This window comes from Gadus macrocephalus, chromosome 10 (assembly GCF_031168955.1).
Source record: "Gadus macrocephalus chromosome 10, ASM3116895v1".
Classification (NCBI taxonomy): Eukaryota; Metazoa; Chordata; class Actinopteri; order Gadiformes; family Gadidae; genus Gadus; species Gadus macrocephalus.
The window spans coordinates 20,954,491-21,057,507 of record NC_082391.1 but is presented as its reverse complement, the minus strand read 5'-3'; the positions used below and the strand labels follow the sequence as shown (position 1 = coordinate 21,057,507).

Genomic DNA, 103,017 nt, shown 5'->3' with positions numbered 1-103,017 from the left:
ACGAGTTCAAATGTGTGATAGTAAGTGAGGTTGACTAGGTGTGTGCCGTTCCCTCTCAGAGACGTTAACTGTGAGACTGGCAGAGCGAGAGAGAGAGAGAGAGAGAGAGAGAGAGAGAGAGAGAGAAAGAGGTTGGTCAGCATTTCAGAGAGAAGTGGGAGGGGAATAGAGGGAGCATGAAGGGCGATCTGTACAGCAGAGGTCACACAGGTCACCCCGTGCCCAGTGTGTGTGTGTGTGACGTGTGTATGTGTGTGTTTGCATGCGTGCATGTGCCTGTAAGTGCATGCGTGCATGCGCGTTTGTGTGTGTGTATTTCCCTGGAACTATATCACTAACTATGCATGGGAGGCAGTTAATGAGTAAGCCTCTATAATCTCTAGCCCATGTAAAATACACAACACAAAAACACACACACTGGCAGGAGGGCAGGGGAGCAAATAAGACTTAAGTTATCAAACGAGAGTAAAACAATGAACAATAAGACACACACACACTAACGTTCTTGATTGTCCTTGCATCATTGTCCTAACTGCCTTGGTGCGGCTGTTTGTTCACGGCCAGTGCAATAAAGATTATTCAATGGGAAACGAATTCAGAGGAAATAATTACAATCCATGAATCTGATTCTTTAATCTTAAATTATTCTCAACTCAAGCAAAAATGCTGTTGTTATTATCATTGATAGCAGTAGAATTATTATGGTTGTTGTTGTTTCTCAAAACTAGCGAGAGGGAGGATGAGAGAATGAGAAAGAGAAGAGAGAGACAGAGAGATGATGAGGCGAGATGAGTTCTGCATGTTACTATTAACAGATCTGTGCATTCATTATGCAACCACATCCTGTGTGTGTGTGTGTGTGTGTGTGTGTGTGTGTGTGTGTGTGTGTGTGTGTGTGTGTGTGTGTGTGTGTGTGTGTGTGTGTGTGTGTGTGTTTCAGCGTCGTCTGGCACAGAAAGCTTAGCAGCTGACCATGAGTATACAGTAGATTAAATAAAAACAGACCGACAGATAAACCCTAGACGGTTACCATAGCAGCTCACCAAAATCAATGATTTTATACTACAGACTGTGTACATAAAAAGATTCTTGTCGATTCCAGTGCTGTTTGAACCAAATCGCTCTCTTTTCCTATTGGACCAGAGCTGGAATGGTCTCTAGATGCTGTCTTATGATTGGTTGTCTGTACTATTGATCCCCCTCAGGAAGTAGAGCATGCTGTATTAGTAGAGAGACAGAGAGAGAAGGAGAGAGAGGGAAAGATTGGCCAATATTCGACCAGAGGTCAGTGATAGCGGCGAGAAAGGGGTGACGGATAGAGGGAGGGAAGGAAGAGATAATGTCTTTGCAGATTAACATTGAGGTGAGCATTATGACTTTGAAACTCACACACACACTTTGAATAATCTTCTGATGGGCATATGTGTGAATGCGTGTATATGTGTGTGTTGTGGTGTTTGTATGTATGCATGTATGTATGTATGTATGCATGCATGCATGCGTGAAAGAGAGAGAGAGAGAGAGAGCGAGAGCGGAACAGAGGCAGTTACGAGGTATAAAGGTTAATCCAGGTAACAGGTAACATGGTATTTGTCCTCTGCTGAGAATCACAGACGACGTGCCTCAAGTTGTACATTAATGTGAATCTGTCGAGCCGCAGCTCCCCCCACCGCCTAGTGGTGCCAGCAGCTACTACACCGACTGACACTGACCACCATACATACCTGTACATCACCGCGTTACTCTGTGTCTTCTGTATTAAATCACACACACACACACACACACACACACACACGCACAAATACACACACACACACACACACACACACACTCTGTCTCCTAACCAAGGAAGGAGATGTTTGTCCTGTTGGATTCCAACAGTGGAATGAAAGAATCACGGGTCCCAAACATTCCCGCGGAGATGTTGATGTTTCCACAACGATGGCCGAGACCACTGCTACGCCAACACAACACCCGGCTCCATCAACCAGCCCCCCCCCCCCCTCCCCGCCCTCACCACACAGCCTGTTGATTGGTCTGAGGCAGGTGGAAGATCCCCCATACATTATTATGACACATCAATGGTTTGCTGGTTGCCATGCCAACCGTTACCGGGGCTGCTCCGCAGCGTGGCTACGAGGAGAGGGAAACACTGGAGCTCACTGGCAGCCCTCTGGTAAACAACAGGACGCGATGGTCCACGGTGTTTACTCTGAGGATTCCAGGCGTTCCAGCCGCACTGATGAGGTCACGTGACCAACGAGAAGCCCTCCGATTGGTCCGGCAGTGACTCCGAATCCGACCCTGAACCGAGCCGATAGGCCGGTGAACATTCTCTGATCTTGTTTGTACCTTTATGCAGATAATGTTAGATCACTGTTTAGTTATTCAGACGCCCAAGCAGCTCTTTATTTGACACATCTCAATAAGGAGCAGTTTCATCTTGCTCACTCATGGATGTCTGTAATTGTATAGGATTTTAGTGTGGTCACTGGGGAGTCAACCAAGAACCTTTCACCCGGAAGTCAAACACACTCATTCCTAACGACTACGACATCCTAAGTGTGTGTGTGCGTGTGTGCGTGTGTGTGTGCGCGCATGCGCGTGTGCGTTTGTGCACGCACTCGTTTGTGGGCAATTTAAACTTTCCAATAAACTCTCATTGACATTTCACACTGATTTTCGAAGGAGTTCGCCCCGGGAGTCAAGCCACAGTAAGACTCGGGACGGTATAAATAGACATAACATATATGAATAAATATGAAATCTGTAAATGCTGTTTGATGTAGTGTTTGACTGCAGGGTTCCCAGGGCCATGGGGACTAGAGCTCCTCTGTTTGGGTTTGTATCACCTGTCCTGAGTGTTTACACTGTAAACCAACCACACCTGTGTACAGACAACATCAGAGCAGCACACATATTTATTTTGACATGGAGATCTCCCTCCTAACTGTCGAGAGATATATAACATACACATACTGTATACAATAAACAAACATAACACACACACACACACACACACACACACAAAATAGCTTAATGAAGATATCAATTTTATTTAACATAATCCATTTAAGTTCTTTATTCATTATATGGTTTTGACTACAATATTTTTGTGTGCATACAAACCCGAACCCAATGAACCCTGCAATCACGTCTACCTCTAACCCAATAAACTATGTCAAAATCTATAAGTATAGTTGTGTGGCTTGATAATAATAGGTCATTGATGACATGTTACTCAATCCCTGACGCGAGTTCAAACCCGCCAAACATAATAAGAGTTTATATCTGCCGGCATGAAAACCGTGCACATAGGGTGAGCATTCCTCCCATTGGTTCACAATCGACGGCCGTGTTCTTTCTCAAGACCTGTGTCACAGGACGCGTGCGCACGTGCGTGCGTGCGTGTGTGTGTGTCGGTGTGCGAGTGTGTGCGTTAAAGTTGTCCCCCTCTGGGTCAGGGGTCAGGGGTCGTCGGTCAAAGGGGTGGGTCGGGGTTAGTAAGGGGGCTCCTGTTTTAGCGGATCACCTCTGAACCTGCCTGAACCCCTCTCTCACTGTGCCCCCCAGGGAGGATGGGGGGGGGGGGGGGGGGGAAGGGAAGACCATATATGGAGCGTCTTGTTAAACATGGATGAAAGGTGCAACACAGCTTTCAGTGAGGGAAAGGCCAAATGACGGTGCCTGCCTCTGTATGTTACCATTGCCGCTTTATACAGATTCCCGGCGCCCGGCTGACCCGCCGGGTCTCTCCCCTTGGAGGACGGTATAGTATGTTTTAAATAGTACAGTGAGGTTTAGCTTGTACGTAGAGAATGTTTTCGCTACCACAGTGCAGTATGTTTCAGAGAGTACAGCCGTGTGTGTGTTATGACACCATTCACCTATCATCACATTGCTTGGTTCCAGAGATCTTCTGCTCTGCCAGCTCCTTTCATATTCTCTCTCCCCCTCCTTCTCCGATCTCTCTCTCTCTCTCACACACACACACACACGTACAACTGTTTTACTCAAATTGAGGCATCATTGTTCAATTATAAAAAAAGGATCATAACCTTTTTTCCACAAACAGACGTGATGACACATGATAAAAATACCATCAATAGGCTAGTTTAGTGTTTTTTTTAATTGGAGGAAGGTTACCCAGGTCGCTGGGTCCTAAAGCCTGGAGGTTGACATGAGCAGTCGGAGAGGGATGACGGCAGTGCAGGAGGCCACCCAACACAGAGCAAAAACAACTTCCTGTGATGTAAACAGAACCCCGAGACGCCCAAACACACAGAGTAATATTCATAATGATATGTGTTGTTGACACATTGTGTTTAGATTCCTGTGCTAGTATGAGCTAAATAAATGTTCATGCACTTCAACTATAATAAATATAATGATACAATTTTATTTTGGGAAACGCCTAGTGCAAACAAAGTCTTCTACTGTGGGCACCAGAGCTGCCCAGTTCCATTACAGTCTTCTACTGGTGAACACTGGGAGGTACCAAGAACAACCACTGTTTTCTAATGGTGGACAAACTGGAAGCTGCCCTGTACAACCGCAATATTAAACCTCAAAAGATCGACCCTCTTGCAAGAATAACAGTTAATATGCAGCTAATGTAATATGAGGATTAAATTCAAAAGCATTTTTAAGACTTTTAAGAATATATGTATATCTGAATGTTTGATGTGCCTTTTAATTAACGTTTGTTTTCGTTACCCCACAGGGCGCATAATTTATGTGAACATATAAAGCATTTAGTTGAGTTCATCTCATAACGATATATTTTGTTTCTCTGGAGATTTATGACAGAAGATAGATAGATAGGAGGAGATAGGAGAGCAAGAGAGGAAAGGAGAGGAGAGGAATGGAGATGATAGAGGAGAGGAAAGGTGAGACAGATAGAAGGAGAGAAGAGGAAGGAGTTGGAGAAAAAGGGAGAACAGAATGGAGGATAGGAGAGGCAAGGCATGGGAAGATAGAGCGGATGAGAGGAGAAGAGAGAGAGGAAGAGAGAGGAGAGAAGACGAGAGGAGAGGAGAGGAGAGAGGGGAAGAGAAGGGGAAGAGAGAGGAGAGGGGAAGGGAAGGAGAAGAAAGAGGAGATGAGAGGAGAGAGGGGAAGAGAAGGGGAAGAGAGAGGAGAGGGGGGAAGAGAGGAGATGAGAGGAGAGAGGGGAAGAGAGGAGATGAGAGGAGAGGGGAAGGGAAGGGAAGGAGAAGAAAGAGGAGATGAGAGGAGAGGAGAGAGGGGAAGAGAAGGGGGAGAGGAGAGGAGAGGAAAGGAGAGAGGGGAAGAGAAGGGGAAAAGAGAGGAGAGGAGAGAGGGGAAGAGAAGGGGAAAAGAGAGGAGATGAGGGGAGAGGAGAGGAGATGAGAGGAGAGAGGGGAAGGGAAGGAGAAGAAAGGAGACGAGAAGAGAGAGGGGAAGAGAAGGGGAAAAGAGAGGAGATGAGGGGAGAGGAGAGAGGGGAAGAGAGAGGAGAGGAGAGAGGGGAAGAGAGCGGAGCTGAGGGGAGAGGAGAGAGGGGATGAGAAGGGGAAGAGAGAGGAGCTGAGGGGAGAGGAGAGAGGGGATGAGAAGGGGAAGAGAGAGGAGCTGAGGGGAGAGGGGAGAGGGGATGAGAAGGGGAAGAGAGAGGAGCTGAGGGGAGAGGAGAGAGGGGATGAGAAGGGGAAGAGAGAGGAGCTGAGGGGAGAGGAGAGAGGGGATGAGAAGGGGAAGAGAGAGGAGCTGAGGGGAGAGGAGAGAGGGGATGAGAAGGGGGAGGGCGGATCAGATAGAACGAGAACCTGTGCAGAAGGAGTGAGAGAGAGAGAGAGAGAATATATTCTCCAGCCAACCAGAGACCTGAGGTGCGAGAACATTTAGGAGAGTGATGGGACCAAGTGACAAGGAGCCAACCAATGAAACGGAGCCTTGAATCACCACGCAGAAAACAGCTTTGATTGATGAGGTGTGCATGGAGCAGACCCTGCCACCCCAGCCCCACGACCAAACTCTGCAGAGAGACCTCTGTCCTCCAAAGCCTTAAATACTGTATATTTTTGTAGTCTTCTCTTCACTTTGGATGTTGTTCAATTGAATGTACCTCATCAATCCATTCTACCACTTCTGTGGCCTCCATCACCACCATCATCTTCATCACATCATCATCTTTCACCATCGTCTTCATCACATCACCGGTACCTAAGGTACCGGTGAAACATCATCTCAACTTCTTCTGTCTTCATCGGAAACAAAACCAACAAACAGCTTCATTTCTGTGACAACAAAAGCTTCTAGATGCCCTGAAATTCTTCTCAGTATTCAGGTCAAGTCAATTTTATCGGTATTGCTCTTAACCCCATTTACAGACTCAAAGGGCTTCACAGGCCCTTCATTCCACAATACCTCTTGACCTAAGCCCTCTCGAGGACAAGGATTCACTACCCCAACCCAGAGGGGAGAAGCCTTGTGAAGGAAATAGGAGGAGGAATCATTCTTTCAGGGACATTTTCAAATCTGAGGAAATTGGCACATAGGAACCTGTGTGTTTAGAGTTTTATTCTGGGCTAGATAGACCAGACCTGATAAACGCTTGAGATTCTGGTGGGTGGTACAAAGGGGTTGCCCATGGGTTCTGTTAGATACCACTGACAGAACGGAAGCCGGAAGCTGGCTTTTCTGCCGGTTGGTGAGGACATGTCCTTTGCCCCTGCCCCCTTTATCCACCTGGTAAGCTAGGACAACCATTTTTCCATCACCTACTGCTAAGGCTTCCCTTTTTGCCCAGTTTACTTTAGCAGCCAGTACCAGAGGTTCTGGTGCCTGGGGAAAGAGAAGAGAGGGAGGGGGGTCTAGAGCCCATACCAGAGGGCTGCGAAACACGACATCATGAATTAACTGGAGGAGGTGATATATGTCATCTGTCATCTGCAGCGAAGGAGAGATCGAGTGATGTGAACCAGGCCAGACAGAGAGAGGTGGGAGGGGAGAGAGAGAGAGGAACAGGGAAAGAGAAGGCTATAGGAGCTCTCAGGTGGTTGTCTACATATCAGCCTACTATATCAGTCTCTTTTTGATTCTCTCTGGAAGATCTCTTCCAATGTTTACCGCCCTGCACAATCTATTTATTCTGTCTCCTCTATCACACCCACACCCACCCACCCACCCACTTTCTGTTCCTTCTCCTCCGTTACCTAGAGCTATTCATCATCCTTCTCTCGCTCAATATCTTCTCCACCTCTTTTTATCTTCCTCCACTCTGTCGCTTCTAATCTTCCTTTTCCCATCTTCTCCCTCTCTCTATTTTTCTCTCTCTGTCCATCTATAATCGCTCTCCTTCCCATGAATATTGACAGAATCTTTGACCTCTCACCTCCTCTTTTCCTCTCCATCAAGCCATCTACTTCCCTGGCTGCTCCCGTTGCCCCCCTAGCCATGACCTCCCCGTTTATTACCCAGCATCCCTTGGGGCGTCCAGGACAGGTCAGGAGCAGCAGAGACACATGGGCCTGGGTATTCCATCTGGTGCATCGTCAGCCATCACGTTACATCATTATATTCCCCATACATCAAGTTCAGGCAAACCATGCCTCCTGACAATGTCTGTGTGCCGTGACTGGTCGGGTAATTGCTTCAAAGGTTGTTATTGAGATTCTGCAAAAAAACAAAGCATTGTCTAAAAACACAACCTAAAGTTTAGGCAGGAAATCCATCGGATCACAGAACAGATTTTTCTTCCCAGGTGAAACCTGAATGAATCGGGGTAGAATCTCCATATTCCTCACCCGCCCTCTTCCCCATAGAGGACTGATACACCGGTTGTTTGTTGAATTCCCTATATACCGATGTCTGAAAGGGAGGTGTGATAGAGGTCAACAGGGGTAGCCAGGGTGGGGAAGGTCATCCTCAAGATTGATCTCTTCCTTAGAAGAGGGGAGGAGGAGGAAGGGGGAAAGGGAGGGGAAGGAGAGGAGAAGGAAGTGAGGGGAAGAGCCAATAACTCCCTCACGTGCACCCTTGTTTGACGAGATGTGACATACCATCAACGTGTGTGTGTGTGTGTGTGTGTGTGTGTGTGTGTGTGTGTGTGTGTGTGTGTGTGTGTGTGTGTGTGTGTGTGTGTGTGTGTGTGTGTGTGTGTGTGTGTGTGTGTGTGTGTGTGTGTGTGTGTGTCCGCTTTATGAAAACGTTAACATGTCAGGTTTTACAGCTCTGAAAATAGCACACAGACACACAGAAACCCCCACACACACACACACACACACACACACACAGATTTAGATAATAAACATGCCTCCATTAATGCTTCTGTGTTTGGGCTTTCTATACAATATCTCCCTAATTCACACACACACACAAACACAGGCATATACGTAGATTCACACAGTAAGATTAAGCGGCAATAGCATATATAACCCAAAGCCGTTTCATTATAGCAGCTTGTATGATGTTCCAAGGGATCTCCAATGAGCACATTAGCATATCAGCTACATTACCACAAAAAGTCTACTTCCATATGTCTACTAGTGTATTACATCTGTCATTCAATTCAGCCATCTCAACATGTCATTACAGTTAACCAGCTGTTTAACCCGATCCGGACGTGTGTGCACCAACATTGAAATTAAACTGAATGTGTGTGAGTGAGTGAGTGAGGGAGTAAGTGCATTTGTTCTTGAGTGTGAACGTGTTGAGTGCAGTCCTGTGTGTGTGTATGTGTGTGCGTGTGTACTTGATAGCTAAATAAAGACACAATTGAAACCTGATATGAGTGAGACCACGAGGCTCTCTGGCTAAGTATAGTGCACTGACGTAGCGGCTTCTTGACCCCACTGGGCCGTTTGTGTGCGTGTGTGTGCGTGTGCATGTATGTGCGTGTGTGTCTGAGTGTTTTTGCCCAAAACAATTATGTACCAGACTGTGAAATCAACATTGATGCAACAGAATTAGTAGAAGGTATTCTATTGGTGTATACTATTCCAAATGCCACTCTATAGGTTTGTACATTTTTCTATAATTTTAATTCCCTGGCTGTACTTTGGGTTTCATATTTGAAAAATATATATTTTCTTTTTTTATATTTACACAGTCCTTTGTCTGGAGAAGGGCAAGGATTTCCCACTGGAGCATAAAGTATTCATCATCTGTAGCTCAACAAAAGTGTTTGGTTGTCGTAAACTGAAGCAGATGGTGGCGTTATCTGTCATGTCTGTCAGGTCCACCATGTGATGAAGACGAGGAGTGGCCTTCATCACAGGGCTGACGTTACCAATATTGCAAGGTACATAATGCATGTCAAAAAGGTGTCCTCACAAGAATTGTGCTCAGTGTGCGTGCGTGCATGTGAGAGAGACAGAGAGATGGAGCGGGACAGAGAGAAGCTACTATCATACTTAGATAGAAGGTGTTAGCAGGTGTAAGTAAAGGATGTTAATGTTAGTTAACTTCCATAGTGTGCGCGCGCGTGTGTGTGTGTGTGTGTGACAGAGCGAAGCTTCTTTCATACTTAGGTGTTAGTTTAGGGTGTTAGTGTTAATTATCTCTTCATGCGTATGTGTGTAAATGTACTAAAGTGTTTATTCGTCATGATAGTGATGGCGGTAATTTTAATGCCATCAGCACCCATTAGCTTCTACTCATATACATCTAGCTATTGGGACGTTTTTTCCAGGTAAGATCTGCATCACTGGTGCAACTGGTGAAAAAATTGTTTGTTAGAGTTTGTGTGCGTGTGTGGAGTAATTTATCAAGACAGTGCAAGTATGTATATGGGTGCCAACCCATCAGATTTTATATGTCTGCATGTGTGATTACATGCATGTGAAATCATATGTTCACAATTGTGGAAGAACTCTTGTGTGTGACACATTATATCTGGAATCATATCGTCACCGACGCAACAGAAACTACACAATAATTACTCAAAATACAAACTGACCCTCCCATTATTGAATTACTATATTATGAGGAACACAATTAAATCATAAGCACAGGGAAGTTAAATTGGCCAATGAGAAAAATTTAGATGAATGAAGGGATAGTAAATGCATTGTTCCATGAATTTCATTAATACTACATTATTATTGTGTTATTCTGTGTGATCTAATTTAACATATCTAGCAAGTATTGGTTTGGGCTTTGTACTGAATTGGATGCTAACAGGTGCACTGCGAACATTGGCATTTGAATTTAGAACCATTTGGCTGGCAGTCAAAACACCCATAACTACCTTCCCCCTTTTCTGCGTTTGCAAGGGAAAAGACCAAGCAACACTCAATATGCTTAGGACACAATTTTCCCACTTTTTCAAAACAAGAGAAAGAGGGTTAATAGGCTATTTCTAATCGATGAATGAACCAGCGGTACTGACCTAGTTCTAGCTGCATTCCCAGAGCCCACCACCAGGTGTCGGTCTTGTCCGGTTTTCCCGAGGCCTGGAGGGTGTGGTCTATTTTTAGCCCTGATGTCTGCTAGAGGACAAGATATTAATAGTCTGATCTGCAACTGTGTTGTTTTACGCACATTCATACGGTCATACTCTTGCACAAATTCATGAGGGCACGTTCTCACAGGCTGCAATGTTAATGCTCCCACACACAAGCAAATGCTTTTCTCCCAAATACAGAGAAAATGACAACTGTTCTAATGTACGAGATTTGAACTCACTCACGTACGAACAACCTTTCTCCTGAGGAAAATGTAAGAGCAGTCAGTTGGCTTGCAGGCCTTCTACTGCTTCACATCTCTGCTGGGAGACATGCAGCAGCCTAGAGCAAACACATACACAGTACTTAGTAGTCAACTCTGCACTGGTATTTAATGACCTAGCATGTGTGCGTGCTAACAAATGAAATAATTTGCACGCAACACTTGAATAATGCTAGTTAACACAATATATATACACACGCACACACATCTCTCACGTGACTGCTTGTGGCTCTTGCAGATGAGAATGCAGTGGAGCTGATGTTTTCGTTTGAAAACATTTCAGCTCCCATCTGCGCCTCTTCTGCCAGGTGCCCTCCTCACCACTGAGACACGATACACTGAGTAGACAGCTAGTTTAGCCCAGACACAAATGGATTCGCTTGCTTAACCCGGGATAACCCGCCCACCCACCCACACACACACACACACACACACACAGCTTAACCAGAAACTGCTTGCACATATAAAATGAGTCCCCGCCATAGGCTTATCCCTTAGTTCAGAACAGATAGGACATATTACACAACTTACATAGCCCACATAGCACAAGCCAGCACACATCCTTCGTTATACAACCATTTAAATTATTGCTTGCAGTTGACAGAGCCACGCATTTGTCAAGTGGTAGCACCTAAATAGACACATTTGTCCATCGGGTCGAATTACCTGTATTTTGGCAAACATGATTGAAAAGTGGTACCAATTTGATTTTAAATAAAAGTTTATTCAATCAAATGGCAGCCAGGGAGAAAACCAACTTCTTCTAATTTCCAGACCAGGGTATAATTCCTTTATAGGTCTGTAACTCAGGAGTCTGTTTGGACGACATGTGGGGAACTGGTGAGACACATGGTAAGACAGACTGCAGTTGACACGTCTACAGTTCCCTCTACTTTGACCCTATAATGTACGCTGGCTTCATCATACCACACATTGACTCACATGTCAGGTGCAAGCGTCCTCCTCTCGAGGAAAAGAACAGGGGCTCATCTTTATTGCTGACAGATGTTTGTTGGCTCAAGACCGGCAGGTGTTCTCTATGGCCAATCAATACACAGCGGTACTATACAACATTGACTATGGATGACTTGACTTTGTTGGCCCTGGTGCTGTCCAGAGTTCTGAATCTTTGTTCCTGCTCTTGATGTATTTGCATGTCATTTTCCAGGAGGGTTTGGCATGAATAGCCAACCTTTTGGTGCATGCTCAGACTTGATGATTCAAGCTTCTGCTAAATGATCTATAAACCTTGGAGTATCTCTCTCAGAAAAGGCCAGTATGGATGTTTAAATACAGAAATCAACATTTTGAAATTTCTTTATTGAGATGAAGGTGTTAGTCTGATGGAGAACTGAAACTGTTTTATCGTCTCTTTGTATTTATGTGTGTTGGTATCTGATCTGTTTTTATGAGTATCTACGCAACAGTGTGTGTGTGCTTGTGTGTGTATGCTGGTACAACCTGTCTTTGGCAAACACTTCAAAAAGCTCATGATTCAAGCTGTTAACAGGAGACTTTCAATAAATACAGAAAAAAAATATCTCTGTTAAATACCAATAAATACACCATTAGAAACGCTGTAATCAGTAAAAGTACATGGACAGCAGGTCAAGACATGCCAAATACATACATAAATGTTGAGCTGACACTAGAGAATTATAACAATATATACAGGTGTTTTATTAAGGTTGCGCGTAAAGTAGTAGCACCAAATACTGAAATACGGTAATGTGTTCTTCTGTTCAAAATCACAAGCAATCAACGCTCTCTCTCGTGCTCCCTCGCTCGCTTTCGTAGACCTCCTACCCCCTCTAGTGGTTAGACATATAAACGCCTATTACTTTCAAACAGACAAGTAACAGAAACGGTTGACAGTAGGCCTACAGCAGCACAATGCAACTGTAGAAACTAAGGTTTCCCTTTCATCCTAATCTCATTTTAAAGCACCCCTAGGGGTTTGGCATTCACATTCAAACATGTCTTGGTTTACTCCAGAACTAATGTGATTTGAACCGTTTGATTATCCAATCAGGATGGTTTCATCCAAGAAGTTTCCAGTTGCTGAGCTTCATAGTTGGTGGGGGCGCACACACACACACACACACACACACACACACACACACACACACACACACACACACACACACACACACACACACACACACACACACACACACACACACACACACACACACACACACACACACACACACCTCATCTTTCCTCTACCGTTCATAGTTGACAAATCCTTCATCTTCATCGTTTGTTCACATGACTGTAAGCAGGGTTTCTAGGGAACAGCGCCACCTAGAGGGTAAAGCTAGTGTAGCTACCAGTGTTAACACAATAGCATAACATAGACCGGTATGGTTAATGCATCCCGTTTGTTGAGATGGGCACAAAGAAAGGTGCTTAATACAAACACCAAACTCTTTCTCGTTCTCTTCGTTTCAGCGTGCGAGCTCGACAAACACAAAAACAGTGTCTCTTATCGACCAATCAGAATACTCTGAATAAATTGCCCGTGTTATCAAAAAAGGGGGACGGTTTCACCCTCTCTTACTCTCGGTCGTCAAACAGGAGCAATTCCTGGGACTCCATGGCAACCGTTGCATCCTGGCAAACAAACTGTCTCGTATCCATCCGTCGCCTCCTCCTTCCTTCCCTTCCCACCTCGGCTCCTAGTGGAAGGAGGCACGACTCGACAGCGCTCCCGGCGCGGCGGGCTGTCCGGTGGGCGTGGTCGGCATGACGACCAGGTAGTTGGAGGGCACGTAGCCGCGGCGACCCTGCGCCGCCTCCACCAGGCTCCAGTCGGGGTTGCCGCCCTTGTCGTGAGACTCCAGGACGCGCACGGCTTCGCCCGCGCGCACGGAGAACTCGCGCGCGCCGCTGGCCGTGAAGTCGTAGCTCACAAACACCTGCCGCGGGGAGGGGAGGTCAGAGGTCAGAGCAGGGCTCATCGGGTGCCAGGAGGTTATGGAGAAAATGTTATTAAAAATATATTTTATACAATGTGATACACTCACATACTAACACGTCGACAAATCTCTCAGACACACACACTTGTAAAGGTCAAGGGGCCTAGATTTGTCTGAACAAACCACAATCGCACACTTCTGCACAGAACACGCTGAACGCATTGCTGTAGGCTATAACTACAATAGCGGACTTATAAAGTGGCATCTCCTTAGAATCTGGCTACTGGCTGATTAGCAGCAAATGTGAACTGTGCGATGGAGGGAGTGTGGAGAAACATCACCCCTAGTGGTATAGCGCAGTAACTACAGGATGATCACAGTAAAAAAAAAAAAATAACATGGCCACGGAGAGAGCGAGATAAAGAGCTGATGTACTGTGTGTGTGTGTGTGTGTGTGTGTGTGTGTGTGTGTGTGTGTGTGTGTGTGTGTGTGTGTGTGTGTGTGTGTGTGTGTGTGTGTGTGTGTGTGTGTGTGTGTGTGTGTGTGTGTGTGTGTGTGTGTGTGTGTGTGTGTCACACACACCATATCGTAGGCCCTATGCTCACAAACACACACACAATGTCCTGGAGGCCATTGTGAAGACAAGGTTAAGCAATTAATTATACATTCGGCCCATAACAAAACACACACACCCCGGGCATGTTCTCATAAGGTCGGTGAAGTGGCAGTGTAATTTCTTTCTTTATCTCCACCAAACAGACAACAGACATGTACACACCGGCTGTTATCTACACTTGACTTTCACGAACAACTATTAGAGAAAATTAGCTGTGAGGGTCACCTGGGAGCAGCATAACGGTGCAACTTCGGAGACCTGATGTAAACACACTCGCTTTCAACACGCTAAGCTAACCGCTAACCAGGATGTTAACGAGGACGCTAACCTGGAAGCAGGGCCGGCTCATGGCTGGCAGGGTCAAGCTCCTGGTCTCTGGGGAGTAGGAGTGTCTTCTCTGCCCGGCCGGGACCGCAGGCAGGGTCAGGTGGGGGGAAGGGGGCGGGTCCTCCACTGCCTGGCGATAGCGAATCAGCTTGGCGGAAGGCGCGTAGCCTCTGGGCCCTAGAGACACACGTGATAGGGATGATACTGAAGAGTCAGGAAAACACTGGGTGCATGAAGATGAACCAGAGTACACATAGATGCTGTGTTTGACCACCGATACATAATCTATAAACGTTGATGAATTATTAAAGACATTTGCATTTTAAAGTAAGTAAGTGAAAACATATCTATAAACATTATTGGCATCTTATTTCTCCATTTTGTTCCTGTGCTTGCACAGTCAGTCATTCATTTATATTTGACATATTTTACCAGAAAACAGGGTCAATATAATAATGGATGGTAAATTGATTTATTAAAAAGCTACTTAGTTTCTCCATCTTCCCACTCAAACTGTATTTCCAGTGTTCTACCAGCAGGTGGCTCTACTGTACCAGCAGAATAAACCACCGTACAGAAATCACCTCAGCAACAGTCCTCTGAGATGAAACATTGTCATGGGCTACTCATCTATAAATAGTTCCTACGTTTCTCTCTCTAATTATACTTCAATCGCGAATCCGGCTTAGGTTTGTGCGGTCTGGCCAAAGGTCCTTTTAATGTGATGATGACGTGTCAAACCAATGAGCAGATAAGTGTACCTCCTCAACTAGTTTTTTTTATTAATTAACCTGATAAGGTAGCAGGAAATTCAAAGCAGGCAGTCAAACGATTCCATCTCTAAAAACAACTCTACGAGAGTAGGAGATCAAAACTTTTGTGGATAGTTGAAGTGGCTGCCGCGATGTTTCACCACAGGCGTATGATGCTGTAAAATGGCCGAGCCCGACACTTCCCCTCCAAAGGGTAAACGAAACCCTACTGTGACATTGCAAAAGAACATTTGGCTGACAGTTTATCATCCCGCTGTCAACGCAAAAAGAACGCAACCCGATTCAAAGCGTGGTAAAACATTCCAACACTAGAGAAAGGTCAGATTGACCAAACAGCATAGAGGACCATATCCAAAGTCCCAGACGACATTTTAACCCTGGCCCCTTTAAATACAATTTGGTGATGATCAATGGTTTTTGTGTTAATGTAAGGGCAGTTAAAACAGGCCGGTCAAATTTGACCGGGAGCCCCAAAGTAAGGGGGGGGTGAAACGAACACGACACAAAGGTTAAAGAGCAGGGCGCTGGTCCTCACCGCCAGCGTCCACCAGCCACCTCCTCTTGTCCCCGCGGCTGTCCTTCTGGCTGACGACGGCCACCAGCTCCCCGCGGCCCAGGCTCAGGTCCAGGTCCCGGCCGCCCACCACCGCACCGCGCACCTGGAAGATCTTCTCCGAGCCGTGCTTCTGGGTGAGGAGGGCCAGCCGCCGCTGGGAGGACGGGCTCAGGGGCTGGGGGGCCGACCGGTGGAGAGGGGATCACCCGTTAACAGCAGGAGATAAAAGGTATAGCGACAGAAGGGCTGTTGTTTGGGCATACTGGGGTGGCACGACTGGAGGACGGTTTGCAAAATGGAGGGCAGGGAGACAGACGGACAGACAGTCAGCTGGGAGGCAGGTTAAAGGACAATGGTGCACCACAATGAAACGCACAGACAGCACAGTGGCCAGACTAAACAAGGTCCAGAAACCAGAGGAGTGCTCTACCAGCTGGGGTCTGGGGAGGGGGATGGGGGGTCTGGGGAGGGGGATGGGGAGGGGGAGGGGGAGGGGGAGGGGGAGGGGGAGGGGGAGGGGGAGGGGGAGGGGTGACGGGGGGAGGGGGAGGGGGGGGGACGGGGAGGGGGAGGGGGGGGACGGGGAGGGGGAGGGGGGGGACGGGGAGGGGGAGGGGGGGGGACGGGGATGGGGACGGGGAGGGGGGGGGACGGGGGTGCTCACCTGGCTGATTGGGGCGCTGAGTGTTTCCTCCACGTTGCAACACACACTCTCCAGGTTCCTCGCGCCCTCTAGTACCGCATGCTCCGCCCACTCCCAGAATGCACCTGGCTCCAGAGAGCTGTGGGGAAGCTGAACACGGAGACAGAGAGAGAGACAGACAGAGAGAGAGACAGAGACAGAGAGAGAGAGAGAGAGACGGACAGGCAGAGAGAGAGACAGAGGGAGGAAAGGAGAAGTGTTGATGTAGTCTTCTTCCATTTGTACCCCTAACCTTCCTACTCTTAAGGAACGGGTAGGGGGGTTAGGGGTCATGTTGCCTGCAGAAGATTCTGGGTTTGATTCCCAATGTCCACAGTCAAGTCAAACACCCTATCGACTACAACGATAACCTCACTCTCATGAAGTTGAATGTTGTATTGCTCACCTGTTGAGCGAAGCCCTGGAAGAGCTGCTCCATATCAGAGGTGAGGTCCAGGTGCAGGGAGCTGAAGGTCCCCAAGACGGACCACATCATGCCCAGAGCCAGGCCGTTGAACTGGGGGAGCTCAGTCAGGAGCAGGGTGTTGATGGTCCTACAGGAGGAGGAGGAGGAGGAGGAGGAGGAGGAGGAAGAGGAGGAGGAGGGAGTACACGAAGAGGAGAGGAGCAGAGGTGAGACGATCACAGTGTTGGACAACAGCCTCAGCCTCTCTTTATGCAACCGAACACACATCCTCCTCCCAGCGTACCTGTAGGTGCTGGCGATGGCCTGCTCCTCGTAGTTGAGGCTGGGCCGGGCCTCCAGGACCTCATAGTCCAGCAGCTTGTCCAGTCTCTTCCGGATCAGGTTCCTGGGTCCCGCCAGAAGGTCCCTCAGGGAACACAGAGGTTTGTAGATCAAGGACCTCATCCTCTTCTCCTGCACACAGACAGACCCCGGGTTAGAGTCCATTAGTACACATAAAACATTGATTGATCTGACACAGATATATATATATATATATATATATATATATATATATATATATATATATATATATATATACACATGGGAGACAGAGAGAGAAGAAGGGAGTATACTAGATTACATTTTTTCGGAAATTACATTTCCGAGCAGAGAATGCGACCCAGTCAACGTCAATGGAATGTGGGAGTGTGTGTGCATGTGTAAGACTGTTTGTAATACGTGGCATGCAACCTCTCCCTCTGTGTGTGCGTGTGTCACGGTCACTCACAAACATTCTCTCTCTCTGTGTGTGTGTGTGTGTGTGTGTGTGTGTGTGTGTGTGTGTGTGTGTGTGTGTGTGTGTGTGTGTGTGTGTGTGTGTGTGTGTGTGTGTGTGTGTGTGTGTGTGTGTGTGTGTGTGTGTGTGTGTGTGTGTGTGTGTGTGTGTGTGTGTGTGTGTGTGTGTGTGTGTGTGTGTGTGTCTCACAAACGTGGGCAGGATCCACTGTCTGAGAGCGGTCTGGATCTCCTTGTAGCAGATGGCGGGTTTGTCTCCGTCCAGGTCTAGATCACACTCCTCTGGCCGGCACGCCAGGAACTCCTGGAGTAGATAAGATGATTATTAGATTAAATATAAGATACAATAATATGAAACTTCATTGAACCCAAATCAGAAATGTAGGTGCCAAAGGATATAACATCACCCAACATATGAGATGTTATTAGGCAAAATTTAAGTAGAAACATGATTGTTACATTATCCTTATAACGTTTAATAATGATAATAACCTTTGCCTTAACTTAATAGCATACTCTGATGCAGATAGTGCTTCTTTAATAGATCCATGAGATAGTGAAGTGGCAAGGGCATCGGTTTATTTATAGATACTGATAATCTTACAGAGAGATACAGACAGAAAAACAGGTAGTACATAAAATAAGTTTCCAGTTTGATAACAGAACAACGGCAGTCTTGTCTACCAGCTTCTTGTTTCCACAGAGCTCCTTCAGAGACATTCAGTCTTAAAAAGCAGGTTCAACCAACGAATAAGCTATATGGAAAATCTGAAGCTGGATAGAGGGGACGCTTGTTCCAGCTCCAATCCTTCCACTAATTTCCCTTTCCCAAACTTTTCCAGCCTGCAGTTTTATCCTAGCATTACTGCAGTGGTAATGTCCCCTTTTGTGTTGATACTTTCCAAGACTTTATGAAGGCTAAATGCGGTCCAACTGGAAAAACGAAATTGTATACTCCCGTCTATACTTAAAATAAAGTAAAAACATAAGTTCACTGTGCACGATTACATGCAGGAGCGGCACAGTGAAAACACATGTACATGTATTACGTTCAGCGAAGCTAGCAACACTTTAGAGAACTTGCTACAATGCAGAGAAGCTCTCCAGAAAATATGTTTAGTCTGCTGAACCAAAAACCAAGATACTTTCAGGTCTAGGTCAACGATTCCTTTCATGAAAATACATCATAACATAAACAACAAATACAAATAAGAGAAACAAAGTAAAAAGTGTTGATGATAAAAACGTTGACAAATTCACGTTGGTTTGTGGACATTGAACAGCTTGGCCACTGGACAAGCTCGTAAACCTCATTAGATAAGTTAAGGCATGTTTATCACACCTGTAGGTGGCGCAGGTAGGACCCAACGTTGTCATGGAGCTCCAGGATTCCCTTCTCCAGGACGTAGAAGAACATCTCCAGGGCGTCAAACTCCTCGTCCACCAGCTGGAACACAGCAACAGAGAGTGAGAGGTACATAGAGAGTAGTGTGAGATGCAAAGCACTCTGGGTAATCTGATCCTCGTCCACTAGCATGCACCAATACATTCTGATACCGAAAGATTGACAACATCTTTCGATCTAAGAAGTCCAAGTCTGATCTTAGAACGAGGGGACGTTCTCCAATACCGCACTGATGACGTCTGATCACAGTACGATATGATGCAACATCTCGGTGCGAGAAAAAACATCTTTCTTTTTTCCCCCACTCTTTGTCGACAAACAAGACTTTTGTTAAGACAGTTTGGTTAAGTTCAGCAAGAATGAGACTGAAATTGGAAGGCCAACAGCAGTACGTTGTTGACCAGGCTGGTTATGTCATACTGTATGTTTTTGTGTGCACACACCTCCGGTTAAATATTAACTAAACGAAATACGTTTATTGGCACATTTTCCTATTACAGAGCGGCTGAGAAAGCAATGCTGAGTGCGATGGTGATTGGATAAGAGGCTAGGGGGATACACTAAAATCAATTTAATTTTTAGGTTTCAATTCTGCATTAACCTGTGTATGGTAACATGACCAAAATGTTAAAATATGTTTTATTTATGTCGGATACGCAATGCAATTCGCCGCCGATCGAATACGGAAACGGATTACGGATACGGAGTAGTATAAATTGGCCTTAAGGGTTAGCCAGTACCTTGGAAGCCATCCCGGTCTCGTGTTTGATGTACTGGCTGAGGCGAGCGGTCTTCTTGGCGATGCTGTGACTGTTCAGGCGGTTGATCTTATCTTTGATGCTCAGCGTCTCCGTCTTCTTGTACTTATCGGCTGGGATCAGAGAGGAGAGACAAGATCAGAGCTTAGTCCCCACCCCAAAAATGTAGTATCGTTCGGGCTCTAAACAAGATCCGATACCGCTTGCCGTCTTGTACTCTTCAGCGGAGATACAAAAGTTACCAGATGAGATACAGTCTGGTCCATAAATATTAGGACATCGACACAATTCTAATCTTTTTGGCTCTATACATTTGAAATGGATTTGAAATGAAACAAGATGGACTTTAACTGCAGACTTTCAACTTTAATTTCAGGGTATTTACATCCAAATCAGGTGAACGGTGTAGGAATTACAATAGTTTGTATATGTGCCTCCCACTTTTAAGGGACCAGAAGTAATGGGACAATTGGCTGCTCAGCTGTTCCATGGCTTGGTGTGTGTTATTCCTGGTGAAGAAAACACCCTTCACAACAGTTGGCCGGATCAAGAACACTCTCCAGGAGGTAGGTGTATGTGTGTCAAAGTCAACAATCAAGATAAGACTTCACCAGAGTGAATTCAGAGGGTTCACCACAAGATGTGAACCATTGGTGAGCCTCAAAATTACGAAGGCCAGATTAGAGTTTGCCAAACAACATCTAAAAAAGCCTTCACAGTTCAACTTGTACCAGAGTGATGGGAAGAGAAGAGTATGGAGAAGGAAAGGAACTGCTCATGATCCAAAGTATACCACCTCATCAGTGAAGCCTGGTGGTGGTGGTGTCATGGCGTGGGCATGTATGGCTGCCAATGGAACTGGTTCCCTTGTATTTTTTGATGATTTGACTGCTGACAAAAGCAGCAGGATGAATTCTGAAGTGTTTCGGGCAATATTATCTGCTCATATTCAGCCAAATGTTTCAGAACTCATTGGACGGCACTTCGCAGTGCAGATGGACAATGACCCGAAGCATTCTGCGAAAGCAACCAAAGAGTTTCTTAAGGCAAAGAAGTGGAATGTTACGCAATGGCCAAGTCAATCACCTGACCTGATTCCGATTGAGCATGCATTTCACTTGCTGAAGACAAAACTGAAGGGAGAATGCCCCAAGAACCAGCAGGAACTGAAGACAGTTGCAGTAGAGGCCTGGCAGGGCATCACCAGGGATGAACCCCAGCGTCTGGTGATGTCTATGCGTTCCAGACTTCAGGCTGTAATTGACTGCAAAAGATTTGCACCCAAGTATTGAAAAGTGAAAGTTTGATTTATGATTGTTAATTTGTCCCAATACTTTTGGTCCCTTAAAAAGTGGGAGGCACGTATACAAACTGTTGTAATTCCTACACCGTTCACCTGATTTGGATGTAAATACCCTCAAAATAAAAAGGTGAACGTCTGCAGTTAAAGCACATCTTGTTCGTTTCATCCAATGTGTTGGTGTATAGAGCCAAAAAGATTAGAATTGTGTCAATGACCCCATATTTATGGATCTGACTGTATATGAAATGAGCTACAAGGACTGGAACCAACAACCCTGAACAAATCATCTCTCACCTGAGTTCTGTTCCCTGTGTTTTTCCAGCACACAGGGAACAGAACTCCCAAACTTTGAGGATGCATCATCACACCTCTAAACACCAAGGAACATTTCGACCCAATCAAATCGCTGTGACCACCAAAACCTTAGAGCGGGAGAACGCTTTTTCTTACCCACTTCCCGGAAGCGCTTGTACTCGTTGATGCGGCAGTTGAGGGCGATGGCGGTGTGCGCGGCCTCCTCCAGGCGTTTGTACGCGGGGTGCGCCGTCTCCGTGTGCTTCTTGATGGTCTGCAGGAGCAGCGGGTAGCGGGCAATGCGCTGCACGGGCATCACCAGGAAGAAGCTCAGAGACGTGGCGTTGACCTCCGGCCTGGCGGCGGGGAGAACCACAGGGCTCCGTGTCAAGGTTTTGTCTTCTTATCGCTCGAGCTCCACACAGCAGAAGTGGCATGATAAGGCCCAATCCCATTTCTACCCCTTAGCCCTTCCCCTTACCCCTCCCCCTTGTTTTGAAGGGGTAAGGGGAAGGGGTAAGGGGAAGGGCTAAGGGGTAGAAATGGGATTGGGTCTCAGTGTCATTAAAGGCAACGTTGACTGTCGATCACATTTGTTATATGTGGCCTTGCGGCGGCCGGGGCATGTAAATGTATGATTGAACCTTCCTGCTGGCCCGCAAGCCGATTCAGAGCCAATTCAGCTTCTTGTAGGGGCAGCTTCAGCATATTTGCAATGTGAACGTGTATACACTTGGGACAGGAGGAAAACACATGGATATGTAGAGCAAGATGAAATGCGACGAATGGACATTTGGAAAACAGCACAGTCAGGTGACCCTGACTCCATCGACAGAGCTGCGGGATCTTTTTCTTTGGCCTTATAGGAGGGCCTACAGAGGACTCTGAAGCCCTTTGAGACGGCAACTGTGATTAAGGGATAGCTATACTTATACAACTGATTGGACACTTCCCTACTGGTGTGTTTAGGAGCAAGCCGATAGAGAGTGGGTGATGTTATCAACGAGAAATAACAAACAAACTGAAGGGGCGTTAGGTTGCGATTACTCACGCTGAGGTCTTGATGACCTTGACGATCTCGGTCCACAACGCCTCCTTTTGTTTGTACGTGTTCTCCAAGGTCGTCACCAGGGTGTAGTTGGCCAGGAACTCTTTGTAGGACTCCTCAATGTCAGGGGACATACTGAGGAAGGAGTCACCTGACAGGGAGAAAACACGAGAGATTCACACCCTTCTGATACTCAAGTCAATATACTCAGGATGAATATCATATTCATCTTTATTTGATAATGTATACATTATAATATGATTGGTGTCCCCCGTTTGTAGTGACCTGCCCCTTTATTAAAGTACCTTTAAAAGCGTATGTTAGTTTGGTGAACATGTTGATAAAGCCCAAGGGTTAGGTTACATTTCTGAGGGAAGGGAGGGAATGTGATGATGACTTTTAGATGGAACTATATGTTGTCTTTTTAGACAAATCAATTTAGTTGTATGCAAGTATGGCAAGAGAATAAGAGATATAATATACAAGCAAAGATGCTTGAACAAAGTACAATTTAGGGAACTAACACGAACTGCGTAGAGGAGCATACGAGTTACGTTTCCTGTTCAAATTGTTTAACGACTGACAGATACCTTCAGACAATGGCTGTTATTTCGCTAAATATAGAAAGTGTGAGACCAAATTTGCCAGTTTAACTTGGTTTGGCCGTCTATACAACTTTTGGAAAGGGTTTCCTGTAGTTAGCCTTGTGTGTGTGTGTGCGCGCGCGCGCGCGCGCGCGCGCGCGCGTGCGTGCGCGCGTGCGTGCGTGCGTGTGTGTGTGTGTGTGTGTGTGTGTGTGTGTGTGTGTGTGTGTGTGTGTGTGTGTGTGTGTGTGTCAATTGTGTGTGTGAGTGTGCGTAGCCATTGTCCTAGTGCAATGTGGTATGTCCTAGTCCACATGTATAACAACAAAAACTAACAACAAGAAGGAGGGATGCAAGTTAAAACGTTCTAGCTCACATTCAACAGCTTCTCGTGAGAACAGAGAACATGAATGTGTTGCCTGGCAACACAAACTGTCCTATGAGTTGGAGCAGAGATCAGGGACAAGAAACTGTGAGCAACAATACTCAAATCCATATGCTGTTGCTCTGGGATTTTAGTTTGATAAATAGGTCTCAGTTTGAAGAATCGGGATGGATCCGTTCAACGTTTGTCAAATTTAAAGCACTGGGATTCTGTCATGCTAGTATGGCAACAACCGAAATAGCACAGACATTAACATGGTGCCGTCACGCTGTGATCTGTGAACTCCCTGGAACATCTTCACTAGCTTGCCAGCATTGTATTTATAAAGGGATGTGTTGTTTTGAACAAAATCCCCGGGTTATCTTGTGGAATGCAGTTTAAATGATAACAAAGCTGAAACAATGGATGACAACACAGGAGTGTGCGTGTGTCAAGTACAGAGGTGAAATTGTGTGCCGCTTTCACATCTTCTATGCATTCAAAAGATTATCATTATCTGCTTCCTGAACATGACCTCATGATTTGTTCATGCTGACATGTCACATTCCACTGGGTGACGGTATGCATTGTGCCAGAGCTATGTAATCTAACAAAAGGTAATTGAGCTCCATCTGTGTGTGTAAGGGTGAGTGAGCGTCTTACAGAGGATCTGGAGGTACTGGGGGTCTCCAGGCTTGACCAGCTTCTGGTCCAGGAGGCTGAGGAGCCGACCAGACACCTCCATCACCTCCTCCACATGGAGGAACATACTGCTCAGCCCCACTAGAGGAGGCTGGGACAAGAAACACCGTCAGTCGGTTGCCGTGGGGACTGGATGAGAACATTCAATGATACACACACACACAGAGATCCACTGTTTCCTAAACGTCTGCTGCCCACCAGACCGCTTCGCGGTTGCTGCAATGCCATGCCGTAATGGTTGGAGAATCCACCGATTACCATTCAAAACAACACAGAGTCTGTTCTCTCGCTCGCTCGCTCGCTCTCTCTCTCTCACACATATCATCTCCACACTCATAATCATTTAAAGCACTACTCTGCAGCCTGAGGTTTCTGCTAACCTACATTGACAGTGTAATAGGTCGGGGCAACATGGAAATATGACAGCAATAAAAGTTGACGACAGGGTTAACTCTCTCACGTCTTTTACCCGATGCTTTGCTAGTGCCTCGCTCTAGCTTTTCAGCAACACAAGCAAGTGAAACTAGTAAGTGTTGTGGCTGATAGTGTCTGGTTCTATTCCCCCCTGAGGTTAGATCAGCTGACCCTCAAAGTGCCGAGACGCTGAGGTAGACAAAACACATCAGGACGGTGTAGCCCTGCTGAAACTAATCTATTCATTATATACTGTAATGCTGCCATATTTCTCCTGCAGGACAGTGCAGCGGTTAAGGTGTCCGACTCCCAACCGTGAGGTTCTGGGTTCGATCCCCGATGTCCGCATTGTGTCCTGTTGTAAAGATGAACGAACTCGCCCCTCCACCGTGCCCCCCCCTCCCAGCTACCTCCATCTTGCTCAGGTTGTTCCTGATGGTGACTGAAGCCAGCTGCAGTAGCCGCAGATAGTTCCTCTCCGTGTGGACCAGCTCCTCGATGGCCAGCAGCTGTCTCTGGGCTGCCTTCTCCCTGGCGGCCGCCTCCTCCTCGCTGAGACGCGTTCGGTCGGCCTCCAGCTCCTCCTCGTCGTGCCCCCGCACCTCCGACGCCCCCGCGCCCCCTTCTGTAGTCCGTGGGGAGTCTGCGGTCTCCTCGGCGGAGATCCTCGAATCAGAGAGTTTGGCTCCCAACGCCTCTAAAGACCCAGAGAGATCCATGTCCAGACCCAGGTACGCCCCAATATCCTCGCCGACCTCTTCATCCGTGAAGAAGTCCATCTCCTCGCTGACTGTCTCCTCCTCTCCTCTTCCTCCTCCTCCTCCTCCTCCTCCTCCTCCATCTCCTCCAGGGGGAGAGAAGTCAGAGGAGTCCCGCGATGCGAGTGCTAGTTGTGGGGTGGCGGGCTGAGCCCTCCTTGATACCTGCATGCTGGCCTGAAGGGTGGGGCAGGTGATGGTGGTGATGGAGTCACTGGCAAAAGATAAGATGATTAGGATTTGGATCCACACACTGATGCACGGCAGATGTTCCAGGTAGTCCGACACATTAATAGTTTCATTCACATTTCATATCCTCACTCTTATCCATCCGTCATTTACATTCCTTTCTCTGCACACACACACACACACACACACACACACACACACACACAAACACCTGCTTTTTTTTTATCACCCAATCTCCTTGTTGAACTTCATTGTACAACATATCAATTTCTGAGAAAGACCAACAACAAATGTTCCCATAAATTCTGAAAACTGCTGGTAAACTTTTTCTACACCACACATTACAGTCAACGTACAGCATGTGGTCCAGTATTCTCACACAGTCCATCAGCTGACTCGGTTAAAAACACACGGAGAGCCTGGGATGCCTGAACGCTATGACTAAGCAAAAACCACAAAAGTATTTACTATCCTAAAAACGCTTCTCTTAAGGAGTGCTTTAAAAACATGAAGGAACAACACTGCACAAATAAAGCAAAAGGTATGGCTCCCCATCCCAACCACATCCAAGCAGGCAGTTAACCAATTAAACCCACACATCAGTTACCCTCACAACAACAACTAATAGTGACAAAGCATCAGTACCCAAACCTCAGAGTGAATCACATTATTACTGTTATTACCGTGTGCATAATCCACAGTTGAGCTTCAGCAAACCTCTGCTCTCTGGCTCGGTGTCCCTCTCTTTCTCTCTCGCTCTGTGGTTGTGCTCTGAGCTTTAACTACGATGGAGCAGATTTTGCTGCAGTGGAGGGAGAGGCAGCATGATGACTGGAAAACACAAACAGACACAAGGGTGTAACTTCCTCCACGGACTCACTAACAACCTTCTGCTCCATGTGGCAGGAGGGTTAGGAAAGCGTGTGTTGGGGGGGAGGGGAGTGCAAAGTGGTCAACAAGCTGTTCAGTGGGACGCAAAGAGACCACACACACACACACACACACACACACACACACACACACACACACACACACACACACACACACACACACACACACACACACACACACACACACACACACACACACACACACACACACACACACACACACACACACACACACACACACACACACACAACTGAATGGACTGATTGACTGCAGCAGCTGGTGGGAAAGGCATGTTATAGCTGCTTTGGCATTCCAACATGTCTGATTGGTTCAACTTATAGTGTGCCAACTTGTGAGCCAATCGAAACCAACATTGGGCTGGGCGTTCTACGACAGTACAGCTGACCAATTGGGGGATAGGAACATAAGCACCGGGGTAGTAAAGTTAAACAAAGCCCCCACAGGGAATCTAATCCGCTACCAAAGTAATTGTTGAGAAATTCCAGTTTTAGGAATGGTCTTTGCGGATGTTTTGCTCTCTTTTTTTTGCAACTAAAGCGTAATCCCTCAAAGTGAAAAAAGTAATAAAGAAAATAATAATAAAGCGGACAGAAACAAGAGGAACGTGGTTGGACCGGCCGGTTTGAAGAAAAATGTAGCCAGGTCAGATTCCGGACGAACAACACGTTATCATTCCATGAGGAAACCTGACTGAAGGGGTTTGGATTAATGATGATTCATTGGCGTTACTTTCTTTTTTGAAACTGGCAAAAAGCTACAGGGGCATTTATCTCGAGAGGTATTTCAAAAGACTTGAGATTAATAGCTGATTTAATCTACGGTGAGATGTTTCTATGGCAATGTGCCTCCAAGTTAAGGTGTTCACACAAATAAAAAATTTGCAGCAAAGAACAATAAGACGTATTACATTCCAAAATCTAGCTTGATCTTCACAAAATCTTGATTTGTCGTTTGGATGACATTTTTAACTCCATCATTCATCATCCCTTACCCTCAACATCATCGTAAACATCCCCATCATCATGATCACGAGACCCTACATGACTTACCTAGGCTTTAGGTCGGCTCCATTCCATTCATGACTGCAGATCCAGTTAGTACCTGGAGAGAACCGCATGTTTGCGGCCAACGCAATGAACACAGGAGGATAAAACCGCACATTACCAGAGACAGTCGTTTGTCAGTCGGCCTGTTATATCGCGTTCATTCGGTTTCTTGCAAAATCTTCCCATGTGTACATCAAAAAAACCACACCGACCCAACGCGGAAGGCAATTAAAAACAAAATAAGCGATCGGTTCGTTTCCTCAATACGGTTCAGAAATGATGGAAGAAAGAGGAGGGGGGCGTAGAACTCCACGATCGAACGGGCAGGTCGTTGCCTACCCACGGAACAGAAGAAAACATCGGCTGACGATCACTGAAAAAAATTCACTGGTCACGAATTGCACACACTGCGGGTGTGTCTGTGTTTGTTTGTGTCGCGCAATGACATTGAACTCCGCGTTCACCTGTTGTCTTGTGTGGCAAGCGCCCAGCTCCAGGTAGACGCCGCCTCCGGCTAAGCCTAGTGACGTGTCTATACGTCATGATGCATCGCCTCCCATATAACTTGCTGACTGATGAGGAATGGCATCTAACTATATTTTTTGTAAAAAATAAAAGTACTGCAGTTTTTCTTTATTAATGTTGAAACATTTGTTATTCTCATTCTGTGCATCCACCTTGCTATTTTTCTAGCCAGCAAGAAATATGCACCAGATAGAGATACGTGCAACATTTACAATTGGGTCCGCTATCAATATTAATTGGGCAGTGTGGGGTAAGAAGAGCTATTTTTTACTCATGTTCTCCTCTAGGCAAGGAAAATTAAGACCATCTCCTTTCTCTCTCTTTTTTGGCATGACAGCTTTTCTACAATGTTTAAAATCTGAAAAACCAAATCAGTTGTGTATGACTACATTGAAATAGCATTTTATTCTTTAGAGACTTAACTTAACTTCAGTGCATCATGGTGGGGTAAGTTGAACGACTGGCTCAACTTACCCCACAGCATGTGGTGGCTCACTTGTCCCCACATCCACGATTTTAGAAAAAAACTGAAGCAAAAGAGAGCGGTATGCCATAGGGCCGCCATGTGGGCAGTTTGTGTAATTGTTGAGAATTATTACATTTTAAGAACTTAAATTGTTTTGCTTGTTATGGTACCAAATAATATATCTGTCCATTATGGCATTCTCAACACATAAAGTGGACTTGACTGGACTTGCCTCTAATAAGAAGCATAGCAGACCTTCTTCACTTAAACTGAACACTGAGGCCACACTATCAGAGCAGCCTACCATCTATCCCTGATCATTTTACCACCTAGAGTACAATATTTTATTATCCTCTTTATTCCTAAATAATATTTTTGTTTTAATCTTTATTAACATTATAACAATAATTCTTCATTGTTTTGAACCTGATAGTGCCTAAAGATGATCAGATCTATGAGCGTTCATGTTGTTGATAGCTGTATAGTAAAGTGAGCTATTTAACACAAAGATAAACGTGGCCATTAGGCAATTGCCCAAACCCGTGTCTGGGCAGGTGCACTGCCCACGATGGACTGAATCACATTAATTTAATCCAGCTTGTGGGTGTATATGTATCCTTTTTGTTGTTGTCCTTAAATTAGATAGGCCAGAGAAGTGCTCAAATGTATACATCCAATTTTTTTTTTATCCATAAACATTTATTTTCAAATAGTTTAAGAAAAAATAGATTTTTTTACATTTTTTTTCTCCTTATTTAACCTTTTATACAGTTCTTCTTAAGAAAAGTGCAATTTTCAGTGGAATTCTCCATCCACACACTCAAGACGAGATGACCGGCAACAGAGGAAGATGAATGCCAACAAATTCAGAAATATGAATGAGCCATCATACCCAAACAACTATTTAAACATGGATCACATGGTCAAACAGTCAATCTCTTGTGCAAGAACAACAAAATGAGGACCGGCGGTTTTCGCTGTAACGAGATAATGCAAAGCAACGAGTAAATTAAAACAGCACAGCACACAAAAACTCAAGATAAAATAACATAAAAATATATATAGAATAAAATAAAAGGAAAATAAAAGTGCAAAAAACCTAACTCCATCAATTCAGAGCATAGTTAGGAATCAAAGTAGGATAAACAGAGACGATGTATGTAAAAAGACGATTTGTTCTGTGCGGTATTCTGGACCTGCAGCCTGAACTAAATGCGAACACAACACGTTGAGGAACAAGCAAAAAACAAACAAGCCTCCTGCCCTGATAATACATTCAAAAGAGTTACAACAGGTAAATGTCTTCTTTACACGTACATATGTAACATTATTCAAACCAAGACATGCAAGGCTACCAGGGAACTTTGGCAACACATCAGGCCTAAGTCAAGTGCAACAGAGTGACAACTGAAAACAACACACATCTCTCACTGCTTCACAGTGTGGATGACTAACTGGCTTGGCTAGCAGGGAGGGGGAGGGGGGGGGCAGGGGTCAGATCACATGCTTCTGGATCCCCGGCGTGAACTCCTTTGCGTTGGGGTTCAGGTTGCTGTTGACCTAGAGGACACAGGAGAAACAAACATCCAAGTGAGCTTGTGTTTTATGGTCATGTTGCAGACTCATCATCTACAGCGATTTAGGCTAAATTGACTTCTGTGTGCAATATCCAACGTAGCAGAAATAACGTGTCCGCTGTGTGGTACCTATTTGATGCAGAAGCGTTATTCAACCTTAAGAGTTAATTCAGATATATGTCAGGAAAAACAAGGTGTATGTTTGGTATCTAGCTCAAGTTGAGACAAAACTTCAACTTTATTTATACATACTGCACTCTCCTCTCCTCAGGGCCCCCATATTAATTAATTAATTAATTTCTAAATAGTGTTTTTGCAGTGCAGACCTTGAATTACAAGCATGCAACAAGCAAAACATGGAAAAACAAGAGTAATTGCTATGTTGAGGAAGTCAGTGGCTTTCGGTTGCACTCATTGGAAACATGACCCACTTAAGTTCCAAGACACACAGGTTTGAAAGTATGAGGTACTTCAAATCATCATCAAACAAAAAAGGTGTTTTGTACATTGGCAAATCTTCTATTGAATTGCAACGCGCTAATATACTAGGAATATTCATGAGCATCCAAATAAAAAACACAACCACACTCGAATTATCATTGGCTTCAGTGACTGCTGCTTATTGTTCCGCTACGAATAGTAATGTGAAACATTCCCCTTCTCACCACGGCGTCTTCGTACATGACCACCTCCACCGAGAGCCCCAGCAGGCTGAACTGGCCCTGCAGCTGGGTGTTGGGCTGTGAATGGAGGTCCCGGGATGGGATAAACCACTCCCACTCCTCCTCCTCCTCCAACATCTCCTGGAAGCAGCGTTCAATGAACTCCTCCTCCTTCAGCTCCTCCTCGACCTTTAGGATGGCAGGAGATAAGTTAAATACCTGCGCAGTGGGCATGGTGTAGCTCAACTAGTCAAGTGTGGAGTGAACCCAGCTGGGAATAAGGGGTCTGAATCATTGGACCACACATGCTAAGAATCGAAATACTCTTAAATGCATGCCCCAAATTGAGTGTTCATTTTTATACTTAGTATAGTCTGTATACGTGTACAGTAATCTCCATTTAATCTCAAAGTACAAGCATTAAGGTATTTTTAAATTCTGTAGATTCAGATCTTGGGACCAGCGAGCAATGGACATGCATGGCTTTATTGTCAAGCTTTAGTCTAAATATGGAGGAGAAACATTATAAAGAAGGGAATAGTATTCGTGGGATACCTGTCTGTTGAACTCCTCTTCGTTCTCCATCCACATGTACTCGGCGAAGGGGTTGTCGTCATAGTTGAACTGGTTGCGCATGATTGCATCGTTGGTCAGGATGACGTCATTGGTCAGGATGACATCGTTGCTGATGGTCATGATTGGGACGCTGCTGCTAATGTTGTTATTGCTGTCGATGCGACTCGGGTCTTTCATTTTATTTAAGAACGCCCTGAAATATCATCAAAATAGAAGAATAGAAAAAAATTAGCGCCTCTCAAATGAAAGACAAACTTGACCAGAAATGGAGTTAGATACGGTGGCCGCTAGCTTGAGGACAATAGCCAGATACCATTACACATTAATGTTAGACATATTTGGTTAAAAACACAAAGACGGTCGATAAAATCTACCATATAACACACGGGTTCGGGTAATTTCTGAAAAAAAATACCTGGCAAACACCACATTCGGTGGTAACCTTGAAACTTTGAATCCTTGTAACTCTTCGACGAACTCTCCTCTCTGTCCTTTAATGGCCGCGTTGGCTCTGTTTGTTTACAAGTAGACTGTCTGGTTGTACTTGTTCACTATTGGATGAACCTACTGTACTCGTCCACAACCTAACTGTACTCGTTCACTATTGGATGAATCTGACTGTACTCGTCCACTATTGGATGAATCTGACTGTACTCGTCCACTATTGGATGAATCTGACTGTACTCGTCCACTATTGGGTGAATCACACGAGCCGTCGGCAATTGGTTATAGCCGACTGCCCCCTCCGTTTGTGGGCACTCGATTGTAAACAACAGTAGGGGCCGGTCGTTTTTAGTATTTCTTAATAATAAAACAAAGCAGAAAACAAGACAACAAAGAGTAAAATACTGTACGATAATATTGTAACTTAAACATGTTCTATGTTTGGAACAAAAAAGAAAAAAAACAGCAACCTGCAACTACTTAAACAAAAGACAACCCGCACCCTCGGCTGACAGGGTACACTAAATGAAGGATATCCCCCATAATTCAGAGCGTATTATCTAGCAGGCACTCGCAGACCGAACTAGACTAGCTCGACGTGCTACCGAGCTATCGGTGCTTAAAATAAAAGGTAAGGACAACCTACATTGTATGATTCACTAACAATAGTTGATAATTTTGCATTTTATTAACCAGCACTTGTGTGAATGGTGTTATTTGGGAGGCAGCTTAAGATACTAAGTGGAGCTACCAAGAGAATGACACAGATTAGCTAGCAAATGTAGATTCTGCTAGTTTTCGTCACATCACGCGGTATCACACGCGTATAAAACAACAAAATGTACAGACAACATAGTAAATAAAGTTAATGTGAAAATATTCAGATGCATGTGTGAGATGTATAAATACACATTGATTCATGTATGTAGGTAAATCAAATATCCATGTGCAAATATGAACGTTTCTGGGCAATGTCCAGCCAGATCGGCGCACGCAGCCAGGGGCTGCCAAACGTCAGGGAGGCAAATATGTGTTATTCCGTTAACTGCGCAAATCGAAAAAAAACAGGGATAGAAAAATGTTAAGCATACCATGGAGTTCAGTCCCCGCAGGGCTTGTGCATTGCAATGATATCCATTCCGTTTTGGAAGCAAAGGAGCATTGTTGTTAGAATGTATGTTATCGAGATGCTAGTAATGTTGATTTGGTCATAATGTTCAGTAACAAATGGTACAATTCTTTGTCATTTAGGGACGATTCTGTTCTGTTTGGGAACGGCAATTTCGCATTTTAAAATCGTCAAAATTCTGTTGATTTATGATTTCACAGTGCTGCAATTTACTCTTGAGTCCTCAATATGGTGTCGTATTGCCAACAAAAAATCGGATGCATTCTGATGTACAAGCCCTAAACCCAAACACAATCCCCCTCATCTAAATTATCATACTGCGAGCTGAGTTTAAGCATAACCATTAAGGGGCTTTTGATATTATACATATTGAAAATCTTTCGGCCAGACTAATTTATGTTAATCAACATAATCTGCTGTCGTGAAATTATCTTCTTTTCCATTTTGATTGGATACTTTTTAACTTCCTAAATGTCTTCCTTATTGCGTCTTTCTGACGTTTGCTTGGATACGAATCCTTTCATAGTCTGATGTTTCATTTGAAGCAATTTTTCTACTTTTTTGAATATTGAAATATCCCGTTTATGAGCGAAGAAGTTTCGATTTTTCTGTAGCTTGTAATCCTACGCTTTTCTTGAGTTCAATCCAGAGCTTTTAGTGCCGGTTTTTCTGTGTTACTGTCCCTTTTTCTTCCCAGCCTTTCAGTGCATTTTGACTGCCCTTCATTTCCTCCTCCGTCTAAGTCTAGGGCTAACTTTTCCGTTAAATGTAAATGAAGCTTTGGACCACAGAGCTGTTGCCTCTTCATTTTGATGTCTTTTTCATGAAAGAGGCAACCTTTTCATATTTACCTACCTGGTTCTCTTTCAGCTGAAAACATTCTGCCTCCCTGAAGAAAGACTGTCCCTTTTGAGTTAGACTGTCATCATTCTTTTCACCTTCGCCTGAAAAACGCCATCCGACCACGGCAGAGAATACAGTTTTTAAATAGACCACCAGCTTGGTTCTGTATCTTGAGTTGTCTGAACTCGGCACCACAGACCACGGCGTCTTTTTGAGCACCATGTCACAGAAAAACCCATCTGACGGTGGTCAGAAGGGCTTTGCCGTGGGCCGGGGGCTCCTGGCAGCAGCAGAAACCTTGAACTATAGCATGAACGAGCAACGATCAGGGCCGCAGGGCCGGCCAATGGGGAACATGGTTTCTGGCATGGGGCTTGGTAGTGGTGTGGACAGCCAGGACCGCAACTCCCAGATGGCTCGTCGTGGCGGTGGAAGCCATCTTGGCAGCACCATGAAGCTGTTCGCCAGCTTAGGGCTGTCGCCGGCGGACCTCGATGCCCTCGCACAGATCCCTGAAGAGAACATCAGTGTGGAGACCCTGCCCCACATACTCATGCAGCTTAAGAGTCGGAAGGGCGACGCCGGAGACAGGCACATGGCCGGCAGAGCTCTACCTCCGATGTCCCCTGAGACCTCCTACCGTGGAGGCAGGGAAGACTGGGACGACATGCATGGGGGGAGGATGGGTGGGCCTTCCATGGGGCAGACTTCAGCCCGTGGCCAATCCCAAGCCAATTACGGTTACGGTTCCATGCAGTCCGCCAACTCTTCCCGGGGCTATGATTTTGGCTACGGTGGCAATAATGGCGGAGGCGGTGGTGGTGGTGGTGGTGGCGGCGGCAGAGACGGACAGTATTCAGATCTTTCCCGACGTGACTCCTATGGGGGGAATGCCATGGGGTCCTCTCAGAGCGACTTTATGCAAAGGAGGATGGGCTCTCCGTCCCAAGGCAAAGTTCAAGACTTTTTGGGGGCCACCCCCAACATGTTCCCTCACGTATGTGCTCTTTGTGACTTTGACGTGCATTCCAACATGGTGAGTACCAGTCCTGGCTCTTCCCCCCCCCCCCCCCCCCTGCCCTTTTTTCTCTTGGGGTTTCCTTGTTTATAATGTAATACCCAGATTAGGTGAGCGACGTTCCTTGATTTGTGGTCAGGCCACAAGTTTGCGCCTTTACTCCAGTCTTCCATTTTATATCATTCATTGACTGGAAATTTGCTAATGTAATATCGCTCTGTCCTGAAAATATATTGACTTTACTTGGATCCAGGTCATCTCATTAGACCTGGATCCAGAATCTGGGAAATTCACTGCTTTCAGGAATTCATTGCTTACAACCATTCCTAAACATGTCTACAAATACCACTTGGGGATTTCAATATTGCTAGCCGTTTTTCCCCGATTTTGTAACATGCTTCAAACAGCGTTTTAAACTATGTCTAGATTTTTCATTCAGGGCAATTCTTCTCATACCTTTTTTTATTTAATTCCGGTATGCATATCGTTTTTTATTCACACACAAAGACCAGATTATCCAGGATATTTGAAAGTGAGTTGGAGGTGTCTTATCAATGCCTGTGTGAAAGTCGGTAGGACGGGCTAGGGGAGTGTTTGGTAATGGAGGCTAAAGGTATTGCATGTGTTTTAGGAGTGGAATCAGCACACTAATGGACTTCGTCATGCAGAGAACCGGAAACATCTTCTTCAAATGTAAGTTTGTTTTACAGACAATTTTTTAATTTTAGATTGTTGTTTTTTTAGCCTCTTTCAAGTGGAACGGAGACGTCAACATACAAATGCGTTTCTAAAGGTCACTAAACGTTTGAGCACTTGGTAGAAGGGTACCATTCTTATGACATGACGAGATTACCTTCACGTTTCTGGTGTACATTTTTCTTATGTGCAACAATGTTAGTCAAACTGACTATGCATGAATTGTGGAAACAAATTATCCTAATACTGAAATTGGATACTCACTTGGTTTATTGCCAATAAACCAATTGCCCATGTAACTTTACTTCCACTTTCAATCTGTATTATTACTATAGTACTATTACTCTCATCTTTGCCTACTGAATGCACTATGTACAGCACTTTGGTCAGTGCAAACTGTTATAAATGTGCTTTTATAAATAATTTTTACTTACTTACTTGCTATTATTATCTTCATAATTTGAATCCAGATTAAAATCCTAACTATCATATATTTGTGTATATAATGACATGTTTCTGTAGGTACCCAGAGTGGGACCCAGGGATGGCCAAAAACACATCTGGGTAAGACGCACATCTGGTATCAGTTCAAAGTGGACCGTTGATGTAATGTTAATTTAAATGGTACAAAATCATTATGTCACAAATTTGGAGTTGCATCTAGTGGCTTTTGTATATGATTTTGCTGTCCACCAATAATAATCTGTCTACAACAAATGCTATTACGGGTTTATTTAGCTGTACGCCCATGGTTGAATAGCCAAGCCGAACTTCCCTACATATCCTTAAGATAAGCTGAACTTGTGTACTTGATGACAGCATTACAAACAGCTAATGTACTTTGGGATGAAACAAAGCAACAGTTTGACCCAGCTGTACACACCCAAATACAAACCTTGAAATCAGTCTAGTATTTCCTAGCCTGTTGGAATACGATAACGCTGGGAACACGACAAAGTCCAAGTGTCCTGTAGTTATGACATGCAGAGTATAACACGGGGTGATTCTGGGCAATTCATTTATTGGAACAAGTAAAGGGTCAACTCCGCAAAGAATATCAAACTATAAAATACATTTCTTCTTCTAGGGGTGGCGGCCATCACATGGACACGCCCAATCTCTCTGCTGGACTGCTGGGACCGATTCCCATGTCTCAGGGCCATTCATCGGGTGGCATGCCCTCCAGCTGGGGTAAGCATTGGGCACTGGAACTAGTCAATTATCCACACAATACACATTTCTAAATATGTAGGCAAGTGTTCTGTGATTTGTCCATCCCTCTTTGCCATTGCATTGGTTCATGTGGAATACCTAATGTTTCTGGGGGATCAAACACCTGCTCGCTCTGTCCAAATGTTGTTCTCTGCTGACTAGCCATCCCTCAACACTGTAATTAATAAAGTCCCACTAATATGAAGTATTTTATATTCTTTTCCGCATCTGTTTCTTCATAGGAGGTGGGCCTAACTCTGGCTTCTCGAACAAGGGCATGCAACATTCCGGACATTCAAAGGTAATGCACCATGTTAATTTATGTATGTTTATAGCTATATATAATGTTGACGTCTCACTATAAATATTGAGTACATGCTTCTTCGTGATATCTTCCACTGTACACACAAATGCTTTTGTGGGTTTGACAAAGTAGGGTCGTTTGGCTCGTGACACAATTTTTTAAAACGGCATGCTTCACTTCATGACTAGTCTGAATGCTTATCAACTGTACCCTTGTTGTGGTCAAATGGGGGATACTGTACGGTGTTAGGTGTCCTACTTGGCTGGCTGTTGATGTACAACTTTATCCTGTGTCACTTCTAGATAATGAGCCGAGTGGTGGTGGCCAAGTATGACCGAAAGCCCCTCAGCAAGAGTTTGATTGCCTTAACCGAACCGTTCGGCACCCTGAGAGAGCACCTGGTGCTCAAGAACAAGGTACGGCTGTGATGGTTCACTGGCATTTGCTGGAGAGACGGGTGATAGTTCTTATTTAGGGCGGCAGTAGCTCAGGAGGTAGAGCGGGTCGGCTGGTAACCTGAAGGTTGTTGGTTCGATCCCCGGCTCCTCCTAGCTGAGTGTCGAGGTGTCCTTGAGCAAGGCACCTCACCCTAACTGCTCCCGACGAGCTGGCTGTCGCCTTGCATGGTTGACTCCGCCGTCGATGTGTGCGTGAATGTGAGGCAATATTGTAAAGCGCTTTGAGTGGTCAATGGTTGGTAAAGCGCTATATAAATGCAGTCCATTTACATTTATTTATCCCCGAGAGGGATATGCAAGTGTTGCAGCAGCAATTCAAATAAATGACTCAGAACAAACTCACACAATGAGTTTGGTAAGAAGACGGAACAGATTTACAAAATATGTTGCTACAAAATTACTATACAAGGATTAAAAAAAAAAAAAACGACAAAGACTTTGATGGTTAAGACTGAGGCATATGATGTTATTGCAACGAGGTGCAGCTACAACCCCCGGTTGGGAAACCCTCCTCTTCCACGGTGAGGCCTTCAGTGCAGGGCGATCTTTAACATAGTCTGGTCCCACCAGGCCTTCCTGGAGATGGATAACCACCAGGAGGCGATGGACATGGTGAACTACTACAAGAAGCACACAGCCAACATGAACGGGAGGCCCCTCACCTTCTACCTGTCCAAGGACCTCATGGTCATCGAGGTAACCGGCCCTCTGCCAGTTTTCCCTTCTCATTTTGCGCCGTGAAGGATGTATTCCTGCTTTAACGGTGGTTGGAAGGCCAGAGGCCACACACTATTTGTGTTTGGTAATGTTTCCTTCGGTTGCTTCTATGTTTTTTTTTTTGCCGCTGTATGAAGTCGCATTTAGGATTTATGAAAACTTCCTGACATCCAATATCGGCCTCCTTTACCTACTCATACTTTAATTTCCATTTATTTTAAATAAGAAACTAGATGTCGAGGGTTTGTGGCCTACCACTAACCCTAATGATCTTTTATAAAATGTTTCTAAAATGTGTATAATGCAAAGCACTCTGAATAGTGATCTTTGAAGTGGTCCCAGAACAGCCCAGAGCCCAGGGCTGTGGTTCTGCTAAAGGACAACGGTTCTACGTGTGCTTTTGTTCCTCGGGGTTTGAATCGAGCTTATGTCTCCTCCAGAAGAAGAACCGTGGCGCAGTACCACCGGCGGCGCGCAGCCCCAGAGAGGTGAAGGGCCAGGGCAGCCAGGTGGTGTTCTTCTCCAACCTTCCCAGGGAGGAGGACAAGAAGATGGAGCTGCTCACCATCGCGGGCCGCTTCGGCACCGTGGAGAAGCACCTCTTCCTGAACGAGGAGGTACCCTAGCCGCCAAGACCCGCACACGGGCAGCACGATGTCAACATGTTGCTTTAGTTCTTCTTTCAAATCTGCACCCAAAACATACCTTTTCACACTAGCCTTCCCCACCTAACTCCCTCCTTATTCTTCATGTTTAACCTCCGTTTTTCTTTTATTCCTAGTCTGTCTTACATAGTTTTGATAGGGCAATATGTAAAGCGTCTTAGAGTACCATATTAAGCGCTATATACATTTAATTTATTATTATTTAGCGGGCAATCAACACTAGTGTCTCTTGAGGAGATTGAGTTTAGAGTAGACTAGGATCAGGAATATAGTGGCGGTTGATTTGCAGTATAGATGGTTTACTACTACTACTACTTTTTATTTATTCTAGATATTTTATTTCACTTTTCACGGCATGCTGAGGTCCGTGTTTTCGCTAAATTGCTAGGTTGCTAAAAATTTGTAGTCAGTTATTTTGAATATGGTCCTGCTTCAATCGGGTGTCAGTGTGTTGTTTGCCCTTTTGAGACCGTTGTGTATCTCCACTGCTCCGACCCGTCCCAGGCGTTTGTGCAGCTGGGCTCCCAGGAGGATGCAGAGATGATGGTGAAGTACTACAGCGTCAACCCCCTCAACATCCGGGGCCGGCCCATCCGACTCAACGTCTGCACCAAGTACAAGACCCTGAGGTGAGCCCCCCGGGGCGCGCCCCCCCCCCCCCCAGCCAACGGGTCCCCATCGGGGGCCGGGCGTTGGGGGTGGAGAGGAGGGCTTTGACTTTTGCCCAAAAATCACATTCGAAGTTTGTCTCATTGTGGCTTGGGGAAAGGGATGTACCTCATTCTGCAGCCTTTCGGTACACCGGCCGTCTGTGTTGCATGTATCCCGAGCACATCGTTTTACCGTGTTTTTCTTTTTTTACACAAAAAAACCTAAATCCACCATTAGATTTTTATATTACGCCTCCTGCCCGTTGTTTCAATTGTGTTGTCCAAGCTGATATCCGAGTATAGTTAAGGCTGTCATTGGCTCTTCTGCGTTCTATGGGCGGAGCTTAGCGACGGGTCAATTGGAATATACTCTTTGCAATTGTAAATGTTGTGTTATTTGAAACTAATGTAAAAAAAATACATATAAAACTTCCCCTGGTAGCAGCAATAATATTGTGAAAATAATGACGCATGTATTGGTGAGGCGCTTTTATGAGCGCATTAAACTCGTATTTCACTTTCTACCAATATGGAGTAACAATAACCCAAACAATCCCAGTTCCATTCGTTACGGACTGCTGCTCATGGTTCTGTTAATTCTCCTGAGACATAAACCAGGAACCTGACCGACGAGTGGTTTTGTGTTCCCAGTGTGAACCAGAGAGGAGGGCACCCGTACCGAGGAGACCGAGGGGACGGCGGTGGCCGGCGGAGCAGAGAGGACCACAGCCCTCCCCCGTCCAAGAGCCCGTCCAAGAGCAGCTCCTCCAAAGCCTCGGCCTCCAAGGGCAGGGAGGAGAAGAAGAAGTCTGAGTCGAAGCAGCAGCCTGTGGAGAGGAAGACCAAAGTGGAGGAAGTTGAGGAGGGTGCGGGCGCGTTGGAGGGAGAGGAAGGAGGAGAGGAGGAGGAGGAAGAGGAAGACAAGTCCAAAGGAAAAGAGAAGAAGGACTTGAAGAAAAAGAAGGTGGAGGAGTCTGAGGCACAGTCCACGGCTCCAGAAGAGGAGGAGGAGGAGGGGAAAGAGGAGGAGGAGGATGAAGAGGAGTCGAAGCAGCCTCCGACAGGAGTCCAGAAGGCGTCGGGAGAGGATCTCCCCGACGGCGCTCCGGATGGGAACGACGGTTCCGAGGAGGAGGAGAAGGAGGCAGACGACGAGGGAGGCGAGGACGGGGAGATGGAAAGCCAGAGTGGACCGGGGGAGGACCTGGAGGGCAGAGAGGATGCTCCTGCAGAGACCTCCGACCTGACCGAAGACGACCTGCATGAAGACACGGTAGGACAAAGCTTTACACCCTGAAGTACTGACGGACCACTGCTCCATATGACGTAATACCATGGATGGATGAAAGGATACTGCTACACACAACGTGCCATTAGGGCCAAGTAGTTGAACTAATACGTGATGGATTAGTTGACTAACAAGTTGGTCAACTAATTGAATCACTTCATAAAACATAGTTCAGTATAATAATAGATGTGTTGGTTAAAGTAAGGAATTTGTACCTCCATTCAAACATGAGGGATAACCAGACATAAAGATATAACGCTGGGGATTGAACCCAGAACCATTTGGTTGGAAGTCCGAACCACTAGTCCAGGGGTTCTCAAAGTTTTGACAGCTGAGGGCCAATTTAGGAACCCAGAATTTGACTGAGGGCCGCCAAAGGAAAATAAATTAGGCGGGAAACGCCGTCAGCATCCCAGTGGTGGAAAAAAACATTGCACCGTGGACCTCTGGGAGTGAGGTCAAGTGAGGTCTAAATCACGAAACTGAGGTTCATCCTTTCAAAGTAATGTACAGTCGGATTAAAACTAACAAATGTAACGGGATTTAATTGAAAACTAGAGTCGACTAGAGTTTGTTCCTCGGGGTTTGAATGAAGCTTATGTCTTCTCCTAGAGTTTATTTTTTTTTACTTCTGTACGTCATTGCGGGCCGGCAGGAATGTTTCCGCGGGCGGCCATTGGCCCGCGGGCCGCTCTTTGAGAACCAATGCACCAGACTGTCCGGCCCCCGTGGTGACCGTGGTTGTTCTCCTCCCCCTCCCAGGAGGGCAGCATGAACGAGGACTTCCCGGAGAACATGGAGGACTTTGTGACCCTGGACGAGTTGGCGGAGGACGAGGACGCCCGCTCGGAGCACTCGGACTCCATTGGTACGGAACGCGTCTCGTGGACCTTGTCCCCCAACCGGGTTGTTCCTGATCCAGTGTGCTATGCATGTTGCTGTCCAACTAGTTCAGGGTCCCGAAACGGCGGGCTCCCCGCAAGTTTATGGAACGAAGAGGAAGTGTAGAGGGCAGGCATCGTTCTCATAATCGGATCATGAGCACATTTCTTAAAATCACTGACATTTTGTTTGTTTTTGTTTCTCTCTTCTGCAGATAATTCAAGAAAAGGGGTACGTTTATCTCCGTTTTGGTTGTCCTGATCCGTCTGTGTTTGTAGAGCGTTCTTAAACCGATTTCTAACAAAACAATCCTCTATTTATCTTGTCTTTTAACATGGAGGCTCTCCAATTAACCTGTATATTTGCATTAATGTAGCTGTTATTGTGCTCCATGCCATTGTACTACCCGGGTGAAAGATGCACTAGATATGAGGCTAAACCCGGGTGAAAGATGCACTAGATATGAGACTAAACCCGGGTGAAAGATGCACTAGATATGAGGCTAAACCCGGGTGAAAGATGCACTAGATATGAGGCTAAACCCGGGTGAAAGATGCACTAGATATGAGACTAAACCCGGGTGAAAGATGCACTAGATATGAGGCTAAACCCGGGTGAAAGATGCACTAGATATGAGGCTAAACCCGGGTGAAAGATGCACTAGATATGAGGCTAAACCCGGGTGAAAGATGCACTAGATATGAGGCCCCGAGGTGGTGCTGAGCTCTCTCCTCCTGTCCGTCCGTCTCCCCCCCCCCCCTCAGGGCATGAGGGTAGTGAACCTGGTGGGGTTCCGGCGGGGCTACGGCTTCCTGGGAGAGCTGCTGGCGCTGGCCAAGCCCTTCGGAGACGTGGTCAAACACCTGGTGCTGGACCTGAGGCCCGAGGTGAAGCCGCGCTCCACACCGGTCGTTGAACACGCACCTGTTGCTCACTGTTCGCCTTCTGCTGTTGCTTAAAGGGGTGGCTCTTTAATTATCACAAGGCGTGAGGGGGGGGTGTGGGGGGGGGGGGGGGGATTGCTTACTACAACCCATTTGAAAAATCGACCCACTTGTGACATCACAAGTGGCAGGGGACTGTCCACAAAGATGTGTGAGGGGTTGATCCGGAACTACACAGTTGGTACAGTCCATCCCGTGAAGGTCACTAGAGCAATTGCGCTTTGTTTGGTACGTCTACTTGTGATGTCCGGAGGGGATTTTGGATGCACAATCTGTGTAGTGACCCCCAATGGTGCTCCGTTAGGGGGTATTTTTATAAAATGAACGGCACTGGGTCATCCATTTCAAACGGGGTGGAATAGAATTGCCTGTGTTCATTGTATTCAACACCCACAGGCGTATCTGCAGTTTGCGTCGGAAGAGGAGGCCAAAGCCATGGCACGGTTCTACAACGCCAACGTCATGGCGACGGTGTGTGGAAAGCCCGTTCGGATCAGCCATTCCCAAACCTATCCCACCATCCAGGTGAGTCGAGCGACGGTGGCCTCACCATCAAGCAGGACTTCTGGCACTACGGCCTCCGGTATGCCAGGTCAGGCTTAAGGTTGAACGATTCGGGGGAACGATGTAATTGCGATTATTTCAACCATTATTGCGATTTTTCTTTTTAAAGTTCCTTATGTTCTGTATTATTCACTAAACAAGCCATAAATCATCTATAGTATGACCAACACAACATTGGAAGCATTCGACATATAAACAGTTATTTCCTTTGTGTTTTTTCCCTATGTGTTAAGATGAATTGATATTATAACTAATCTTTATTTAACTATTGAATTGTAAAAGAAAAATAAGTCTTATTTATCTCCAGTCAGAAACAAATCGTTTATCCCAGCCTTTGCGATTTGCATATCACGATGCCGGTTTGAATTTGATTAATTGTTCGGCCCTAGTCGAGGCTGCGTTTTACTTTTCTTCATTCTTTGAATTGACAAAGACATCCCCCCCCCCCTCAGTGTGGTGCCAGTAAAGTGGTGTATGTTGGACAGCTCCCCAGCACCAAGTTCAAGGAGGAGGACGTCCTGAAACTAGCCGAGTCCTTCGGTAAAGTCAGGAAATACTTCCTCAACAGGATCCGCCGAGAGGTAATCCCCACCGTCATGTCAGAGGGAAAGGGGTGCGGGCTGCTTGGTTGTGTTTGGCATGGTGTTGAGGGTACTCTAATTCACTGCCCCCCTGCCCCGTCTTCCTGTGTGGTGTTGATAAAGCACAGCTTATCTCTCTGAGGGATCGGTAATGTGCGTGTGATAAACCGACGGCGTCTGTGCTCCTCAGTGTTTCATCGAGATGGAAGACGCAGAGGACGCAGAGAAAATGTCTGATTTCTACAAAAAGAACCCACCTAAAATGCAGAACAAGCGCCTCAGTGTCTACGTCAGTAGGAAGTACAAGCAGCTCAAGTACGGGTGAGTCTGTCCATTTTCCAACAACACCCCTTATTCTCAACTCTGATGCACGGACGACGGTAAAAGGACCTGAACAAGAAGTCAATGCAAAGTTGCAAAGGGACTGAGAGACCATGGCTCTCCTGCTGAGAAGGTCCTCTACCAAGTACAAATATATGAAAAAAACATCCATAGTTGCTCCCTTTTATTAATGTTGCACATCATAATTTGTTTTTTTTCTTGTAAGGCCATCATATAATCATAAAAGAATATTGCAGTTTTAGAATCTGGACCCAACCCTCTGTTCCCCATCTCTGGTTCAGCCACAGAAGGCCCATGCAGGACGGGGTGAAGAGGCCTGCCAAGAGGGAGAGCTCCAGCAGCAGCAGCACCGCCTCCAAGACCTCCAAGAACACGGAGGAACCGCCCTCCAAGAAACCCAGAGAGGAGAAGGTCCCGGAGGAGGAGGAGGAGGAGGAGGAGAAGGAGGACGCAGAGGAGAAGGAAGAGGAGGAGAAGACTGAGGAGAGCTCGACCGAGGAGTCGGGGGAAGCGACGCAGCCACAAGCCGGCGCAGAGCCCCCCACCCCGGGGACGGAGGAGGCGAAGGAGAGCCCTGACAACCAGAAGACTGCTGTAAGTGTCCCCTCCTGCTGCCAGAGGCCAACCTTTACACCGTCCTCCCTGGCCCCGCCAGCAGAGGGCAGTGGTGGTGGTGTTTGACTCCTGGCCTAAAGGGTCGATGCCCAATTCCTTTTTATCTGGTGAAACCCGCCATGAACTACTTATTGACTTGTTTGCACTGTTGCTTTATGGGCCATGGATAATATACTGTGGACCCAGATTTGAGTCATGCATCTCTCAGTCTATAGAGATGTAATTCTGTTTCATTGTAATATTATGCAGGCTTCTGCATATTCTTATTTAAAAAAAAAAAAAAGTTGAATCCCTCCCTTATTCCTTATCGTGTCCTGAGATCTCCCATCTGGGATGAAATGAAGGGCGTGTTCCCTCACCAGTCCTGCCTCAGGAGTGCACTTCCCTGTGGGTCTCCCAGCTTCAACCCTCCCCCCCCCCCCCCCCCCCCCCCCGGTTCTGCCCCTGTGTAGGAGGTCAAGTGTGAGGAGGTGGAAGGGGAGCTGGAGGTCCCTGCCGGCGCCGCTGGGAAAGCCAGCCAGGCCGCGAGCCCCACGCCGGAACCCCACCCCCCCGCGGAGGCCAAGCCCCCCAGCGCCTCGCTGCCGCTGGCCCCGTACGAACCAGAGACCCCCCTCGGTGAGTGGGGTGGGTCTATGGGAGGGGGCTCCCTGCAGGGGGATCTACCTGAGGGTCGGAACTAGGGTTGCCGCGCTGTGGACATTTTCACACCGAGTACTACGCTCGTGTCAACACCGCTATAAACGGTATTAACTTTGAAACTAGGTCAACCGCCATCTTCTCCGTCAACTCTCCTCTCACACTCCTGTAGGGATTGGGCTTCGCGGGGTTTGTTTACCGGCGTTGCTATGCTTACTGGTCTTGTAAGGAATTCTCGGCGCGGCGCGCCAATTCTCTTCCGCACAGAGCAGAACTGTGGCCTATTCTACACATTTAAATTTTCTTAATTATAAATATGTTATTCATTTTTACTGAATTCGTTTTTTATTACTGAAAAAAAAACTTGGTGTTGCTGGTTTGCAACACCGAGTAATACCGTATGCCGCTGCAACCCTAGTCGGAACACAAGGGGGTCCCAAGGGTGCCACCTGCAAGGGGGTTCTAACTTGGGGTCCGAGAACACGGGGGTCGCAGCTTGGGTCCAAGTGGGTTCACAATAAACATTAAAAACTTTGAAAATGTATTATTTTTAAAAATATATGTGTTTGCCCTAGTCTGCGGGCATTAGACTCCACAATGTGGCCCTTGTCCCTAGTCTTGTGTTTCGTTTGTATTTTGTCAGTTTGTTTGAAGGCTGGAAGGGGGAATACTGTTTGAATGAGGAAGCTACATTTAGGAATGATCAAACCTTTTTGACGTGGTAATGAAAACGTGTGGCTGAACACTATATTTGGTTGGTTCAGGTTGGTCTCAAGCGGCAGGAGGTGGGTCATGGCACAGAATAGTTTGGGAACCCCTGTTCCAGTAGCTAGGGTGTGATCTCCTGCCTGCAGCAGGGTCGCAAGGTCTTAAGTACAAGCACCACAAAACGTGCAGTGTGTAGTAGGTTTCACTAATCAATGTACAAATGAAGGAAACAAACAAAGATTTAGTTTTGTCCAGGAACTATCATCAAAGTTATTATAAATAGGCAGGCTTGGCATCCTTGAGTAATATACCCTAACCCCTACCCGCTCCTTAGCGAAATGTATCTAAAACTAAATTAATCTTTTAAAAGTACTTGTGTATGGATTGTATTTTAACGTATACTAAAAATGGAGGCGTGCATGTTTAACGGTAGCAAAGAGCTGTGTTGTAGGTGTGCGGTGACCGAGCTGGGCTGTGTGCTGATCCACTGTGGCCCCCCTCAGGTGTGGAGTACGTGAAGATGGGCTATTACTGCAGGGTCTGCTTCCTGTTCTACTCCAACGAAGACACGGCCAAGAAGGTCCACTGCAGCAGCAAGGCGCACTATGACAAGCTACAGGTACAGCGCTGCTGGCCGAGGCCTGGTCTACGTCTCAGCCAAGTTATCCACTCGCACCACTTGGGGCTGAACGATTTCAGGAAATGATGTTATTGCGATTTCAACCAATATTAATTTTTTATTTTATTTTAGCTTTTTAAAGTTCATGTTCCGCATTATCACTAAACAAGCAATAAATCATTCTATAGTCGAGATTAATACAACATTGGAAGCAGTAAATATACAAGCTGCTCTTTCGTTTAGGCCAGGCCTATTTGAGATGAAATGATGCTATGATCAAATTGATATACCATTTTTATGCAACTATTGAATTGTAAAAGAAAAAAATATGAATCTTGCTGATCTCCAGTTAACAAACCAACCCAACCGTAACAAATCAGAAATATCCCAAAAGCAAGAAAACCAAATATTTTAGCGCAGCCTTTGCGATTTCCAAATGGCTTTCTATTCCATCGCAATGTCTGTTGGATTTAGATGAATCGTCAGCCCTAGGACCAACCAATGAGAGGCAAAGTAGGGCGCCGGTGTCACACCAAAATTCCGCGTTCGAAAATTCCAAACCTGCCTGACAACTGTTGATCGCGTCGAATGTTGCCTGGCAACGGACGATCGCGTCGAACGATGACTTAAACACTCAGTTTACTTGCTAAATTCGATTAAACAATTAAATATAATACAAATATAAACTACGATACACTTTAAACTCTCAGTTTACTAGCTAAATTCAATACAAATATAAAGTAAAAACAAGTGTTATCTGTATTATGTTATTTCGTCTTCGCGTCGATCGATGATGTAATGTTTCGACGCTGATTACGTAGGCGGTACAATTTCCGCCCCCGGTACAATTTTGGTGTGACAGCGCCTCACCACAACTGTTTGCTTTGTCGGCTTAACTCTGATGCTGCTGATAGACCGTCGCTTGCTGCTAGTTTGCCCGTTCATACTACTGGCTCCACTTCCAGGCAGCGTGGAGAACACACTCACCTTAGGCAACCTGTTTTTATAGAAGTTATAATGCAGATAATAAGGTTAGATTGGAACTTAAAGAGCCACCAAACCCACTGATTAATCTGGAATTCGAGTTCGCCGTTAACACAGACCGTGTCGATTCGATGCAATTGAGTTTTTCTTGTTGGCACTGCTTAATATAGGTCTGAGTATCACTGACGGGACTTTATTCGACCAAAGATTCCTAGTTCTGTGGCCAATTCCTGCAGTAGCAACGCAGCTTTATCACAAAATAGCCACGTGTGATGGCTCCTTTAATGGGAATTCACTAAAGCAGTTATTGGTCAATAAGGTTTTAATGGCTAACCATCTCTACCCATCTTCTCTTTCAGAAACATCTTGAAAAAGAGCAGGCGAAGGCCCAAGCCCCCAAGAAAGGGAGGAAAGCTGAATAACTTTTTTGTTTTGTTTAAGACTGCATGGTATTTACCCAACTGTTCATTTTTGGGATTTGAATGTGATGCACACTACAAGAAACTTAGTTGAATGTTGCAACTGTTGATCTTTTTTAATAAATGTAGAAAAAGAGAACTTTTATGGTGATTGTATGCTTTCATAATTACCGTCAGTATTTGAACACTGAAATCTTGTACTTAAACCAAAAGATCACGATTAGAAAGATTGTAGGTAAAACATTGTCGTAACAGAAATTACCGTCTTACCCTCTCTGTGCCCTTGAACCAGACATTTCATTTCATATAATTTCATATTTTTATAAAAAAACCTATGGCGCATTTACAAGGTAAATTGCAAAGCGGTGGATTTTCTTTCACTGCAGTTATTTTTTTACAAGCAAGTACAACATAAGGAAGCCCGAATGGGAACGGAGAACCCTCGCTGCTTTCAGAAAGATTGGTTGGTTGCAGAAATAATTACCGTATTTAATTTATTACAGATAAAATAAATATTTTATCCGTCTTTTTTTGAGGGTGTGAAAGCGACAAATAAAAGAACCCTGAAGTGAATTGACTTAGAAAGACAGTCATGAGAGAGACAAATAATTTAGTTTGTGGGGAAGGTCGGTTCTGTTTTCCTCAATTCACAATGGCGCTAATATTCTCATCAAATGACATATGGTCATCAGAAAAAGTACACAAATATTTGTATGATGTGTCAATTTCCATAGGTTTCAATTGTGTATGATTCACTCCTTAGCTGCCTCTCTATTGCATCCAAAAATCAATAATCCGTTCAGATTTGAAAAGTTGTTACCACAACATTTAATAAAATCAGCATTTCCTTGATCGGATTCTGAACCTCGGGGTAGGGGCAGTAATGTTACCAGAAAATGTGTCCCAATAGCGTCCTACCCGAGTGCTCCTGCGTCAGTCCGTGAACATAATGAAGGGACAAAAGCACCGTCCCTGGGGGCGAGCCAGAAGACATAGAGAGACTGAGAAACCGAAGGCTACAGAGACTGAGAAACCGCCATTTGGAGACCCCTGCTCTCTGTCAAGACATTGAAGGTTCATAAGACTGGTGAGCCAAATTGCAACCTTTGTATGAATGGATGTAGCATGTGACACTTTTATATGCCGTTAAAGTGCAGTTTATTTTTTTCATTTTTGATGCTCCAATATTGAGATAGACAGGAGGGTATGTTAGAGGGGAGGACACGCAGCAAAGAAACGAGGGCAGGAATCAAACCCGGGTCGATGTGATCGGAACTAAGCCATAACGGCACGAGGCGTAACTCTTTATTGGAAAAAGAAATGGCACGGTTTTAAAATATAAAAGCCTTTTCTTCAAGTTACAATGCTGTGTAGATGTCCAAAAGTTACATGCAACAAAAAAATCCTGTCACAAATGACCGTGCAGTGATGTGCTTGTTTAAGACATAATGCCCGACTACATGGGCTTAACGCTATGCACATTGAACATCTCAATAGAAGATTACAAAATGCTTTACAAACAAAGCAAGTTCCACAAAAAGTGGGTTAACCATTTTAAAATCGAGAAACAAAACAAAAAATGCCATTGCCTTTTCATGGCAGACATGGTTAGCTAGTTGCATGAAGGGGCATCTGACCAATGAGGGTATGAGTTACATGGTATGACGAGCCAATCAGGGGAAGGCGTTCGTTTCCATCTGAATCAAAATTGTCTCAGGTGCTCCAAGGGTCCTGGCCTGTGTGCTCCTGAAAGACGATGCAAAAAGAATAATTAGTTTCCATGGAACAGTAGAATTTGGGGTAACCTGATAAGCATATGAGGTCACGGGAGACGATGTACTTACAAGCTACTGATATTTGAGATGATGTACTTACAAGCGACGGATAATTGAAAAGATCATATGTGTAAGCACTCTGCTCGCTGATTCGTAAGCCGCATGTGAAGTAGAACTAATAATTGTGTGTCTGCGGTGTAATTATAAATGTACCTCTGGGAGTGTGTGAGGGGTGTCACCTTGTATCTCTGGGAGTGTGTGAGGGGTGTCACCTTGTATCTCTGGGAGTGTGTGAGGGGTGTCACCTTGTATCTCTGGGAGTGTGTGAGGGGTGTCACCTTGTATCTCTGGGAGTGTGTGAGGGGTGTCACCTTGTACTTCTGGGAGTGTGTGAGGGGTGTCACCTTGTATCTCTGGGAGTGTGTGAGGGGTGTCACCTTGTACTCCTGGGAGTGTGTGAGGGGTGTCACCTTGTACTTCTGGGAGTGTGTGAGGGGTGTCACCTTGTACTCCTGGGAGTGTGTGAGGGGTGTCACCTTGTACTTCTGGGAGTGTGTGAGGGGTGTCACCTTGTATCTCTGGGAGTGTGTGAGGGGTGTCACCTTGTACTCCTGGGAGTGTGTGAGGGGTGTCACCTTGTACTCCTGGGAGTGTGTGAGGGGTGTCACCTTGTATCTCTGGGAGTGTGTGAGGGGTGTCACCTTGTATCTCTGGGAGTGTGTGAGGGGTGTCACCTTGTACTTCTGGGAGTGTGTGAGGGGTGTCACCTTGTACTTCTGGGAGTGTGTGAGGGGTGTCACCTTGTATCTCTGGTAGTGTATTAGGCTGCTGCAGTGCTCGACCTTGGCCTCCTCTTCGTCCACGTAGATGACCTCACAGAGGTTACAGAAGTAGCCGACGACGGGACGGACGAACTCGGCACCTGTGACCCCCACGACGAGGAGAAGAAGGGCAAGTGGTTTTAGATCGAGGATTGTGAATAAGGGAGAGTTGGGACAACGGTGTCGGACCACAAAGGTTTAATTTGTGGCAAATTATCTTTACAATGATAATCACAATTTGAGTGAGGGTTTATTTCAAGCACAGTTGTTGTTAAAGACCCAGATCATGTGTTTTTTAGGGGAAATAATTGCATTTTGGGGGGCGCTACTAGAATCGAGTGACATGCCTGTATGTTAGAAATACCCCTTATTATTCTCACACTGTTCCTTTCTGCAAAACCAATTTCAGTGTCTTTCAAAAATGTTCTGTTTTGAATCAAGCGCCCCTCCCGAGAAGCCCAGTCTGTTGCGATTTGTCGTAAAAAAAATTGTATTGCCCTCTATGAGTTCAACCCGTGCTATTGCATGAGATACCCCGTTCAGTCAGACATTCTGGTTACATCGCTCCCCCCCAGATCTGATGGGTCACTGGTGAGAGTAGCTCGTGCAGAAGCCAAAGCCTGAACACCAACATGGCCCTTCCCTTAAAGCTCGAAAAAAATGTCTACCAAAGGACAGCGAGTTCGCATATCCATTTCTTTTTATGTCGGGCGGAGACTAGCGCCAAGCTTCTCCTTCAGATAAACGTCAACATGCCAAAAGAGTTGAGCCTGTTTACAAATAAGGAAATGTAAAGCAGCAGAGAATTGGCCTTTCCGCTGTGTATCATTCGTACCGATGGGTTTGGTGGGTTTCACAGGCTCCACGTCGCCCCCTGCAGGCCCTGGCTGGGGTTGACCCAACCTCTCTGTACAAGCTGCAGTCTGCTCGGTCTCCACGTCTTGCACGCAAACGCCCTCCGAGTTCTGCATTAAAACATGACCATAGCATGCATGTTAATATCATGAGAAGAATTGCGTAGCCAGTATAAAAAAAAATATATATATATACATCTTCAAGGAACCAAATGTGACGTGAAGTATAATCAATTTAATATTTTTCATGACTGATACTTTTCTCATATTTACGCAGGTCTTCTTGGTTTGTCGACTCCCCTAACCCACATTCGGTGTGTTGTTCGTCATCACATCCTCTGTACCTCATCTGTCTGTGGCGTTTGTCCATCTGGAGTGGGTGTGGTCTTGTCCCCGCCGGCCGCGTCCGGTTGCTCCTGGTCTTCACTTCCTGGTTCGGACGCCGCATCCTCCGAGCCATCCACTTCCTGTGTTGGGGTGTCTTCCCGGCGAGGCACTTCCACTTCCTGTTGCTCTGAAGAGGACTTCCTGGATGAAGGCGGCGACTCCTCCTCCTCCGCAGCAGCGCTGAGGTGAGAGGGCTCCTCCGTCACCGCGGTGGGTGGTGGTGGCGACGCTGAGTGGAAGCTGCTCCTGCTGCTCCTTCTTGTTCCCTCCACCCTCTCCTCTAACACCGTCCACCTGGGTGCCGGGAGAGAACACACAAGCCCATTCTATACCAGCGGTTTGCACTCGTCATGTTATCTTCTATTTGTTATCTTACGTTACGTATTGCACAGTGCAGGATGCCTGAAATTCAAGCCTTTGATTCCCATTAATGTCTTCGGCTTGTTCTTTAATGTGCATATGCCGACGAAACAAAGCCACAAGGAAAAGTTGGGCCCCTTTAAATGCAGGTGTGTTGTGTTTGGGAGACAATGGATTCGATTTAAACGCTTCCAAACAGAACTTGCATGGATAGGACAGCACGGATAGGACAGCACGGGGGTGTCTTACCCTGCGGACACACTGGGGAACGTGTCGGTCAGTGTTAAGTCCATCACGGAGCCTTTAAAGCTAGGGTTGTTCCCCAGCAGCTCCCTGGAGGCCAGTACGGCTTCAGACCCGCTGGACATCTGGATGAACCCCTGCGAGAGACAACCACCATTGGTTAACAGACGCATGTAGAAAGGTATGAATTCAGAGGGAAATTTCCTTCTCCTTCATTAAACAATGGAACTCTTCGCAAGCGGAGAATGGGGGAAAGATTGATCGTCGACATAATGACATCGAAATCAATTTGATCAGTCAAGCTAACAAGAAGAGGGGCAAAGCACAGAGACACAAGCAGCAGGAGGAGGAGGAGAGGGACACAACGTCAGCCGCAGACATCCTCACCTCTCGGCGGTCAGGGACGAGGAAATACCGGACCGCCTTTCCTTGGTCTTTCACAAGATCCACAAACTCTCCGTCGGTGAAGCACGATGATGGGAGGTTCCTGAAGTAGATCACCTTGGAAACAAGACCATTGTTTTCAATATTGCACGAACTGGAAGTAGCAGAATGAGCAGCAAAGACCCGTTCCCCGATCCTCACCTTGGATTCCCCTTCCTCCTGCTTATCTGAAAAGCAAAAAACAACAAAGGTCAACAGCAGCACCATTCCTACAGAGAGAACACGTGATTAGAAAGGTTATTTGGCCTGAGGGCATCTGCAGTGATCCAGGTTGTAGACATGAAACGACTGCCTGCCTGTCACTTCTGGTAGCAGTACCTTCATAAATACACTCCTCTTCCTCCATCTCCGTCTCTTTCTCATTTTTCTCCTCTTCCTCCTTCTCCATCTCTTTCTCATCGTTCTCTTCCTTGTCTTCTTCGCAGAGCTCATCGAGAGTGATGCAGTTCTCAAGGATATCCAGGAAGTTGGGCTCCTCCTCCTCTTCCTGGAAAGATAAAAGACTTATAGGAGACATATTACACCCCCAGGTGTGAGTGGGATTAGCCTTACAAGCCGTTTCGGAAATCTGCCCCATATGACATCACTAGTGGGCGTGTCCACCTAGATCTGTGCTGGATAGATGAGCAACGTTTGCTACAGTGCACTGGGTAGGCTGGTAGACTGATCTATCCAGCACACATCTAGGTGGACACACCCACCTGTGATGTCATAAGGGACAGATTTCCAAAACGGCTTGTACAGGCTAATCACACTACACCTGGTGGCATGTCATGGGACCTTTAAACTTCTACTAGCTATTGACTTGATCAATGGATCAAATTTGATCAAATGATTCCAACAGTAAGGAAAACACTTTTACATATCAGAATTTTCAAGACCAGAACGAGAATACCCTATGATGTTTGATCTATCTTTGTGTGGCGACACTGTCTACTGTCGCCAGAGTTAAATTCGACCAAATCGGACGCTGTCTTAATACAGGAATAATTCTGAAACCCCAACCAAGACTAAATGAATACCTGCTGGCAGAGAGCTGAAAAAGGATAATAAAGTTGTTTGTACGACATTGATACTAAGCATAAATTACTACATCTAAAACAACAATTATTATTCACGGAAAATATAATATAACAAATACAATAACTTCATCCACCTCCTTCGGGTTGTTAAGCTCAGGTACAGAGGCCGTCTCTTTCTCCTCGCAGATCTGCGTCTCTTCTTCTGGTTCCTCCTTCACTCTGACTGAGGAAAAGCATGACGTCACGTATTAGATTGGACTCGAGTAACAAGTCAATTAACCCGTGTTTTCTTGACGTCTTATTTGTTTACTTTGTTCTGGGGGTCCGGATGTATCTGACGTGCCATCTCCATCTCCATCGTCATCGTCATCGTCGAGGCTCTCCCCGTCTTCTCCTATCACCGCCATCCCCTCGATGTCGCTCTCCTCTTCAGACGTCCTGCAGCCCCCACAGAGTACAACCGCCCTCAGGTCGAGCTCCTAATGTCTCCCAGCAGACGGGCTCCCGTCTGGGTCAACTGGAAGGTTTATATTCTTTCGCCTCATTAGATTGGGGGCGAGGGCTGAACGATTCATTTAATTCAAACCGACATCGCCATGTAATAGGAAGCGATTTGCAAATCGTAAAGGTTGCGATATCTATATATTTTTTTGTGATATGTTGCTGTTGTTACTGACTGGAGATCATTAAGATTAGTATTTATTTTTCTTTTACAATTCAAAAGTTAAATAAAGAAAATAAGATGATATCAATTCCAGCATCAATTCATCTCAATACATAGGCCTGGCCTGAAGGAAAGAGCAGTTTATATGTTTACTGCTTCCAATGTTGTGTTGTTCATACTATAGAATGATTTACTGCTTTTGTTTAGTGAATAATTTACATAAGGAACTTTATAAAGAAAAAAAGAACACTAAATCGCAATCCCAACATCGGTCGAAATTATCGAAATTTGGTTATTTCCCCAAATCGTTCAACCTTAGCGGGGGCAGATGTATATCAGCATTCCGATTCAAAGTGTGCGAGGTTCAGCTCAGCTTAAAGCCCGACGGTAGGGACGACTTACTCTGCCGTGTCGTGAGCAGTCCCGGCCTCGTTGGGATCCGGATCAGATCCAGCTGGGATCCCGGCCTCGGCCTCCGATCCTGGTTGTGCTAAAGCCAGAGGGGGCACTTCTGGGTTCGTTAAAAAGTCTCTGACTTGCAGATACAAAAAAAACGGCATGAACACTGACAAGTACGGTCCGTCCATCCTCTTTAAATTACAACGGCAACAAATGATATGCTGACAAAAAAAATAAATAATCTGGTATCTGTGGTTGGTGCAGGCCTGGAATAAACCTGTCCAATCATTTAATTCGGCCGGAATTAAATGATTGACGTCACAACACTGCTACCTTCCCGCACCCTGCCTTTGCAGCCACAGGGCTTGATAATAATAATAATACATTTAATTTAGAGGCGCCTTTCAAGACACCCAAGGTCACCTTACAGAGCATATAGTCATCATAAATCGTTTAAAAAAACAAGACATTGTGGAAAAAAATAAAAAAATAAATAAACATAAAAAATAAATAAAACAAAAACAAGACAAAACAAAACAAACAAACAATCAAAACAGTGATCTGTTAGACGTTGTGTGCGAGTTTGAACAGGTGAGTGATAGACCCATTGTTGACAAATTGCCTACCCTGGCTTCAACTGTAATTGATCATTAATTGTGAAATATGATTATTATCTCAAGCAGTAAACCCTGACACACACGTGAGGCTTGTCCTGCGAGGGCTTCCTTACCTGGGGGTGTGTCTGCGTCTACCGCCGCCTCCTCAGTAAGGGACACGGCGTCCGAGGCGCGGGGCAGCTGATGGCTCCCCTGCCTCCTCTCTCGGGACGGCGAGCTGCTCCTCCTCTTCCTCTCCCCTTCCTCTCCGCCCCATGGGCTCCTCCTCTTGGGATGGCTCCCGTCCACTCCAGGGCTGCTCCCCTTCCTCGGGCTCCGGCTCCTGGAGCGCTTGGTAACGCAGGAGCCTCCTCCTCCAGCTCCTCCAGCTCCCTCCTCCTGCTCCTCGTACTTTCTGGCTGTGGACACTCGCCTGGGGGGGGGGGGGCAGTAGAGACACTGAGCTGTCTGCCTCTCTCTAGGGCTGTGTCTGAAGTCACTCCCTTGTTCTATCCTTCCCAAATCCTGTATACTAATGGTGATACCCATTTGTATGGCACGCCGGTATATCTGACCTGCTCAAGCGAGGACATGACGTCATTTCGTGGCTCGTAGCACCTTAAAGCGTTCTAGTTTCACATTGACGCGTTATTGTTAGCTAATATTAGCCTCTTTAGCAAACACAACTTTACATTGAATTGCAGGCACAGCAAGATCGTGCATTCATTGCATACATTGGTGACCGGAATAGTGTAGCAATGTGTGTAAGAGCATTTAAATCTACATTAAAATGACCAACGTGGTACAAATACAAAGAAAATAATTCTCTTTACGGGCGCAGCCATTTTTGCTGTCGAGTCGTACGGTCAGCTTCAGTGAACTCGGTCTACTCTCAGAACTATGAGTGGGAAGGTTTATACTACGATCAAAAGGGGCGTGCCTCCGTGAAATGCCGCAAGAAAGCTGGGAGATTTACACCTTACGACTCGTATGGGCGGGTGTATCATATGTAGTGAACAGGATTAAGACACTACTTATTATGCACCTGAAATCTATTGGCATGATGTGTATTGTTCGTAACATTCATAACAAGCAGGAACACGTTGGAGGCAGGAAGGAACTTACATGAGTGTGTTGTACTCTCCGGAGAAGCTGACCTTGATCTCTGCCCCGTTCACCTTCAGGCTGTTGGTGGCATAATAGTTGACGAGCTTCTGGGCTTCTGCCTCGATCTTCATCTCTACAAATGCCTGGTGAGACCAAAACCAAAGCTCGCGTTACGTTGAGCTGTGTGACATTTTTAAACGGTATCCAACGAAGGGGAACTCCCACGCTAAGCCATTTTCTGGAATATAAGGGTACTGCTTCATACATTGAGTTGTGAAAATAATTCACATTATGTGTGCTTCATAAACGCCGTCGGAAATAGCTGGGCCGCACGTGCTCCTCCCCTTTGAGGCAACACATGGTGTCCTTTTGAGCCAGCTCAGAGCGGCAATCTCAAAGGTTTTCATGTAAATAAACGTCTGCCACTATCAATCGCCATGCGAGGTAAGAAAATGATTATTGATCCCGTGGCCCACTATAGGCTTGCATCTGTTGTATCACGAATGCTACAAGCTGGCGGTCGGTGGCCACTCTACAGGTGTTCAAACCACATGCGAGTTGCCAGTTAAAGGTAGCAGAGTTGTAGCATTTTAGACGGCTTTAATACTGATGGTATCCCTGAATGCCTCCTGTTCCCCGTGGTTGCTGGACTAAAGAGAAGGCAGCTGAAGGGGTTCCTCACCAGTGAGGGCAGGGCCAGTGTGTACAGCGGAGCCCCAAAGCGCTTCACTACACTGATGAGGTCCGAGAAGCCGTCCTCTCCTGGAGGAGCCGGCGTGAAGCTCAGCACCCGGGAGCTCTGGGAGAGAACGGAGAGTAGAGTTGATTAATGTTAAATATAGAATGTCTCATATACAACGTTCAATACAGAACATAAGGGCGACGCTGGATATAGACTTTGTAGCTCGTTTTGATGTTATTGTTTTAGGAGCTGGAGTCCTGTGTGTTTTCATGTAGGCAAACTTAAACCTGGACCGTGATGAGAGAAAATGAATTCCAATTTAAATATAAATGAACACGTCTCGCTCCACTGTAACATCAACGTCCAATCGATTAATTATTCCATTCCATAATACAGACAAACGTACCTGCAGGAAGCTGAAGGTGGAGGACAGCTCGAAGGTGACCTCTTTGCCCTGCACCGCGGCCGGGTTACTGCCGTAGTACTTCTCCAGGTCCCTGGCCTGCTCGTTGGAGCCCATCTCCACAAACGCCTGGCGGTTGGAGGAGAGGGGCGGATTAGCACCATGGTTAGCCTGGCTGACAGGGAGGCTACAGAACGGGCTACAGGCTACTGGGTAAGGCTGTGCAATTAATCACATTTTGATAGTGATTTTTTTTTTTTTTTATGCAAGTATATTTATTTTAAACTGTCAATCAGAACAGCTGGATACATACTTGTACATTATTTTCTATTTGAATATTTTCAAGGGGAAATTTGTGTGTTTTTTTTGGAGAGAAATGCTGAATAAATGCATCATTTTGAGTTTCAAACTCAAAAAAAATAAAATAATCATAATCGAGCAGCCCTACTGCTGGCCTCATCAAGGTCTGTAGGGATTGGGTTTGAGAGCTAGAGAGAGCTCTAATGGCTAGCTGTAATGGAGGAAACAAAACATCAATGATTTTGGATGGAAATCAGTGTTTTTCTTTAAAAGACGGTTCCTCATTATTCCCAGACAGGAAAATCAGGCCGTTATTATTCACTGTATTTATATTTCACTTAAAAAAAATACACTGAATCTATAATCAGGTTTTCCTGTATAAATACTCACATAAAGCGATATAAACACCATGCAATTATATTAGAATAAAGTTCATAAAATTCAAGTTTTTAACTAGATAGCTAGCATAACTAGCATTTTTCATTTCGTGCAGCTACTCCAATATTGACAGTAGGCTCTGATCTCAGCCTCACCCGTTTCACCGTCTCTTTGGATAAAGGCACACTGCTTAAAGCCTACATGTAGTGCATTGATGCACACATGGCAGGAGATTCATCAGACTTACCAAACAAGGGAACATCAGAACTTTGACTATCTTCCCGAAGGGTTCGATTAATGTCCTGAGGCACACTTCGTCAACGCACTTGGCCTCAAATTTGGCACACACCACTTTGCTGTTCCCCCCCCGGGTCTAGAGAAACAAACAAGCAGTTTTGTTTAGACTTTAGTGTACAACAAACGGCACACAAACCACTATAACCAATCATACTTTAAAGTTGAAAGCCTAACTAAGTGGTGTTAAATATTAGCCTGGTTACCTTTTTTGCCATCCTTTTATTCCTTTGGGGCTCTGAGAGGATGCAGAGTTAGATAATTAGAGCAGCCAAATTATGACATGGAATCTAACACTGGATTTAGCCTTACCAGGTTTGCGATTGGTTGTCTGAGGGCGAAGGGCGGGTCTTTCTTTATCTTTTGGCTTTTCTGGTTCATCATTAAACCTTAAAGAGATTAAAAGTGTTTTGCTACATGCTTTCATACAAATGCTATTTTTATAAAATGTTAAATAGGTGATCGATCATGTGTTTAGTCACAACTTTTCTCGGTTTTGGGACCTCAGTGGTGGAACTCTGCTCTCAGGACCGCAGAGTCGCTCACTATCTTCCGAAAAAGACTCAAGACTCACCTGTTCAGAGTCCCCCTCGACTCTGCATAGCCACCCTCCCCCTTCTGGCCACCATTGTACATTATATTGTATTGTATTATAGTTCTTAACTGTGTAGCAACTGCAGTAGCTGCTATCATTGCTGTAACACGGGGAATTGGTTAGCCTAGCGATTGTTGTACTTGCACTTGGTTCTATGAACATCCTTTCTGTACCGACAGCGATATATCGATGCACTTCTTTTGACAAATGTACTTATTGTAAGTCGCTTTGGATAAAAGTGTCTGCTAAATGCCCTAAATGTAAATGTTTAACCAAAAAAAACAAGTGTCATGTTCCCTTCAATATAAAAGTCTTGTTGAAACCCATCCCACACAATGTTTTGGTCTTTCTCAGACAATGAATGCGAGTGATATAAAAAAGGTGACACAGACAACTAACCTTGATTTTCTTCCCATGCGACAGTCCCAGTCCGGGTACCTTGAAGAGAAGACAAAGCAGCGGACAACCACTTAAAAAATTACGCCAATAAGTGTTGGTTCAATATACACAATACATAGAAGTAGGGTAAGTAAAATCAAAATAAATACTAGGTTTCCAGATCACAAGAAAATTAAAACAATTCTTCTACAACATAAATCACAAAATATAGTTATATTTTATAATCTCGCAGACCCTTGCATCCTATGTAACATTTTAGCTGTATTTCATTAATCAGTAGGTGCGGTCTATAGACAGACTGCGGACATGGGGGTTTGAACCCAGAACCTTTTCTGCTGTGATATCTTTTATTTCTCAAGTTATACCCACACAATTATCAGGTGTATATTTGAGTAAGATTACCCCTGAGTGCAGACTACCTGGCTCCCATTTAGTATGTGTGTCGTCTATATGTATTTCTCTGGAGTGAGAGAGAGAGCGGGCTACAGACCTCTGTAGGAGGGCCAGCTGTTTGTCGGCATGGTGGGATCCGTTGATGTGTTGAGTCCAAACCTGGAGAACCAAGCAAGCAGTTGGTTTGAATCAAGTTCCTAATAATAATAATAATAATAATAATAAGTGACCTTAAAAAGATCAAACATGGAATGTTTGCCAGTTCACGTTAGATCCATTTTACACCTTGTCGAAAAAAACCTGGAAAAAAACTAGGAAGGAGGCATGACAGGATATCCCCATGGCAACGACACGGTATAATGGAAGATGTATGAAATGCGACACACGTTATACTTCACGTGTCCGAGAAGCTCAACCCCCACTCGGACGCAGACATCAAGATAAACGCCTGCTCTGAAGGAGCTTCACCATCCCCACACAGACCGTAGTGTTATGCTTAGGCGTCTGGGAAGGCCTAGGTTGGACTCGAACATCAAAATCAGCCGCTGCCCAGAACGAGCTCCACACATCCACAAGTCCATCCAGCACACAGGGCTATACGTGTCTGAGAAGCCAACCGCCCACCGCTGCCCAGAGAGCTCTACGTGCCCTTCACGAAAAAAATATCGCACCTGCGCTCGGAGCAGAGCGGAACATTCACAAACTGTTTGAAGCAGACCAAGTTGTACAGAGCTACGTAAGAGAGAAAATATTGACCTCATGCATTCTGATTGACTGAAGTAAATAAATAAAATTCTTGAAAGTATCGGACAATTTTGTAAGATAAGTGTTCATTAAAATATAACACATCAGATAACTTGGTACAGAACATCATCAGCTCAGGTCCAACTCTCACAATCATGTGGTTCATGCATAAATCCCTCCGAGTCAAGATATATTATTCCTGCCTTCTCTATTGGAGTCCATGGGACACGTAGACCACTATCAGTCGTCTAGTGTTGAGGCTTTACAATCCATTGATAATAAGTCCAGTAACTCCTTCAGCCAGTTATGTTTGTTATAGCTTTCCAATTTACAGTATTTAAGTATTGCCCACTTCACAAAGGGAAAGGCTAGTGTGACAATACGTTGTGTAGTTCTTCTTGCGTATCTATTTTCCAATCTTTTTCCTATTAAACATTGGGGAATATGAACATTCAAACCTGTAAAACCTAAATTATCTGAGTCCGGAAATCATTGCATAGGACACAGCAAGAGTATCAATGCCACCATAGCCACACCACAGCCCAATTCAGAAGCATTTGGGTCCATTTGTTGAACTTATATGGTGTACTATAAGCCCTTTGTATGACTTGTATGACTATAGTTTGGATAGTTTTATGTTTTACACAGTTGGACATATATTTTGAGTGTTTAATGTTGCTTCCCAAGGAAATTGTGTGTTAGGGAGCAATAGGCTTACTCACTAAGTATAAAGTAGAGACCGTTCTTTGCTAGTAGCACCATCCCCCTGTTCCCTTCGTAATTTCATTTTTTAGAGAGATATTTCAGATTCTAATGTTGCAGCAATGCAGAAAAGTTTGGGCCCAACAGCTTTATAGACTCATGGAATGATAGAATATCCGTTTATAACCTGTCCGATCTGAGTGAATTTTGGTGTTGCCAAGTGCTGTTCCCCAGTGTTGTACCGCTTGCTGTTCAGTGGATTATTCCATGTTGGACAAGAAGGTAGGGACAAGCCATTCATAAACAATTGTTTGTGTGTAGAACTACTTCTTAAAGACACCTCCTACGTTCTAGATCTCGAGGAAAACCCCTCTCCTACAAACTGAGGTGACACACAGCGCTCACACCAGGTCTTCTTATTTAACAAGGGTGCTGTGGAAAAAATGGGATTCAACACAGGAAACTAAAAAAGAAAACCCTGCCGTGAGTCCATTCACATCTCCTTACCTACCTGCCTTCCTTCCTTCCTGCTCTGTAGACGAGGGAACGAGGAAAATAACTAAAAGCTGTGGAATGAGGAAAAGGTGCCCTGACCTCCCACCCCCACAGAGACCACTCGCAGTCAGGGTGAGCCCCTTGGCAGCACGCGGGTCATGCAGGACGGACGTTACTTACCTTAGCGGAGAGGGCGAGGACATCGCACAGCGAGCAAGAGTACGGGAAGGCTCCTGGTGACGAGCCGTGGAAGTCCAGGGCTTCCTTCCTGGTGGGGGCCGTGGGGGCCACGACGGCCGGCCCGGCGCCAGCCCAGCTGTGGGGAAGAAGATCCTGCGGGGGCTCCGCCCGGGGCTGGGCCCTGTGGGGGTCCCTGGCGGGCCCCGAGCCGTAGCTACGTGCGGGGTCGGACTGAGAGTAGCGAGGAAGGGCCGTTCTCCCTGAGGCGGGCTGGCCGTGAGCGGGCATATCGTACCTGTCGGCTCTCCCTTGCTTACCGTGATCCGCAGTTCTCCCCTGGTGGCCGTAGTCCAGCATGTAACAAGAAGAGGTCGAGGGAGGCGGCGGGGGTTTCTCTGCGCCGGAGGGATGCTTGTTGGACCCGGGAGCAGGCGCCGGTCTGGGATCGGCCCGGTGGTCCTGCCGATCGCAAGAAAGCGCCGCAAAAGAACGGCTCTTGGCCGCCGAGAGGATGTGCCCGAGCGGGTACTGGACCGGCTGGTTCCGGATCTGCGCCCATTGGTCGTTGGCGGCGGGGGCGGAAGGAGCGGCGGGACGGGACGCACCAGGACGACGAGAGGAGAGCGGAGCGATGGCGGTCGCTGGCAAGGGAGGAGGAGGACCGCTGGGCGTCTCTCGCCCCTCCTTGAGCTGTCGCAGGAGGTGAGGGAGGCTGTCGAGGTTGAGCATCTCCTCGGGCAGCTCCGCCAGACGGGCCAGGTCGGTGGGATCCAGACCGTAGCTCCGCAGGAGGCCCACGGCCACGTCCGAACCCTGGGCGGGGTGGGGGGTTTCAGTAGAGGAAGGAGACGACTGCTGGTGGGCCAAGGACCTGGTGGGCTGGGGCTGTCCATAAAAGTCAGACTCCCCCCCTACTGGCCGGCGGGAATCATAGTCCGGTGGAGGCGTCTCCGTCTGAGCAGGAAATCTCCGGTAGGGGAAGTTGTGAGACATGCTGAAGGTAAGCTAGAATGAAAGATGGGGGATGGTTCTCTGCAAGAAGAAGTTGCTGGAGAGGGGAAAAAAGGCTTCTTGGGTGACTTTTGCATGAATTAGGTGAATTGAAGATGTTCACTTCTATAAACATGTCACCGAAATGAACATGGTACCATCAAATATTGGTAATAATTGCCACTGACATGGTTACAATATGACCAACAGGTAACCAGTTGAATCTGATTGACTCAAAAAGACCAAGGACTAAAACGTAGGACTATACTCGATGGCAGAAAATTAGCAATTTTATCATGTTTGTTTAATCTAGTTGTTAATAACGCATGTATATTGTTGAAGAAGAGGTAAACCCTGATAACATCGATCTATATACAGTGATTACAAAAAACATTTGACCAAGGCCGACGTTAACGTCATGGAAGTTGGCTCTCTTTTATAGTGTTATAGAAGATGAAAATGCATATGAGCGAAATTCAATACCCAGATCACCAAAGATGCTAGACTGGTTCCCAAATCCCTTTTTGTTATCCCGTTCCCGACCATACCTGATATCTGGTCCATAACAAATGTTCAACACTCTTTCAATACACTATGGATTTATCTTGGTCTTACCTTTGATCGTAGACGTTAAATACAGGGATATTCCCTAAAGGAAAGTAATTAGCAAGCATGGAGGTGCCTACAGGTATGGGTGTTTATTATTTTCTGCATGTTTTTGACGGACGCGAACCATGAAGCACTTCCGGGTGAAGATTGTTGTGTTTGTTGCGAAAACCAACCGTCAGCCACAGCATGAATTAAAATTTGATTAAAAGTAAAACAACGTTGATGTAATCTAAGTATTTAGAATACGGTACTCAGATCGAGTGTTGCAACATAATACGTTACCAATTACATTTTAGGGGATTTATTCTGTAGCTGAAACTAGTTGTAGCCTACTGTATAGTTGTAAGTTTACTCTATGAAAGTCTGTATGTAGACTTCATGAAAACAGTAAGAGTTGTAAGAAGTAAAATATGGAAAGCAGTGAAACTAAAATTACTTTCTTTATTAAACAAGGGTGCACAAAAAGTATGAAAATGGGATGTGAACTTGGGATGGGCAAAACGATTCTTTTCCGGGAATCAGTTCTTTCAGTTCCGTTCACTATCACGATTCGTTCGTTTGATGCGTTCGCTTGATTCGTTCGTTAAATCAGATGGTCTGTTACATCATTTGCCAGGGAATCGGTGTGTATTTGTATTACTTTATTATTAAAATAGCTTAATTTGATTTTCATATTTAATATGTTTAATGGCATATTATGCTCTAATTTTCCTTCAGGCAAGTGCTGGATCCACGCTATGATGGTGCTGACCTAAGAGTCACTCCCCCTGTATTGCTGAAGTCATCGGGGGCATGGTTGCTGATCAGCAATCAATCCTCATCCTCCTCTAGTGCGAGGGCAGGGTCAAAGGTTGCCATGACTTCCTCTATGTGGTGGTTGGGGTCCTGGAATGACGATTAACGAAAAACTGTTGATCACAGAAAGAAACTCTAATGCATAACGTGTGAGCCTTCTTCATGTCCAGTCGACATTTTAGTTTACTTTTATTTTTTTCAAGTTCTGTTGCTGTTACTTGTTTTCAGGATCCATTTTTATCTCTATTTTTATTGCACTTAAAAAGGGAACTTTGTTGAACTGTGTTTGTTCCAATTTATTTTACTACTGATATTAAAATATATTTATTTACTATATTTGTGTTATTTCTAAAAGCTAATATGACGTAGGCTATGTGTGTGTGTATGTGTATATATATATATATATATATGCATTTTTCCATGCAGTACAGTTTCTGTAGTTCTACAATGTAGTCCAATTGAAATCAATTGTTAAAAACACCTGCTAAATTACCAAATATATTAATTGAGCATACATTTTAATAACTGCAACAGAGGAACCAACAGCAATCTCCCCTTCAGGAAGCTATGCCCCAAGGTGCCATGCTGTATTCAACCTATGGGGGCAGCACAACTTCTGCGCGTCCCGTAGTGGAAGCCTTGCGTCGTCACATCCTTCCAAGTCGTTTCTATGGTAATCAGAGATGGCGTCCGGTAAGTATCTAAAATAAAAGTATTGAATGGTCTGATTTGAACCTAACCTTTTCGTAAACAAAACATTCTCAAATCTGAAACACGTACTTTCCGCTACATGGTAGTCAAGCTAACATAATAAACTTTGCTTTTTAATCCTTTTAGGGAGACCAATTGTATCCTTCAATGCAAATCACAACAGTATGTCCTTTAGTTAGCTGGTCAGACTTTATTAATGTATTAGTATTATTCAGATGGGGCTCCATTAAATACGATGCTTTCGGCAATAAATACGCCACAGTCTGATCATGTTAATATTAACTACTTGTGTTTTTTTTTATCATTAGCATGTTAAGAGACGTTCAGGATTTCAAGTTTGTATAATCAGGTGGTTAATTGATCAGGAGTTGTCATAAAATCGTATTTGCCGTTCTGTTTTAATTTTTTTGCTGCTGCTAGGTAAAATAAAGATAACTTGCATATGTATAGACAAACATGAACCCAGCGTTATCGATTTTTATATTATTTACTTTTTTTTATCAGACACTCCTACTGTTTTGACAGACGTCAGTGAGGAGCATCTTTCTCAGGGCTGCGTACAGGAAGACAATGCGGTTTGAAGCTCATGACCTTTCGGCTGTGATTCAAACACCCCAACAACTAGAAGAGCTGCTGCCCATCACGGCTGTAGGCCTACATTATTCTGTGTACAATGTGATTGTTATTCCTTAACTATCTCCAGTTATCGTCCACATCACTGCAAGTCCTCCTCTACCTCAACTGTTGGTACTTTGCAGCATACTTCCTGGCAGAGTCTCTCATGTTTGTCTACAAAGGTCAGACGTTTAACGTTCATGTAGGAATGGATGGATGGGTATTGTTTAATGGTTGTCAAATGCCATTAGGGTACACATACATCTTATTGGAAATGTTCAATTTGACCTAAGAGTTGGTGGCATAATCAACCCCAGTGCTTAAGATCTCAGCTTTAGTATGGTCTACTTATTAGTAACAACATGTGCCTATAATAAGCTTTTAGAAGTAATTATGAAATCAATAAATCTAGGGGCCTAGGTGACCGGTGCAGAAGCTTAAGTTGCAGTGTGTATGATTGAGCACCTTCCCAGTTGGTTCAGTTCAGCAAACAGTTCCCTGTTTGCTTTGCAAATGCTTGACGCAAACTAACATAGCTCGAGTTTTTATATTAATATTCCTGTCAACAAAGTGAGAGGTACTAGCAAAGTTTAGTACCTCTAGGCCAAGGCCAAGTACAAGGCCAACTTTTTTTATTTGGAGAATATATCAGTTCTAGGTTGGGTTTTAATTGATAGTTCAACCATGTACATTAAAACCTGGGGATCTAAACTGAACCTTGTGCATTTCTTAGGGCTCTTACTGCCGTATCCATCAGATAATTTGATTCTGGACGTCGTTCTGCATCTCCTGTTTCTCTGCCTAGAGAGCCTCAGGATCTTCTATGGTAGGTGTTTGGGGAGAAGAGAGGGGAGTGTAAACATACACATGTCAATGTTACGGTGCTTTCTCTTTGGCCATGATTTCTCTCTCTCTCTCTCTCTCTCTCTCTCTCTCTCTCTCTCTCTCTCTCTCTCTCTCTCTCTCTCTCTCTCTCTCTCTCTCTTCTTTCTCTGTCATAATGATTGTGTCTACTGTATGGTTGATTATCTAAATGTCTGGCTCTCAACACACTGAATTATCATAGTGACATACTGTAATGGATTATAATAAAAAAAAAAAGTATGTTTTGTATTAGTGGCATACAAAAAAATGGCATTGCTGCCACCTTGTGGGCCTAAACCGATTTTCAGTCTGCTTGAAGGATACATTAGCACATTTTCTCTGCTTACACTTAGGTTTTGTTAGGTAAGGCTTTATGACCGAATTAGCAGTCACAATTGCTGCATTTATTGTTTATAATGCGTGACTATTAGGTCATTGCTGCACCAAGAATAAACCAAAGTTAATTTCTTAGTATGAATCTACATTCTTTATAACACCGTTTTATTCTGTCCCTGTCTCTAAATCAGTTGTTAAAAACGTGCCTCCTTTCTTAGGTTGTGGGTATGAATCATTAGCCAAGATGTTATATATGGGATCTTTACAGGGCCTATTTTTTTTTATCAAAAACACCATCTAACATCCATAGCTTATAAAGCAGTAACATACCTCATTTGCGTAACAGGTGACCCCAGTGGTATCCTAACGGTAACCCACGGGTTGGGTACCTCTGTTATAAATGGTTATTGTATGGTTGTCGTCTAGGTTGGAAGGGGAATCTGTGCGAGCGATCCTTGGCCACCAGTGTGTCTCTGCTGCTCCTCCTACCCTGTCTGGCCCTCGCAGTCTACTTCCTCCTCCTCCAGACCTTCGTCCTGCGCTTGGAGTTCATTCTCACCGCCGTTCTCCTCTGCTTCTACGGCCTAGAGTTCCTTCTCGGCCTGGTCACCGTGTCTCTCTTCTCCAGGTATACAACAGAGGTGGTGAATGAGAGTTGTATTGCCGAGTAAGGGTTCAGACACAAGGAGTTTGCTGTGGTGTTTTTCTTACTGTTAGTAGTATGTGTTGGTGCTATTACTTCGAAACATCACCACTGTCAGGGTAACAACAATTAATGTGTGTGTGTGTGTGTGTGTGTGTGTGTCTGTGTGTTTCTGTTTGTGCATGTGTGTTTGTCCACCTACAGGTCTAAAATGTACTGAAACCACATCGAACACAAAGAAGGGATTCTCCTGGATTCCTAGAATGAGCCCTTCTTTTCAACGCAGATGTACAGAAATCGACCTTGATTTTGTGTAATAAAAGATTATTTTTGTATTGGTATGTAAATATCTGATCAATAGGCCTATGTATGAATAATGTATATGTTTTTACTTTTTCAAGGTTGGAAATAAACGTAAAATCTAAATACGTTTTTGTGTGGTTTTTCATTGTCATCAAAATATGGGAATTGTCAATTATTTTTTAATGTATATTTATCCGTACTTTTCAACTGTAGACTACTTTTGGAAGAATGTGGCCTACATTAGAACTACATATTCCAGAATCAACCCGTGTGTTTGTTTGAGGAAGTGCAAATGATCATTGGTCACGCAGATACAATAAGGAAAACAAGGAAATTAATGCATGATCACAATGAAACCGCGCTGCCACTACTAAAATGCAGTTGTGTGTACTGTATCTCGTTTTACTTTTAAATGCCTGTTGCAGTTTGGTCTCCTGCTTGTACTTGTACATGGGACATACAGAGACAAAATGTTTTCTTAAAGACGTTGCTATGGAGACTAAAATAGTCGGTGAGCATATTGCACATTTATTTACTGTATCATCTGGGTAGATTGACGATGGATAATATTATTTTAAAAGTAACGTCAATGGTGTCGTGTTTATATTTTGTGTAGGCCGTTTTGTACAGTTAAGTAGACCTACTTTTGTTTACGTGTGTCGATTGACAGCTTGTTAGCCTGCCCTAAATGGAGTGAAAACCATATAGGCTACTACAGGTAATTCGACTTAAATTACGATCCTCCTCACCCATCGTGGGTGAAGGTTTCTCAAGATCTCTGGGAGTCACTTTTCATCCCTATCTGATAAGAAAAAGAAGGGAATAGTTTGTTATTGATGTTGTTGGCCCATGTTGAAGGCCTATGTGACATTTGACGTTGCGCTGAAAAACGATAGGCTATAGTTCCCAGTCGTTCACACGAAAAAGGAAGTTACAGCAATACTAAACAGTTTCTCATTCATATTTTGTTACATATTTACTTTTCTTTTTGTTATTAACTATGTTTCAGGGAACTATAGGGCCCAGTTGAAAGAAGGCCACCTACCTGCCCCACAGATCTTGGGAATGTTGGTTGATGTCAAAGACCCCGATAAAAGGGTAAACCAATACGCACACACACACACACACACACACACACACACACACACAAACACCCCCCCCCCCACACACACACACACACACACACACACACACACACACACACACACACACACACACACACACACACACACACACACACACACACACACACACACACACACACATGAAGTTTAGTTTTGCTTCAGATTATTTTGATTAAATTACAGGGAAATCATGTGAAAAATCATTGCTCAGAATTACAGGACAGTAAATAATGTTTTACTAACAATATGCAGCCAATTCAACACATAAAACAAAGGTAAATACAAAGCTTTGTGTGTGTGTGTGTGTGTGTGTGTGTGTGTGTGTGTGTGTGTGTGTGTGTGTGTGTGTGTGTGTGTGTGTGTGTGTGTGTGTGTGTGTGTGTGTGTGTGTGTGTGTGTGTGTGTGGGGGGGGGGCTGTTTTTGTGTGTTTCCCCCAGGTGATTCTGTCTCGTCAGTACGGCTCTGAGGGAAGATTCACCTTCATGTCCCAAACTCCTGGAAAACACCAGATCTGTCTCCACTCCAACTCCTCCTCGTTTGCCGTGTCCCCTGAAGACATGCTGGTAGATAAACCCATGTATAGGGAACATCTAGTCTAATCCAAAGCTTACGGTCGTTGACATTACACACCACCATGAATAGCATTGTATTAACCTTTATCAATGTGGTTTAGATTTTTTCACATTGTTTAATTTTTTAATTGAAATGTTTATAAAACATCAGTTACATCATATATTCTAATATTCATTTTTCAACATACATTTTCACAGAACCTAAGTCAAGTCGGTTCATGTATTAAGGTTTCTCTACTTCAAAGCCCCCAGTCCCCTTGTTGGTTTCTGATTGGCTCTGTGTTCCGTGGCAGTGGGTGCATCTAGACATCCATGTGGAGAAGAAGAGCCTCAAGGATAGGCTGAATGAACTGCAGCACAAGATCGAAATGCTAACGGAGCAGGTTAACCAGATAAATCTGGAAATTAACTACCAAAAGGTCAGTGACTAAAATGAGACATAACCACATCAATAGAGACAACAGTTAGAGCTAGAGTGAAGGGCAAATATCCCATTGAGAGTGATTTGTCATTTATTCATTCTTCTCACAAAATGATAAGCTGTGGCCTTTAATAGAGATTTAGTGTAGAGGTTTTCTGGCTCCTCTGTCCAACGGCTTAAAGCTCTCTACATTGAGATTCTACTTGCCTTTGACTCTCTGTGGTTGGTTTATTATTAAGTATTTTAGTATATTATCACGATCAAGTTCGTTTTTTGGTCCGTGTGTGCACATTAAATTGTACAAATGAGCCAAAATTATTAAAAAATTGATTTGCTGCAAACTTTCCACACATTAGGATAAACCGTGGATGCCAACTGTATGTTGCTCTTTAATTGTATCAGTTTATAAAATGTGAAATCTTGGCTTTATTCTCACTAGTCCTTGTGCGCTGCTGTGTTTCCAGTACCGTGAGGAGCGCTTCACACAGACCAGTGAGAGCACCCTTAACAGAGTGTGGTCCTCCATCCTTTGCACCCTCATGGGCATAGTGGCCATTGCTGTCCTGAATTCGAGAACATTCAAAAGCAAGTACCTAATCACGTGCTTTCCAACCTTGTTTTTTTTACAGCGTGTATAGCCTATTGGATGTTTTTAGGGACTAATTTGCCATCCAGCCAACACAATGGTATAATCTGTCAGTATTTTAGATGTGTCGGCAAACATTAAAAACACACAGATTCAAATGAATTATTCTGAATGTATCGTACAAAACTGATTGTTAACTTATGTCTAACCCTGACCAATAATACTGTGATACATATTTGGTGGATGGTATAACAGTTTTGATGATGTGTGTGTGTGTGTGTGTGTGTGTGTGTGTGTGTGTGTGTGTGTGTGTGTGTGTGTGTGTGTGTGTGTGTGTGTGTGTGTGTGTGTGTGTGTGTGTGTGTGTGTGTGTGTGTGTGTGTGTGTGTGTGTGTGTGCCTGCGGTTATAGGTCTAAACGTCATTGAAGCCCAGGATTCTCAGACGTTTTTGAAACCAGACATTTTCATCAATCTCAAACCCAAAGAATTAATTATTCCAAAGTCTGCTTCTTCTCATGTTTCTTATATCCGATTGTAATAAATTAAATTGAGCTTTGTTATTCAATAAAGGAAATAAATGTATGTATATTTTATTTAGCCTTCATCTGTTCATCATAATTACAGTAATCTCAAACAATTGTTAAATATAGGTTGGAACACATTAATTTAGCCTGGCGAGAATTAAAATGTGCCATTGAAATATTGTGCTAAATACGGTAGGCTATAAGAATTCTTAAGCGAACTCTGATTGGACGAGGTTAAAGCGATGGGGTTACGTGGCATTGATCACTTCGCGCAGACTCAGACGACAACTCTCCCGGCAGAGCAAGATGGTGGCCATTAAGATGCAGTCGTGTGTGTTTTCAGTATTACTTTTAAGTGTATATTACAGCGCCGTTTCCGCACTGTACTTTCACATAGGGGAGACCGAGAAGAAATGCTTTATAGAGGAAATTCCAGACGAAACAATGATTATTGGTGAGTGATTACAAGTTAGATTGCGGCTTGCCCTGAGCTGGGTAGACAACTATTCGCAGATCGCATGGAAAGTAGCGTTGAATACATAACAACATGAAAGATGTTTAATCATCGCTTTGGTAAGCTTTTTGCTAGGGTACATATAGTACAACGCATCCATCAACGTAGTTATGGGGAAGTCGTGGTTGGAGAGGTGATTTAGCAGTGCCATATGTAGAGCACAAGTGTCACACAAGTATGTCCGGGTTGAGATGCAGTCCAGTTGTAGTGAGTGGAGGAGTTGAAGGTATTGAGTAAACGAATGTCACATGCATATTATTACTCGAATACGTAATTAACATGGATATTTCACACACAGCAGACTGTCAGTGTGATATGGATATATTTACTATATCATTATTGTCACGGATGAATTCAAATGGAGCAAGAACAGCATTGAGTAATCAATAATGAATGAAATCATGAATATTTATATTTATATTGCAAACATGAACTACTTTCAAGATACCCATCACTCTTTCAATGCCTGGCGTCGGTGTACACCGTCACCGTCCTTGATGTGAACCACTGCTCAGGTCATTCTCAATTGCATCTGCACCCTGCCTTTATTCACCCACTGAGGGAAGTAAAGTGAGGTGTAGACATTCATTAAGCTGACACTTTTTTCCAAAGCGACTTGCATACAATATGTCTATTAAATTATGAAGGCACAACCCAGAAAATGCAAGAATCATGCGAGTACATCCAAAGAATAAAATAAGCAAACTGCTTTGCTTAAGTGTGTTTTTGGTTTGCCTAGCAGCATCCCCAAGTCTCTTCTGACCGTGTGTGTGTGTGTGTGTGTGTGTGTGTGTGTGTGTGTGTGTGTGTGTGTGTGTGTGTGTGTGTGTGCAGGAAACTACAGAACCCAGCTGTATGACAAGCAGAAGGAGGAGTACCTGCCTGCCACTCAGGGCCTGGGGATGTTCGTGGAGGTCAAAGACCCCGATGAGAAGGTACTCCACCACAGTCCACACACAGCTGAAGCAGTCTATATCGCAAACAGACATCAGGGACATGCAGAAAACACAATGAAATGCAGCAGATCCCAGAGTCGATAAATAGTGATTTTTTTAGCAATCGAAGGAGCCGTTAAAAGTATCCAATTGCTTCTACCCTAAAGTGATATCACCCTGGGGAGGAAAGCTGGGGGAAGAAATCATGGCATTGTGATGTTTTGTGTGGAAATATTGTATAGGTACATGGGACCCGAAGTATCAGTTTTCCTGATGACTTTAAATTGAGCTACTTTTGATGTATGGAACACTTCACTGTTATGTGTGTCTTTTATTGCAAACACAAGTTAAGCTTTCTGGTACTAGATCAATCAAATCAATTGCCCGTTAGTCCACCATATGCTGTTTTCTTCTGGTTAGGTTAGAGGTCCTGATTGGTAGGAATTTGGTCAAGACGAAGCTGTAGAAACTGAATGTGCTTACTGAAATCAGAAAACTGCCTACATTGGAGTGTCTGTCTACCAAGATGTATGATGGAAAGATCAGCCTACCAGCAAGCAGATTCCACTAGGTAGGCTGGTAGGCCATTCTATTCATCATACATCTGGGTGGACCGACACTCGCTAGTAGGGTCGGTTTTTGAAATGGCTTGTATTGACTGATCCCTATCACACACCTGTGGTTCAAACGTGAGCCCTGTTATCGCTGGTAGCCAGGGTAGTACATGTGTGTTTGTGTGTGTGTGTGTCCCAGGTGATCCTGTCGCGTCAGTACGGCTCCGAGGGACGCTTCACCTTCACGTCGCACACTCCTGGAGAGCACCAGATCTGCCTGCACTCCAACTCCTCCAAGTTCGCCCTGTTTGCAGGAGGCATGCTGGTAGGTACCGGGTTGTATTCTAGTGGTAAGGACGTTTGACTGGTCTGCACTGGAAGTCTATGGGTTCCAACCCCAATGACCGGGGTCTGAAGCCTGTAGTTAACCTTGAGAAAGCTGCATCCCTTTCATTATTTTAAATGTTCTTTCAGCTTGGAGAAAAGTTTATTTCTCCTACAAATTTTCAATCTACTCAAAATGATCCGATAATATTTTTCGAACTTTATCCAGGTTACAGTTTTTTTTAACAAGCAATCTGGGTACTCTGCTTTAAAGTCCCACCCTCTAGCTTTCCTTTGATTGGCTCTCGCTCTGTGTTCTGTGTACAGCGGGTGCATCTCGACATCCAGGTGGGCGAACACACCAACAACTACGCTGAGATCGCTGCCAAGGACAAGCTGACGGAACTGCAGCTCCGCGTCCGACAGCTGGTAGAGCAGGTGGATCAGATCCAGAAGGAGCAGAACTACCAAAGGGTCAGTATATGGGGGTGTGGGTGGGGGGGGGGGGGTTGTCTTAAATTCGAAATGTTTGAGGGACTCTATATATATAATATCTTGAGCTTTTATCTGTGTGCATGCTATCGTCGATTTGAGCGACGATATGACCTGATTTTGTTGGCGGTTCGATTAATTCTTTATTCTGTGTGCTACGTCGAGTGAGGCAAATTATGAGACCACGAGCACAAATACAGAATAGTTCTTCCATGACCCAATCGGAGTGGTAGGAGTGGAGATGCAATAACAGGCGCGCACCGAGGGGATTGACGTCATGTTGCGTCTGTGTTCCAGTACCGGGAGGAGCGCTTCAGGCAGACGAGTGAGAGTACCAACCAGCGGGTGCTGTGGTGGTCCATCGTCCAGACCCTCATCCTGGTGGCCATCGGCTTCTGGCAGATGAGGCATCTCAAGAGCTTCTTCGAGGCCAAGAAGCTGGTGTAAATGCTCTGGTCCTGGGGACAGCGGTGGCTGTGAAGTTGTTTATGATCCTGAACATGTGTGTGGGGGTGTGTGTGTGTGTGTGTGTGTGTGTGCGCGCTTTTTTGTTAAGTGGGTGAAGTGAACGATTTCAGTACTGATGGCCTCCCACCCCCCCCCCCCTCTGAACCACACACACACACACACACACACACACACACACACACACACACACACACACACACACACTCGGATGCTGGAGATGAAGGGTGAATAGTTGGCAACTACACGGACAAATCCATCTCTGCGGTTTGGTTGGCTTTAGGGGGTCTTGTCATAGACTACGTTGTCTTTGTTTTTGTTTTCCTTACCGTCCTGACTGTTAAGATGTCCCTCATGTTTTTGACCAACCGGGTAGAGGCTTTTCTTTATTTATTTAACTATTTTTATCAACCCGCAGCCCTTAAAATAATGCTCTGCTGTCTTGGATTTGGACAATCTAAATTCCACATATAAAATTTTTTTCTGGATGGGCACAAACCCCAGCTTGTGCATTACATATTTCTTTTTTCTTCTTTTTGACACAAACTATAATTTTTCAACACTGGGTTTTAAAGCCAACCGACCTACCAGGGTACTCTACCCATTTAAAACACATTAAGCATTCATTTGTTTTTCTTTTCCACTACTCTTTTCGTAGTTGATTACATGTCCTGTTACTGGCCAATAGAGATCCCCCATGCTCTGGAGGGAAGACATGGAGCCGGGTTGGTCCCCGTCAGGTGGGAGTCTTTGGCAAATGCAATTGGTTTCCCCAATAATAGCTACAGAAACATGGGTGCAATTTGTATCTACTGCAACTGTTTCTGGTGTTCACTGATCGTAGTTCAGAATTATATTACTGATATTGCTATCGCACAGAACATTCTGTATTGAAGAGGTGGGGGGAAATGCAGATCATAATACCTACGGGTATTTGATCTAACCTGAAATGGGTTTTATTTGTTTTATCCTTCATTTATTAATTTGGTAAATTAGGAAACTCCAGTGTGAGTGTTTTCAGCACTGCGGTCAGGAACCTATTAAAACATCTTCCAACTGTCACTTGAAGCTGAATTTCCACTGACTTTGTGTTGGACTGCATATGCCGGTTGCATTTATTGAATAAACCCATCTCGCTGAAAGACCACCTGATGATGAGGATAAATATTTTTAAGTTGTATGTTATGTCAGCCTTGCGTTATCTGGCCATAATTGAATGTGTGTTTCTAACTGTCTAGGCGTGGGCTTTCCTGGGTTCTTGGAATCATCTAAACTATCCTAGATTAATTTACTGATCAGAATGTTGTTTTTTTTATTCATGAGTCTACTAATAAAAAACAAAGTTAATTAAATGTGTCCGCAGTGTGGTCTAGGCACACATGGTTGCGTGTTTGTTCAGCCTGTGGCTTGATGAAATCTAAACGGTGGTCTTTTTAACTTGAATCCTGCTACTAAATAGACAAAAGCAATAGGGTTTGTTATGAAAAATTACAATTATTCCACAGAATAGTTAATAGTATCATCAGAACGAACAGATCGAATTCACATTCTGCAGCGCTCTTTGGGGTGCTCGATACATTGCCCAGTGGTTGGATGCCTTGCTCCACAGCCCTCACCCCCTAACAGAAACCTGTGGGTCTGAGGAGAATGCCGTCATCGTTCAAGACTATACACTTTAGGATGTCTGAAGCCATTTTGAAGGCTTATTGGCTCATCATTTCGATTTGGTATTTCTAGTATAAAACAAGAAGTTATATGAAACCTTTACATTTTATACGACCAGACATACAATCTTTTTATACTATTAATATTGAACTTGTGTTATACCAGAGACCATGTTTTATTTGTTTAACAGATATTTGTATTTAGAAGATACCATCATAAACCATAGTGGTCCAAAACTTAAGCTGTGGCTAAAGCATATTAGAATGTACAAATGGATAATTATTTTGTTTATGTGATTGCCCTCCAGCCTCGGGGCAGAAGTGTTTTTGTCACAGAGCTTTCAACTTCGATTGAAAATAAAGAGATGATATATTAAGGTGAGACTCATGTGATCATGCAGTACTTATTACTTATATTGTATTTTATAATTCATTCTGAATGTACCGGTATTTCCGCCTATAATGGCTGTTGAACTGAGAGTAGGAACCTTTATTTAGTCGACCTGTTCGATCGGGAATGATTAAACGAGCGTACCTTAATACTTATATGGCTTTAACACGACTGCGAATATCCTCAAAATATATATATTTTTTCAGGACTGTCGATTTTTCTAAATGAAAAACTTAAAATAAACCATCTCAAAGCGTTGTCTTGGAGGGAAGCGACGCTATGTGGTCCGTCTAGCGTCCATCTAGCAGCGCTATGCTACGTGTACAGTATCGGCTGAGTGACGCCAGAGAGCAAACACACAAGCTGTAGAAGATGGAAAGGACTACAAGGGTGTCCACATTTGTTTTGAGTTCCTCTAAATCGCACACGGATACATTTTTTCGTCTGCAACGACATGATTGTCACGAACGATGCTTGTTTTGCAAACCGCTTTTTTAATTGTCCGAAAGAGAGTCTCTACTTAACCGAAATTATCAAGATGAGAGACTGACATTATGTGTATTGGGTCGGGCTGACCGAACCTCCAGTACTAGAACCAATTTCTGAGGAATACCCTGAACTAAGCTAAGTTTGAGTTTGAAAATGATGTATTCATCGAGGAGGAAGCCTGTTCTCTACTTCAAAGAGGAAAGAAGGTAAGAACTTCGTTTTTTGTCTAGGTTTCCTGAAAAATATATGTAGATCTGCTTAATGTATTGCTTAACCGAACCTATCGTTATTCGTATGTATTGAATGTACTATGGTTTTCATGAGACTACATTACTTAAAACCATCCACATAACGCCTTCCTCGACCACACAAGAAATGAGATCCCCAGACAGCCTCTTCCAGAGAAGAATTGGCTCTCTGAGTGAGTAAACCGCGTGTTTCTGTGGCTGTGAATGGACCTCTCAGTTCATTGTACAAGGAACTGCTGAGTTTGCAGTGACTTACTGACTGGCATGGAAGTGCTATACGAAATCCAGTTGAGTGACTCTTGCAGCTAGTTACACAGTAGTAGACAGAAATATGACCTCTTTATGCCAGGATTGGCTATGTGCTTGCTGATAAATTCCTCAGCCCAGAGGCATATGAGAGACTAATATTTAGTTACGTAGTCTGCAACTTGTACTCACTAGCCTAAGCCCAAATTACTTGTTTTGTGTCAAGGCAATTATTTACTTTTGCTGCATGCAAATGTGACATTATTTTAACAAACACGCATTTGAATCTAACATAATCGTTTATGGCCTAGTTTCTTGGGGAAACTTTTTGCATATCTATTTTATTAAATAATATTATTTTCTTGAATGCTTTTAACTGAACCATTGTACCTGTATTGGTGAATACTCATAACTCAACGTCCTTAAATCTCCTTACATAAAATCTGTTGATCTGATATTGTTGGTACAATATATAAAATTTGCATTTTGGAAGAACTTGGATCAAACACTGCTAACTGCATTATTGACACAACAACCGTTAAAGATATCGGACTCAACAACCGTTAAAGATATCTGACTCTCCCCAAACAGTTTTTATGAAATAAGTAGTATTTAAAGGTCCCCCTGTTTGTTTTTTCCCCAAGGTTCCTCTCTGGGAAGTTTACGGTCTACAAACTGTTTGGGCTCTGCATGGTCTTAGGGCTCGTCTCCCTCATCCTGCTCCAGCTCAGCTGCTCAGGGGACATGTCCTACATCAGCAGTGGCGCGATGGCCGTCGCTCGCTCCTCCCATCAGCAGCAGCCCTGTCCGCCGGAGACCCAGGGGGCCGCCGCTGCCTCTGTGGATGACCCCAGCTGGGGACCTCACAAGCTGGCCCTGATCATCCCCTTCAGAGAGCGCTTTGAGGAGCTGCTGGTCTTCGTTCCCTTCATGCACGCCTTTCTCAACAAGAAGAAGATCCGTCATCGCATCTTCGTGATCAACCAGGTGGACCACTACAGGTGAGCTCGTGTGTATTGGTGATTCACCTCCATCGAAGCCTGCCCAGCTGAGCTTGTGTGTTCTCCTGTGCTCGCAACCATACTCAACCTCGACTGTAAAAAAACAAAAACAGTCATATAGTCATACATGCTGTCTTCACCCTTTGGCAATGCATTTTTACAATCGTCTTACCCGACTCGTTTTACAGTCACTGATATAAATATGAAGTCCCTTTTGTCTGGTTCTATTTTGGCATCAAATATACTTTTCCATCTACACACCGTTACAAAGTCCTCATATTTGGAAAAAGGTGAAGTAACGCATCACAGCCTCCTGTGAAGGCAGCCAAGTATAAATCCGACTCAGTGGATTGACGGTGAGTTCTGTCAACGCATCTAAAGCTTGTCCGACTTTTCTCAGGTTCAACCGTGCATCCCTGATCAACGTGGGCTACACGGAGAGCGGTAACGACACAGACTACCTGGCCATGCACGACGTGGACCTGCTGCCGCTCAACCCGGCCCTGGACTACGGCTTCCCCGAGGAGGGCCCCTTCCACGTGGCCTCCCCGGAGCTCCACCCGCTCTATCACTACAAAACCTACGTGGGGGGCATTCTGCTGCTCACCAAGAAGCACTACAACATGGTGAGAATTAGGAATGCACAGAAATGTAAATTCTTGGCCGAAACCGAATATACTGAAACAGTTGGCCGAAAGCCGAAACCCAATACCGAATGTGGCTTTTGCTGTTTTTCATTTGTTTTGCTTTAATTTTTCACCATTGCATAAATCAAACAATTAAATGTCCTTTATAAACTTTTTTGACTTGCTTTTAAAAATAAATTACAAATTTGATACAAAATATTTATTTAATACTGAACGTTTTCTAACATTCCAGCAGACCTTATTGCAAGATTTTAAGAACAATGTACCTTTTAAATAAATGAGTAAAACAATTATTATTATTATTTTTTAATCAAAAATAAATATGTTCGGTGTATTATTTTCGGCCTCTTTACTCCATCGGCCGTAACCGAAAATTATGATTTGGGCCATTTTCGGCCGAACATTTTCGGTGGCCGAATATTCGGTGCATCCCCAGTAAGAATGTTAAGCAAGTTACTGTGATAACATGCTACTGCTAGAACGTGGTCACACGAGCGCCATCAAAGCGTAACGCGTATTCTGTTCCCCTAGTGTAACGGCATGTCGAACCGCTTCTGGGGATGGGGGAGAGAGGATGACGAGTTCTACCGAAGACTGAGGAAGGCTGGGTTGCAGGTAAAACCCCTTTTTGATTTTATTGGTTTGAATGAAGCCACGCATTGATGGTTATTTAACTATATGCTCATCCAATCATTCGTATTCAAATGAAGATATTTTATCTCATCAGTCATAAATCCCACCTGCCGTCTTATGATGCATGTTCTTCCCTCTCTTCTGTACCTGACTTTCCTTTCTCTCTTCAAATGCATTTAAAATCCTGATCAAATAAATGTGAAGTAGTAAAAAAAACAAAATAAAATTAAGAATTGGTTTTCAAATGGTTTTGTCTGTCCCTGGTCAGTTGTTCAGGCCCAGCGGAATCACAACAGCCTACAAGACCTTCAGACACATCCATGATCCGGCCTGGAGGAAGAGAGACCAGAAGCGGATCGCCTCGCAGAAACAGGTGCCCCTCTTCATAGCAGCGGCCTGCTGCCCCATCTTTACACCTGGAAATCCTGCTTCAACCCACTTCATGTCTCAATCTGCCCATAACATCAAGTCTGCACATTGCACCACACTCCCGAGGGATTAGTGGGGATTTATGAGGCCGAGCCAGGGGCGAGTATTCTCAAGCTTTCACTATTACTTCTGTAATAGTGTGACGTGCAGTGGGCGTTGCTGAAATGCAGAAGTCGCGGGGGGGGGGGTCAAGTTGACCCCCCCCCCCCCGCCCCCGCGACTTCTGCATTTCAGCAACGTTGATATTGACACTGTCAAATAAATACTGTCAAATATTGACACTGTCAAATATTGACACTGTCAATATCACCGTTCATATTATTATTACATTATAAATTTGCCATTTTATTTTCTCATTTTTTCGTAAAAACGTATCAAGGGGGTCGTCAATATCACCGTTTCGTGTAATGACGGATGCAGCCAGTCCCTTCTACTACTTTCAGTTGTTTTTCACACACGTAACCAATACATTTTTCAACCGAGAGACATACGGACATACGCTTACCACTTTGCCATCCATACAGTACATTCGGATTGCATGATAGGAATAGATCAATTCTGTTTAGAACTCTAATCGGATCAGAAGTGTCCATGTAAGCGCAGCTAGACACACACACACACACACACACACACACACACACACACACACACACACACACACACACACACACACACACACACACACACACACACACACACACACACACACACACACACACACACACACACACACACACACACACACAACTTTCTATGAACAATGCAGCTTGCATTACAAAAAAAATAGGGTTCAGTTTTCTTTTCTTTCTTTTCTTTTCTTTTAGAAGGACTTCTTGTGTCTGGCTGTGAGTTTACGTGCATTCTATGCGTAGGCTGAATCGCAATCGTGTCAAGACAAATCCGATTGGCCAATACGCACGGAAGATAAATTAAATAATTAAAAAATTGCTAAAATCCTCCCTCTGGTGAACTAGATGCAGATTATTAATTATCTGCATCGAGACGGAATCGTTCTAGAGAGAATTGTGATTAATCGAAGAATAGATTATTTTGCCCACCCCTATTACTCGTTAATTTCATTAATTAAGGCCGCCACCAGGGGGCGCCCCCAACGCTTTTGCCGCCCTCAACACACACACACACACACACACACACACACACACACACACACACACACACACACACACACACACACACACACACACACACACACACACACACACACACACACACACACACACACACACACACACACACACACACACACACACACACACCTCTCCTCTCCTAGCAGTGACTGAATACGGCAAGGCAAAAAAAATTGAAATTTATGTTACTAATCGGCTAAATTAATACAGCTCTTTCAATACAGATTCATGTCTCCACCGGTTAAGTATTTCTTTAATCATTATACAAAACAGAACGTTTTAGAAAGCTGCTGAACTTGGTTTTGCAGAAATGAAAAGTATGAGAATAATAAGGGGTATTTTAACATACAGGCATGTAACCCTATTCCTGTAGCACCTCCAAATGCAATTATTAACCCTAAAAAAAGCATGATATTGGATCTTTAAAATGTCACTAAAGGATGTGACTTGTCCCAATGTTGGGAAACACCTGTCGGTGCGTCTCTTGTGTCGTTCTCTCTCACTGTCTCTCCCCCTCCTCCCTCTGCTCCCTCTACCCCCCCCCAGGAGCAGTTTAAGGTGGACCCCGAGGGGGGGCTGACCAACCTGCTGTACCAGGTGGACTCCAGACAGGAGGTGACCATCAGTGGAGCCCCCTGCACCATCGTCAACACCAAGCTGGATTGCGACCAGAACCTCACACCCTGGTGCCTCATGGCCTAGAAAGAACCTAGTCAGAACCACCTAGAACAACCCCCCCCACCCACACACACACACCCAGCAGAACATGGAGGACAGAGTAGACCCACAACAAGCTTGTTGCGGCCTGCTAAAAAGTCAATGTTTTTCATTTATCGGTCCTTCAAATGCGGTCCTTCAGCAGTGGGTCTGGACTACAGCAGCACTGGCTTCCAGCAACAGTTCCTCTTGTATGTGGGTCTGCACTGTTGGAAGGAGTGTTTCTCAGGGCAGGGGGGGGGTTTGTAGCCTCTGCCTACAAACTTCCAGGACCATCTCGCACAGCCCATGGGAGCAGTGCCGGAACACTCCCCTGTGCTTTAAACAAACTCCCTCGTCTGCAGAACAGGGCTCGATCATTTGCGGGGAAAAGTCCTGCATTCACCCAACGCTAGACGACTAGACTGGAGTATTCTTGAAACGCAAACAGAACTGTTGGGTTTGGTTGGATGTGCACCAAAGATGGACCTCTCGGTACCCTGGTTACGGTCGTTCCAAGGCGTTTCTCTGAAAACCCAGAGTCTTCCCAGGACCTGAACTATGCTGACCCAACCATGCAGCATCTCGAATCGGCCCGGACGCCAGAACCATGATAGACTGGCTGTTGGCATGGTACCTTTTACGAGCAGAACCAAACCGAACGGGGAGGATGTGATCAGCACTGCTGCGTGCCTCAGGTGTGCTCGCACATGACATGCTTTATACGGTTTTGCTGTTTCATTTTTTATTTTGTTAGTTAGTGCAAATGCATGCCAGATCTCGGGCAAGTCATCTGACATTTGACCTGCCATGAAGCCAGCATGTTGACGGATATCTAAACGGACACAAACAGGAGAACACGCTGCGGTTTGTACTTTTACTTGTAAATATGCCGAGCCTAAATGTAACCCATTTGTCGGTTGATTTTGTTCATCACCATACAGTATTCCAGACATCAGGCCAGACAACTCTGTGTTTTTGCATAGTGTATTTCATAAAGTTTGTCGCTGACGACTTCTGATGGATAACTCTGAGCCTTGAGGCCTCATTATCAATGAAAAAATACTTAATACAGGGAGACTTAAAAGAACATGCAAGCTGACAACTGTCTTCTCCAGCTTTCTTCTGTGCGTCAGTTTGTCCCACAGCGTTTTTTTTACGGTTCCCTGCTGGAACAACCTGTCTTGAGCTGCCTGGTGTGACGTGGTTCAAACCACCACCATCTGCCTTGTATTCGGCGCATGTACGACAGAACATTAGGGTTTAGGTTAAAGCAAAACATTTGGTATTTAATGTGTTGTTGAATAACTGGTGATTTGAATGGTTATGTTAATACTAAGGGTACTACAGGATAGAAACGGGAAGCTGATGGTGCTAAAGTGCAAGTGATGGGTACGCTATTGGGAAGGTAAGATGGAATACTGGAATGTATTTATAAAATACTTCAGAGTCCACTCATGTTGTTTTATCTATTTGTGTGTGTGTGTGTGTGTGTGTGTGTGTGTGTGTGTGTGTGTGTGTGTGTGTGTGTGTGTGTGTGTGTGTGTGTGTGTGTGTGTGTGTGAACAATCGGGCTCCAGTTTTTAAATACCATAATTTACAGAAGGCTCCACCAACTTCTTACACTTGGCAACAGTAAAATGCTAAGTGATGTCGGCGTTGGCGGTCTTAACCAATGAATTGTTTTACTTTGAATTGAGTTATAAAACAGCCGTAAACGAGTGACTGCTGGGTCCACAACATAGCTTATTATATATTTTGTAGTAAAATACCCCATCGGTAATGTCGTAGGCCTAATGTGTTGAGGCAATTAAGTTTTGGGATCAAGCCTTCAACGATGTGATCATTTTTATCTCCCACGAGGACGCATGCGCATGTCACTAATCGCGTGTTCGTGCAGGCTACATTTGACTAAACGTGCTTTAATGATTCATACAAACGATGTTTAATAAGACATTTGGGTTTCTCCCTAGGGAATATTGCGCATTATTCTCCCGGCAAAGGTTGTGTTGTAGCCTTCGCGGTGTTTCTCTGCCAGCCCCGCAACCCTTTGGAGTGACCTGGAATGTGTGGCCCGCTGAGATCCCGCGGACTCGGCGCGGGAGATAGGGGTGTTTTTGCCGCGCGGTGTGATTGATGAGCGGGATTTAGTTGGGCACATTAGGGGATAAACCATGGGCGTTTAAAGCCAGTTAGCCTGTAATCCCAGGTGTCTGTCGTCTAATGACCCTGTGAAGTGAAGACCGGCTAATGAAGGTTTTCTACACACAGGACTCGGGTTCCCAGGCGCACCGAGATCACGTTTCCAGGGGTGTGTTGCAACACTAGGCTAGCTTTTAGATTCCCCTATAGTTGCCCCGGGTCTCAAATCGAGCGAGGTCCTGTCCAAGAGCAATTTAGCCTCGAATAATTTGCATAACATTTACTTAAGTAAAAAAACAAATATTTAAATGGTTTTGAAGTTCACAGATGGGTGGGAATTTTGACTAAAGAGAACTTAAGAGTTATTGGCCGGCAGCAGCCTTGCCCGTTGGGTCATGTTGTTAGCCTTAATTCCCCCTAGGGATCATATTATATGAGACCACGTCAGGTCCCGGTGGAGCCATTAGCTGAAGATGGACCACGGTCTCCCTACCACCGATCCACTACCGAGAACCTCGGCTGGGTTGACGCTGATCTTGCTCTTGATGAGTCTTATCTTATTGTTCCCGCCGGGATCCCGGCGCTGCAGTCAATTGTTTTTTGTTTTTTTGTTTCCCTGGCCTGATTTATTCAGGAAGCACACGCCATGTTGCGTCTCAAAGCAACGCTCCCACAGGAATGAAGACAACGCCGCCTTCTGCGCCGGTTTTCCTCGTTGTAATCGCGGGCTTTTAGGAAACGGATCAATGGATGTTGGCACCAAACAACACTTTTTTTTTTCAGTTGGCCTAATAGCGCTGTTTAGAAAACCATAATGCAGAACAAATGCGTTTCCTCACCATTGACTCTTTGCCACCGTGCGTCGTGACTTCATTTCAGCATCAACTTGACCACCAAGTTTTTGGTGGTCAACTTTAATATTCAATTGGCTATTGATTATACTAAGTTTCAAAATGTGGTTTCAGTGTAAGCATACTCTTGATATAAAAACGGTATAGGCCTAAAGGCCTACGCTCAAATCAAATAATAACCGATGTGGTCTAGGCTACTTACTATTTTAAGATATAGGCTACATTGAAGCATCCAAAACAGTAGCTTCAAGCCTTCAAATTATAATAACATGTAAAATGTTAATTATTTATGTCAATTATATTGAATTTATATTATTTCTAGTCGGCAAAACGCAGAAACCATCGCATATTGTCATAAAAGCCAGTTGGAATAAATAGGCCTACATGCAGCTGCCATAATAATGGAAAATAGAAAACCAAAGCTCACTAATTAACTAATAGGCTAACATAACATTCCTTCCTGAAGCTGAACATAACGCCACATGACGCCCGTCTTCAACACACGCCTAAGTCCTGTCCCTGGGTGCCTTATTAACCACGCCGACTTCTTTCCCTTCCACTTTATACGTTTTTGTTAATTATTTCTTAATAGAACAATCATCCCTATATCCATTAACAACCGCCGAAAATAATGTGTTACATCTGCTCCGGTGTATCCGTCTCTTCAATAGGCGTGAGCTGCTAATGTCGACTTCCTTATTTTTTAGTACACTTAACATTATTTTATTATGGAAAGGATAACCCGTTTTAATCACCGTATTGGGATTTAGAGTTGAACTCAAACCGCTCGCAGGAGTGCAGGTTACTGCTATTCGTGGCAGGGAGGTGTTTTTTTCTGTCGCGCGTGGTTTGAACAAAAAGGTGAAAATTGCACCCTGGGGGAAACAGCTTTGAGGGCGAAAGGTGCAGTGACAGTCTCTCTCCCTCGTTCTTGTGTGTGTGTGTGTGTGTGTGTGTGTGTGTGTGGGGGTGTGTGTGTGTGTGTGTGTGTGTGTGTGTGTGGGGGTGTGTGTGTGGGGGTGTATTTATTTGTTATTCTTCCTCTGTGTGGGTGTTGTAGGCCTATAGCCTACCCGATAAACAAACCGCCTGCGAAAGTGGAAGATAATGGACTCGTGGCTGGAATTCTTCAGGCTTCACCCGTTTGAAGCCTATATATATATATTTTTTTTTTTTTTTAAGATATTTTAACGGGACAAACTAGGCGAAGGTTTCCGAACTCCCCTATTAAGCCTACGCGTTACGTATTTTTGCAAGCCATCACAGCATCGACCTGCGTTATTCTTATTGGTTGAGAGTAGCCTAATATTTGGCTTCCGCAGTTGATGCATCGTAGTCCGTCCTTCAGGCAGGGGATGTTGAGATCGCCAAACCCCAAAGGCCCGTGGTGTTGTTCAGGGTATACAGATGGCCTGCTGGCTCCCTCGTCCTGTCACACCCCATATGTGCCCCAGCTTTGCAGCTGTTGTTGATGTGTGTTCAATTCAACATGTTAAACCGTTCGATTATTTTTGAGGCAAATATACGTATATGTTTCGCATTTATTTTTCTTTGTTATTCCTGTTGGATTCAAATCATCGGGTGTTCTAAATGTAGACGACGGTATGGCATTGGTCTCTTCCCCATTCTCCTTCGTTTAGTTGAATCACATCCAAAAATCGGATCCAGTTACGCCTGTATTGTGTCGCTAGAGGTCACTGTGTTCCTTCTAAAGCCAACTTCGGCAGACTGTAAAGTTCTGATTCGTTTCTTATTCAAATGACGCCATTGGAGCGTCCCAGGGCAGTAGCGTGTTGCCCTTTGCTGTCCCGAGCCCCTCTCTAGGCTCTTGACCCACGGAATTCTCCCTCTGCTCATCTCTGGTTGTCCTAGATGTGTAGTTGTTGTTAAAGGGGCAAGACGAAAAATACAGTCTACAGGGAGGGATAACCTATAAAGTAGAACAAAATAATGTGAAATAATATGAAATTAAAAATTAATTTATAGACATTATGAGATGTAACAAGAAGGAGTAGGCCTATTGCACAAAATTCTTCAAAACGAACCAAAAAAATCGAAATGTGACAGAATAACATATAGGCCTAGGCCTACATGGAGATGCTGATGCATCTAATGATATCTAAAAGTTTGACGTTAGTGAATGAGATGCTGAGCCGAGTAACATGGAAGGTGTAGAGGACGACAGCCAAAAACGTTTCCTCTCTGGTCCACAGTATGAAAATCAATTTATTGATAACAAGTTCAGGATCAAAAAGTCTATGACTACTATTCCATTGATATGTCACTATATATTAAGTGGATCGTGGATACAAATTCCATCTTCCTTATCGGGCAATATCCACACAATGAAAACAGCTTTCCTGTCGACAAGAATGGAGATGGCCTTTACCTTTTATTTTCAAATTGCAGACAGCTAGGTTTCCCCAATGTTCCAAAATATTGGATTTTTCTGCCTATGACACAAATTAATTATGGTCAGTGAAAAGCTTGAAGCAACTTTAGAATGTTAGAAGAATTATGTAAGATTTGTGAATAAGGCCGACTATCAAGACCAAACCAACCCATTATTTGTGAACTCAAATGTAAGGACATGGTTGATTTTAAAATTAAAGTAGCATACCAATTTAGACTTTAAGAGTTAGAAAAAAAGAGTTTATAGATAAATGAGAAAAATGTGAAAGATTTGAAAGTCAAATGTTAAACCATGGGAATAAATACATTTGGAAGATATATAAGATGTGAGTTACAGAGAAATGCCTGACAATTATGTTCCGTCTCTGTGTCGGTGTTATGCTCTTGTGTTTCTTTATTTTATATTTATTTTTTGTCTGCTTTGTTTATTTGGGGTTGAGTATTGCTTGGTTTAGTACAGGTGCAATAAGCTTCAGTGTCACAAGAGCATAACCGCCCGCCCCGCGCATACGCGTGGCCTCGCGATAGACGATGTGTGGCATCGCCACAACCATGGGCCACAACACACGCTCTAGTGGCTGCATGCGGGAGTTTACCAATTTGTTGATGAAGTGCTTAAAACCAGGAAATTAAATTCAAACAAGAGTCAGTATGGTCCGCCATTAGGCTACTCATGAATGTCGACTGTCCAATTGTTCAAGTTGCATAAAGTTAACTGAAGTTCAACTTTTGTCCCCACCCGTCAACGTGCTGCATCCTCCAACCGTTTCCCACAAGCACTTGGCCCACTCGATAACTCGTCCAATACAAATTGAATATAGTGTCATACGTGAGACCACACGTTTGTGGGGACGGCCCTTAATCAATGAACTGCTACAGCGACGAGGAGCAAAATGTTAAGGTTAACAAATTCAGGTCTATTTTTATGCGCAGCATCGACCCGTCCCTTAAAGGTCCCATGGCATGCTACTTTATGGATGCTTTAATATAGGTATTAGTGGGCCCCTAACACAGTATTTGAAGACGTTCCCGAAATTCAGCTTTCCCCAAACGCACCGTTTCGGTGTCTGTAGCTTTAAAGGGGAACTATGCAACTGTTTTGGCTTAATTTACATCAACATAACAGGTTAAGAGTCATTGTGATGGTTCTGTAACACTTTATGGGTCGATTGGTCGCTGTTTCGACTCCCCCTAGCGCATCTTGGCGGAAAAAGGGGAATATGCAAGTTTCTGCCGGCGACCCGCCGTCCACTCTCGCGGGAGTCTCGGGTCTCGCGAAGCACCGAATTGCTTTACGGCACTACAGACCCACAAACACGGAACCGGCTAGATATGTACACAAGTAGCGAAAGGATTGTTACATTCATCATGGATCAGACGACTAAAAAGAGACAGAGAAACTCAACGTCGGAGAGAGAAAAGGGAGACTGACCGACAGAGGCCAGACACGAGTAAACGTTCGGCGAGCTTCTCAGGAATAGCGTGAACTGAAAGAAAAAGAAGACTGCAAATCGGATGCTGACTTGCCATGGCCGTGTTGCTCTTGAAATTGTAAGTACCCATGGGTTTCATGCCATGGGATCTTTTAAGGTCCCATGGCATGAAGATCTCCACTCGTGAGGTTTTCTCCTTTTGTAAAGCGCATTGTATTGCCTTTGGGCCGATATGAAGTTAACTGCGCCTATTCCTTGATTCGTTCTGCCCTATAGCAGCACTCTAAAGAATTAATTTCGTTCCAATGTTAGTCCAATCCACTCCAATATTGGTCCTGCATTGAGTTTAAATCCAACTCTAACGAATAAATGGTCCAGTTTTAAGTTTCATAGAATATCTATACATTCCCAGGGCATGTTAAATAAGTGCACGCCCCGCGCTCGTAACACACTTGTAAAATGCAGTCGTCATTGATGGAATGGGTACCGTTATTCCATACATCATCCCAACGAAAAATTGGAATCAATCAAATAAATTACAGATAAATAATACTGAAATGGCTACTTTTTGGTTGAACACATTTGAACGAAATGTTTATGATCTCCCAATGTTGACCTGAAGTCGGTGGCACTGATTATTAGACTGTCGGAATGGCGGCATGTCGGACTGGCCGCGTGTCGGAATGGCAACATGTAACCCTTCCCTTTCTCTGCCTTGCCCGCCCGGAGAATTTAGCCCGACAATGAGCTACGACCGTTTGTGTGTGTGTGTGTGTGTGTGTGTGTGTGTGTGTGTGTGTGTGTGTGTGTGTGTGTGTGTGTGTGTGTGTGTGTGTGTGTGTGTGTGTGTGTGTGTGTGTGTGTGTGTGTGTGTGTGTGTGTGTGTGTGTGTGTGTGTTACAGTGTGTGTGTGTGTGTTACAGTGTGTGTGATAACACACACTGTAACACTAGGGTTGTACACTTCTTTGTTATTTGGATAACCGTTCTGCTGTTGGTGTTATGGCGCATAACACGTCGGGTTCTCTGACGTCTCTTGTATTTCCACAACAAGACTCCTAGTGGGGGTTATCTCAGCCATGGTCGAGAAGGAATTGGGGGATAGGAACTTTGGCTTTGCCTCCCTGAAGTAGATGAACCGCTAAATGAAGGAGAAAGGGATTGTTGCCATTGCCACCGATTGTCTCCCACCGGAGGAATCCCAATCGCGGGGAACAATCCCTTTCTCCTCCATGTCGCGGTTCAGTCTACTTCAAGTTCAGATTGTTGTGGACGACGTGGAAGAACCAGAGACGTTGGAGAACCCGACGCAATCGTTTGAGATTCATAATATTGTCTGGAGGCGCACACAGCGTTTGGCTGTAATAATATTGATATCTATTTATAATATAGATATTATTGAGATACAGAGCTCCAGGACTCTCGCCGGAGCACCCGGAGTGTTCGAGAATATTTGCAGAACACAGCCATAGACTGTGTGCGCCTCGCCATTGCGATACATCCACTGTAGACAGAGCGCATGGTACCCTGTCAGCAAGCTGCTCAGGGCCACACCCCAACCCTCCTCCTTGACCCGCCTCTCTCCTCCTCATTTGCATTAAAGCTACAGACAACGAAACGGCGCGTTTGGGGAAAGCTCAATTAGGGTCTCACTAATATCTTTATTAAAGCATCCATAAAGTAGCATGCCATGGGACCTTTAATGTATAAACATGTAAATTAATAAAATAATAAATGGATTAGTAATAGTAATTGTATATTGAAGGGGGACAAATGCCCTTTTGGGAACATTTGTTAATAAATATATTTTTTAGTAGTTGCTTTCCTTCATACAATTGCATTGCAGTCAGGCCAAACCATCGGGGTGGGGGGGGGGGGAGTAGGGCATCAGATCGCACCATAGGGAGCATGTGGGCGGAGGACAACATTTACGTCGCCCTCGTAGACAAGCGGGCGCAGAAAGTATGAAAAACTGCCAGTTATTTGGCATTAATTGGCATCGCCCAATGTGTGACCTCGCATTAGGCGGTGCCTCCCACTCACTTCGTATGCATCGTGCGGGGCATGAGATTGTGGGGAGGCCAGACCCCGCGGGACCACGCGGTTGGTGGGCCCCGAGCCGTGAGCCTTCATGGAGCGTGCGGAAAAACGAAACCCCCGGTGGCAAACCCACATGAACACAGGGACACCAGACAAACTCCCGCCCCAAAGGGTTTGTGTGAACATAATACATGTCAATAATAAAGAGTGTTTGGGGATAACTTTTAGAGCTCTTCAATACAAATATTACTCTGGAGTAGGGCCCGACCGATATTGATTTTTGAGTGCCGATGCCGATTATTTTCAGAGAAAAATTACGATTACGATTTAATCAGCCGATTAAAAACAAAACAAAAAAAAGCATATAAAACGTAGTTTTTGATACCTTAAATATACTTTAAACACTTTTGACGAATATGTGAATTGAATGCAGAACCTTTGAGTGCTTTAGAATACATTTACAGTAAAAAATGAGTGTAATGTAAAATGTAAAATAAATAACTAACTCCCAATGTGCTGCGCTCTTGAGCAGTGACTAACACGTGCGTGCTGAGCAGTATGGTCTCACCGTTAGAGTCTACAGTATAACAAATTAACATGGCCTGGGACCTAAAGAAAAACAGACACAACATGCTCAAACAACGCGTCTTGTGTACATTGGTGAGGTGAGCGTGCTTTCATGTTGTACGGTAAAATTCAATCTCCTCTTTTTTTACTCCAGCTAAAGTTGTTAGTTAGCAAGGCGAGTAGACCCGCAATCTGCAGGATACTAAGCGCAATAACATTTCTAAAAAAACAATAATAAAAAAAAATTAAAATAATAATCGGTTGTAATCGGCGTCTTTTTGGCTGATTATTTTTTGGTTGATTATTTTCAAAAAGGCTATAATCGGCCGATTAAATCGGCAGGCCGATGAATCGGTCGGGCCCTACTCTGGAGGGAATCGAGCATTAAAAAAAACCGATAAAATCATGGTGACGCGTTAGGCCCTAGGTGCAATCGGTCTGAGCGGCGCTCTGAGCAGCAAGGCGTTTCCCGCCAAACCAGTGACCTGGTGGTTGACCACGCGTGACCCCACAGCCTTTCCAGTCACTGCCTGTGAGAGTTTACCACTCGGTTGACGGAAGAGCTTCGAACCAGAAAATGAAATACAACAAGAGTCTTCATGGTCCGCCAGTCCTTCCTGAAATGACTACGCTCCCATTTTGCAAATTCAACTTTTTGTACCGCCCCCTTCAACGCAGTCCCTTGTCCCATGCGATAACACGTCCAATACAAACTTAATGGAAGGCATTGCCAAACGCCAGGCCAGAGGTTTGGTGGGTCCGGCTCATTGTCTGCTCCTCTACTGGTCTACCCCTCTACGGTTAGTAATGATGCATTAAAGCATTGTTCCTCCACTGGCCATCCCAGCCTCAGGGCCCACATGGGTCATTTTAAGACATGAAAAAGCAAATAACTAATATTGGTGTTATCTACAATTCCTAGATGTGGCTACTCTTAAAAACAGGAAACATAAATCTGCAGCCATTACGGCTAAATAGTGAGGCATTGAAACATGAGTAAACATTTGACCATTTGTTAATTCTAGGGCTTCTTAAGGTTTGGTATATGCTCTGCTGCCCACTCAGCAAACACTGTGAATCTCTGCGCTATGGTACCCAGATTTCTTGGCCATTCCCTGCCAAAGTTTTAACCTTTTTTCAAGGACTCTTAACATGTAATCTTTGATTTGATTGTATGAGTTAAGATAAATTGTCAAATGAGATGAATACGATGTAACGATTCACATCTAGGACATTTAAGATTCTGAAGTGATGGCATAATGGAAATGTTTACTGTAGATAGTACAGTATATATTTAGGCCTACACACATGCATTAGGCTTATATTGTATGACTGAACTTGTACTGTAGTACATTGATCTGTATATTCTGGTAACTTGAACTGGAAAAGAATCCCTCCTGCGTACCAGAAAATACAGAACAATGTTCTACAGTATAATTAATTGATGTATAGTTTTACTATATATTGTAATACACTGGAGCAATACAGTAGAATATAGTCAGTTATTTAGCAATACAATATTCTAATATATGTTTATTCATGAATGTATAGAACAGTAAATTGTCCTGTTTATTATTTTATTAATTATCTTTTGTGTAATTAATTGTATCTGCAAAAGCACATTAGTACAACCATCAGAGAGAGTGTGAGTATGTATGCGTGTGCGTGCATGTTTGTTTGTACACTTCATTAAGCTGTCTGTGTGTCTCTTTCTTTTTTTCTATGTTCAAAATACCTTTATTGACATCAAACAAAGCAGAGTGCCAAAGCAGTTTAAATATTAAACAAAGGATTAATGATGTAATATGAATAGGTATAAAACAAGTTCAGTGAAACGAATTTGATAATTGGTTAATGTACTCAAACTTTCCTTCTATTTCTGTAAAGTCTCTCTATCTCTCGAAAAGAGGGTGTCTGTCTCGCTTGCTATGTAATAAGACAGTGTCTCTCGTACACTCTCTACATATATATTTATACTTGTTTATATATTTACACGTTTCTATAAATGTATATAGACATTCAAATATAAAGATATATGTATCTCTCCTCTTTCCCTCTCTTTGTATAGGTCTATATAAAGACTCTCTATATCTGTATATATCAACAAAGACAGTCTCTCTCTCTGTCTCTGTCTCTGTCTCTGTCTCTGCTCTCTGTCTCTGTCTCTGTCTCTGTCTCTGTCTCTGTCTCTGTCTCTGTCTCTGTCTCTGCCTCTGCTCTCTGTCTCTGTCTCTGTCTCTGTGTCTCTGTGTCTGTCTCTGTCTCTGTGTCTGTGTGTGGGGGTGTCTTGTAGCCCAGGGGGCATTGCAGTGCTCATACCTGTCATAGCTGCCATGCAGGCAGGAACATGTCGGTCGGACGCTGCGTTTAGCTAATGACTTGCCTCCTGCAGCAATTTGTCCTCGACTACAGCACATAAATAAGCGCTTGGGGGGAAGGCTCGGGGCCCAACCACACTCACTCACCTATTGGGTCGACCGTGGAAGGCATCGATATGCTCTCACACTCGCCTCTACTCACACAGACACACGGACACACGGCATTTCTCAAACCTCCGTGTGAGAAAGATATGTTTAAGCCCTGATTGCACTATGTTGCCTTGTTTTTCATCTCGGCCGGATTCATTTTTATCAGAAAGACGTGTCATTGCAATACATTCCAATACTAAATGATAAATACGGTTGATAAGTAATAGTAATGAATATGTAATTATTCAATGTTTTTGAAGCAATCTCTGAGCACACATAGACACAGTGTTACAAAGAAGATACTAGTGCTCTTTCCAAACCAGTGTTTAAGGCCTCTGATAAGATAAGGCATGATAGTTCCTGCAGTCAATCCAAGATGTCCATAACCTAACCCTGGAGACATCCTTGAGCAAGATTCCCTTACTCCCTTAACCTCCTGGATCCCTAACAACGTACAGTTTAAATAACAAAGGTGTTTTGGAGAAAAGCATCTGCCAAGTAAATGTTCAACCTTGGTTCGTCTTGAACCTTGTTCATGGGGAACCATTGGGGCAGATAGAAACTACAGCAAAGTCCTTGTTGAACCCAGATCCATCGTTCCGAGAACTCGGGTCAGGAGATGAGAGAACACGGAGAAGGAACGAAGAGAAGAGAGGAGGGGCGTGGAAAGACGACAGTGGACATTGCAATGGAAAGCATAGCATCAGTGGTTCTGCTAATCACACCAGCCCTCACGCCAAATTTGACGAGGTCCGTCCTGACGGAAAGAGACGACCGCGGGCTTGTCCCCTACGCTAACAACTACATATTGAAATATCCAATTTTACATGGTGAGTGCCAGGTCAAGTCAAGGCAGGATGACAATCAGTTATGCTATAAAACACCTTGCGATGCATCACATGCATATAGATACACCGACTTGTATTTCATCTATCTGTTCTTTCGATGATGCACTTGCATCTAAAGAAACACATCCGTTATTCCGTCTCCTGTTGTTCCACTCACTTCAGTTCGCCGACCAGAGATCATGGATCCACGCAAGTATACATGCATACACACGCACATGCGCACACACACACAAATGCATGCATACACAAATGCGTTCAAAGAAAAGTCAAAGTCAATGGTTCCCTTCTGCATTTAAGCATGCACACACACCGCCACAAACACATTGTTGTTAATCACAAAAATTGACAGTCGCACACGCAATGTACAAAAAAAAATTATGCAAATGTTTGTGTTCTTATCTCCTATGCTTGTGTCTAACACACACGCACACGCACACTAGTTTACTGTAACCATGTCAGACTGATTGAGCATCAACTTGGCAGGTGCTTTCATCTGACAAGTCCTCACATTCCTGTCAGAGAGGAGGATATGGCAGCAACACCTTGTTTGAACACTGCTCTCATCCGGGGGCGATAGTGCTGCTGGTATTCCACTTCTGGTTTTGGGGGTTTGCAGTGTTGTCACTGTCTGTGGACTAACTGACTTTATAGTTATGGTAGTGGTTATAATTTGGTTGTGATAGTTGCATTGATTTTTACTTATTTGGTCATGGTTATGATTGATCATAGTATGTCGTTGTGATCCTCAATATGGTTACGATAACTGGTAATTGGTTTTGATCCTTCTGATAGTTGTGGTTATTTGCTTTAGTTGTGGTTTTTGGTTATGATAATTTAATGGATTGTGATTGTGGTTATTGCTTTTCGTCACATTGGTTATTATTAGGGTATTGCAACGATACACACAATGCGATAAAAATTCATGATTTTAAGTTCACGATACGATTTTCAACAAAATAAATAAAAAAATTGATGAACTGGGCAAAACAATCTATGCATCCTTGTCAACAGTGAAACTGAAATTTCAATTGATCTTGTCTCTTATTTAAAAAAATAATGCCACATCAAAATAACGAAATAGATCAAATAATCTCTTAAAATAAATAAACTAAGTCCTACTTGTGCTGCCTGAAATGTACATGTTTTTCTTAAGGAAACAAAGTCCACTGCAGCTGAAAAATACCTTTCACTAGGGACAGAAGTGGCTGTTGTGGTGAGGTATGCCTTTTCTGGAGGCGAATTTTGTAGGTACATCTTACCATTCTCCTTCCACCACTTGAGTGGACATCTTGAAATAGGTGTTTCACTTCTATATCTAACTGTGGGAGTGTGTGTGGACGATGGCTGGTTTGAGCAGCCTTACCTGGCCGAGTCTGACTGGACTCTGGGGCTCTGTGAGGCTGCACACCTGTTGCACATTGAGTTATCAGTGTGCACAGGCTAAAGTAGTCATCTCGACATGCACTGGGGATATCTCCTGGATGGCAGCGGAGCAACCTCGCCATGTTCAGTATCAAACCGTTTCAATAAACCAGATTTTAAACACCCCCACCCTTTGTCTTTGGTCTGGAGGAGCCCAAAATAAGAAACCGAGGTGGATTGCGGCAGCCAACCAGGTGGCGTCTAGTTATGGACATTTGCGAACAATTATCTGCCTCAATCCCACTCATGTAACTGATCTGTGCTGCCCCTGCCGGATCATTGAAAGTCCCTTCTAGATCATCTAGATCACAATGTCCTCAGCATCACGGATGTCAGAGTTATCCATTGTGTCGATTTCACGTGCATTTGGTCGGACATATGTTCCAGCGTGTTACGATGTCCATGATTAGCTTGTGCTTGTGACCAACAGACGAAAGCCTTCCTTTTTCAACAATATAAAATGGCTTATTGTCTTTTGCCATCAATACACTAATGCACCTCGTAATCTCCTCGGCCCTTGCACTGGTTGGTGTGAGTGGAGTTCAAATCTGCTTGTCAGTGTGGTTTGTCATCTTCGCAATTTTCGCGCAGACGGTGGCAAATTGAGCTGTCTCACTATGGTGCCGGTTGACATGCTGTAACATGTTGGTTGTGCTATTTGTGTAGATCATCAGCCTCGTGGAATATTTTGTACGCTGTTTTGGTCTTCACTGTGTTTTTCTCCCCGTTTTCATTTGTAAACACAGGGAAGACAAAATGCTGCCACTCTGCTGACTTAAAGCTGGTCGATACATCCACTGTTTCAGAATGACTCGCTATGTCTCTCGATTCGTCTGAACAACCAAGCCACAGTGGAATGTGACGTAGGACGTCGAACCCGTGCAAACAATTTCGATTATGCCCTCTACCATATTTTTTTATCGGGATTCATTTTGTATCTCCACCCGTTTTAAAGGGACACTGTGTAAAAATGACTCCCATCTGGGACAATTGTATATTGCCTTCAAACTAATAGTGCTCGCTTGTTCAAAAACTACAGTGGGCAGTATGTGCCAAGAAGCTGTGTCATGACATCCAATACTACCTCATCGAGTCATTCGAGTGATGATGAGGTTCTTTATTTCAAACAAATTTCAAACTGCATTGAATCATTAGTGTAAGCTAATGATGTATGAGTAATTATTCCTTGAGCAAGATAGGGAATTATTTCAGTCATCATTCACGCTGGCTCAGAGTGAAAACGCGTTTGCATTTCCTGTACCACGTAGTGCTTTTTGTCCCTCTCGGCAGTTCATAGACCGGAAGAACATGGAAGCCTTCATGAAGCTTACCCGTCCTATGTAACTGTCCCCCTTACACAAATGAGGACTTATTTATGAATGAATACGTTGATTTGAGGTAATAAATGACTTAGAATATTACAGTGTCCCTTTTAATGCACACATTTGAATCTATTTCTAACCGATTCATTATGCATCGTTACATCCCAAGTTATGATTTTTGATCATAGTCGTGCTTATAAAGTTATTACTATTGGTTGTAAGGCCTCTCTTAACTTCAACTCGTCACAGGAAACAGCCTTCGTTGTTTACCTCTTTTCACTTTTCCTCCTTCCTCCTTGTTTATGTTCCGTTCTTCTCTGTTGCCCCCGTCAACAGCATTCCAAACAAATCACACACAAACCCACCTGTGTGTGTGTGTGTGTGTGTTGACCTGCCTGTGTTTTTGTGCATGTGTGTGTGTGTGTGTGTGTGTGTGTGTGTCCGGACATTGCCGTGTCCACTCAGCGTGGTTAGGAACAGCATCAGAAGACACAGAGGACAGCGGATCTGCGAAAGGGCGGGCGAGAGAGCTTGCAAACAAACAGTGGTGAGCAGGGAGCTGTTTAGGAGCTAATTGTCTTCACTGGGGAGTCGTTTGGCCTGGTTAAAGCTCCGGCGTCCCTAGGCCCTGGGGCGTGCGGGGTGTGTGTGTGTGTGTGTGTGTGTGTGTGGGGGGGAGACGGGGAAGTAAAAGCCTACACCATCACCACAGGAAGAGCCCGAGGGCTCTGGATATGCCCCTTTCCCCTCCCTCCTTTTCCACACACACACACACACACACACACACACACACACACACACACACACACACACACACACACACACACACACACACACACACACACACACACACACACACACACACACACACACACACACACACACACACACAAATGCGCACGCACGCACGCACACACACATACATGCACACACTCGCACACACTCCCCACAATGTGTCTTGCTCTTCCTGTATTATTCTCGCACGCACACACACACACTCCCCCCCCCCCCCCCCCCCACACACACACAGACCAGTCACACACACGCACGCGTGCAAGCAAGTGTAAGCCCACACACTCACCCACGCACATTGGCTCACCCAAACACATGCATACTTTGCATTCTCATGAATCTGTACTTTAAGACATAGGGATTGGTTTTCAGTCATATGCGTAGGGGCACAATATATGACAAAAATGCAGTCAAGAAAAAGACACCTCCCACCCCAACACACTTGCACACACTCCCTCAGAACAGCTGTCATAAAGGTGTAGAGTAAATAAGCCTCCAGCAGCTTAGCCTGCAGATCAAAGACCAGGGCTGACAGGTAAACTCACTCTTCACTTCCCACAGTCTTCAAGGATGAACCCCAGCGAGCCCGAGTCTACCACGCTAAACCACACCAGACGCAAAACTACAGAACCCTGCCAAGCCCTGACCAACCAAAGCCTGGCCAAATCCTCCTAAATAAGACCAAACCAAGCTAAACCAAATACGAACCAGGCCATTCAAAACCAAACAAGCTTAAGCATAACATACCAAACCACATCCAAACATGCAACACAAAGCTGAACCAAACCACAGCGCCATGCCAAACCAAACCATGTACAACCAAACCCAACAGAGGCAAATCAAAACACACCAAGCTAGACCACTCCAGATCAAACTGCACCCAGCCAAACCAAACCACACAAGGCCAAATCACACCTAGCCAAGCGGCCATCTTATATTAAACTAATTGTGTTTTCCTTGTTAGACACTTTCTATTGCTGTTTTTCACAAGTGCATGAAGTTTAACTTGGATTCTCTCTCTCTCTCTCTCTCTCTCTCCCCCCCCCCCTCCCCTTCCTGTGCTGTGAGTGTGGCCTGCAGCAGTGCGACAGCCGGTCTGGGCTGCATCACTAACTGTGGAGGGGAGTGACTGTTACTAAGCAGGTAATATATCTCCCTGGATACCACAGGTGTCTTCCTAAAGTGGTCTGGATCAGATAAGCAGCAGACACGCCCTCAAACCCTACAACCCCTTATAACACCTCATCTACCAACCACTTCCCCAAACACTTCCTCCAGAGAGAGAGAGAGAGAGAGAGGGTCCCATAAAGAAAGTATGGGGCCAAGAGGATGCCGCGGTTGCCCCCTGATTGAAGTGTTTCTGAAGGGGAGAGCCTCTCTAATGATTCAACCAGGGGGCATGTTGAAGGAGGCTAACAGTCACTTCCCTACCCAACAGAACAGCAGCGGCTGCCTCTGATGTGAAGGAAGGGGGGCTTGTAAACATCATACCTGATGTGAGGATGAGACGCATGAAACAGAGAGAATGCATGAGACATAGAGAGACATAACATAGAATGAATGTAACAGAACATAGAACAATAGAGGGAACATATGGCATGAGAGCATGGCGAGGACATAGAGAGAGCATAGGAAGAACATTTCAGAATATAAGAACATAGAGGGGACATAAGAACATAGAAATACCTTGGAGGCTATTTAACAACATGGAAAGAACATAGTTAAACACAAGAACATGGAGAGACCATAGAGAGTACATAGGAAGAACATGGAGAGAACATATAGAGTACATGGGAAGAACATGGAGGGAACATATAGAGTACATAGGAAGAACATGGAGAGAACATATAGAGCACATAGGAAGAACATGGAGAGAACATATAGAGCACATAGGAAGAACATGGAGAGAACATATAGAGTACATAGGAAGAACATGGAGAGAACATATAGAGTACATAAGAAGTACATGGAGAGAACATAGAGAGAACAAAAAGAGAACCTTAGAAGTTAAAGAGGACATACGAAGACCATTGAGAGAACGTAGAGGGAACATAATGTCTAGATGGGCCAACAAGACAGACAGATCTGTAAGTACAACAGGCAGACAGGTATTTAGTCAGACAGACAGACCTACAGGTATTCAGGTTGACAGGTTTATAGGTATGTACAGTATGTGGGCAGACAGACAGCTGAAGGGAGGGTGGCTTGTTTATTTATCTGAGGAGAGCAGAAATAGCCAACGTGTAGGAGCAGAGGGAGGTGGAGGTGGAGGAGGTGGAGGAGAGGGAGGAGGAGGTGGAGGAGAGGGAGGAGGAGAAGGAGGGAGGTGGAGGAGAAGGAGGGAGGTGGAGGAGAGGGAGGAGGAGGACGGGGAGGAGATTGAGGAGATCAGGCTTCATACCTGGGAGGATAATGACTGACATTGAGGCAGCAGATGAGTGTGTGTGACTGCAACTTGAGGTGTGTTTGGTGCATGTGTGTGTGGATCAACTAGTCATGACAGGTGACTTTGAATTATTTCCGTCTGTTTCCATTAGACATGTAATCAGGCCCATTGAATCACTGATACCACCTACAATAACATTAAAGAGCTTTCACACAGCAGTGTGTGTTTAACGATGTGCTTATTATCTGACCATTCAGACTTACCCCCCCCCTGTGTGTGTGTGTGTGTGTGTGTGTGTGTGTGTGTGTGTGTGTGTGTGTGTGTGTGTGTGTGTGTGTGTGTGTGTGTGTGTGTGTGTGTGTGTGTGTGTGTGTGTGTGTGTGTGTGTGTGTGTGTTTGACTATATGTGTGTGAGACGTGTGTGGGCACAAGTGTATCTGTGTGTTTGTGCATACAGTTATCTATCATCTAGGTGTGTGTAAGTCTGAGTTTGTGTCCAGGCATCTGAAAATCTCTTCTTCCTAAAATACCTTTGTGGTTTGTTGACACACACACACACACACACACACACACACACACACACACACACACACACACACACACACACACACACACACACACACACACACACACACACACACACACACACACACACACACACACACACACAGCAGTGCCGGCTTGGAGACCAGACGTAAGATGTTTAACCACACTTGTGAAGTGAATATTTGAGGTGTCAGGTTCAAACTTGTTTTCTGTTGAGCGTCAACGCTTCAATGGGTTTGTGACTATTTGAACAAGAAACCCTAATGTTTAAATTAAAAACTCTTCAATGTCACAAGTGTCAAATTAGTGACATGGTAAAGAATATAACTGTCTTCTTGCATTCAGGCCCTTTTTTAATCTCTGACGTCTCGCTTTCACACTGCATTGTGCACACACACACACACACACACACACACACACACACACACACACACACACACACACACACACACACACACACACACACACACACACACACACACACACACACACACACACATAAAGACAAATGCATGAACACACAGAACAATATACAAACACACCTGTCTCAGTTTCGTTGCTGCAGGGCCTAAGTCTTTAACTTGGGGCCTCTCTCTCTCTCTCTCTCTCTCTCTCTCTCTCTCTCTCTCTCTCTCTCTCTCTCTCTCTCTCTCTCTCTCTCTCTCTTACCCCCCCCCCCTGTCAGCTTAGCAAAGTAAACACAGGACACGGTCGAACAACACTCCCATTCAACTCTTGCCGTCCAAATGGCCTATTGAGTTACACAAACGTGTCACTCTTCTGCCTCTTCTTCTTCTCCTCCTCTTAAACATCATCCCCGCTGTCTGTCTGCTTCAGGAAGTGTTTAGTGCTTCATATGTGCGTCTTTAGGCTGAAGAAAAGAAAGGTCAACAGAGCGATCAATGGATCCTTGTTATGTCTTCCTAAACTGAACATATTTCAAGGGGTCTAAATCATTCTGACGTTCATTCATCCAATGGTACTTACAGATGTGACCTCCGATACATGTCGACGAGGAGTATTGAGGGCTTCGATTGGTTATCCAGATCCTGTCGTGCCTGATGGCAGTAATATCTTTATCTTTGTGGATTATTTTACAAGCAGAGGAGAAGGAGGAAGTAGAAGAGGAGGAGGAGGAGGAAGATGAGAAGAGAGTAGGAGGAGGAGGAGTAGGAGAAAGACGAGGAGAGAAGGATGAAAAGAGGAGGAGGAGGGGGAGGAGAAGAAGAAGGAGAAAGATGGCACAGACAGAGGTAAAGATGGCTCTCTAATACAGGTCTGGAGCAGACTAAGCACCAGGACGAGAAGACACTGTGGCAGAGGAGGGGTGAAGTACAGATTGGTAAAGTGAGGATTTAGACGTCAGGGCCACTGATAGACAACACAAATAGAGAAGACCCTTGAAGAGATCGTAATACCAAGACCTCCGTGACACCTGGGCTCACAATTAACCTATCGCATAGGGCTGGTTATCTGGGTTTTATCCAATACCGGTTCCTACTCTG

At 44.6% G+C, this 103,017-nt stretch overlaps 8 protein-coding genes across 13 annotated transcripts; 5 read left to right on the top strand and 3 right to left on the bottom strand.

Moving 5' to 3' along the window:
* Positions 1-11,993: 11,993 nt before the first annotated feature.
* arhgef37 (Rho guanine nucleotide exchange factor (GEF) 37) lies at positions 11,994-28,079 on the bottom strand. 3 transcript variants are annotated; one of them, XM_060063181.1, is made up of 15 exons: positions 27,553-28,078; positions 26,275-26,422; positions 25,055-25,616; positions 24,192-24,321; positions 22,584-22,731; positions 21,689-21,888; positions 19,918-20,048; positions 19,115-19,219; positions 17,963-18,076; positions 17,279-17,448; positions 16,975-17,122; positions 16,551-16,679; positions 15,866-16,061; positions 14,559-14,734; positions 11,994-13,613 (listed from the first exon to the last, which is right to left on the bottom strand). In XM_060063181.1, the coding sequence occupies exons 3-15, from the start codon at positions 25,571-25,573 to the stop codon at positions 13,374-13,376; spliced, it is 2,406 nt and encodes an 801-aa protein (XP_059919164.1). In that variant the 5' UTR covers positions 25,574-25,616; positions 26,275-26,422; positions 27,553-28,078; the 3' UTR covers positions 11,994-13,373. The 3 variants fall into 3 exon arrangements, with proteins under 3 accessions (XP_059919164.1, XP_059919163.1, XP_059919165.1); XM_060063180.1 differs by lacking the exon at positions 26,275-26,422 and having other exon boundaries at positions 27,553-28,079; XM_060063182.1 differs by lacking the exon at positions 27,553-28,078 and having other exon boundaries at positions 26,275-26,707.
* Positions 28,080-29,199: 1,120 nt separating this feature from the next.
* On the bottom strand, positions 29,200-31,918 carry LOC132466142 (polyadenylate-binding protein-interacting protein 2-like). Its single transcript, XM_060063192.1, has 4 exons — positions 31,771-31,918; positions 31,335-31,548; positions 30,783-30,968; positions 29,200-30,100 (listed from the first exon to the last, which is right to left on the bottom strand). Exons 2-4 carry the CDS (start codon positions 31,530-31,532, stop codon positions 30,035-30,037), a joined length of 450 nt encoding a protein of 149 aa, XP_059919175.1. The 5' UTR covers positions 31,533-31,548; positions 31,771-31,918; the 3' UTR covers positions 29,200-30,034.
* Positions 31,919-32,185: 267 nt separating this feature from the next.
* Positions 32,186-48,215, top strand: matr3l1.2 (matrin 3-like 1.2). The gene is made up of 21 exons (XM_060063177.1): positions 32,186-32,430; positions 33,799-34,807; positions 35,421-35,482; positions 36,008-36,049; positions 36,573-36,676; positions 36,940-36,998; positions 37,304-37,417; positions 38,030-38,155; positions 38,617-38,793; positions 39,346-39,470; positions 40,143-40,764; positions 41,542-41,647; positions 41,876-41,892; positions 42,426-42,548; positions 43,002-43,130; positions 43,622-43,750; positions 43,941-44,071; positions 44,374-44,686; positions 45,160-45,325; positions 46,558-46,673; positions 48,017-48,215. Exons 2-21 carry the CDS (start codon positions 33,992-33,994, stop codon positions 48,077-48,079), a joined length of 3,540 nt encoding a protein of 1,179 aa, XP_059919160.1. The 5' UTR covers positions 32,186-32,430; positions 33,799-33,991; the 3' UTR covers positions 48,080-48,215.
* A 1,127-nt stretch (positions 48,216-49,342) lies between these two features.
* On the bottom strand, positions 49,343-64,024 carry matr3l1.1 (matrin 3-like 1.1). 2 transcript variants are annotated; one of them, XM_060063178.1, is made up of 21 exons: positions 63,919-64,024; positions 62,314-63,361; positions 60,290-60,351; positions 59,800-59,838; positions 59,118-59,194; positions 59,012-59,043; positions 58,759-58,884; positions 57,837-57,962; positions 57,431-57,547; positions 56,767-56,891; positions 55,776-56,074; positions 55,049-55,136; positions 54,293-54,420; positions 54,096-54,205; positions 53,279-53,438; positions 53,102-53,127; positions 52,904-53,017; positions 51,871-52,653; positions 51,508-51,637; positions 50,652-50,773; positions 49,343-49,822 (listed from the first exon to the last, which is right to left on the bottom strand). In XM_060063178.1, exons 2-18 carry the CDS (start codon positions 63,304-63,306, stop codon positions 52,519-52,521), a joined length of 2,757 nt encoding a protein of 918 aa, XP_059919161.1. In that variant the 5' UTR covers positions 63,307-63,361; positions 63,919-64,024; the 3' UTR covers positions 49,343-49,822; positions 50,652-50,773; positions 51,508-51,637; positions 51,871-52,518. The 2 variants fall into 2 exon arrangements, with proteins under 2 accessions (XP_059919161.1, XP_059919162.1); XM_060063179.1 differs by having other exon boundaries at positions 53,279-53,441; positions 54,108-54,205.
* Positions 64,025-64,082: 58 nt separating this feature from the next.
* On the top strand, positions 64,083-68,304 carry tmem216 (transmembrane protein 216). Of its 2 annotated transcripts, XM_060063190.1 has the most exons (6): positions 64,083-64,120; positions 65,269-65,400; positions 66,122-66,215; positions 66,767-66,859; positions 67,660-67,861; positions 68,081-68,304. In XM_060063190.1, the coding sequence occupies exons 2-6, from the start codon at positions 65,275-65,277 to the stop codon at positions 68,094-68,096; spliced, it is 531 nt and encodes a 176-aa protein (XP_059919173.1). In that variant the 5' UTR covers positions 64,083-64,120; positions 65,269-65,274; the 3' UTR covers positions 68,097-68,304. The 2 variants fall into 2 exon arrangements, with proteins under 2 accessions (XP_059919173.1, XP_059919174.1); XM_060063191.1 differs by lacking the exons at positions 64,083-64,120; positions 65,269-65,400 and adding an exon at positions 65,407-65,555.
* A 173-nt stretch (positions 68,305-68,477) lies between these two features.
* On the top strand, positions 68,478-71,477 carry LOC132466138 (transmembrane emp24 domain-containing protein 9-like). Its single transcript, XM_060063186.1, has 6 exons — positions 68,478-68,690; positions 69,189-69,277; positions 69,742-69,867; positions 70,170-70,295; positions 70,762-70,882; positions 71,295-71,477. The coding sequence occupies exons 1-6, from the start codon at positions 68,555-68,557 to the stop codon at positions 71,420-71,422; spliced, it is 726 nt and encodes a 241-aa protein (XP_059919169.1). The 5' UTR covers positions 68,478-68,554; the 3' UTR covers positions 71,423-71,477.
* A 201-nt stretch (positions 71,478-71,678) lies between these two features.
* LOC132466139 (transmembrane emp24 domain-containing protein 9-like) lies at positions 71,679-76,044 on the top strand. The gene is made up of 5 exons (XM_060063187.1): positions 71,679-71,862; positions 72,757-72,857; positions 73,611-73,736; positions 74,063-74,209; positions 74,525-76,044. The coding sequence occupies exons 1-5, from the start codon at positions 71,715-71,717 to the stop codon at positions 74,672-74,674; spliced, it is 672 nt and encodes a 223-aa protein (XP_059919170.1). The 5' UTR covers positions 71,679-71,714; the 3' UTR covers positions 74,675-76,044.
* A 156-nt stretch (positions 76,045-76,200) lies between these two features.
* Positions 76,201-83,738, top strand: b4galt7 (xylosylprotein beta 1,4-galactosyltransferase, polypeptide 7 (galactosyltransferase I)). Of its 2 annotated transcripts, XM_060063183.1 has the most exons (7): positions 76,201-77,442; positions 77,610-77,657; positions 78,375-78,731; positions 79,132-79,357; positions 79,910-79,993; positions 80,280-80,384; positions 82,135-83,738. In XM_060063183.1, the coding sequence occupies exons 1-7, from the start codon at positions 77,390-77,392 to the stop codon at positions 82,288-82,290; spliced, it is 1,029 nt and encodes a 342-aa protein (XP_059919166.1). In that variant the 5' UTR covers positions 76,201-77,389; the 3' UTR covers positions 82,291-83,738. The 2 variants fall into 2 exon arrangements, with proteins under 2 accessions (XP_059919166.1, XP_059919168.1); XM_060063185.1 differs by lacking the exon at positions 77,610-77,657 and having other exon boundaries at positions 76,842-77,442.
* The last annotated feature ends 19,279 nt before the right edge of the window (positions 83,739-103,017 follow it).

Bases quoted from the DNA above. Each gene is read 5' to 3' on its own strand.
- arhgef37 (XM_060063180.1), bottom strand. From the start codon at position 27,620: ATGCGGTTCTCTCCAGGTACTAACTGGATCTGCAGTCATGAATGGAAT. The intron at 20,049-21,688 runs GTAAGAAAAAGC...CTCTGATCCCAG, and splicing joins CAAGCGCTTCCGGGAAGTGG to CCGATAAGTACAAGAAGACG. The intron at 16,680-16,974 runs GTGAGCAATACA...CTCCGTGTTCAG, and splicing joins TCCAGGGCTTCGCTCAACAG to CTTCCCCACAGCTCTCTGGA.
- matr3l1.1 (XM_060063178.1), bottom strand. From the start codon at position 63,306: ATGTCTCACAACTTCCCCTACCGGAGATTTCCTGCTCAGACGGAGACG. The intron at 59,195-59,799 runs GTTAGTTGTCTG...AATCTCTTTAAG, and splicing joins CGCATGGGAAGAAAATCAAG to GTTTAATGATGAACCAGAAA. The intron at 54,206-54,292 runs GTAAACAAATAA...GCTTTTCCTCAG, and splicing joins ATCCGGACCCCCAGAACAAA to TCAGAGTGAAGGAGGAACCA.
- LOC132466142 (XM_060063192.1), bottom strand. From the start codon at position 31,532: ATGAAAGACCCGAGTCGCATCGACAGCAATAACAACATTAGCAGCAGC. The intron at 30,969-31,334 runs GTATCCCACGAA...GCCATCCTAAAG, and splicing joins AAGAGGAGTTCAACAGACAG to GTCGAGGAGGAGCTGAAGGA. The intron at 30,101-30,782 runs GTGAGAAGGGGA...TGTGTCCTCTAG, and splicing joins TCATGTACGAAGACGCCGTG to GTCAACAGCAACCTGAACCC.
- LOC132466138 (XM_060063186.1), top strand. From the start codon at position 68,555: ATGCAGTTGTGTGTACTGTATCTCGTTTTACTTTTAAATGCCTGTTGC. The intron at 69,868-70,169 runs GTAGATAAACCC...GTTCCGTGGCAG, and splicing joins TGTCCCCTGAAGACATGCTG to TGGGTGCATCTAGACATCCA. The intron at 70,883-71,294 runs GCAAGTACCTAA...CTGCGGTTATAG, and splicing joins GAATTCGAGAACATTCAAAA to GTCTAAACGTCATTGAAGCC.
- LOC132466139 (XM_060063187.1), top strand. From the start codon at position 71,715: ATGGTGGCCATTAAGATGCAGTCGTGTGTGTTTTCAGTATTACTTTTA. The intron at 71,863-72,756 runs GTGAGTGATTAC...GTGTGTGTGCAG, and splicing joins AGACGAAACAATGATTATTG to GAAACTACAGAACCCAGCTG. The intron at 74,210-74,524 runs GTCAGTATATGG...TCTGTGTTCCAG, and splicing joins AGGAGCAGAACTACCAAAGG to TACCGGGAGGAGCGCTTCAG.
- tmem216 (XM_060063190.1), top strand. From the start codon at position 65,275: ATGCCCCAAGGTGCCATGCTGTATTCAACCTATGGGGGCAGCACAACT. The intron at 66,216-66,766 runs GTCAGACGTTTA...TGCATTTCTTAG, and splicing joins TCTCATGTTTGTCTACAAAG to GGCTCTTACTGCCGTATCCA. The intron at 66,860-67,659 runs GTAGGTGTTTGG...GTTGTCGTCTAG, and splicing joins GAGCCTCAGGATCTTCTATG to GTTGGAAGGGGAATCTGTGC.
- matr3l1.2 (XM_060063177.1), top strand. From the start codon at position 33,992: ATGTCACAGAAAAACCCATCTGACGGTGGTCAGAAGGGCTTTGCCGTG. The intron at 36,999-37,303 runs GTAATGCACCAT...TGTCACTTCTAG, and splicing joins AACATTCCGGACATTCAAAG to ATAATGAGCCGAGTGGTGGT. The intron at 39,471-40,142 runs GTGAGCCCCCCG...TTGTGTTCCCAG, and splicing joins ACCAAGTACAAGACCCTGAG to TGTGAACCAGAGAGGAGGGC.
- b4galt7 (XM_060063183.1), top strand. From the start codon at position 77,390: ATGATGTATTCATCGAGGAGGAAGCCTGTTCTCTACTTCAAAGAGGAA. The intron at 77,658-78,374 runs GTGAGTAAACCG...TTTTTCCCCAAG, and splicing joins GAGAAGAATTGGCTCTCTGA to GTTCCTCTCTGGGAAGTTTA. The intron at 78,732-79,131 runs GTGAGCTCGTGT...GACTTTTCTCAG, and splicing joins AACCAGGTGGACCACTACAG to GTTCAACCGTGCATCCCTGA.